This window comes from Carassius auratus, chromosome 22 (assembly GCF_003368295.1).
Source record: "Carassius auratus strain Wakin chromosome 22, ASM336829v1, whole genome shotgun sequence".
Classification (NCBI taxonomy): domain Eukaryota; kingdom Metazoa; phylum Chordata; class Actinopteri; order Cypriniformes; family Cyprinidae; genus Carassius; species Carassius auratus.
The window spans coordinates 26305621-26429750 of NC_039264.1; the positions used below are offsets into that span (position 1 = coordinate 26305621).

A 124130-nucleotide genomic window follows, 5' to 3' on the forward strand; every position below is an offset into this window, starting at 1 on the left:
GGCTTCATCATCGTACAGTCCGCATGCAAGTTTATTAGGTCCATGTCGCACAGTGTGATTTGTATATGTGTGATTTATAGGATCGCTGAAATCGTGCAGTGTGAAGAAGGCTTAAGAGATTTTTTGTCCTCTAAATAAGGTGTATATCTTAATTTAATGTTGTATTTGAAATAGTATTTTATACTTTTTTTTTACTTTTTAAAGGGCATTTTATGCACTTGAATCTGTTTGAAGGGATAAGCCTCAAACACTTTCCATTTTTTGATAATGGTAAATTGTAAATTCGCAGCAGCTAAACTACTACGTACCTTCTCAAGGTCGGCGTTTCAAATCCAGCACGCGAAAGTACAAACATTTGGTTGAAACTGGCATTGCTTTGCTCTTAATCTTCACTTCCCTTTGAAAATCTAAATATTTATAGCAGCTGCATTCAAATGCCTCTTTTTGCATATTGACCTCTGACCCCTGGGTGGCAAACTGTAAAATGACATCCACTGAGATACAAGGATACACTTTAATCTGCTGACATGCAGACAGGCAGCAAGCAACCCCTAAACTCGTTCCTGAATTAGAGTTGCGACTGCTGCTGTCATTTATAAAGAGATGTGTAAAAGTCAAATGCATTTCTTGAAGTAGAGGCATTTTAACAGCATCAATTATTCATTTGGCTGCTTTAAATTATTAATCTATTCATAAGGAGACTCAATTATACTCTGAAAACAGAAGCTGAGCCTGTACACGATTTTCTTTTTTTTTTTTTAAGAGATGACCTACATTAAAAAGCATTCATGTTCTTATTATTTCATCTTTGTAGCATAACGCTATTCAACGCATTCATAATGCATCTCTCATGATGAAAATAAAGACATGCCTTATGAGGCGGAAGGAAGAAAATGCACTTCTTGTAGGCCACTTGTCCTGTGTAGGCATTTTGAAAGAAATCACGTGAATGTGTTTCCTTTAATATGCTGTTCCTTTGCTGTACAGGACTATTATCATTAATTTAAGATGTTTTTCTTTGCTACCATATATAAGAGTCATCTATGATTCATGCTCCACAGTTGAACATTGTATGGCTGTATTGTGTGGTTGGCCTCATTCGACACATGCTCATACTGGGCATTTACTGTTTATTTGCAGTATATATATATATATATATATATATATATATATATATATATATATATATATATATATATATATATATAATATGCATGGTACTTTTAATGCATAAAGTAAAATCTGCTTCAGACAATTTGGACTGAATAATGAATATTCAAGTTTTCTGAATCCAGTCAACTCAACATCAGCGGAAAGGGTGGCTTGCTAAATCTGCAAGCCACCCTTTTTGGGATTATATGATTTCTCAAACATTAAATTTAGTGCTAATATACAGTACATGTTAAGTGCCTTATTGTAATGAAGCTGGCTTGCTTGTCATGTTTGACGAACAATTATTTAATTTATCAATATTATAAAAATAAAAAAAACATTTTTAATTTTCATTATAGCTTCTGACGCTTAAATCTGGGCTAATTTGATGTATTATTAATTCATTTTGATGATTGTCATTTCATTTTAATTACATCATGTGCATGCTGTGATATCTCAGGGGACTTCACACAACAAGACACCCAAAAACTTTGGTGTTTCGAGACCCTTCAGAAATCAACACATTTCTGCAGTTTTCAGTCATTTATTTAAGTACATTCCAAACTGTAGCCAGCACAAGGTAACCTTAACTGAACAAACATAACATATCTTACATTTACCATTACTCACTGTGGAACCATTTAAGCCATTTGTTTAACTGAGGAATGCTTCTAATTACAAACGTTGACCAATTTTCTGAGTAAAAGTGTTTAGTGATAACAGTTCTTTGTGTGTTTTTACCTTCAGTACCTGTCCAAGGCATGTTTCCTTTAAAGCGCACACACACACACACACAAACAAACACAAATAAATAAATAAATAGATAAAACCTTGTCTGGACAGAAAGTCTTTGAGGGAGAGAGTGAAGGCCAAAATCAGAGGTGATCTAAAAGTGGCTTATATTAATGTGTGTGTGTGTTTTTTTTTTTTACAATACTTACAGGTCATGAAGTGCTCTGCTTTGCATATTGTATGTTCTTCATGTTGAATGTTAGTACAGGTGATGAATGTTAAACCTTATTAAAAGGATTTAATAATAATAAAAAAATACCTTCCCTGTTACTGAATAAATATATTAATGTTTTACTTTTTTAAAATCCTTTTTTGTTTTGTGTATAAATTATAATAAAGGCTTATTTGGAACACAAGTACTGTAGGATTTAATGGTGCCAAAGTACCAATTAAGTTATAGTTATTTTTCTTATTTTACCTTAATATCTATGAAAACGCCTAAACTTGGTGCGCTTAATGGGTAAACTTATCCAACATTTGTTAAACAAATTGGTTAACCTGAACTAACAATGAAACATAATTAATTAAGCAATTATTAATTAGGGCTGTCACGATGAATCGACTCTGAGCTTCGTTTTTAACAGCAGATCGCACTCTAATCTAGACTTTAACCGCACACACGCTAATTTTCACAAAGTGTGGTTGTGCTAATAATGTAAATTACACCTCTTCTCAAAATGCTTTTATGATACGATATTAATGTAAACCCAGTTCACTGTTAATATGATATTAATGTAATCCCAGCTCACTGTGAATACCATTGTAATTCGCTTCAAACTTTATGAATGATTATTTTTAGATCAATCGATTGGTCAATTGCATCAATTGATTGGCCAGGGATCAGAATCGGCTGATTTTCCTCATGATCGTTCAGTCAATCAGTCTCACCTCTTTCCGATTTTAAGCCGATCCGTTTTCTTACCAGTGGCACATGCAATAACGTCACGTCAGCCGTGCATTCTTAAAGTCTTCTCTTCGATGACCCCTTCTCTCTCACACATCTCTGATTCACTCCAGTTAAATAGTGCTTATATTGCACATTGTTTTAGTAATTCCCACAGGTTTTACTAAAAGCACCACTGATTTATATTGGTGGAGAGCACAAGCCGACCCACGCTCAGTCTCAAACAGCTTGTGAGACAGAAATACCAAAATGAATGGCTAACGGCGCTAAAACATTCAAATACATACAAAATTAAGTCAAAATGCTTATCTTGGCGAGTATGCTGTTAAACACAGTCAGTTTTGGAACGTTAAATAGATGAGAAAGAGAAGGCATGTTGTGTAACATTATATTGGGTCCATGGATTAACTCTTAAAGAGACCACAGCTCAATATCCCTGCCGCTGTCTGTCATGATAATCAAAGAACAAAACACTTTCTGCTCTTGAATGAATATGTTTTATAATTTTAAGGGTAAGCCTTAATTTTTATTTAATTTTTACAATGAAGACTTAAAAATGTTTATTTTATAATTTAATTATTAATTTCTCAGAAGTATTTAAAAAAAAAACTTACTTAATCTTAATATTTAGTTTCATAGCTCTCTTTTTTTCTATTACATTTATTTGTGCTGTTGTTTGCGTTTTTTTTTTTTTTTTTAATTTGTTCTTTTTATATTACTGACGTTTTACCTTTTTTATATAACACTTTGCATTGAAGAAAATTAGATTTTTGTTTGCATATGCTGTCAATTATAGCTCTTAGAAGAAATAAATTCGGAATCGACAAAAATCGTTATCGGCAGATCACACTAGATCAGAAATCGGCCAAGAAAATTGCAATCAGTGCATCTCTGATTATTTTCGGTTCAAGGGTGTAAAAAACGGGAAGTAAGCAGAGTAAGACTGTTTCTAAAGCATAAGCTCAGAATCAATCTGAGGTGGTTGCGATGAATCGTGATGTATTCAGAAAATCTCAGAATCGATGGAGGATCATTTCTCGATTTGCGATGCATTCATTTATTTCCCAGTCCCTATTATTAGTCTTAATGTTAATTGCAGTGCTTATTAATTTGTTTTTAAAAATTGGGTTGATATTTTAATTAATTCACTATAAGTTTCATTAGTTTGAGTTTCTCAAATCTCAAACAAACTGTCAATTATTACTGTACAAACACAATGTCCAACATGCTTGCTACACTATATCTACAATCGCATGCTCCTTGTTTGGTGGTAACTGGGGCATTCTCCATTGAACCTGCGTGTGTCTGAAGATGAGACTATTTTTCTTTTTCTTTTTTTCATTTGGAGCTCACCGTACTGATAATGCCAAACCTATTATGCAAATTGCCAAAGTTGGTCTTTTGTGAAGAATAGAGCATTTTTCAACATTCATTTGGCTTGCCTGATTAAGGAATTAGAGCTGTGGTTTTGGAGGGAGGGGGTTTCGCCCCAGTGAGTGTCACAGTCTGTTAACTGTGAACAATGTAGCATTTTTAAGAGTAATTTCACAGATTTGCTCCCTGAAGCATTAAGAGCGGTAACTGGGTCTGAACCTCTGTCTGGACTGAAATGACAGGAATTTGCAAAGTGAAAAAATAAACTTGATACGATTAATCAGTCTCAGTGTCTATGCATGCATAACTTCAATATTTGGATATTTAACGTTGCCAAATAACACTCTTTTTCAAACTCGATGAGATTTTCTGAAGGTAATACCAGTGCAGAAAAGAATAGTGTTGAGGTTTTCTGTAAGTTTTAGGGATTTGGCCTTAAATTTTAGTGTTAATTATTAACTTGTTATTAATTATGAAGTTGTTTTTTTAATATTATACAATTCTCTTTATCTCAATTCTGGATCTAGAAGCAGAACTGGTTAGAACCACTGTCCTGTGCTGGCAAGCAGTAAAATGTTTAAATATTGAACAATTCTAATTGGAACATTTATTTTTATAAGTGAAAAGCAAGGTATAATCTTAGGAACATTCAGCGTCTTGTCAGTGTTTGATGTACTGTGACAAAAATAACCAAAAAATAGGACATGACATGAGTGCGTCTACAAGCATGTGAATCAGGATAAATGATCTTCCTCTTGAGACTTTATAACAAATATTCTGGTTTATGTAGAGATGTCCATTACTCCCTAGAGAGTTTGATATGTATTTTATGTAGTGCTTGATCAAATGGATTTCATGTCTTTGACTTTCATCTCTGCTGGAGGCCTTGATCATCAGAAATTCACACTGTGAGACTCTCTCGTTCTTTGGTATCATGCCATCTTGTTTGTTTCTGTCTGTATAAAGTTTTGCATTGGCCCTCGGTCTTGTAGTAATTGAATCTTTGTGCAGAGACAGAAAGAAATGGAGAGATGAAGTTTGAGACTGGTGGCTTATTCCCAGAAGGCAGTTGTGCCCCGTGTCGCAGCCACAGTGTCGCCAAACCTCCCTCTGACATTTGAGACCTCAGTGCACTCGCTCACAGGTCTACATCTACGCATACATGCCTACAGTAAATCAAGTAGAACAGTTATTAGATACTAGATTTTTGAAGGAAACTTGAGGTGCTTGCCTTTGCAAAGCTCAGTTCACGGCTGTTGTGGGTCTACGCTTAATGGCCCATTCAACAGAGCCCACCTCCAATCTTGATGACATTCTGCTCTCTGGATATGCAAATGTATGTATGCATTTAGCAGTCACTTTTAGTCATGGCCTAATGGTTAGAGAGTCGGACTCCCAATCGAAGGTTTGTGAGTTCGAGTCCCGGGCTGGCAGGAATTGTGGGTGGGGGGAGTGCATGTACAGTTCTCTCTCCACCTTCAATACCACGACTTAGGTGCCCTTGAGCAAGGCATCGATCCCCCAACTGCTCCCCGGGCAACGCAGCATAAATGGCTGCCCACTGCTCCGGGTGTGTGCTCACAGTGTGTGTGTGTGTTCACTGCTCTGTGTGTGTGCACTTCGGATGGGTTAAATACAGAGCACAAATTCTGAGTATGGGTCATCATACTTGGCTGAATGTCACGTCACTTTTATCCAAAGCGACTTATGGTGCATTCAGGCTAAATTTATTTTCCTAACGTCTTCCTTGGGAATCGAACCCACAACCTTGCACTGCTTACATAATGCTCTACCACTTGAGCCACAGGAACACGATATGGCTCTGGTCCCTCTTTCAATATAAGTCTGTTGTATTCTTCAACCTGTTTCATCTTCTGATTGCTTATAAAAGTAGACATTAGTCTAGTGGGGAAATTGTAAAATTAGGGTCCTAGGATTTCCACAATGAACTTTCTAATGAATTTAAAAAATTAGCTTGTTTTAACTTAAAGTGTCTTAAGACACAGAATATCTTTCTTTTTTTTAGGGAAAATACATAAAGATATCAGGACATACATAAATTCCTCAGAAAGAAAGAATAAAAAAATGAAAACACGTACATACACCGTAATGTTACTATGGAGAGTATGAAATATACATGCATATACATTTCTCAAATGTTAAATACGCATTGTATTTTCTACCTTTTAACGGTTACATTTCAAGAAATCTGGGCGTACCGGTTTAATATAATCTATCTAGTTATTCCAAAGTGAAAAAAAAAAAAAAAATCTTCTATCAGAGTTCTTAAAGAAAAATATATATTTTTTTCATCACATATATAATATGTTTTGTATCAATCCACTCTTCAACTGTAGGTGACTCTGGACATTTTTTTTTGTGATTACTTTTTACTAGCCGCCAGAAGAATTAACAACAATTTCTTATCCTTATTGTTCCACTCATCTTAATGTATATTGGCCAGATATAGAGATTCCCAATTAAAAACAATCTCCTCTTTAAAAACATCTTCCAGCTTCCTTTTAATCTTGCCAATCTGTAGCAGAGCCAGGATGTCTTCATAGGGGTGACCAGGAAGGGGCCAGCAACCATTCTGGGGTGGCACAGAAATCGTCATTATTTCAATATAAAAATGTGTTTGATCTAAAACACAACTGAGTACAATATTCCTCACCTCCCGATAATTTAATAAAGGGTCTCACTATACTGTAGCTTTATTGCTCAGTCAGCTTCTCAAAACTCCCAAATGGCATTGCATACTCATGGATGAGACATGCAGGTAAGTGATAAAAATGAGAAAATTAGTTATTTTATGCATCTAAATTGTATCATTTTTGCATATTCTCTAGTGTAAGTGCACTGTGCTCACATTTATCTGTGCAGTGAGTTACAAATAAAACAATACATAGCAGCAAAGTGTGCCTTATATTGTGATCAGAATATATTTTAGTACATGCAGTTAAGAGACGTTCTTATGTGCTGCATATACAAGCACAGTTTGCAGCTTTAATCGCCCTTTTGGTAATTTCATGACTTATCTGACGACAGAACTAGGTATGTATGCTCATGGTTTCTTGTGCGGGTTATTTGATGAAGTGATACTGAGCATGCACCACATATTTGCATACTGACGAAGAGTGTGCACCGTTTTTCTTTTTTTTCTTTTTTTCAATGGCACGTTGTCATTTATTCCTTCCTTGTATTATTATTATTATTATTAGTATTATTATTATTAAAGAGCTATAATAGTAAAAAAACCCAAGGTACAGTCACAAAGTTTTTGTTAAATTAATGTAAAATAAGTTAAGTTAGAACAAATTCAATAAAACATTCTACGGGAGGAGATCGCAAGCTGTTTTTGTGTGTGGATTGTGCAAGGCTAAAAGGGGCGGAACGAAAATCTCAATTTAAATGAATCAAATAGAATCGACTCAGAAGATATGTGAACGAATGCACCCATGTCGAATGATTAACAAATGCACATCTTAATCGCTACATGCACAAATTATGATACTTTACTACAAACTATAACATTTGTAACAAAATGCTGCACATTTATGAAATTCTTAATTCAGCAGACACTGGTTAAAAAGCATTTGTTTCAGTGTAGTAATGCAAATTTTTCAAACCATTTACACGTTAACGAATTGCAATGGGCCTTGCTCGTTGGTAGTTGTGTGTGTGAGAGTCGTGAAATTATGTAATCTGTGAAAATGAAGCCTCAAAATCCAAATGAACTGATCAAGATCGACTCGAACAAGATCTGATCCAAATCTGATCCACAAATGCTTGCATTGCTTTTTGCATTATCAATTTATGATGTATTAATGCAGAACAGAACATTATCATTTGCAAACATGTCTGTATTTGTACAAAAAAATTGCTGCACAAACGTTTAATCCCGAATTCCACACACTCAAAATGAAAGGCATTTGTTTGTGGTTAGTACGATACATGCAAAAAATGTGTGTAGATAATGGTGCGTGCATCTAATAATCATTTTGAGTCTAAAATCATCCCATAGAGATCAACTGATAGAGAAAAGCCATCTGTCAGTCAGAAGTGTTTCGTAGTATCGACACGAGATTGAGACGACAGTGTCGCATTTCAGCCAGAATCGGCCCAAATGTGCTTGCTATCTGGGATGTTCATGCTCATTTCTGCATGAACTTCAGCCTTATGAGTTAAGATTCCTATTCCCTAACGCATTAAACAATTTGTTAACAGACAGATCGAAAGCATGAATGGTCTCTCTCCCTCTCTCTTATTATGGGTGTGTAGTGTACTGTAGCCTATGTGTGTATGCATGCAGGGGAGGGCTGCGATTTTTCGAAAATAATTCCAGGCGGATTTCAAATAATGTTTTCGCCTGAAACTGCCCATCCCTAGTCAAGAGTCAAGCTTCGAGGTCAAGTGAACGCAGTATCTTCTGGGCATTTCTTTCCATTTATAGAGAGAAAAGAATCGAGATTGAGGGCTAAACTAAAGTTGTGTTCGAATCCATAAGCCTCAAGCTACAAGACCAAGAGGTAGCTAGAGAGGAGCACACTTTCGAAACACCAGCTTGTCTAACCCACTTTGTTTGTTCTAGTATTATTCTCTTTTTTTTTCACATTCCCATGTATTTCATCATTTAGAGATAATAGCCCAACACTCCTACAGCTTGGATGAGTTAGTCTATTGAAAAATAAAACAAAAATCAAATTGCCAGGGGAATAAATGCTGAGCCAAGCAACTGCCATTGTGATGAATGGAATTTCTAACAGATAACTTCAGGTATTATAGACCTCCTTGGTCTTAAATTCACCCCGTCACACTACATCCCCCAATCATAACTTACACGACGCCTTCCAAACCTCTAGGGAATCATTCCATCTTTGGTCCTTTCATATGGGAACTGGGGAAATCAATTTCTGATCAATAACTGGAATGAGAGCGGATGTAAACTAGTGGTGGGATGGGTTTAGGTCTTTATTAAAGAGTCATTTACCAATATTGCGTCACCGGGCAAGCGTTTGGAGGGCGTAGGGACCCAGAGGGGTGACACTGAGCCGACAGACTGAATTTGTTGAGTCAGTGGAGCAGAGAAATGATGTCTGATAAATGGAATTGAAACAGCCTCCCTGCTCAGTGTTCCTTATTCTCTCCATCTCTCCAATGAGCTCAGGTTTTCTTTTGACTTTTTTCACTCCAAATACCGTGTTGCTAGTTGGATGCTGCAGAAATATGAAGGGAATTGTACAGAGGCCTGTAGTTGCAGTGAAAAACTGACAAGCGTGGAAGCCATGGTAAAAAGTAAGATGTCGCAATGTCATTACCCCTGCAACTGGACTCTCAGCAGTATCGCTACTCAGAGGATTTGGGCATGTTGCACAGTTAACTGATTTGCATCTTTTGCATCAGTGAATTCATATTTCAAAGCCATACACCATCAGTTTCTTGACTTATTAAATTTGAGTTAATTGAGTCTTTTAAATTCCCCATTTGATACTGAAAGTATTAGCTCTGTCCAGGTCCATTTAGACTTTTTGGGCATGTTGCACCAATAGCTAACTCATTTGTGTCTTTTGCATTAGTCTTTTGCACCGCTACTTTCTTGACATTTTTACTGATTTATTTTATTGGTTCCTTGCCACTGTCGCCTTCGGCTTGCTTAGTTGGGGACATTTAATTTCTGACAATATTGTCGACTTGATTGCACAGATACTATTTGAACGGATCTGAGCTGGACAATGACTACTGAATCAATGATGAACTGACTTCAACTGGAAAATTGAGTTTACTATCATCCTCTTGCACTATCAACACACTATTTTTCTGTTTAATACTGTAAAGCTGCTTTGACACAAGTTGTATTGTAAAGAGCACTATATAAATAAAGGTGACTTTACTTATTTTGGTGTGAACTGGGCTCTTATTTCTACCATTTGATAACAAAGCTTCTAGCTCTGCCCCAACTGCATTCATAATTTTGGTCGCATTGTTTGTGTTAAAGGATTAGTTCACTACAGAATTAAGATTTCCTGATCATTTACTCACCCTCATGTCATCCAAGATATTAATGTCTTTCTTTCTTCAGACAAAAAAGAAGTTATGGTTTTTAAAGAAAGCAAATTCCAGGATATTTCTCCACATAGTGGCCTTAAATATGAGCCAACAGTCCAAATTGCAGCGTCAAAGGGCCCTACATATTCCCAGGTGAGAAATAAGGGTCTTATATTTAGTGAAACAATCTGCTATTTTTATTTAACCAAAAATGCTCATCTTGTTGGCCTACTAGCTATGCAGTGTGCATCCACTACTTCACACATTAAGTGTTCACACTGGAAATGTCAGGTTTTTTCTTAGCGGAAGAGATCGTTTAAGGTTTGAAAGATTTAATCATTCAGGATACGCAGATGAACTGACCGTTTAAAACACAATGACGGATTTTTGTGTCATTCTACATACAACAAACTTTGAATGGTCCTCCTTCTCCACACTTGTAAACACTGGGTCGGTTCTTCCACCAGTGTCACGTGTGACCTTTGAACGTGACCATGTAATCGGTGAAGTCGTGGATGTGCATCGAAGAGCTAGTGCAAGAACAATTGTGGGTTAAAAAGTACACATTTACTGTGACGACTCGTAAGAGAGGAGGAAGCAATTGCAGGTAATTAGAATGGTTGTTTATTGATGGTAGAAAATACAGCGAAACTGAAAGATGAAGGCACAGTCCAGGATGTGGGCAATGGTGACGGAAGGTCTACAGTGGCGTGAGAAGTGCTGGATGGTGAAGTCGGTGGTGACGGTGTAGACGGTCGATGGATGAAACCAGGAAGTGACCGGAACACTAACACGAAGACGACAACACGAACACAATCCAGAACACTAACACGGGAGCCGGTAATCCAACAGGGAGACTGCAACATGAGTGAGGATCTGACAACAGACAGAGAGAGAGGTGAGTATATGTAGCTGAGGGGTGATGAGGATCAGCTGGAGCGAGACAATCAACACCCAGGTGACCACAATCAACTAAACGAGCACATGGAGACAACGTAAGTACAAAAACAACCACAAAACATGACACGGAGGAAACACTGGATTTCCTACCGTGACATTTCCATTTTTCGTTAACAGCTTTGCTAGATAAGATTCTTATTCCTTGGCTGCGATCATGTACAGCTCTTTGAAGCTCCACTGAAAGCAGTTTGGACCTTTCAAGCCATTGTTCCCAGGTGAAATACACTATATGGATTTCTTTTTGACTGTAGAAAGAATGCGATGAACATCTTGGAAAGCATTGGGGGTGAGTAAATTATCAGGAAATTTTAACTTGGGAGTGAACTAATCCTTTAATTGAGCATTTAAGCATTTAATTAAATCCATAATTTGATATCCGATGTATTATATAGTACAGTATTCACTTCACTTTCAGAGATTTTGGGTACATTTTGACAGTTAGCTGATTTTAATCTTATGCATTTTTGAATAAGATTCAAAACCATTTGTGTTTATTGAGTTTCATAATTTGACAGCAAAGCACTGTACTAGCTCTGTCCCAAAGATTTACTTGATGTGGACTTGATGTGGACTTATGGCCCTGTGTCATTTAATGATTCAGTAGGGCGACCAGTCCATACGGCATTAGAGTGTGTACCTACGTCCGACCAAAGAGCTGAGGGTGCCATTTAGGCCAGGACAAAGGTTTTATAATGTGGATTTATATCCATGTTATTTTCTAAATGTACTCTATGTAGGCTGTACTTGTTTGAAAAAAAGACCCTAATATAACCAGGACTTCAGTGTTGCTACTGCAACATTTACAAAATCTGTTAGTAGGTCTCATTATTTACATCTGAAAACAAGTCTTGGTCTCATTGCACCCCAGTATCTGATGTTTTGCATTGCTACATTGTTTTCATTATATTTTATTGGCTTTTTTATTTTTTTATTTAGTTTTGCTATAACTAAAGTATATTTAATACAGTCACTTTCAAGTGATGAGAATGTCACAATGCATAACTTCTCAATAGTCCTAAAAATAGGCTGTTTTTTTTTTTTCTTGTTTAATTTCAAATTGTGAAATAGCCTACGGCCAAAACATGTTCTTGACAGGTTTTGTGAAATTTTGCAGCTTTTTATAGTCTTCATCTGGTTGTTCCAACTGAATTTGTCAATCACTAGTGTAACTATAAATTATGTGGGAGGAGCTGATCAAATGTTTTGATACAAATTTCAGTGGAGCTGCTGTGTGATTTCAGAACATTTAAAAAAATGTAAAGCTACAAAACATAATTGGGTACAGTTACTAACCAGTCCATGATTACATAACCTTTCACTCTGATCGGCTGTCAGATTTTGCACATTATGTTTTTCCAAGCTTCACATGCATTTTGACAACCACTCGACATACTTTTTGCCTCCTGCATGCAAATAAACATGACCTAATTCACCATGACAGCAGCCATATCGCATACCCTGATTTTGCCAAGTCCAATGTGTTCCTAGGTCAACATATTTTGTTGACCCTGGAACAACATTTTACTCCAAAAATATATTCTTAACCATATCCATACACCTAAACCTAACCTTAACCATGAGTAATCCCTAAAATCAGAGGAAATGATAGATGAATGACACTGATGTACAAGCACCAAACACTGATTTTAAGCATAAACTTCACAAAATCTATAAACTGGTTCTTCAAATCTGATTGGTTAATCACAATGTTGTTCCAGGGTCAACAACGATGTTGTCCCAGGATCATGTCTCACTTGGTAAAATCAGGTTAGGCAGCCATATCACCCTGCAGCCCAAGACTGCTTGCCCACTGAAGCTCAGCAGGGTTGAGCCTGGTCAGTTCCTGGATGGGAGACCTCCTGGGAAAACTAGGTTGCTGCTGGAAGAGGTGTTAGTGAGGCCAGAAGGGAGTGCTCACCCTGTGGTCTGTGTGAGTCCTAAATGGTAAATGTACTGCATTTATATAGTGCTTTCAACAGACCCCATGGCCATCCAAAGCACTTTACAAGTTGCCTCACATTCAACCATTCACTCACTCATTCATACACCGACTGCAGTGTCAGCCATTCAAGGTACCATCCAGCTGATCTTGGTTAGGTGTCATGCTCAAGGACACCTTGAGACTTGGCCAGGTGGAGCCGGGGATTGAACCACCAACCTTCCGGTTTGTAGACAACCTGAACCACTGAGCCTCTGCCACGGTACTAATGCCCCAGTGTAGTGATGGGGACACTATACTGAGGAAAAAAAAGCACAATCTTTCGGATGAGATGTTAAACCAAGGTCCTGACTATATGTGGTCATTAAAAATCCCAGGATGTCTTTTGAAAAAGAGCAGGGATGTAACCCAGGCATTCTGGCCAAATTCGCCCATTGGTCTCTGACCACCATGGCCTCCTAGCCATCATATCTGCTTATTGGCTTCATCCACCAGTGAGCTGGTGTGTGGTGGGCATTCTTGCACAATATGGCTGCCGTCACATCATCCAGGTGGATGCTGCACACTGGTGGTGGTTGAGGAAATTTCCCCCCTTCTATGTAAAGCTCTTTGAGTGCCCGGAAAAGCGCTATATAAATGTAAGGAATTATTATAGTCTTCACGAGCTACCAGCTTTTTGTTCCACCGCTTTGACGCTGAGAGTTGTGTGAGCTGATGGGGCCGACACCAGCACTGTCAAAGCCTCCGTACCTACTTAAAAGTAAATGTGTCTTTCATTAAACATAATTTCTCTGCCACTCTCCCTCCATTAATTCTGTCAGGAACGGTGAATTGCTGTACAGCCTCAACCAATCAGACGTCACAGCAAACGTGTGTAGATCTCTCATGAGCTTGACACACTCCTAAAGAAAGAATAGAAGATCTGTTTGCTACATATTTAGAATTTTGCATGTCTAAAAAACACTTTCTGTACTTTTGGCGACTATAAAAGCCTGTCTTTCATGGCAGATGAAGGTAGAGAACAAAAAAATGAGAAACCATGTCAAGAAATCCTGCTGTACCAATGGTTCTTCAACATGAAGAATAACCTGAAGAAAAAAATCTAGTATTTATATTGGTATTTTTTGGAGTCTGGACATTCTTTACAATTCTCATTACAGACACTTAAAACACAGAAACTCTTTAAAAAAAAATAAGTTCTTAATTGTGATTGATAGTCCACGAATAACCTTTCAAATTCATAGAACCTTTCCAGGCCACAAAAGATTCTTCAGATTATTAAATTATTCTCACTGAGAGAAAAAATAAAGATTCTTTTTAGAACTGTTCACTAAAATGGTTCTTTGGGGAGCCAAAAACAGTTTATTGCATAGCTTCAAACCCCCCTCCTCCTGCTCCCTTTTAAAACATTCATTTTTAAGGCTGTATTGAAAATGTCACAATGAAATATATCTAAATGGTACAAAAATTGGTCTAATTTCGTCTATTCTTCTGATCTCTTTACCAAATAAACAACACATGAGTTACGCATCCATGAAGTTCATGTGTTGTTAATTTGATAAAATTAATTGACTACAGAAATTGGATAATACACTAAATTAGCTCCTCGTTGATTTTGACAGTTGGATTAATGTTGAAAGTACAAGAACTGCAGGTTTCTGTTGAAGGAAAAACACCCAAACATAGCACACTACATCTGATTGGAGGGTGAGAAAATAGCTGCCAAGTTGTGCTGGTTTATTGCGCAACTGGAATTGATGTTGGGCGTCTTGGTATGTAAAACTTTAATCGAATTGTGGGTGCAGCGCTGGTCCTCGACATTACATGACATAAATTCAGCTCTATAAAACTATCAGGTGAGAGTGGTGAAGGTTTACAGTATATGTAGAAGCTTCCAAAAAAACTTGGAGGAGTTTTTGTCATCGTCCTACATAGATAACACAGCCGAAGTAATTGCAAGTGTAAGGTAAGAAGGAGGTTGATTTAGGTGTCTCCACCTTTACTTGGACATTTGTGGTCTTTTGGGGCTAGTTCTCCAAACGATTAAGTTAAGCAGCTGAAATGAAGGTTGCAGTAAAGATTACTGCCCTAGAAGGCTCTACAAATAAAGTTTTGTTGATTCTAATTAACTTTTAACTGGTCACCTTCAATTTTCAGAAGAGTAAAACAATTTTATTGTTAAGGTTTTAGACATGTTTTAGCCACAGTTATGCTGGTTTTAGCTTGGCTACATTAATCAGTTACAGCAATAATAACAGGCTTGACAACTTTTGTAATAGTAAATACCTGTATTATCCAACAAAAATAGGTTTTGAGAGATCATTTTAAATTTAAGCTTTTCTAAACAGTACTGAGCTGGTTATCAATAATTCAGGTACAGGTATCAGGTTATAACAGTATTTAAATTCTTGAAACTGCATACCAAATGTTGTTTAAAAATGATTTTATATGGAATCCAATTCAAGTCCGCCATCCATAAGCCATTCACATACCACTTAACCAAACAAGTGCCATGGTATTACCATGTTTTGAAACATGGACTACCTTAAATTATCATGCAGATGCAATGGTACAGTATATATTATAGGAACAGAACCATGCTATTACCATAACTGTATTTTGCTACGACCACTTTTTTTCCTTGAGAATGAAATGCATGAAACAGAAAGTCGATATAGAAATGGACAGACACACTTCCTCTTCTACCACCCACAGTGCAGGCTTGGCGTCAAATGCTGGAAGACTATCTGCCACAGACCCGCACCCCTGGCGTCTCAAATACAGCTCACCACTCAACATATCGAGCGTCTGACTGCCGTGAGAGTAGCTAACATAACACGAACACACACACAAACACACACACATACCAACATTTCAGTCTCTCATTGCTTCAAGCCATTACTGTGCTGCATAGCCTCTCTACCCTTCATTACACAAGAGATCTCTACAGAGCGCCGTGTGATATATTGGGTGTTTGTTCACACATCTTCTACCTTAACGCGCCCTGATTCAGATGTATTTATCGGGCGTGGGCTACAATTACTGGTAGGACCAACAAGCAAAACCACCTGCTCAAAAGAACCAATCAGTCCCATACCAAGATGGATTCATCAAAAGTATTTAGAGCGTCAATGAGAGTACAGTAGATAGGATGTAGAGGCTAGACAGAGAACGATAAAGACGAGAATGAATCTGAACTCACATTTCACAAAGCCATTACTGGGCAATCTGCCCCTGCAATTTCTTCAATCTCGCCCAATCAGACCCTGGCGTGGTAAGAGAGAGCTTGATGATGACTCACATTGCTAATGTGAAGATGAGTTTCTGCCTGTGTGTGTGTCGGCGGGCGGGAAGATGTTCCAGACATCTAAACGTCTCTGATCTGGAGTATTGTTTTGGCTGGGATTCAAGAGAAGCTCATTTATTTTAAATTTACTTCAAGCGGCTCTTGATTGCCAGCCAAAACAACAATTGTTGATGTTAAATAAGTTTTGGCAAAACAAAGACTCAGCAGTACGCAGATAATCAATATTTTTCTATAGCATGGAATTATTTGGTGTCAGTGGACCTTAGTGTTGTTGTTGTTGTTTTTTTTTTTTTTTTTTTTGTTTGCGAAAGTTAATTCAAAGTGATAGGTTTTAAAGCCCTAAGTCATGTCCTATTCATAATCAAAAGTTTTTTAAAGTTGCTTGTCCCCCCTGAATATTTTTGGATAGTATTTTGTATGTCTATCATCTTGTATAAATGCACATTTGTTCACATTTAAATATCCACGCACATTCAATTAAAGCAATAACTATCACAGTGGGGGAAGTCGTGGCCTAATGGTTAGACAGTTGGACTTGCAATCGAAGGGTTGTGAGTTCTAGCCTCGGGTGTAGGTGGGGGGAGTGCATGTACAGTGCATGTACAGTGCTCTCTCTTCCTTCAATACCACGACTTAGGTGCCCTTGAGCAAGGCACCGAACCCACAACTGCTCCCCGGGCGCCGCAGCATAAATGGCTGCCCACTGCTCCGGGTGTGTGTACACAGTGTGTGTGTGTGTGTGTTCACTGCTCTGTGTGTGTGCACTTCGGATGGGTTAAAAGCAGAGCACGAATTCTGAGAATGGGTCACCATACTTGGCTGAATGTCACGTCACCTTTTATTTATTTTTATTTTTTTGTCTCTTTGTTAAACTAGTACATATAACGTGCTATTGCTTGCTAGTTGTTACTATTTAGTACTTGAACTTGTTGGGTCTATTCATTTTTATTTTCAGTCTTATTTGTAATGGTACCAAATGTAGTCACTCAGATCTGCTTTATTTTATAAATGTATTTATTTTACTTGCAGTTAGCCAATACATACATTGTATAGTTCATTCATTTCTCAGCTTTAAATTCACTACTTTTTGTTTGTTTCTAACTCCATATAAGGCCAGAAACCTACTTATATATTCTACTTTAAGCAAACATAATTATTAAGTGTTTTTCTGGTGGTATCAAACCTCAAAGGGGGCGACAGAGTTTCTTTCTAATCTCTGCACTGTGAAACCAAATGTGTTTTTGATAAGCCTGCTTGGCCATATTATTCCAGCTTTTTTACAGCAGAATTTCTGGAATGAAAATCAATTGAAACAAACAAATTGTGCAAACTTTAGTGTTAAATTTAGCAGATTTTACAGTGAACGGGTGCTGCAGAGTCCAAATATCTGATAAAAACCACAATAATCCACATGACTCCATCAGTTCACATCTTGTGAAGTGAAAAGCTGCAAGTTTTTAAGAAATAAATCCACTGGAGTCCAAAATAAGAGTCCATAATCCATAATAACTCCTCCTGAAAGTCCGTTCCCTGTTGTCTTCTCACATCAAAATGTATTTAGCACGTAAACAGTGCTTGATCTGTGCATATTTCTCTCCTTAATCAGATGAGACAACATTTTTACTGGAGAGAACAATATTAAGGGTGGAGGACAAGTTGTGTGGACTTGTTATAATGGCACCCATTCATTGCAGTGGATCCACTGTTGAAGTGATGTAATGCAAAATTTCTCCATATTAGTTCTGATGAAGGAAAACTTGTCGTTTTTGTTTGTTTTTCTGTTTATGTTGACAAAAAAAAAACATTTTAATCACTCTTCCCCTTTAATTAGCACTGCAAACCTACATATTATTCAAAGCCATAAATGGAAAAAACGTTGCATTCTGAAACAGCATCACATATGTTATGCTAAATATTGTTGTGCACAAGTTCACGAAAGCAATTTATTTTCTGGAAGTGATTTTCCACATCCCAGATGGACGGATAAAAGTTGTGTGTGTATGTCTTGGCTCGACTCACAGTGTCGCAAGTAACCAGCCGGGTTGTGTTTGTGAAGGTGTCAGACAGAAGATCTCAGTCTCTATCACTCTGCACTGTCCACTGGGACATTTCTCAGCCTGTCGCACACACACACACAAACACGGTACGCACACTCACACACCTACCTCACACTCCAGCATGACACCTATCACACCAATCTCTGCCCTTCATCTTCATTCTGGTCTCTTTGACCCTTGTCTCATCCCATATTGTCCTTCAGCGACTGTGAGATAGTGTGTGCACAGAGCTGTAATCTCTACGAGTGATACTGCAGGAGAAAAAAAATAAATAAAATAAAACCGTTGTTTTGAAATCTCTCCGGCCTGGAGGGGTTTACCGATCTCTGGCGCCTCGCAGAACTGTCCTGTCAGATCGCTGCCATTCCTGTGACCTTAAAGTGGCCTTTGGGTGCTGAAGCATGTAGCTGTGAAATAGTCCTTGACAATTAGAAGCACACACACATACACACATACACACATACTGTATATGCGTGGGAGCTTTCTTTCTTTCCTCAGGTTTAATTGCATGCGGCCAGTCATTACGAGACGTCTTAAAGGGCACGGCTGCACGTCTTCAATAATAAATGTGACACTCTGTCAGGTACGCCATGGTTTTATAAGACTAAAACACTGATGGCTGCTTGTTTTCAAGTGTGAGGTATTCAAGATGTCAATTTGCTTTGTCAGACTATTACTATAACGTCCCCTTGGAATTATAAGGTTCTATCTATCTGAGTAGTTTTGAGATATTGAGCTTTAACATTTTTGTGTTCCATAGACTTCTGTAGATAGAACCTTTTTGTTTTTTTCAATAAAAAAATCCCAAAATGTACACAACTTAAAATAAATCATCACATAATATAAAAAAATTGTCCCAGAATATGTGAATAACTCAATTTTGACAAAAATGTCAGATAGAACCTTATAATTCCAAGGGGACAAAATTACTTTGCTTGAAATAACTGATCAAGTTCAGAACTATTGCTTTGCATTGTCACATTATTTTAAATTGTTATTTATATAATATTACTGTTATTTGAACTAAATTTATTACAAAATAAATGATATTTGATTATATAGTATATTATAATTTCTATAATATAGTGGTATATTTAAATTGCAGTACAGGCAAGATAAAAGGTTATGGTTATCTCCTATCTTTGCTCTGTTTATTTATGACTGACATTTATTTATGACTGACTTTATTACGTTGAGAGTTTATGACTTTCTTAATTATTACTCTTATGAATTAATTATTCTTATGACTTATTTAAGACTATAATGATTAATTATAACTCATTCATTTGAGTATTTTTTATTTCAACTTTTTTATTCATTTATACTAATACTATTATGCCTTATTTGACTTATTATATGATTTATTGTAACTCATTTATTTGACCTCGATTTAAATTTTTTATGGATTTATGAATGTCAGATTTATTTATTTTTTTACTTTATAGCTTATGACTAATAGCTTATTTAATCCTTATAATGGTTGAGTATTTATTCATTTAGTTTATTATTTATGACATTTTAATGACTTTTTATGACTTTGGCATTTGAATGACTTAAGACTTTATGACATTAGATACTTTGATTTATTAACTCCTACCTTTGTGAATTTTATATTGTGGCAATTTTTTATGTTGTTGCTTGATTTGTTTATGACTTATTTAATATTTTAATATGATTGATTGGAACTTACTACTTTGACATTTCATTTATAACTGACTTCAATTTATTACCGCAATACTTTAATTCATTAATTTCACAATTTTTGAAAGACTTTATATATTTGCCATTTGATTTATTACTTTGACTAACTATACCTTGCTTGACTTATATAACACTTTATGATTTATATGATTGTTATAGCTTAGTTTGATTATTTGTATTTTTATTTGTTGTTTATTTGTTTGTTTATTGTTTACAGTAAATATCGGTGTATATGCTTTTTATTTTAAGGCAGCGGCTACTTGCACTCTGTAAATAGCGATAGCTATTTACATTAAGCGCAAATAGTAATGTATTCTATTTACACTGTTAAAATAGCAAGATTTTCTGTACTACTTCAAATAATGGCAATTATCTGCACTTCAATATTGAAGAACATTATTAAACAGTATGCAATAATAACATATTAAGTGTGAATTATAATGTTAATTCAAATTATTAAATGGATGGCACCTTACCTCTCCCCCAATCACATGTTGGTGGGCGGAGTTAGTGTAAATAGCCTCTGCCAACAAAGGCAGGATATTTTCACTTAGTGTAAAGTCTTAAAGTAATCTCCAATATTTGCCTTGTTTTCAGCACATGTGCATTTGCACAAACACCAGAGCGGACAAATTAGTGCTAGTTAAGGATCTTGGCTGCTGATGTGAAGGTTGTAGGTTCAGTTCCACGTAGCAGGGGACCCTGAAACCCAAGAGTCATTGAGATCATTGCTGCAGTCCGTCACCATTGGGCTCTAAACTGAGGCACTTAACCCAAGGTTGCTCCTGTGGGACGGATTCTCCCAGCATTTAGTGTACCGCAAGTCGCTTCAGATGAAAAGCATCTGCTAAATGGTGAGTGAATGAACATTGGCACTCCATTATCCAAGACCCTTTGTTGAGATCTTAATAATGTTTCATTAGATTGTGAAATGTCTTTGAATTCTTCACTGAAAAGTGTTTTTGAAGCTTGAAAGCTCTAGTCTCTCCATACATGGAGAGAAAAAAAAAAATTCCTCAGAGTGTAACTTTTGTGTGCCACAGAAGAAAGTCATACAGGCTTGGATCGACCTGAGGGTGAGTAAATGATGCCAGTGTTTTCCTTTTTGTGTGGACTATCTCTTTAAGATCCCTTGGGTTCAGTGAGCACAGAGTGGTTCTAATACAAAGCCGAACACTGAAAGGTCAAATGAGATAGAAGTAAATCAATTTGATGTTGGCTTCTTATAGTAAGTCAGATTTATTCACATCTCTCAGATGATGCCCTTGACTTTGAGAAGAGGGGTGTGTGTTTTGTGTAAGAGTTTGAGAGTGAGCGAGAAGGGAAAAAAAAACCACTTGTCCCACAACAGTGTTAATTTGTACAGTTTTTGTGTTGGTCATAGATTTTGTCTTTTTTATGTCTCATTAAGTGTGTGGGTAATACTCTACATTTTTCTGGCCTTTTAATCCTTTAGAGGTCTCACATATTTCCATTTCTGTCCCCCTCCTCAGTCTCACCTTAGGTTATTCCTTCCATTTGCGTCATTCTTGACTTAGCCTATATAATCTAGAGACGACATAAAAAGCATGTTTTCAGTATAAAATACAGAAATAAATAAAATGCATATGTAAATTAATTACATGCTTTAATTATGTGCAGTAAAAGTATTTATTTAACAGAATATTTTTTATTTAAATATTATTAATTAATTTATTTTATTCCCTTTTTTTCAAAACTGTGAAAGCATGAAATTGTATCTTATCTTATTATAATTATTATATATTAATAATATATATACACACACACACACACACACATATATATATATATATATATATATATATATATATATACACACATACACACACACACACACACACACACACAATAAATTCAGCTATTTAATTTATTTAAACTTAAAAACACACCTAAAACTGAAATTAAATACAAAGCAATAAACTTTAAAAGAATAAAATAAAGCAAAACTAATAAAACTGACAATAAAACTGAATAACACTGTGTATATGCATTTATACTTTACTGTATGATAGTAAGTACTAGTTATATACTAGTTATATATATATATATATATATATGTTCATGTTAAAATTTTTTAGTTTATATGATTATATAATATATGAAGACAACTATATCTACAATGCATTTTAACCTGCAAGCAAAGATTTTCAGTTAATCAATTTAGTCATCAGTATCAAAAAGCCACATGCCTCTTTTTCCAACTGAATTTTTTATTAGTAATTTTAATTATGAAGTTAACACACACCACAAGAGGATATCAAGACTGCGACAGATTTCAAAAGGAGAAAAAAAAGGCCTCTGAACACGGTCTCGTTTTCCATTATAACGATATGGAAAATGCCATTTTATCATCTCTTTGACTTCCTGGCCTTTCTCTCTCAGATGAGTGGGTGATTAAAACACTGTCAGCAGAGGCCAAACAGGGATCCATAGACAAGACAAATGTATTAACAGCTAATCCCTCAACGCTGGCGAAAAACGCAGAACCTCCGCATTGTGGTAAATAATTGAGTGCTGCATGATTAATTATGCATTATGAAATACTCTGTCAAAGCAGAAAGTTTTATTTTGTACCCAAATACACAGAGCCATGCTCCTTTTTTTTTCTTTTTTCTTTTTTGGATCTGGGTCAAAATGTTTAACAAACGCAGCGTGTGCCACGTCGCCGTGGGTCTGCCTGGTGGTCGGCGTGTCAATCGGTGACTAATTGTTGCGAACGAATCCGATTTCCCAGGAGCTCGGAATGCTTTGAGCTCAATTTCTCTGGATTTCTTTATGCCAGGTGCCTCAAGTTCGTTAATTTATTGAAAAGATTCTAATTAACTGGTTCTAGAGGGGGAAGAAACGTCGCAGGAAGATTTATAGGCTGTGCAATACAGCTGGAAGGCGGCCTGTCAGAGTCACTCCACATAAAACTGCTTTCGCTCTTTGTTCGTTGCATATTCACGTCTGCTAAATACGTGGGCAATTACATTATTCTGAGGTAATTACCGTAAATTCTACTGCCTGAGGAAACGGCAGTTCTTTCTACATAAAGGCACGTTTTTAGCACAGGCCTGTAGGAGTATATGAGCTGCTGGTTTTCAACTGAGGAAAATAGGTTGCAGATCAATTACTAATTAAATACCAGTTGAGACTAATTGCTTTCAAAGTACCGAGGCTCGAAATTGGTGATTCAAAGAGCTGAGGATCACAAAAACTGTCAACACGTGTGACTCAAAACCAGCTTTAGTGTGTTTTGGGAGCTTCTTTCCCCGCCGTCTCTATTTTAGGCTGGGTTTTAGATCAATACCCAGACTCCCCCAAAGTAACCTCTTTGGGGTAGACATCATTCACGGCGGACCCCGTGTAGACTGCCCCAGTTGTACGCCCTGCTCGGGGCTACCAGCTTGAAGGATGATGTCATTACAAAAAACTGTGCCATCTTCCTTGCATTTTGTAAACAAGCTGCACTATGAACTGGCCGCGCAAGTGTTGCACTCCTCTGATGTTATGTGGTTCTCATTTCTCATGTGCGCCACATCAAACATCATGGATGGATCTATAATGTAATGGCATCAACCAGTGCGTTTCTATAACAGATTTGGAGATTTTGCAATATTTTCTAAATGTTGATAAAAAGCTATTGCGAAAAGTTGGCGTTTCCATTAATAGTCACATGTTATGTGACTAAAACATTTTTTTTTCCCCTCTCACGATAAGTCATTGCGACAGATGTTGGCATTAATGGTGACAAAAGCCCATTATATTTGAGAGGATTTGCCACGTATGAGGTGTTTGGAGGTTATCGTACATTAAAGAATGATCATGTAACTTACATTATGTATGCCAGGTGATCTGTAAATGCAAAGAAATATTCAATTTTCGGATTGCCTGAAAAAGCACCTCATGCAAGCATTCAACTTTTTTTTTGTAATACATGGGATTATTCGCGAAAGTGAAGGGTTTCCAATGGCATATTTTTAAGTTCTCGGAAATCCCACATGCTACTAAGATGATGTCGAGACCAGCTCATTCGAGTCCGAGTCCAGATCGAGTCCAGAGAGGGTCGAGTCCGAGTCAAGACCGAGTTCAGAAAGGGTCGAGACCGAGTCAAGACCGAGTTCAGAAAGGGTCGAGTCCGAGTCAAGACCGAGTTCAGAAAGGGTCGAGTCCGAGTCAAGACCGAGACCAGAGAGATTGGGTCTGAGACAAGACCTAAAGAAATCTTCAGGAGTATGTAAAATGTTTGGTGGAAACAATAAAGGGTAAAAGGGCCACATAGTATGTGGTGTAAAGGTTATTTTATTAGTATTATGAATTGTTACTTGTCAATATTAAGTACTCATTTTCACGTAACATCATTGTACCACTATACACATCCATATAACCTTTCTATTACACATAACATTACTGTACGACTCTATATTGTAATTCTACATAACACTTCTAGTACAAGTAACATTACTGTACCACTATACCTGTAAATGTTCAACTGTAACAGCTTTTACATAACTTTTAACCTTGAAGCTTAACTAATGACTGCTAATATCCTTACAATGTCTTGGATTATGTGCACTTTAGATGTTGTGAAGATTACAGATGGTCATAATATACTTTTTAAAAAAATAAGTGAGGAGACCATCCTGCTACCCAACCGAGCACGATGTGGTCTCATGATCAATCCACCCCGACTAAAAACACTCTCTACTGGCGCAGAGGAAGCGGGGACTGACAACAGTTACCATTTTATTACTTTCTGTAACAGCAATGGATAATCTAATGCTAATTTCCCTGGATGGTGCGTTTTAAGGATAAAATACACACTAGTCCAAGTTTTTTTTAGTTACGGAGGGCATACACACAAGAGCCGACTGACTGTCCAGGACAATTTCATGCATAAGTGTTTATGTACCAGGGGAAGAAAGCTGGATGAAATGCCATATAAGTTCAATGCATTCTGTCAGACATTGTTTGGGGGGGGAGATGTTTAGTGTTGAGACAGTCAGTCTGTGTCTGTATTCATTATATAATTTAATTAAACAATATTTGTTTTTTTTTCTGTGACCATTTTGTCCAACTTTGTAAAAATAACACAGTTGAGAGAAATAATGTAGCAATGTGGCTTTCTGGAAAGCAGGATCACTACAGGCGGATGGCAGGAAGGTAACTTAAGGCCGGTGACACACTGGCTGCGTGCCAGAAGCGTGGTGGTTGCTTCGCGTTTTCTGTGTCTTTACACACCAGAAGCGTGCCTGCACGCGGCGCTTGGCGCGCTGCTGCTGTAGGTGACATAGAGGGAGGCCGCCGAAAACCAGGATCTTGTCTTCATGACAACAATATCAACTTTTTTTTTTACACACCTACTGATAGGACACCGTCAACAATATTGACGGCAAAATAGAGTATGTTTGACAGGTGCAATATTTGAAAATAAATCAATTACATTTATATCTGAATTTATGCCAACCTATAGACTTTCAAATATCAAAATGCCATGAATTAATATGTATTTGTGTACAAAATGACATATAAACATATTTTCCTAGTATATTTTGCCTGGAAACGCTTCCAACATGCACGCGTGTCGCGTGAAAAATAGGCGTCGGTTCTATTTCTAGCATGCACGGGTTTTCCGCGCGTCTCACGCAGACAGTCTGCAAGATCTAACCTGTTAACATGGGAGCCGAATTAAAAACAGACACGCCACGCATCTGAGACGCTTGCGCCACACATCCAGTGTGTCGCTGGCATAACGTCTCACGTCAAAAGAAAATCACCAGTCATTGGATGTGTCAATCATACATCAATTTAAATAAACATAAACATACAGTAATAATCATGAAATATTTTGATTGGGACTCGAGTGGACTCGGGTATAAGTCCGATTCCTAATATGTTCGAGTCCGAGTCAATACCGAGTCCAAATGCACACGAGTCCATGACAAGACCGAGACCATTAAAATACGGTCTCGAGACCGAGTCCGAGTCTCGAGTACTCAACACTGCAAGGTGGTGCTACAATATGCTTATTTTCTCCTGAAATATTATATATTTAAAAATGTTTGGCTAAAATCAGTATAGCTATTTTTGCCCCATTTATTTAGTTTTTTATCTATAAGAATAAGAAGATGAAGATGAGCGTGTTTCAATACATTTTAGCAAAAAGTTTGTATGTGGCAACAACATGACTAACTGACCTGTATATTTTGGTAACTTTATTAACGATGCTTCAAAGAGTTGTAAAAAACAAATATTTTTATAGATATGGGTCTGAAAAAACAAATGTACCATGTATCAAAACAATAAAATACAAATACAAATAAATGATGTCCTTGTGATTGATATAAAGTCCTTGTGATTGATATAACTAAGGATGTCTTGGTGGAAAATGGAGACAAAAATTTACCATCTATTTCTATCTTTTTTTTTCTGTCAACCACTATTTAAAACTTTTTTTTTTTTTTTTCATTTAGTATTTATATTCTCTAGTGTACAAAAATGATTTTTTTGTCGGTTTAGTATACAGTAGTAATTCCAATTGAAGCATGTAAAAATCTTTCTTTTTTTTTTTTTTTTTGACTGGTTTTACTTGCCAGAAAGGCCCACACTGAGATGATCAGGATGGCTTTTGTGGTGCTAAATCGAGAGGAAAAGTGGATCGGCTGGCAACCGAGAAAAGGCTTGGTCTGGTTTTGTTTGATAGTTTGGACTGATATGTATTTTCTCAGCATGAGTATACTCAGGCTCTCATTGTCAGAGGCAGAGCAATCAGAAAAAGACGACCGACCCACTGAGAACCACAGGTAAGTGGGACGCAATAACCCTCAAAATAAAGTTTGATGCCCGCACGTCTCCTTTGAATATAGAACAGCGACTGGACCTCTAGTTCAACTCTGTGGAAATGAAAATGAAACTACAGGGATAAAGACCTGCTCCTTTAGCATGGCCAACAAATTGCGGTACGTCACATGTCCACCAATCCCCATTCGCTCAGGTAAGGTATGGAAAACGGAGATGTCTTTTTCCTTCAAAGAACTCACTGCTGCAATTACCACTGCAGTTTACAGAATTAATGGTGACTTCATAAGGAGAAAATTGTATACTCAGAGCTCATAAGCTATAAATGCATTAAAATTACTTTCCCATAAATTACGTGTCATCATTACAAATGGTTTCATTCCTAGGCGTAACAATGGAGGCAGTTTAACGTGGAATGCTTTAGCTCCAGTAGAGTTTCTTGAAAATCTGCTGCATGGAGTGAAGATTAAAAAGAGATTTATTATAGGAAAAGACAAATCATTGTCTAATTGTTTAAAAGAAAATGCCACATCTTCCTGAATGCGGAGACTGATGATTGATGATTGAACCAAAACGATGTGCTCTTCCATTTCAGAAAGCTCCATAGAGTGCAGTGGTATTGAATAGAATGTAAAATGTAGGTTTTGTAAAACCTTTTTTAAAACCGTAAAATCTTTTTAAAAACACCACTTTCATATTAAGAGGCACCGAAAGACAAGGCACCGAAAGACCAGCAAGATGCTTTATAATAGTCATTTATAATACAATCATAAAAAGCATCATGCTTAAATCAACCTGTTCAGCAAATCTGTTCTGCATCTCAGCACAAAGACGACTAGACATCTAATCGAAGAATCTCAGTTAATCAATTAACAAGACAGTTCTGTCAATTTGAGGTAGACTGACGAGACCCCATGGGTGTTGGGAGTTTGAGATGCATCGATCAGACGGTGTAAATAAAACTAATTATGCACTTTTTTTCTTCCATTGTTTGTTTTTAGCATCACAGTGGTGCAAAAACACAAAATAAGCTGCATTATGCTCCTAGCAGGAGGTATAGCGGAGGCCATCTGCACCCGTAGGCAAAACGAATAAAGTGGGGGGAAAAGTGACTTAAATTCAAATTCATCCTTTAAACATGCAGAACGTAGCCAGGAGGCTGTCGCAGTGCAGTTTATGTAGTGTAAATGAATAGCATGGGGATAATTGGAGCGGTTATTCCACGCTTACATGGCAATAGATGATAAACACTCATGTGCTCAGCATTTTGAAAGCCCTGTTATACTTGTCAGACCACAGATCTGTATTCAATAAAGATAAACTGCCAGCTATGATCATAAATACTAACCTTTTTTTATTTATTTTTTTTTAGATTTGATTGAGAACGGCAGTCCAAGAGCTGCATGTTTTTGCGGAAGGTGTCTGAACACCCAGTATGGTGCAGACCTCCTACCGACTGACAGCTGGCAGTAGAGCAGTTCTGAAGTAATCTGAGTCTCACGATTCTTGTAATAAAACAAAATCTAACTCTCAACATGGGCACAGAAATCCGATGGACTTACACTGACGGAGAAACATGATCCGTATCTAGAGACCTGAATATCAGAGAATTTTCAAAGAGTTTCAAAAAGTTGAGTCAGAATTTCAAGACTTTGTGAAGCCAATGTTCAAAATTTGTCTCAACAACTTTGCTTTTTAGTTAGTACAGTCAAGTTGAATTTGTTTGAATTTTACTTAAATTCAAATACTACATTCTTTTTTTCCTGCCTCAATTTAAATTCAATAATAGAATGCTGCAGGGATGACTTGGTTTGGATGGCTGGTTTCATTGTCTTGAAATAAATTAGTTTTTTGAAAGGGTTTTTATGGTGGCCCTGTAGCGCACAAAAAAACAAAATCACCACAATACAACGCATAGGACTCATTTTGTTGTGTTGTGCACCTTTTACTGTGTTGCAGCTTGTGTCTATTGTGCTGCGCTAATTTTCCGGGGCTTAAAATGGTCCGGGCAGGGCTAATAGCCTCGGGCCAGTAGCACCAAGGTCAAAATAGTGCTGCCCTTTACTAAAACCCGACCTTTACACACCTACATTAGTTATCAGAAAACGAATAAGAAATAAGTCACTGGAACTAGCGCGATCACAAAACGAACACGATAGCAGCGGCTTTTTGTTTGCAGGCTTGAAAATGTCACAGAAATAAATGTATTTCTATTTTATTTATTTATTTTTAACACTGAAGCATTATGAAAATAGCCTGCTTATTCATTATTGTATTTTTAGATTTTTATGACATAGGCATAAACTCTCTAGATCAGACTTATGATAAGTAATATAAGTTACTAAATAAATACACGATTGTGATAGAGAATAAGAAGCTGACGTCTGATTTCTCCAAGTGGTTGCATTTATCATGTTTACTATGATAACGTTAACGCCTAGCTTGCAGTCTTTTGCATTGCTTATGAATATTTTTTAGCCTTTTATGGTGATTATAATCCACATCGGATTGCATTATTTCAAACACTCGATGCTGAGTAAAAGTGAGTTTTGAGCTCAACTTATCTAATGTGTTTAATGCTGGTGTTATAGCTGTTAGCTTTCTGAAATGATCCACGACGCTGACACTCTCCAGACGCAGAGAAACTCCACCTTTGTTCATAACCACTCCTCTAGCCCCAGCTGGTCTGCTTTGGCCCAAGGTTTTCGTCAGGCCAAAAAACCCTGGTCGCTGGCCTCGAAGAAGCACTGATGAGGCATAATCAAGCCCCGGAAGTGACAGTGGTAACGCCACAGGCCCTGGCACACACTAGCACGCCCGATTTTAGCCCAACAGTGGAAACGCGGCTATTGTGCTGTGCTAATTTTGTTGCATTGTGGCTTGTTGCCTTGGTGCAGCTGATTCTGTTGTGTTATGTTAATTTTGTACTGCGGCTTGTTTCCATTGTGTTGTGTTAATTTCATATTTCGGCTTGTTTCTGTTGTGTTGTGTAAATTTTGTATTGAGGCTTGTTTCTGCTGTGTTAATTTTGTATCGCAGCTTGTTTCTTTTGTGTTGTGATAATTTTGTTTTGCTGCGGCTTTTGTTCATTGTGTTGTGTTGCAGCTTGCTTCCGTTGTGTTATGCTAATTTTGTTGTGTTGTGGCTTGTTTCCATTGTGTTATGCTAATTGTGTTGTGTTGTGGCTTGTTTCCGTTGTGTTGTTGAGATTTCATTGTGCTGTGCACTACTGGTCCACCATAGGTTTTTGGTTAAATGGCTAAAATGATGTGTGGTTAAAACAAGCTCAAGATATTTTCATTTTTGCATTTTTATTCAATACCAATACCTTTACTTGACTTAAAAAGACTTACAAAGGCTTTTGGGAACATTTAATGTCATGACGCCAAACAGGAAGACTCGTCTAATAGTCCACTTTCACAGCTTTGTAGTGTTAATGATCACACTCTTTCAAAAAAGTCTGACTCAAACTTTCAGAGAAAATGTAAGGCTGAAAGAGCTGTTGAAAGCTTAATGGTGATGATGTCATATGACTGGATTAGTTCCTTTATAGTCTGTTTAGTTTCTACTGATTATATTTCTCTTTCAAAATTAAGTACAAGTTCAATTCTCTAAAATATCAAGATGAAGAAAACATGTAAGTATCAAACATTTGTTGGTCACACAGCTTGTACAAAAGCTAATGGAAAATTCAAAATGGGGTTTTCTTAAAGGAACCATGGGTGAACTAACTTCCGGTTTGGCCAGCAAAAGCATGTCATTTGTGCAGTACTCCATTAAACTGAATTTTCAATTCAATTCTGAACAGCAGCACAATAAAATAAAAAAGCACCAGATCACCACAACAACTGCATAGCAACGCCCTGGCAGTCAGCCAATCATGGTTTTGCATTTTAAACAGCCTTATACCAGGAAGGAATTGAATTATCAGGACAAGTGATTGCCATGCAATATTATGAGTGCGTATATTAAGTGAATAATTCTTCTGATTAAGTGTGCTGCCTTCATTAAATCCCCTCACAAATTTTTGTATTTCTAGAGCTTGGAAACTTGAAACAATGTAAAAGTATGAGAAGTATGTCTGTGTGTGTGCGAGAGAGAGAGAGAGAAAGTGTGAAGGTATTGCATTATAGCATTTTCTACTTGGGGGGAAAAGGAAAAACCTCTGAAAGAGATTTATGCCCTCCTCAGAAAGCGCCGGGCCCAAACAAACTGTACAGTTTGTTCTTCTGTTGGAATATGTGGCTAGTTCTGCTCCAATGTAAAATAAAATCAGTTTCTCTCTTCTCTCACACACACACACACACACACACACACACACACACTCACACATTTTTATTCTTTATAGGGGTCTATAAGACTTAAAACTACTGCAAGCAAAATTCTGATTTGCTCAGAGTGCTAACTACTACACCATGGCACAACTTAAGTTTTAAATGCATTTTCAAATCGGTTTAAATGTGACATATGAAATGTGACACATTTATGGGCTGCTTACACAACAGTGTTTTCAATTAAAAAGTCATTAAAACTGTGTCTTGTTTGCCTGAAAACATGATCAATGGTCATCTGTACCAACAACGTTACAGAATTCTTTTTTAAAGGAAAAACTTTGTTGCAGGTGTAGTACATTGTTGTTGTCTAAATGTACTGTCAAAATCAAATGTAAAATGTATTTAGTAAGAGCGCTGGCATAGTGGTTAATGCATATGTCCATTTTTCCAATGAGAACATTTAATTTACGCTTGTAACATTTCTCAGTGGTTTTCTTGGAAAAATGTATTTGATTATGTATTATAAAAGAAGAAGAATTTAAACAACTCAACACATTCAAAGCCAGATTTGAATTAAAATTTCCCAACTGTGCCAACTATTTTAACACAATTTCCAAATAATTTTTGGTCTTAAGAGTCAGTTTAGTTAATCACGTCATGATCAATTAATTTATTTAATTAATTGCCTCCCCTACTGGATATTCATCATCAGGTTCTGCACAGCAGGGTTTTCTAATAGAATTCGGGTAAGCAGTGAAAATGGGAAACGTTCCTTGGCCATTATTCCTGGATATGATCATGCACAGCCCAGAGACATGCACAAATGTCTCAGAACAAATATTGGCTCTATTGCAGAGGAGGATGCTGCCGAGGGTTCGTTTATGAAGCACAAACTCTGTGAACTGCACTGAGATTTCGAGTGAGATGTTGCAGGATAATGTAGACAAACAACAGATATGTAGAGGAAAAACAAATATTTCAGAAGTGCTCCTGACACCACATTCGCTTCTGTGATAATGGGACTCTCTTTCTCCGTTTTGTTCTGCGTTTCTTTCGAATGACTCTAAGGAACCTGCATGAGTCAGAAAACAGCCATATAACTACATTACTCTGGTCTCTCATATAGAAAACAAATCATGTGGAGTTCAGACATAGATTGAGGTGATGCTGTCGCATCTTTCTTTTTCCTTAAATTTCATAAACATCATGACAGAGGAAACTATTACTTATTTCTTACTTCCTACATTGGTAAAAATTGTTTACATATAATGGAAAATAGCTTCTTTTTTGAGCGCTGTTCATTCACCCACCTTCCACCACCAAATCCTGCCAGCATGGAGACTCGAACCAGCGACCTACAGGTTATAAGTCCAAATCTCTAACCATTAGGCCACAGCTGCCAAAGTTGGTTTCCGGCTTAAAATTAAAGCAAGCTGTGTTTGCTTTTTTATTTTCTTGTTAAAATATAGTACTTTTATTTTGTAACAAGACAAAGTCCCCCTGTAGTGAATTTATTTGTCTATGTAGTGTTTTTAATTTGCTTTGAGACAAAACCATTTGCCAATCCATTAATCAATACCATATTTTCTCCTTAAAACTGTAGTTTCCCAGTGGCAATCCCAGAAATGCCATTTGAAACAGCCCTCGTCACAAAATTCAACAACAAATCACGTCAAAGCATAGATTCCTAACATATCGCTCTATCCATTTATACAGTTGGGAGATCATAGCATAGAGATCGCATGCAGGATATACCAAAAAGATTACCAGCACAAAACCAAAAATAGAGCAAAAAAAAAAACAAAAAACGTGATTCTAGAACCGCTAACTTAGAAAATAACCAGTTGCAACAGTGTAAAAGTAGCCTGGAGTCAGACCCACCTCCCCCACATTGGCATCTGCACGTTATTCGCATTGCTCATGGAGGCAACTTAAGAATCACAAACTTGGCTGCATTCGAGTCTTCAGGGCATTTTGAGGACACAACAATGTCAAGTAAGAACAGTGTCCACTGTATGTGTCCGCTAGTAAAAACATGGTTTTATCAGTCATTATCCATGGAACAGGTCAGAGTGTAGGTTGGGCTAATTTGTGTATTCATAGATCTGCATATAGTAAATGAGGAAAAAAGTTTTAAGGCATGATAAAAACAAATTTTCACATGAAAAAACTGTCATTTTGATTATCAAAGATAACTTTTAAGGTATTACATTTCTTACTACACAGGGACTGTTTTTGAAACCCGCCCACTGCCGGTTAACCAAATAGTATTTCAAGCATCCTGGGTTGCCAGTTGGTGGAAAACACAACGTATTTAATTTCATTCATTGTCAAGTGCGCTCATTCCTGTTTGTGTCATTACTGACGTCACTGAATCACTGACGGCAGATGGACTATTCGGATGACATCTTTCGTACTTTTTTGGACTTTGACAGTGTAACTTACTTGGCAGTCTATGGGACAGTAAAAAGCCTCCCGGTTTTCATCCAAAATATCTTAAATTGTGATCCGAAAATGAACAAAGCTTTTACGGGTTAGGAATGACATGGGGGTAAGTGATTAATGACAACATTTTCATTTTGGGGTGAAGTATCCCTCTAAGCATGTACTGTTAGAATTAAATACTTTTAATGCATCAGCCAATAACTTTTATTTTTGCAAGTGTATTTGCGTAATTACAGCTCAATATGAATTGTAGCTTGTCTTCCTTCTTGAACTCAGATTGTCCACAACCATGTGCTTCTGTGCTCCACTGTTGTCTTGCAGTTTCTCGATTTCAGATGGCAGCACTATTGTGGGTTGATTATCAGCCACCATCGCTGGCCCAGTATGTGTGGATCTTTCCGTGCCTGTTTCAGATCGATACACTTGCAACTTAAGCATTATGGGAAGGTTTCATCCATGCACATCATCCGTGGCTCAGGCCTGACCGGGTCCTTCCATAATGAATCAGTCCTGGTGAAATTTAATCCAAGCGAAGATTAATGTAAGTGGCCAATGCCGGAATGCTTCGTTCAAAGCGATGCAAGTACGATTGTACGTCAGGAAACAGAATTCAAGAACAGAGCAAAGAATTAATTCTTTCTTTCTTTCTTTCTTTCTTTCTTTCTTTCTTTCTTTCTTTCTTTCTTTCTTTCTTTCTTTCTGTCTCAAAATAATAGATCAGAGCTTTGCACCTGCAGAGTCCTCTGCGGGTTATGAGGGTCTTCATTTTCATTAAACACAATAGCCCCGGGACAGCAAATCCAGCCGGCCTTATCTATAAAGAGAAAAATTTTGGCTGGCGAGGTCAGCTCCATTTCTTCTCATTTCCTTTAACAGACAAACAAATAAATAATCGAATTAATCTTCCTTCACAGGTGGGGTGTTTATGGATGGTCTGCTTTGAGTCGAAAATAAAAATGGAGCAGGGTGGGAAGGTGCCTTTTCCTTCAGCCTGAATGGTAAATCACATTTTAAATGAATAAATGTTATTTTGTGACACTGGTGCTAATTAAATTATAACTTTTTAATCATGTAGACTCACTAAAGGAAATCTGTTCAAAAATGTTTGAAAGGATTTTGCAACATAATATCGCAGACGTCAAAAGTTCTGTAAACATGAAAAAAATATTCACCACCAGTAATTATTTTTTTTTTTACCTCATTATAATCAAGATTGTACACAAGCTATTAAGCTGAGATGTTTAGACTTTTGTGCAGTCTCTTTCAGTTGTGCTCATTTATTCAAAGCCACTACACGGCTGCAGCAACAGGAATGGCAGCGCTGAGAAGAATTTAAAATACCACATTTGTCATGTGCAACAGTTCCCACCTGTGGATCCAGTGAAAATACATCAAACATAGCAGTGTGAAAGTAGAACAGTTATTTTTGTTTCGTTCCAGGTGTCTTTACAACTCATTTAATACTTTCAGGTGTTCGCATCTCTCTCACGTTGGCCAGATTGGCCCAGCTGGAAGACTCAAGTACAGCTGGATGGGAGGTTTTGAAATCTCTCATATCCATGCTTTATTTGCTCAGTATTGTCTGGAGAGCTGGTCTAATGCAACTCTAACCCTCGGTATTTTGGCATATGGCATCCAAGAGATGTAGAATTCGCTTGGATGGAGGTCATCAGATGAGACGAAGCACTCCAAAAACCCCAGAAGAGGAGAACAACAAAAACTCAAGGGTTTTTTGTGTTGATGAAGGTAACATTTGGAAGATTTCTGAAGCATGAAACAAGTGGATTCAAGTAGGATGGTTTTGAATTGGCAAATCCCTTTAAATGTGTATCCCATAATGCATTGCAGGATGCACTATTCTAACTACAGTAAAAACTGTCTATGTTCAAGCCGATTTTTTAACTGATTGGGTTTAAAGAAACCCAATATGTGATCTGAAATGCCATACATGATGCGATAAAAGCTTTCTTTGACATTCAAATCTGTATTTTGTCCCATTTTAAATAAGAAAATCATTTAATTTGATGTTCTTTCCCTCAAATTGTGAATTACTCCTCAACAGTGCTTTGAAACCATTGACTTGGACTGCATATACACCCACTAGCGCTGTTTTTCTGTTTAAAATGTATGCGTAGTAGCAAAGTGTTTATCCTAAAATTATAGGCATGCCTGGGAAGGAACCGCCACCATCAGCACAAACAATCTAAAGCGCCAAACACAGCAATTACCCATAAACACCTGCTGTGTGGGCCGCTGCGAGGGGGAACCGGCAGTATAGCTGATTTGGTGGATTTTGCATGTGGGAGGGATAGACACAATGTTGACCCTGTTTAGCTAATGAACGGCACCATCCTCCCCGCACAACTGTCCTTACTCTGTGCAGCCCAGGAGGCTGAAGAAATCAAAGATTTGTCTTTGATTCTGGACTGTAAAAGTGGAACTGTGTGTAAGGTCGTGGTATATCATAAAATATGTTTTGCTGTATAACGGATTATTTTAAAGCTGTTGGAAGTGATTCCTGTGGCGATTAAACTGAAATGGTCGCCCATTGTTTGGTCAAACAGACAGTATTGATCCAAACTAGCTCAATCGTCAAAGCCATCTCCAAGATTTCTGATTAGATGACATAAATCGTCAACAAATGTTAAAGGATTTTGTAAAACATATATCTAAACTGATTGATTAATTGTATTATTTTAGCACAAGTACTTTTACACAAGGTTGTGGATGTACATTAGTTTGTTAAATTTCTATTTGTCACATTTGAATGTAGTCACGGTAATGTAACATTAGCAATTAGCATGTAACATTATCAGTAAGCAAGCTAATATGTACAATACAGTGTGCTGAAAGGCATTAGAATAATTGCTAACAAGCTGATAAATTGGCAATTACATTAAAAGCTTATGAACATAATCTTTTTTTTTCATGAGAACAGTTTTTTTCAACACAATACACATTTGTTTATTTGATTGCTGCTTTTTTCTCCCAAATGTAGGCTAACCTGTTAGCATTCAAAAGACACTCGCTGTAATCAAGGTAACATCATAAATGTGAACAGAGTTGTAAAATGCTATAGTAGTCGAAGACATCCAATAATAACCAAAGCTTTTAGAAATTAGCTGAAACAAGCTAAAAAAAAAAATGCCCTATTTTTAGAGTTGTTATAGCAGTACACAGAAAAACCTTGTTAGCACTTGCAAGTCGCCGTACCTCCAGTAAGGCTTTTCTGGAGTGATATCTCTCTCTTTGCGATCATAATAAGAAAAATATCACACCGCTACAAGGTTTAATTCTTGTAGGGATGTTTGGCATTTTCTTGTGAGCTTCTTTATACACAGACAGTAACTGAGAGAGCCATGGGCCCTTGTCATATTCCTTGACAGGTCGCATAATGGCCCTATTGACAAACTGCCTGAGCTTCCCCTGGGTGGACGACACATGAGTGGTGGTGAGTCTGAAACTCTTTTAGGAAAAGAAGTGTCTGATAAACAGTGCTTCGACCTATTGAAGTCCAACATAGACATAAATGCCATGATGACAGCTTCAGAGACGGGGGGGAAAAAAACCTCTTTCAATTTAACAAGAGGGGAAATTAAAAAGAAGTAGAGTGTGAACGTATTAGAGGAAGCTGGGATAAACAACCGCACCTTCCCCGCCCCATTATGACAGACTGCTACATCCCCCGAGGAAAGTTACTCTGACACCTGTAGTCTTGTGTGGAATGGTAATATGGACCAGCGGGCATGGCAAAGAATAGCATGACATGAATAGAATGCTGAAAAATATGACATTCATATTGAAATTCTGGCTCCAAACTGGCACAGTTTGAGACACGGGGCATATTGAGATCTCTTTTCAAATCAGATTAGATTATTGGGGGTTTGTTATTTGGAGAAAAGAACGAATAATGCAAATGTCATAGTTGTACAATTAAGATTTCTAAGAGACTTGTTTTTGTTTTTAGTGTTGACAACTGACGCCAAATTGGAAAAAATTACTGGAAAAGTTGTTATTTCATTTGCTCACAGTGCATAATATTCTCAGTTATGATTCATTTGTTTCTGTCTAGGAGATCTAAATTTCGATGTTGAGATTTCTTCAAAAACGATGTCAAATTCCTGGGGCTTTTTGTTCTTTGGAGAATAGGATCAATTATGCAAATGTTTCAATTGTTCTCACTGCTGTGAAGGAGAAAAATTGAAACGTTAGAGAGATCTGTTTTGGTGTGGACAATTGACTCTTCGTCCCATTGGGAAATTATATATATATATATACATATATATATATATATATATATATATATATATATATATATATATATATATATATATATATATATATATATATATATATATATATATATAGTTCACAAGTCCTAAGTGTCAGCTGTCTCTCCTAAAACTTCCTAGGAGAAACAACAAACAAACAATTGTTGTTGATAGCATAGCACAGATCATTTGGTCATGAAAAAAAATATGGATGAGAAATATTTGAGTTCATATTGAGACCTGACTTTTTCAATTTGAAACTTGATATTTTGTCAAATCTGGCACAGTCATTGAGATCATCTCTGAAAGTCTAGAGAAATCGTGTTGGAATCTCAAAAGCATAATGCTGTCTCTTTTTAATCCCATTGATTTCAAGGAGAAACATCCGAGATGGTAATCCTCTTATGTTTTGCTCTCCTGAGCACAGTTTGAGACATTATTGAGATCTCTACCGAAAATCCTGAGAATGTACATTTGAGAGTCTGTTCAGGAGCGCAATCTAAGTAGCATTAGATTTAACCAGAAAGTTTCCATTTGCTGATCTAGGAGAATCAAACGAGAAATTACAGAGACATTATGTAGTTATTTTATTTTTCAGGGGAACATGCTATGATTAAACAGAGAAATGGATCAATCGGTTTCATCGAATGCAAAGAATTTATAAACAATGACGAGGCTCATTTCTGGCCTGCTCACCTTCTGCTGAATGAAGCTGACCGTACAAAGGCCCACAGCTACTCAATATGAATGAACCGTTGGGTAATTCCTCCATTATGTCACAAATCTCAGGCATTTACCGAAGCGCTTCATAATGGCTTTATAATGGAAATTATCGTCATAATCGTTGGTCGTAAAAGTTAATAAATTTCAGCATATGCTCAGGGTTAGCTAATGTGTGAGGTTAATGGCGTTTCTTCGGGAACAGGCGGAGCGTTCCGTAAATTTACCCCACAAAGCCGCGATACAGGAACGTCAGGCTGTCGCACTATAACCAGAACCAGATAATGAGTGCTGATTTCTCGGAAACACAAGCCAGAGGTCTTCAAGCTGAGGTGAATCTCCATTAAGGCTGAAATGCTCCGTCAGCCGAACTGCATTGCATCTTGCTTAACGAGATTAAGTGAATTTAGATCTATGGGAAGCACGTCCAGCTCTTCTTTCTGGGGAAATAAAATCTGTGAAATATTTGTAATACCTTGAGCAATCAAAGGAGCCAAACCCAGGTTCTCTAGAGTCACAGCCTGTTAAATGTGTAATTCACTTTCACAGTCTGAATTCAGACATCAGAAGCGTAATTAGTCACCTCTCTGAACGCTTTTTCACTCTGTCGACAGCTTTTTCGGCACATCCTCTCCTTCCCTTTTTTTATCTCCCTTTCTTTCCATCTGGCTTCCCAGCGAGGTGGGACAGAATCCATTGAAAACAGATGTTCCCTCACCTAGCCAGCTATTTTCCAGCATGGGGACGCAGGAGCGATTCTTCCACACGACCTGAAGTGCCCTTTCAAAACACTCGCAAACGGAGGCAAGCGACAGCAATGAATCTGAACATCCGCACGTTTTCGTACATGCCTTATAAGAGTCGATGTGATGGGCTGCCATAAGGCCCATTGGGTAGGTTCACTCTATTAGCGTAGCGATGATTTCAAGCCCCCACATGGAGCTCTCTGTGGAACCCAATGATCCATGACGGATAGGACGGTTCCTCCGCCTTGGCTCCTTGCCATTTTCAGCACAGCCCTGATTTCCCTACAGTAATCTCGGGACTTTGGGTCTCGTTGGACTAGAACTGTACGGGTTGAAATGTCAAAAGACTGTATTTTGCTTTGGGTGTAAATTTAACGCAAGTAAAGTACAGTAAAATATAAATATATTATGCTATAATATAAAAATATACTCAAAATATGCTCAAATATACTTTTGAACTGGGAAATGCCACTCACGGTTTCTTCACAACATGTAAATCTCTAGTTTGAAGAGTACGAGCTGTTGTTTTTGTTGTTGTTGTTGCGCAGTAGCTCTCTCAACTGAGATTGTACCGCTAATCCAAAAACAAACAGAAGCCGTAATTAAAGTCCAATACTCTTCCTCACGGATGTAAAGAAGCCACACAGCCAGAGCCTAGACAGACAGAAATCTCCAGGAGAGTGAACACACACTGCTCTGCTTTCTGACTGGATGTCAGCCAGCTGTCAATACCCATCTGCTGCTGGACTAAACAGATGAATGAGGAGAGTCTATCAAGTTTCAGAGTCGAAGAACAGTTCTAGCACTTACTTAAAAGTGTGGTGAATTCGGTTGACAGGGGTTATATTGTGTCCCTGATTATGTCAGTTAGAGAAATGCATAAACTAACATTTAAAGTAACGCCTATGCTAAATTTAGCAGATGCTCTTAGCTGAAGCAACTGACAAATGAAGAAAAACTCCAACAATTTATCACAGGAGTCAACGATGTCCCAAGCATCAGGTGTTAGCTAGAGTAGCACTCGGTCTTAAGTAGTGAAATACAGAAAAGTAGAAAAAAAATTGTTGTTGATGTGAAGAAGGAAGCAACTTCATGGTTGAGGTTCAGTTGTTCTTGAAGGTTGTTCCACCACAGAGGCACCGAGGAGGTTCTGGAAAGGGATTTTGTACCTTGTTGTAACGAAAACACTAGATTTTAATGTAAAGAACATGCATAGTGTATATACAATGTGCTAAAACGTATTTTGAAAACCATCTAAACTCTTAAAAATAAAGGTTATGGGGTTTACAGTGTAGAACATTTTTTATATATAAAACTCCCATCTGTGGTTACAACAGAGCCACAAAATAATCCGTTTTGGTTCCCCAATGAGCCTTTCATTGAAGACTTCCTAAAATATTGTTGATTCATAGTTGATCTATTATTTTTAGATAATATTATTAATCCTACATTGTAAAATCTAAAGAACCTATTTCCAACCTACTGTGGAATGGAAAGGTTCCATGGAACCACAGATGCCTATAAAGAAAGTTAGGTCACACTTTATTTTAGGGTCCAATTCACACTATTAACTAACCATTAACTATAACTTTTGCCTCAATTAATTCCTTATTTGATGCTTACTTATAGTTATAAGGTAGTTGTTAAGTTTAGGGAATTGGGTAAGATTATGGATGTCATGCATTATATGTACTTTATAAGCACTAATAAACAGCTAATATGTTAATAATAGACACGCTAAAAAGCAGCTAGTTATCGGTGTGAATTGGACCCTATACTAAAGTGTTACCGAAAGTTACATTTTTAAGAGTTTACTGTATGTTCTGCTTTCAAAAAAAAGTCAGAAACCAAAATGTTGATCTGAAGAACGTTTAACTTGAAGGACGTTTTGATCTAACGGAAGAACGCTATACAGCTTTCATGATAAAGATTCTCAACCCTTGAAGAACATTTAAAAGCAAAGATTTTTACACTAAATTGATAGACTGGAGGCATGCAGATTACGGCTTGTTCAACTATAACCAGAAAAAAAGGTTACAACTATGTTCAGTTCTCATTTGATTTTCACGTATGAATAACAATTAATTTTATAACTAATCCTTATTTCCATGAAACTTTTGACATTATAACAAGCCGAGGTTCATTTTGGTCATGTCAGAGATAAGAATCAGGAAGACAAGACCTATATTAGTTATAAAATAAGTGTTTCTGGGTCTCTGATGACTTGCATTGACTATTTGTTTTCATTGTTGTAAGGAGTCACTTTTAGATACAGTTAAGATACTGTATACAGGAGCCAAACTGGCCAGTGTATTAAAATCAATGCACAAACCTTCATCAAGTTCAACGATAATGAAAACCTGGACATGTGTATTGAACCTCTTAATTTTTAATGACAAAGGAAAACCAAGAACACAGAGTTCAAAACCACACACAAGAAGGAAGAAAGACTGAAAGAGAGGTAAAAAACTAAGAACATAAAAGAGGAAACATCATCCATAATATGTAGTTAATAAATAATGTCATTATTAATGGTTGTTCTTTATCTACTCTTTTTTTTTTTTCTGTGCGCGGCTTCACCTCATTTCTTTTCTGCCTGTCTTTCGTCTTTATTTTCTCACGCTAAACCTTTCTTCCCAAAGCTTTGCTCCTGGAGATGAACACGGTGTCCTTTCTGCAGAAAGACTCAAATGTTCAAAAGTGTTGATTAGTTAGTGAGTGGGTTCACTCCTTTCTTTCACATCATTAGAAATTCTGGGATATTCTAGTGAATTTGTCGTTCTCGATTCTCACTTGTATTTATAGCTTTGAAATGTCTGATTCGTTGGCTGATCCTTTCATTTGTATCATTTACACATTTGATTGGTTTTGTTGAATAACTGCATCCTAAACACTTCATTCCCTGCTTCGCTTGCGTTATTCTAATGAAATTGTTCATTTAAAACAACTCTATTGTTCAAGTCTCTGTTAAAATGTCTCAAGTTCTCCTAAACACTTCATCCTCTGCTTTATTCTTCATTTTGTCCTAGTTAACCCTACATTTTGGGTTCAAAATTTGAATTGTAATGTATTCAGTAATATTTCAAGAGCAATTAATACCAACCAATTTACATGAATACACCAAATGAAACCGAGAATGAAGCATTTAGGATGAAGTGATTCAATTAAAAGTATCCAACATTTGATTAGACATACTGTATGAACAAGAGGATTCAAATGATGACCAGATTTTCTTTAGATTTTTTGGTTGCACTTTATTTTACAGTACGTGCACTAGCATGTACTTATAGTGCACTTACAGTGTATTTATCTAAGAAAGTTCTGGTAATACAAGGTAACTACATGGGGTAGGGTTAGGTTTAGGGGTAGGTTCAGGGTTAGTACCTAGTTATTACATAGTTATTGTAATTACTATAATAAGTACATAGTATGTACATGAGGAACAGGACTGTAAAATAAAGTGCTACCGATTTTTTATTCAAGATTCTTCCTCTTCTTTTTTTTTAATTCAGGTTTCTTTTCATGCATTTTGACAGTAGATGAACTACTTGAAATCCTGAGTACAGTAGCTCATATCATAGCAAGCTACATCTTCGAAAAAACCATTCTCCTCTCACCTTCTTGCAACTGGATGACACCCATCCAGTCTGTCATTACCCAGTTTATTAAAGTGAGGTTAACCAAATGAAATCCAAACGCTTTCAACCGCAGGTGGAAGGCGAGAACCTTGACCGTGGACGGAAGATGTGAGACGTGAGGAGCCTGCAGGAAGAGAGAGCCGGGAGAGTAAATTAAAAGCCGTTAATCTGTAAAACTAACAGCATGATCAGAGCACAGCATGCTGGGACTTTAAAAAACGATGAGGCAGGAAATGGATCTCCGGCAAGAGAAGTCCAGGATGAATTCTCAATGAGGAGACGGAGACGGAGAAGGAGAATTCCAGAAGGGTGGTTGTAATATTTTAGATGCACTTTTGGAATACGTGCCATAGAAAACTGTCTTACATCAATATCATTATAAGATGTTATTACATGATGCAATATATTAATTGATCAAATGTTGTTTACTATTCTACAAAATAGATGTTAGAATTTCTTTTTCATAGTTTTGTTCTGTTTTTGTTTTAATAAGATTTTTTTGAGGTAAAAAAATGGGGAATGTATCACAATGACAAATTATGAACGTTTAAATAATTTGTGAAATCCTATTAATTATTTTCATGTTTCTTATCTGGATTCACATGATTACACATTTAAAGTTCAATTGGGGTTTTATGAAAACTTAAATGGGAAAGAAATAACAACAACAAAAATAGTTGTTTTCCTTGTAAATAAATAATCGTTTATTATGTTAATTTATATATTAATAAATTTAAAAGTTAATCAGTTAATCATTAACTCTTTTTTTTTGGCCTTCAAATATTGTTCATAAAGCATATGATGATTTGTACTGTTCTTGGTGTTAATGTTTCTGAACTCATGAAACATGAATTGTCATTTGCATTATTTTGCATAACAATTATTATAAATATATCTAAAATATATCAGTGTTGTATTTTAAACATTTCACATATTTTAGAACTTTTCAAATGTGAACATGACGTAAGTGTGTGTGTGTGTGTGTGTTTGAATAGATAGACAGACAGACAGACAGACAGACAGACAGACAGACAGACAGACAGACAGACAGACAGACAGACAGACAGACAGACAGACAGATAGATAGATAGATAGATAGATAGATAGATAGATAGATAGATAGATAGATAGATAGATAGATAGATGAAACATGAATCAATCTTCAGTAGCATTACATATAAATTAATATAAATATTAATTCCCAATGACAAAATTACTGCAATTCCATTGTAGAGACATTCATATTTTCTGTAAAACGATGTTTGAAGTTGAACAAAAAAAACATAACATATATTTATCTCCTCAAAGATGCAGCAGAAAGATGCAGATAAACAGTGCGTCCATGGCTGACCTCTATATCAGTGAACAGACTGTTATCAAAGTAGGTCTTTGCTCTTTGAACAGAGGACGGTGTCATTCTCCGTCCAAATGCCCTCTGGGATTAATGCTCTAATCCCTGTACTCTGGATTCCTATAATCCAGTCTCAAACACATGCCATTGTGCCCTGTGACCTGCCGACAGATTACTAATGCATCTGTAAAATGCATTAACACTGTGTGTGTATATTTAGTGAATGTATCTTGAGCTTTCTCAGTTAGTGAGGTTCATAAAACAGTTCCAAAATTTCTGCATAGTGTATCATGATGGATCACCGAGCACTCGTCTTTGTGTTTTACAAGATACAGAGAATAATTACCTCACTTATACAACTTTAATTCTTCGATCTCAAAGGAAATGCATCGCATTAGCATTCTGGAGGAAACGGGTGGGTATAGCGATGCTAATCTCTGAGAGTTTGCAGAGTACATTTTTCAGGTAGAAAGTTGGGTTTGTTACAACTTTTAAATTAGTATATGTACTATTTTTAGAGTTTTGAATGGTTTTCAGTCAGCAGTCTATTTAGTTACTGGAAACATGTCCTTGAAAGGACAAGGAGTGAAAGGAGAGCAAATGGAGGCCTTTACTGAAGTCTCAGATTGGAAACAACCACTAAACTCACAGAAAACGTTTTCACAACGCTAAAAGAGTGTTTGGTTTTTTACCCTGAATAGATGAACGTACATTATGGTAGGTTTTATGTGAAGTGGGTTTTTTACATCACCGCAGGTCTGATTGAAATATCCGTTGAGTGGCACTATGATTCTTAATGCTTCATGATGGTTTATAATAACTTACCATCTAAACTAGGCCTAAACCATAGTATGAACGGAAGCGAATGTGACATAAAAACACAATCTCAACCATGCCATTTTAGCTTTGTGTTTTGATCTCTCATCTTTCATTTCTTTCATCGTGAGTCATGTTTTTCATGGGTTTCGTAACCAAGGATCCAGCATCTTAAGTCCAATTCCATGCCGGCTTGAGCTACCGAGCAACCTTGTTATTTTCCAGAAAGCGAAACATATAGAGCTGTAATCATAACTGTGTAAGAAATCGATTACAAGTGCTCACTGTGTTACTGCCTCTAGTGATCATTTCATTTGGAGAATGCAGCGATCGTACTTATTGGTACATCTTTAGCGTTTCGCGAACAAGTTCCCACATTTTCATCATGAGATCAGACTGGTCGAAATACTTTCTAAAACCAATATACCATAAGCAATATATGAACAAATATAAACTCAATTCTTTTGAAATTGAAGTTGTTCTCGTTAAAGATCAAAATATATATGCACCGTTCTATCCGAAATTCTCATATGAACACAGAAAGCTTTTTGTGACCAAAAGCACGAGATTCCTGAAGTGGAATGGAAAAACCAAAGGTCTGATGTAAGAGTCCTGTTTACATAGAAAAACTATAGGAAAATTTCACAGTGAAAAAATTATATATATATATATAACATAAAAACCCATTTTATGTGAACAACTATTGACGTATCTGTGCGTCTTTTAATGTCTCCTAATGATTTTTAGGAGACACAACAGTGCAGCAGGTTATTCAGCATATCTGTACTTGATTTCTACACAGTTTAAGGATATGATGTAGATTTTTAAACTAATATGTAGCAGACAGATAAAAGAATATGCAGATTTGAGACTCATATTGCGAAAAAAACAAAAAAAAAAAAACAGACCTTAAAACTTGAAATGTAAAGTGTTTTAAGTCTCCAAAAATGCCACTTTCCATTTAAGGCCATGTTTTGTGCTATTCTTTCCGCACTATTTAATATTTTTAATGTACAGCCACCTTATTTTTAACGTACTGTAAGAGCGGGCGTGGCCAATGTTCAAGGCTTCCGGTGTCATTTGTTTTCCAGTTATCTTACCTGTAAACAGCAGCCTATTTTGTGATTGCTAGGCCTACTGCAAACTGGTATTTGCTATCATACTATTTTAACGTGTAAACACTGGTTTGCATAGCAAATAGTTTTAGTTGGACTTTGTTATTCCTTCCTGTATTGGCTAATGAACCGGAAGTCGCGCACATTCACGTAAATTTTTTGGAGAAACATCAAAGTCACCATGTACTCGATGTTAATTTACACAGTATTAGATGTGTATTTTCAAACTACTGTGGAGCAGACAAATATTAGAGTACTGCATTAAGATTTGCGAAGTATTCCGCGAAAAAAAAAAAAACGACGTTACAGACGTTTACACCTGATGGGCTTCAAGCTTCGTGTGTAAAACTAGAGCGTGTCAGAGAGCGCTGTCCAAAAAAATCTGGTGCTGAAATCGTCTCTCTCTCTCTCTCTCTCTCTCTCTCTCTCTCTCTCTCTCTCTCTCTCTCTCTCTCTCTCTCTCAAAACTCAACTGCTTTCCAGAGATCGTATCATTCGGCTCACAGCGCACAACCTCTCCACGCAGCGTCTGCTGGCTCGCGCGCATCAAAACGCACAAAGTCTCATTCTCACCTCAGAATCTTCTGTTTAGCTGGACCTGTACCGATCGGAATATGAAGCAGATCTGAAGACATCCAGGCAAACCCCGCCAAAAACTCAGTGTGTGTAGAGTCTCTTGGGAAGAGCCTAAGTTAACGTACATCTTGATAGAGGAACTATGGGGGGAGTGTCTCGAGCGCTTCACCACTGGGCAGACTAGCCGAAGAGCCGCTGGAGCCGATCCCGAACCGGACCCGAACTGGCATTTTGGAGCTATTTCACGCTGGCTGGGAATATAGTGCAACTTGGATAAGCGTTGTTGTGCGTTTGGAGAGGTAACGAAGGTGGTGCTGATGGACGCGCTGAGTTTCCACGCGTTCGCGCTCCTGTGCGCGCTCCGCACCACACTGGCAGCAAACAACTGTGAGTAGCCTATATTTGCATACAGTGTCTTAGTAAATAATAATAATAATAATAGGTTTCAAAATATAAAATTTAATTATTATTATTGTTATTATTATTATTATTATTATTATTATTATAAAGGAATTAGGCTTTATTAAGTATATATATATATATATATATATATATATATATATATATATATATATATATATATATATATATATATATATATATATATATCACACTTTAAGTAGGCTATTATAAAATGTCAACTTTATGATTTGAAAATATATAAATAAGTATGAATAGTTTTACCTGCTAAATATTTTGTTATATTGAATAAATTATTTGTATTATTATTATTATATAATGGTCTATTTATAGTTTTACAACTGATTAAAAATCTAAATTTTAAGTATAAGAAAATGTCAACTATGTATGTTTTAAAAATGTATCAATATATAAGAATAGTTTCACCTGTTAAATATTGTGTTTAGATATATCTGTTATTTTCAGGATCTGATGTGTGCAATATTGAAGTTGCAATATTAGCCCTACTATATGTAGCATTTACAAACAAATATAGCGTAGTAGTAGAAATACTCATTGTAATACTGAGTTTTTGTCAGCAGATTTTCCTTCTCTCTTTTTCAGGATTTTACTTAAGTTTAGTTGCTGGCACAAAACTCTGTCGGTTGTGATTTTGAAGCTTTGTACAGCTGTCAGAAAGATTATAGTATACATGCATTATTTTTGTAATGCTTTTGTACACTATATATTTGTTATCCATGCATCTCTGCATATTAAATTAATATTAAATGCATGTTTAAAATGTTGCCACTGAATGAATGAGGGGGGAAACAGCAAGTCAAAACCAGGCTAAAGTCCAGGAAGCTAATGCATGACACATGATTCCGATGATTAAAGACTTGGGAGCTATAGTTATTCAGTAGATCAATGTCTATATTAATCTGTAAAATCTAAAGAGAGACTTCTGGAGTCCACTTCAGAGAGATTTCTGAACGCTAGGCGGCGCTGTTTCCTCGTATCGATCATATTGTAAGGCCTTTGACATCTAAATGAGTCAGAGTCGTATTCCAGGCCCTTACACATAACATCAGTGGCATTTATAAAGAATTATGTAATTCGTAGGACATAACATGAAGGCTTGAAAGAAATGTTTAGCTGTTGAACTGAATGCCTTGGCAATAATCATGATCACAATTTAAAATGTGCACATTTGTTGGATCCACGTTCACTTTTTGGTTGATTCATTCTCGGTGGATTGATTTTAAATGGTTTGATTTAAGAAGATCTGGCAACCTACCATCCAAAGAAATAAAAATAGAGCAGGCAGGCGACACTTGGCAAAACTTATTTCCTCACTTGTGAATGTGAGTCATATATCTGTTGAATTGAGGGTTACATTACTCTCAGAGGAAGACTCGTTCCCTCAGACTCTGGTTAGGCACTCGGGGTTGTCCAACATGAATATGCAAATCCCTCTAGGTTCATTTGCATATGAGTCTAAACATAACATTCACAAAAAAAAAAAAAAAAAACCCTTGGCAGGTTGGAATCCAGGCCATGCATGTGTGTAGCAACTGCCTCGACAGTTAATTAAATGTTAGAAATATACCATTATCCATTACAATATAATTTGACAAAAAAAAAAAAAAAAAAAAAACATTTAATCTCATAATATGTTTTATGACTAGATATACAAATACATAGATGGACTTTTTATGTATACATAGATGGACTTTCTATATATATATACATACATACATAACAACACTTTCTGATTTAACATTTATTTTATTTAATTGTAAAATGACAGATAATTTTTTTATTATATGATTTGCTGAAAAATATATACATAGTGTGGGAGAGATTGTATTTTAATTTCACTTGAGATAATTTCATTCATACATATAATCTGTTTGTGGTTATATGCATACTGTATTTAATGCATTTCAACTCCACAAGCTTGTGCAAAATCATTGAATCTGAGATTTAAAATTGGATTTTAAAATCCAAAGCCTGAACTGGGAAATCAAATGGTCATGTATTTTTTAATATCAGCTTAGATTGGCCCGTCATGTTCTGTCTGATCCGTAGCAACTATAACCTCAAAAGCACCTCATCCTTGACTGGAAATGGCTTTTTGTTTAATGAGCATAGCATAATTAGTAGTGCCAAGTAAATATTAGTGTTATATTATAGATTAGAAATATAACAGAAGGCTGCAGTGACGTTGCAGGCACGAAACCATCTGTGGTTAAGCACGAGCCGTTTGCTGTTATTAATAACCGCACTAACCGCGCCGTTCTCATAACCCATTAGGTTGCACAAATTATAATTAACAAACTCTTCAAACAACAGATTGCAAATAGATAGAAGTGAGTCTCGTAATGAAATGCGTAACTGGAGCGAGGCCTAGAAACCAGTACTGAAAATAACAATGCCTCCATATACTTTATTTAGTGTTGTTTGGGAATGATTTGGAGATATGTATTCTCGTGAGGTGAAAACATTGCAGTCTATTAAATATAATGAGGGGAAAGTGTCTTTGACAGAGTCTGTAGTTGGTGGCCTAGATTTCCCCTCCGCTTTGATCGAACTTGTCTGATAGCGCTCACCTGAAAAAGTCAATTACTGCTTTTAATTACCTGATCTGGAAGGTCCAGACTTTCGAAAATCAGTGGGGACCTTATTCTGCTCTTAAATCATGAAATAAAGAGTTTGGAGAGCCATAGTTGGTGCTTCTAATCCCAAATGATATGTTCGCCAAAAAGTGGAATTTTCAGACGAGAGAGAGAGAGAAAAAAAAAAGTGTGCAAAAGTCAATTTCGTTCTTGTTTTACCTTTCAACACCTCCCCCCCCCCACCTCCGCCACCAATGAAGAAGTTTTTGATTTTGAAATATTTGACAGCACTCAAATAAAATGTCCAAAAATGTCAGCTACTCCTTTTAAGTATCTGATCTGGAAAGTCCAGACTTAATAATAATAATAATAATTGCTTAACTAAGGCCCTTAATCTACTCTTAAGTCAATACAATAAAGACCCATGATTGGTGCTTCATGACCTTAATGTGTTGATGTTTTTTTTTTTACTCTTATTTTAACTCTGTGAACCCCAATCTGCCCTTGATGAATTGGTGCAAAAATCATATTGAATATTTGATTCGCCAATTGTAACTTTTTAATGACCTCATCTGTAAAGTCCCACACAGCAAAGTATAAATAAAATACAAAAAAAAAAAAAACTTGCCAGAACCCCTTATTTTGTTCTTAAAGTGTTAAAAGATTTAAGAACAAAACTTGTAAAATACAGGTGGTAGATCTGTGGTTTGTGCTATGTTTGTCAAGACTTGGTGACTAAAATTAAATATTGATGTTTTGGATAAAAAAAAACGGTTGCATTTAAACAATTTTACTTTTGTTTAACCCATCGCACCCGATCAGTCCTTGATGAATTTTCGAAAAAATAAATCATATTGGGATTTTGATTCGCAATATTTGAGAGTGCCAAGCCAAATGTTACTTACGTTCATCAAAAACGAAGAACGAAGGATGAAGAACGAAAAACCGTTGTACATACACTATTTTACTATTCTTTAACCCTTCGAACCCAATCAGTACTTGATGAATTTGCGCAAAAATCATAATGAGGTTTTGACTCACAATATTTGACATCAATAACAATACATGGTCTTTTATAGGCTTGTGTATATTGTGCATGTTTGTAACCATTAATTCTTTACAATGCATCATATTTTTTGGTTAGCGACCCACCAGTTAAAATATGTTTTGATGGAAAAATTAAGTTATGCTGTTAATTCTGTTTACATGATTCAAAGTATGAGAGAGAACAAAAACCAACTGGATCATGGACAGTTAAGGCATCTCGTCTGGCCTTGTAGCTCTCAAACGTCTCTCTCTCCTTGTCTAGGAAAAGAAGAGTGCTGAGCTTGCACTATACAGTAGATCATTGTCTAACACAATAATTGCCTCTATCTTGTCAGCACATGTGTCAGCTGTAATTTCGGCCCCAAACAAGAGGCAGATCCATACTCACGTTAAAAGCCTGACCTTAGAAGTTAAAGACAAACACCGCCCCCACCCCCCGACTTCACCCACCAACAAACTCCTGTCCTGCTCGTAAATGGCCTTCAGTTTGCGTAGCTCCGTCTAATTTTCACTGCCGATGAGTGTTTATCACGACAGCGCAGCGCCATTGGGTATTTTAAGACATTTTATAAATGCCAGAAAATCTATTCCGAAAGATGCGTGGGTTGAAAAAAAGAAAGGAAAGAAAATGAGAGGAAGATGAAGAAAAAAGGCAAAGATTCTAAGTCATTCTGAGAGTTCCAAGGAACATCTTGGTTTTTAATAAGTGGCTAATTCCATAGGAAATTCTGTAGCAGTAATCAAAAGATAAGTAATTAAGTCTAAATTCCTCTTCAGGGGCCCCTGTTAGTTTGTTGCTTCTGGTGTTAGTGAAATAACAAGGTATACACTATATGAACAAATTCTGTCCATATTCTGTTGGTAAGAACCTCATATTGACAAACAGCTGCTTAAAAATGTAGACTGCTGTATTTAAAGTTGCGAAAATGGTTTACGTATAACCAGACTGACGGGCTGAAATAAAACTGGTTTCACAGAGAAATTGCTTGTAAGTTTCAAATATAATTTAATGACGTAATAACAAGTAACGCATTAAATTAAACGTGGAATTTTAAATTAGAAAGACATATTTGTTTGTGGAGAAACATCCTTGTCCAGAAACCATTCAAGAACTCTTTTTAGTTTCAGTTTCTCTCTCCGAAATCGCAATCTGATGTGTTAGCATGGCGTTACTTGAGAAGTTGAGATTTATCACAGTTTGCACTTAAATTGCCCAAAATTTTGAGTACTTTTAAAGTAGCAAACAAATCCAATCGTGAATGTTGTTTTGCAGAAGTGCGATTTCTCAAAGACTTTTTACTTTAATTGACTAAAAATGTTAAGTTATTTACAAAGTAACAAACAAATTTAAAAAAATGAAGAAATAATAAAACTGGTGTTTTTTTTTTGTTTTAGTTTCGCATGATAATGTTTTCTGTGCAGATAAAAATGTAGTTGTTAAAATTTAAATTAAATTAAATATACATTAAATTAAAATGTAAAAATTAAATTTATGCATTTAGAAGATGCTTTTATCCAAAGCAACTTACAGTGCATTCAAGCTATCAATTTTAACCTATCATATAATAAACACAATTATTAGTTGTTGTTGTTTTTTTGTTTGTTTGTTAATGAAGTTTCTACGTTTTTCTGTTTTTGATTGTTGTGTTTTTTGTAAAGAGTGTTGCGCAAAAAATTTGAACAAATTTCTTCCATTCTAATATATGAAAGTTGGTATAGTCTACACTTTTATGTATAACTTCAAAGAATAGTATTTTCTTGTAAAACATAATCCATTTATCTTTGTAATTTTTTTCTTTCTACTTAATTTTCAACGTGTTACTTGCCATTTCTTTGTAATGTAAGTAAAAATTTGTAATTTAAATCCCATACCCTTTTTTTTCCCCATTATACTTTGGAAAATCTTTTTCAAATCATCTGGAGGGTACTTAAAAACATCACTCACTTTGCATGTCAAGTGGGCGGCTCTTAAACATAATAAGCCGCTCTCGGAATATACAGTACATGAATTCAAAACCTTTTGAATGAGTAGACAGACATACAGTATGCAAACTCTGAAAACTCACATGCAAAGAAATCTCCCAAGTTTATCAAAGATATTTAACATATTCTTGCGAAACACACACCACATCCAGGACCCTCCAGCCGTCACCCCTCAGAGAACCGTGATTCGTTGATTGACGGATCTAATCCATCAACGTAAAAGCCGGTGATGATAAACATGAACCCAGCTGATGTTCACTATTGAAAAACAGAGTCCTTTAATGCATCTTCCGTTAATGAGATGCTGTTCAGTCTGTGTCAGTGGGCGTTTAGTCTGCCAAACATATGCTTCGCAACTTCGTAAATATCATCCAAGGCAAAAGAAACTCTTAACAAGCCGCTAATAGCATTTCACAAATATCCCAGAAAGTTCTGCCGGCATCCCACACTCATTGTGAAACAGTGCCGGAGATGTTCCCCACTCTGATCAGTGGAAGGAAAGTTAAGAAAACACATCTCCATAGCTTTGATGGTGTCCCGGTTGTGTGGTGCTGTTTATTTAAGTCTATGACCATTCAGAGGCCTCGATAATTTAGTTTTTCCAAGACTGCTGTCTTAACCAAAGGGGATAAACAGCAACTGTGTAAAACACTGAGCTATATTTGGCCACATATGTACTAAGCAGCTTCAGCTATTACATTATTAATGCTTAAAACTTGTCATAGTTCCAGATCCTTGTGTAAACTATAGTGCATGAAATTCCTCTAATGTCAGGGGCTTTGAAGTTGAGTTGCTTCAAAATATCCCAGTTTTAAAATCAATGAAAAATAAAATTTATAGTCAAATATTTAATATAATACAAATACTATAAATATATATTTTAATTTAGAATGTGTTTTATTTTATATTAAAATTAAATTGTATTATTTTTATGTTTAATATATATAGTAGCAGTATTAGTAATTAGTAGCAGTAGTAGTAGTAACAAATTGGTATAAAACATAAATGTGACAGTACTTATATATATATAGTATATATATATAACTATTTTTATTATTATTATTATAAATAGATAAATTATAAAATAATACAATTACTATAAATGCACAATATATTTTTTATTTTAAAATGACTTTTGTATAACATTAATTGTGTGTACAGATTAATATAAATTAATTTACTTTTATGTGTGTAAATGTGTGACTTTTTTGTGATTTTATGTGTGTATTGATTAATTTATTTTTATTATATGTTTAATAGATTTGTATGTATATTATTATAAGTAGTAGTAGTAGTATGAAACAAATTGGTATAACATACTATATATACATAAGGCAATATAAATTGCTATATATTTTTAAATATATAATTGTATCTTGTTCATTTATTTATTTATTTATTTTGTTGCTGTGATTATTATTATTATTATTATTATTATTATTATTTATCACTCGTATAACACAATTTCCTGATTAAACATGTAATCAAATATGATCAAGACTTTTTGAAAAATTTAAACTCATGTGTCAAATATTCACATTCAGTGAGTCATTATTTCAAAAACTATGTCTTGTTATTGCTATTTTAAGAGTGGTGTTCTGCACCAACTTAAAATGAGTGTGGAAGCAATTTTGAACATTCCCACAGTGCAAATCATCTACCTATCCGACACACTGCAGGATGGTGTAAGGGAGGACAGAAAGAGTAGATCATATCTTCATATCCGTGTTTTACTAGTTACTATCATGGGACCGCTGCAGGGAACGTGGTGTTTGTGCAGCTGCGACTGCAAATCATTGTTATTGAGCTTTATGTAAAGAAGAATAGTTCAAAACCCACAAGTTTAAGGTTGTTTTCCAGTGAAAGACAAACGAACAGCTATTTAGCTGAACGTTAAGGCTGCTCTTTCACCATAAATGAGTGTAAAGCATAAAAGCGCTCTCATTCGCACATTTTCTGAGGCTGTAGAATAGATGTGTATGAAATAAACACTGAATGTTAATTGTTATTCAAAGAAACTATTTATTTTTTATGTACCGAAATGTCAATCGATACATGAACATGCTCGCAGCATGAACTGCATTCAGACATCTCTAACTGACTCCAAATCAATCAAGATCTGATTGAGTTTCTCAGCATAAACTCTTAGAAACAGTGTACTCTATGTGTGATGAATGGAATTCTTTGTGCTTTAGGGTTGTTTTACAACAGGAAAATAGCTGTAGACTGTGCAATTCTGTCGTTAGTTACTCTGAAACGGCATATAGATTCGCACACAAGTTTGGGAAAACATATCTATCTAAATAATGACAGAATTTGGTTTTGTTCCTTGAAACCAAACAAAAATGTGGATTGACTTTTATGTTTATATCTCCCAATATACCATTCATATTCCATAGTGTAACAGCCGCTCATCTTGCTGTTGAATCCTCAGTTAAATAGGTGAGCGTAAATTAGCCGGCTTTGTCAGGCTCTTCTCGCTGTGTTCTACCTGCTGCGGAGATCGTAGAGTGTCACAATGGAAGTGAAGAGTCTCTCTGTGTCGCTGTCAGGTTTAAATAATAGCCTCTCTTTCATTTTCCTCTATTACATCAGCCCTCGCTGCCATGGGCAACCGCTAGTAAAATCAGGTCAGCGCTAAATGCCAAGCTTGAAGAGGGGGGCAGAAACGTGGCCCGAGTCATTTTAATTACCCAAAATGCTGTGAGATAGGGCGCAGGGGTCTGAGCTGCTACTGTAAATGGGACACATCTAAATTTGAAGTGCTGTTGCGGCAAAAAAAAGAGAGGATGTTACATGATTTTCTGAATTGTTTTTATCATTTTATTTTATTTTGTGTAGTTTTCATACTAAAAATTATCAAACAATAATAAATAGTAACGATAAATGTTATTTTGTTTAATTACAAACATATTATGTGATTTACCATTTTAATGTAAATATACAAATAATAATATATGATAAAATTGAATAATAAACTATTCTTAATATTATAGAATAATTCAATTATTATACATGTTTTAAAAATAATAATAATATTAATAAAAATAATAATAAATAGTTGTTATTGTGATAATCAATCCACATTATACTTCAAATGGAACAAACATGGTAGAATCCTCTCGCTGTTTAATCTACACAGATGTTGGTCTTGGTTTTGTCTTCACATGCAAGATTAAACCCCTCTCATGAGGCTCAGGAATGATCCACAATTCTTAAACTACTTAAACGTGTTGAGAACGATAATTCATTATCACGTAGCAAGGAGAGGGGTATTAGAATGATCATTTAGAGCCTGTTTTGCACTGGATAGAGGTTTTAAGTTGGCTGTATTGTGCTTTGTTGTGTCTGGTAGGGTCTTCAGATCAGTATCTTTGTTTTTTGTTTTCTTAAAGTGTGTAATTTCTGCACTACAGTCAATAAATGTACTCGTTTTGAATTAACAGAAGTGATTTGATAACACCATAAAATTGTTTTACAGTTGATTTGTCTGTACACATGAACTTTGTAATGTAATATATATATATATATATATATATATATATTTATAAAACATGACTGTTTATTTAATATAATCATATAGCCAATTGAAAAAAAGTGAATATATATTTAGTTTTCTATTTACTGTATTGTTTAGTAATCTTTATTTGTTTAGATTGTATTTAATTTCTTTGAAAGTGTATAGCTAAATAACAATTATTCTACACGATTAAATGATTCTTTCTTATTTTGGTTTGCATTGTGTTTTAAATAAATAGCTTTTGTTGCCATTAAGCTAATTTAGAAGTATAATATTCCGCTTGAATATTGAGCTAGATTAACTGTTTATTATGTTTTCATTTATGTAATAGTTTAGTAACCTTTAGGGCCGTATTTTAACGATCCAAACCCAAAGTGTAAAGCGCACAGCGCAGGTGCACTCAGGGCGTGTCCAAATCCACTTTTACTATTTTAACGACGGAAAAACGGTTGGCGCGCCCGGGCGCATGGTCTAAACGAGTAGTCCCTATTCTCTTAATGAGTAAAGGGTGTTTTTTGGGCGTAACGTACAATAAACGAGTCAGAGTCTCATCTTCCATTCCCTTTAATAGCCAGTTGCGCTCGTGCCATGACGGATTTGCTATTTACATAACGGAATTCGGCAAGTGCAAAGACAGAAAGTGTCTCAGAGATGAAACTAGATAGCCTAATTCTGATATATGCGATAACTATCTATATATATTTATTTAGCCTACAAAAATATTATGCATTGCAGTCCTTACATTTTTTATATTTGCCATGTTTGTGCGCTGCTGTGCTTCCCTGTGTTTAATAAGCAGTGTGTACGCTCTTTAAATAACAAAGAAAAAAACATTGCACCAGACTTTAGACCAGGTTTGAGCTGGTCTATGGCGCAGTCTATTTTCAGCTCCTTAAAATAGCAATGCGCCAGCAATCCCTGAACACACCTCTTTTTCAGACCAGCACGCCCATGGGCGCAACAATGAGCACAAATGCATTTGCTAATTAAACGAAGTGGCGCTGGACAGGAAAATGCGAATGGCGCCGGACTGAAACTAGCAAACACACTTCCGCTGCACCTTGCGTCGCATTGTGCCGGGTGTATTATAGGGCCCCTGGTGTTTTTTTTTTTTTTTTACTTACTTAATTTGCTGTCTAACATTTCTCTTTTTTTAAATAGTGCCTTCGTAATTTTAACTAAAATTCTCATAATGTTACGTATTTCACTACTTTTAAATGTTGAAGACATTGGCTTACTAACTAGTGTCTGAATACAAGTTTTGGTATTCGGAAAAGAAAGCTTTAATCCACAGAGGACGGATTGTGTTCTGTATACAAAGAGATCTGGGACACTTCGGGAGTGTGCAAACTCTCAAACAGGATTTAAATGAGTGTTTCACACTTTTTACAGGATGTAGGTGTCCATTCACAGATGTCTGGGCATTCTGCATTTTCTGCTTCCATCTAACCACCCCATCCCCCTTCCCCTCTTTATGCCTCCACTGGAAAAGTTTGTTGGAGGCACCGGACTCAATTCAATGTGGAAAAAGCTTCTTTAAAACTGCATTAGAAATCACATGTTCTGTCACAGCACAGATGCACTGGGACATCCAGGGATTCCATTAAAGGTGTGGACTCTTAAAAGCGCAGCTGGGGTCAGGAAAAATTGACTGTCGTGCTGGGTTTGCACCGAGCTGCTTTTACGTCTAATAAAGCGTAAGAATACCACATGGGAAAAGAAAAAAAAAAAACTTGGCTTATTTCTTAGATTCTTGCATCCACTAATAGCCTCATACGTGTTCTACCAAACTGCATTTGCTTAAAAGGTTTGATTCTTAAACTCTCCAAGGAGTAAAGACAAGTAGAGAATTGAGTTAGTAATGTCAAATGGATGTTTTATGTGATTCTGAGAGCTTGCTTTTGTACACGTTTCTAAATAACAACCAACTCTTTGTTACAATGCAAACATTTTACGCCATCTGACCGTCTAGCAAGCAAAACAGCGAATTAGGCGACCTATCCTCAAGCTAATACTAGTGCTGCTGAGTTGTTTTCCTCCCATAAACATTAATTTCGCAGCATGCATATGTCAGTAGATCTGGCAGTGCTGACTGGGAGAATTTCCAAGGTAAACATAAAAATTTCATCTCCCCCACCCTTCCAACCCTTCTTCGTATTCATGCTGAGCATCCGTCTGATCCCGGTAGAAACAATTACGCATAGTGTGTTTGTCAAATGGAGGAAAAACAATGTTCTTTTTTTTACAGTTCAACACGCAGCCATGTGTGTGTGTGCTAATATCCTTTGGCTTTCGCTGTTGTCATGAATTGTTATTAAAAAAGTGTTCTGTTCTTGATTCGTTAAACAGTTTTATTAATTACATGCATACATGAGTACACTTCATTTCTACTAATTAATAAGCTAAGCTGAGATTAATATTAGCATGATTAACTCATTATGTTTGCAGCAATCAGGTCATTGTATTTGATTAGAATAAAATGATATTCTGATGATTGGCAGAAGTTCAAACATTAGAGCTGAAATAGTCTGTTTATATATATAAAACCATGTAGATTTTGTTTCCTTGATTAACTGTTTAAAGTTAAAATAACTCTGTTAACTTTTCAGTTGTTTCTCCTAAACAGAAACTAGATTAAATGGAGATCAAAAGTGTTTTATGTCTCTTGTCTCCCTGATTGTTCTCCCAAGAAAAAGATCTGGACAATGCCCAGATTTGTCAAACCCAAGAATGGTTTAAACAAGCTAAATTCAGAGATCTCAATATGAACTCAATCATTTCTCATCATGAAAGGTTCCTGTGATCACTTTTTGTCTTCTAGGAGAAATGACTGAAAAGACTGATGCATGTCTGGAAACTCATTTCTTTATGTCTAATGAACTAAGAAAGAGCAAAATTCTGGGGAACTTTATTTCTGAAGACTTAAAAAACACATGCAATACAAAACTCTTTATTTGGACTTTGAACTTTGAGTACAACTATGTAGTCATGGATGTTTTGTAGAAAGAATGTATGTATCCAACTTAGTATAGATAAAGGACACTCAATGTTAAATATGTTGCGGCAACTTTTGTTGCCCGATGGAGCATCCCTTTCATAGAACCTTCCTCCTCCTACGTCCTTGCAATGCATAATGCCCTTTGGACTGATGGATCCATGTTGTTCTCTGAAAACCTCTCTGGGTATCCATACATTTCATTTATCAACTGCAGTGGTTTTTAACATCAACCTCTTCAGCCAAAATAATAAAAAAAGACCTAAAGGTCAAAACATTCCAGTCGCCAAATAACATTTGTGGATACCCAAAGAGTTAGGGCACTTCTGAGTTTGCATAAGCGAGTGCTGTGGATCGATTGGCTTCATATGGCACTGTGCATTGCAAAGATGTAGGAGAAGACAGGGGCCAGCATAAGTAGCACACCAGTAACAAATAGATTTGTGTAGTTTTGTAAGAGTGGTGAATCAGCTCTTTCAAAGGGAATAGCATATCGCAAGGTTGTAGAAGGAAAAACCTTTGGAAAATGACAATCTGCCATCCAACCGAAAGTTAAGAACATATCAAACTTTGCTGCATCATTGACCAGAATAGGATCCATTAGTGTTTTCAGAAATCCTGCCTGATTTCAAATGGACATGGCTCTTTCCTCCCCCTCAAAAGAGTTGTAAACATTCCTGTCCATCAAATGCTCCATCAGAGCTTTGCCCCATGTGCAAGCACCCACAAACATCTCGAGAAATGAAGCTGCTGGTTTATGGTCATGCTGTATCGATTCCCATTTCTTGTACCATCAGAGCACCAGGTGCTTGGCGGCCACTAGGTCATTTTCACTTCCCTCCCACACTAAGAAAAATCTAATCTGGTCTCTTTCCGCTGGTGGAATGCAATGCTACCGATCTCCTCCGCACGACTGTCACCGTAAGTAGAAGCGGAAGCCCCTGTCAGTCATTCTCATCATTCATATTTATGAGTTTTAGAAACATCACTTGCTCAATTTGCCCACTTTACACGCTGGCAGAGCAAAAGATAGAGAGATTGTCAGTGAGGGAGACTCCCTGTTGAAAAATGCATCATGGGGCAGGTTTTTAAATGGCTTCGTCTGGAGGAAACCTGCTTCGGAGGGTGCCTGTTTATTATGGATTTTTCCTGAACTAAAATACCATTGAGCCAGGAGATGATGTTTCAGTTTGGCTCAGGTATCTCTGTCTCTCAGAGTCGTTGTTAGAGAGGAGATGGGGCTAGCTACCAGTTTCTATCCTTCCTATGACCTTACCTAGATACTTACTATTTCATGTTTTTCCATCTCTTTATCACTTCCTTTCTCCCTCTCATCTCCCAGTCTCACCTTTTGCCTGGTCTGGAATACATTTGCAATTCCGTGAGTGACGCTATTTGATGTCAGGCTCGTTCAGAAAGCATTTGAAAGGTTAATTAGCTGAGAAATCGGTGTGGCTTTCTCAAACATTGAAATGAGAGCTGTTGTCAGATTTCTCACTCCCTCTCCTTTCTCCAAGTTCTTTCTCATCATTATCTTGCTCCGCATGTTGACCTGAGTAGTGGATGCTGAAAGTCCCCTTTTTTGCTAGATGAATGAAGTTTACACTGTGTGTCCCACATACTGCTTTCTTCTGGTCCATAAACTGATATCTTCAGCCAAGGTTGAGGGTGTTAACAATTACAATTACTAGATTCGAAACATTCATAAGCCACCTTGCCTGTAGGGGTGAAGGGGAAAATGGGGAAAATGCAAAGGAGAGGACTTGATCTGTTATCCATTGGGAGCTGATTGGTTTATGAAAAGTGGGCATTCTAAACCAGAATAAACCAGTCATTCACAAACCTTGAATGTCAACTCTGATTGGTTAATCTATTTCCTGTTTTTCTAGATCACTGCAATGGGCCACTGGTTTCTGCTCTTCCTCCCACGTCATTCCAGAGCTCCTCGTCTTCCTCTGACAGTCTGTTGCCATATTTTGCCAAGCTCAACAGAAGAGATGGTGAGTAATCCCGGCATAAAATGTGAAAATGTTGAAAAGAACCCAAGTAATTCTATTAGATTTCTATAAAATTACTTTCATTGGCAGAATTGTACAGTGATGCTAATACCAGAGTAATTTTGATATAAATGATGGCACAGAATAATTATTTTGTTTATGTACCATGGTATTTACTTAAGGTATTTCTATTTGAATGTCCAAAAACACGGTAAGACCATAAAAATACATTTTACCGCATCGGTTTAGTTCATGCTGGAGTCCATTCCAGTGCTTTCAAAAAATGAATTTCTTTCATTTTGATATGGCACAGCAGGGATAAATACCTAGTACAACTTTGCTTTTAAAGCTTTACTTTGGTTTTAGAATGGATTTGATTGAAATTTAGTTGACCTACAGGTCAAAAGTAGACCAAATAGTCAATTACTGCCTGACAGCGATAGGAACACCCTTGTGAAACCGAACTGTTTGGCTTAGTATGTGTTAGTGGAGCAGCTCCTTGTGCTATGACTAGTGCTGGGTTTGCTGTCTATCTGCTCAGCCTTTTAATAGATACAGTGCCAATGTACATTAGATTTACTGAGCTAATTAGTGTGAACAGACAGGCTTAAAAGAAGCTCTTTTGGCAGGCTTATCTGAAGTTGAGGCTTGGCTGGCTGCTGAATGCTTCAAATACCTTTTCTGCCTGTAATTAAAAGTTTAGCTTTTGTTAATGAAGGAACGTTCCTTAATCAACTAGAGTATTGAGCAGAAGCTAGCCAAAAGTATCAATGGAATTGCAGTATCATGGCAGGATCCATTTTCAAACAAGTTGTTTTATCATTAGCTTGATAGCTTTTCTTATAAATAGCATTCTAGCTTGTTTTGTTGCTTTTTAACATTGTGCTGTGCACAAGTGAGCTGCCATTAAGTTTGAAACATCCAAGGTTTCTTTCTGTCAAGAAGTTTTGGGGAATTCAGAATAATTTCATTGAATCATTTATTTAGAATATTGGGAATCATGATGTCATTTCCTCATGTCCATACACTTGGTGTGGTCTGGAACAATTGTGAATGCATGAAGTCCACTGTAAACGCAAATCATTCAGTCGATAAGTGTCATAAATAGGTTTTAAACAGTTTGTTTTAGTGAAATACTTATTTTAGAGTTCACTTCAAATGAACCAATTTGAATATATTCACAATTCATCACTCTGTTGTGCTCGTAAAAGTAATTGTGCATTATTATACTTTTTCTAAATGTTTAGTTAAAAGTGCGGTCAAAATTAAAGTTGTTCAGTAAATTCTCATGAACTAAATCCAGACTTTTCGATCAGAATCTACGCAATCAGAAGTTTCACACAATGGCAGAAGATTTCCCTTGCAAATTTTACCTTCAGGTTGGTCATGGGGATTTGCCGCATTAAGCAACACAAAGTTACTTGGTTTGAAAGTGACTTCTGTGTGAGCAGTGCTTCATCGTTACTTTTTTCCTTGCAAAACATTAAAGATTTTGCTAAGGTGACCACAGTTTAAAATTAAAATGAGCTTACAGCCTGACAACCTTGCACAGGTTGGTTGCTGAATCTTCTGAATTTTTGTTGCTTGTACCTTGCATTGCACCCCTTCTGTTTTTGCGCTAGGAGGTGGTGGCTGGGCTCCAGAACGAACAGACAGGCTACGATGGCTACAGGTGGATCTGCGAGAGCGGGTCGAGGTCACAGCTGTGGCGACCCAGGGTCGTTTCGGGAGCCCTGATTGGGTTACGAGTTACATGTTGCTGTACAGTGACACAGGAAGAGCTTGGAAGCAGTTCAGACAAGACGACAACATAGGGGTGAGTTATCCAAGTTCTCTTATAAAAATAATCCACCCTTTTATTAATACATTTACCATTAGTACTTCAGCCGGTGCGATAAGTACTGTAAAAGCTTTCTGGATAATGTGGATCAAGGGGGCTTTTATGACTGGAATAAAATGCATACACACCCATAATCATTAAGCCTCTGTGTCTTTAATGAAATCATAATAATTTACTAGAATAAATGAATGCATCCTCCCATACACTGTCAGACACTGTTGGCACACATCGAAAACCAGCCACCCACGAAATGTTCAAATTTTAATTACCGACTTGAATTTCACTTAATCGCCTAAACTAAGATTAAATACAGGCTCTATTTTGAGTGGCGTGGCTTTAATATCCCTCCCAAAACTTATTTCATGGTCTCCTGACCTTACCAGTCACTGGCAGTGCAGCTGAAATCCTTGTCTACCCAACTGCAATTACCTTTTCTTTTTTGGGGGGTAGTTTTATTTTGACAACTTTGGAATCGATCGGCACGGCCCTTGCGCCACAAGAGACAGCGGTTGCATTGCCTCCACACTTACAGGCAAACAAATGGGCTTCACCCTCCTCTTCTGAATCAATACTAGTCATTTCAAAGCTCCATCATTCCCCGGCGTTCTTATTTAGCCCGGCTCGAAGAGATCTGGGGCGAAACATTACTGAGATCTAACCTGCCATCTTCGTCGTCTCTCATTACGAAAGCTTGGATTCCTGCTAATGTAATCGTCGGAGCTAAACAAACACAGAGAGCTGTAGGAGGAGGTGGAGGTGGTGTATACATTTTCTGCGGCTAATTCATCTCATTACAACTTTATTTATTTGTTCATTGATGGTTTAATGTTTGGTTCTTTTATCTCTCACCCAGCGGGAGGAGAAAAAAGGTGCTGATTAGTTTGAGAATGGAGTTTAATGGAAGACTTTGAAGGTGTGAAGCATTTTAATGAGTAGAAGATTAAAAGAAGTGGAACATTTTTACAGAGCGGTAGGTGCCTCCTGGTCATGCCATTTTTCTGGTAGGCTCTACAGCTGGAGGTAGGACCCCCAGCTATTCTAAACCTGGAGGTTTAGATTAGCAGCGACACTTTGAGTGCAGCTTAAAGAAACTAACGCTGCCAGCGGCACCCCGCTAACTTTTTGTGTTAGTATTTTAAATCATAGGTAAATGCAGCTTGGCAAGAGTTCAGCTCTATGTATAGATAATCAACTCTCTGACTTTGGAAGAGTTTCTTTGAGGTAAACCTAAATGCTAATTGAGACTAAATTGGCTAAAGTACCTGCAGAAAGCTAACCGTACTTTCCCAGTTACTTCTATATCATTTGAAATAGAATGAGGGAGCACATGCTAACTAGCCAAACATTCCCACAGGAGTGCCAACAATGCACAAAGCTAACAAGTGCACTTTAGATGCTGAATACATTTAAAAATGTCTCAAAGTTTACAAAATCGTAACTCACAAGACGTTAAATACAGTTAATGTTGGAGAGCAGTAACACATTAGCATTAAGGTGTGGTCACATTAGCAAAATATGTGACTCGTGCAAAATTCCTCATCACATAAATTCCCTGTTGATGTTGTAATGATTTATTAACACGTGAAGTGTACATACTAAGGCCAGATCATGGAAAAGTTACTGTTGGGCAAACTAACAATTTTTATTTCCTTCTGTAGACTTTCCCTGGAAATACAAATTCAGATGGGACTGTTCACCACAAGCTCTCACACTCCATAAGAACACGATTTCTGCGGTTCTTGCCGGTGGACTGGAGTCCCGGGGGATGGATGGGGCTCAGAGTGGAGGTCTACGGCTGTGCATACAGTGAGTACTGAATGTACATTTGGTATGTAATTTGTGCTTTATGTATTCAGAATTAAAGCTGGGATGAAGTGGAAATTCATTCTGTCTATTTTTGCTCATGTTATTTGTTGTTTATTTATTTATTAAAAATCAGTCCCTGTCATTTTACTCGGATGTATTCCACAAAATGGAATGCATTGCAATTCTAACATTCTGTTGACAACAAGACAAATGCTCAGTGCTCAAATTTAGTACAATAAGCATTTTAATTTGAATTCAAGGCTGTTAATGCATTGGTCTTTGTAATCTTGTATTTAGTGTTGTTTGATAGACACAGCATTCTTAAAACTATGAACTGCTGTTTGAAAACACGTAAATACTGATTGTAGGGTATTTCTGCTTTAAAAGCACCACCTACTGTCAGAGAGTGAATTTGCATTTTTGTACAACCCTTCTGCCATTTGTTTCGTATTTGTTTGTGCTTCGTAAATCAGATGTTAAAGTCAGATTTAATTGTTTTGAAGGTGTGAACAGGCCTTTATGCTGCCACATAGATTTATGGGAAATGTAGTTCTATTTAAATTTTAGCTTTATTGTACAAGCCAACCAGTTAAATCAGTCCAGCAATATATTTCCACATATTTCCAGAGCAGAACGATTTTCTTCAAATCTTTTGGAGCTGGAAGCGCATTAAATGAAGCAATCATGTGCATCTTGCACATACAATCGTACTGATATAGCTTGAGGGAAGAAAGCTTTGGTTTCAAAAGTTCAGCTAGTCTGGCTAGTTCACTGTAATGTTTTTTTTTTTTTCCTGCAGTCGGGTTGAGTTGCTTTAGACCTGCCTTCCCTGGGTATCAAAGTGCAGAGTAACAATCAATCGGTTACCTCAAGGGTAGCCAGGGCCACACGCCTTGCGCTTGAAATATTTATAAAGCAGTCTTGCTAGTGCTCGTTTACTTTCTTTTCCTTCCCCTACTCCCACCTTGTTTCTTTTCTCTCAGCCTCTCCTCAGGTGCTTTGTATTTGCAGTCTGTGCACTAGCAAGACCGATTGTCAATTCAAAGCTCGACTCGCCGACCTATCACCGCCATGTTTATTCTCTAAACGTTAATTTTGTGAGATAGGGCGGAATGTGACACCGATGGGGGCGATTCGGTTTACCGTGTTGATCAAACATGATAAGTGGGTGCTGACCACACAGTATTTCAGTAATAGGGTTTGATAACAGAGACGCTAGTGCTTTTTCAAAGTCAGACCGCTGGCAGGTTAGCATCGGCGTTAGCACGGCTTGCATTCCAAAAGATGCAATCCTTGAATGAATCAAGGAGTGAATTAGTGCTTGGTAATTACGTTTATAATTAGCCCTGCGCTAGTGTGCGCCAAACATACAATGGCTTCACACAGCAGCGCTCAATGTTAGCACAAAGGACATATGAACATGTCTGCCAACCGAACTCCAGGGAAGAAATACAGACGACAAACATGAAAGAAAACGTGACGTCTAATGGAGGGTAAAGTGAATTCAAACATGTCTGAGTCTTAAAAAAGAATATGAATGCACACGTTCAGTATAGCACATGGTCTCCCTCTACGTATTTCATATTTGTCTTCTGTGGGATAAACTGGACGTCCTCTGTGGTGTGTTGGCCTTATTCATGCACTGCTGAAATGCTCCTGAAGTCAATTAGTTTTAAATCTGTCAAGCGCCTCTGCTGCTAACTGCAATTTAAGGCCGCGGCTTCGTGGTATAAACTGTTTGTGTGTGTACGTCGGAAATAGGGAGTGTGTAGCAAGAGCATAAGTGTGTATGTTTGTCCCTGTACAGTCATTAATTCACACTGGAGCACCGCTGTGTTGATGCCACCAAGAGACCCACAGATAAAGTGAGGTCTAATTCTGAGTTTGCCGACAACTTTGTGTGTCTCTTAAGCAATAAGCAGGCCCACACAGAATATAAACATTTTTCACCCACATTTTCTGTGCTGAGTGATTGGGGAAATTCTTGGAAACAAAAATGCGTTTTTTTTGTGTTTTTTTTTATCAGTCTGAAACCATGGGATTTCAATATCAGCATTGAATTTTAAGATTGTAAGATATGTGGCTACAGTATATGTGGCCTTTTGTGTATGTACTATGTACATGGGTGTGTAAATGTCTCGTATAGCACTATGTTAAAGTGACCTTGAGCCGTGGAAAGGCATTCTTCATCTTATATGCAGAGTATATAAATTATGTTTATTTTGCCATGTACAATCCTAAATAATAAATTATTCAATCATGATGTGAATCCACGGTGTGTTATGTTTAGCGAGCCTTCTGGGAGAGCTCAGATGCAGTCGCGAGTTTGAACTTCATTGTTTTTGTTCTTTGCCCTCAGGAAGGATTATACAATATGCATTAAACCAACCCCCCTCCAAAAAAAAATAAAATAAAAAAAACTGCAGTAATTTCAACTTCTTCTCTTTCTATCCTCTCAGTTCTCAAGATCATCATTTATATAACTTCTATGGTTATTTGGTGATTATTGTTGTGCCTCTTTGATTGAAAGACGTTGAGATAAAGCTATATTTCCTTATCATTTCATCTTGCCACACATTGCGCCTCCATCAAGACGTCAACTCGTGCAAAAGACGAAAACCAAACACATTCTCGTCTGATCTCCCCCCTTTATCTAACTCAGCCTCATTGCACTTGCTGATGTTCTTGGACCCTCTGTGTTAGTTCTATATTCAGCAGACGGCTCCGAGCTCTTTGCGAGGCTTTGCTTGTCACGGCTAGTTAGCTTCAGTCTCTCGCACTCCGGCATCCGGTGAGGAGAGGGATGGAGAAAGAGAGCAAAAATGTAATGTCTGAACTCTGAGCCCGGGTCAAAATCCACATCTCTGCCTTTTACAGCCCAGGGTAGAATTTGTTCTGAAGGGTTGCTTCAAGACAGGCTTCATATTTCTTTAAATTCTGGCCAAAGTTTTGAAGAAGGTAATAAGATCAAATAAACTGACCCTATCTCTCAAGACAGGTCTTATTGTTTATCATTCTGGTTCTTCTTATCTTCTTTAGTACTTTGATTGTGTTTTACTAGAGCTCAAGGGCTATTTTATTTAAACTTCACTTTGTTGTTGTTGTTATAGTTGTGTTGTCATTGTGCTGTTTTGTTTTATTTGTGTGTGTGTGTGTGTGTGTGTATGTGTGTGTGTGTGTGTTTGTTGTTTGCTTTTGTTTGATTATTATTATTATTATTAATTTGCTGTTGTTTTATTTTCCTTTTCTTTTAACTGCTTTGTTTTAGTTATAGTGTTATTTTGTTTTGTTTTGCTGTGCTTTGTTTTATTTTATTTTTATTCTTTTTCACTTTGTACTTTGTTTTACTTAGATTTTTAGCTTTTAATTGTTTTGTGTTTATAAAAGAATGTAAAAGCATTGTTTAGATAAACATTCATTGATAAATTGTACGAAATATTTTCTTTTTTTTCTTTCTTTTTTTCAAATAATATCTTGCTTAGCATTTATGACCATGATTGATTCCCTTTTCCCTTCCATTTCTCAGAGTCGGATGTTGCAGACTTCAACGGCAGGAGCTCTTTGTTGTACCGGTTTAATCAGAAGTCCACCAGCACTGTGAAAGACGTCATCTCTCTACGGTTTAAGAGCCAGCGTGCGGATGGGGTCCTTGTGCATGGAGAGGGACAAAGAGGCGATTACATCACCCTAGAGCTGCATAAGGGCCGACTAGCCCTGCATATCAATCTGGGTGAGTGAGAGCACTCTATAGCCTCTTAATTTCATGCATTTTCATATTCAGAATTGTGGCATACATTTGTAATGCATTCTCAGCATTGCCACAGTGCGGGCTAATTCAGAAAAGCGTTTATATGTTTTTTTTCCCCCTTTTCAACTATTTCAAAATTACCTTTTTATTTTAAACTTGGAAATATTTAATTTTCATTATTTAATAGCTTTTTATGGTGATATGATCTTTAGGAGCATTTCGCTTTAGTGTGTCCAGGGACTATATCTGTGTTTTCATTCATGAGAGAAAGTATGCAAATTGTACAAAATAATGTTTCAGTACTCTAGCGTGCAAATTATCCTCAGATTTAACATATGTGAATTAAAAGCCACAAAACACCCATTTTGGAGAGATTCAAAGCAATGTGTTTAGGTTATTCCGCATCTTTGGGTTTTGTAGAGCTCTTTCACTGTAGCAAGAGGACTCACAGGCACAATCGTAGCATCTTACCGTAATCACATGAGAGGCAGTTGTGAAACAAAGATTTGATTAAGACCGCCAAATCTGCAGGGTAATCACATAAAAGTGTATCGAGCTGTCACAAAGAGCGATCTAATGTAGAGTCTAAGCGCTTTCCAAGCCTCGTGTTCAATTAGCACCAGCACTCGGATGGAATAAGTTGCATGTTACGCTAAGAGCGGCGGCGAGCTCTGATTGCTAAGTATACCGAACTGAGATGATGTTGATGCTGTTTATCAGGACGATGTTTTTCTTTTACATTTGCATTCATCCTGTATCGGAGAGCCACAAAAACCTCTCAAAGCTAATTTCAGATGATGTATATTGTATCCTTCATGGGTAAATCTCACTATAATGTGTATGTTTCCGAAAATCAGAAAATGATTTAATTACTTAAAGAAATGAAACAAATAATTAATATATATAGATATTTTTCTTCTCAAATTCACTGACACCAATAATTTGGTGTTTCTCCTTTTTAAAAAATGTGCTTAATTGATATGAAATTAATGTGACTGTCACGTGTGTTTTAATTCCTGTTTGTCCTTATTTGCTCCTTCCAGTTATTTTTCCCATTATTAGTAATCTCCTGTTCCTTTGCTGTGTTTACACTTGGCATTAACATGCGATCACCGTGATCCGATCAAGCAGATCAGATCAGCAGTCAATCAGAACACGATGCGTTTACACTTGGCTGCATCAGCTGACTTTTCTATCTGGATAACCGATTGGACCTGTCTTTCCCATGCAATATTTAAATACGTCTGCAGAGAATGGCCCAGTGCTAAGCTTACCTGAAGTGGTGGGTTTTCTTAAAGCATTTACAGTCGCGGGACGTTTTACAAATCAAAGATAAGTGTAGGAGTTTAACTAGAGCTCCATGCAGGTGTTCTCCGTCTCTTTTTGGACAGTTTGCGAGAGAGAGTGGTTGGGCTTCGGGGTTTTGCTTGATGTCCACTTGTGAATGCAGACTGGATTGTGTTTACATTACACTGAGATCTGATCACAATGCTCCCTCAACTTCCTCTGGACCAGGTCACACATTCCAATCAGAAGTGCCTTTATATTTGTCTTTTCAATGTGTATGTGGACAACATCCAGATAAAGGCCGCATGTTAATGCCAAGTGTAAACGCAGCCTTTGTTATTAGTTGTCCTCATCACCTGTCTGCCAATCGTTATCTGCCCTATTTGAGTTCGACCCCGTTCTGTTCTCCCTGCTCTGGAATTGTTTATGTCATCCTTTGCTACGTGTGTTTACCTGTTTCCTTTGAATTTTATTAAAAGTGTATGTTTGAAATTTCCTACGTCTCCTACACTTCTGTCACTTGTGTGACAGAATTCCAGAACCACAAAAAGTAAACGGCGTCCCTTCTCACCATTTTATTTGCATTTTGAGATGTTATATGTGAAAATATTATATGGTTGAAGTCTCCTCGCTCCAGCACAGCGGTAGTTGCGTGACAGTGACAATTCGACGAATATTAATGGTGCTAAAAATAAGCTTACTTTTCTTTACGCAAAATATAATTTCATACTTCTTTCTTTTGATTTTATGGTGAAAAATGAGCTGAACATGTTCCTTACAGGCTTCTCTCACTTCGTCAAGATAGGCTGTTCTTTCTGTTCTTTTATCATCAATACAGCAGGTTCCTTTCCAGGAAGTTCAGAAGGATCAAACAGAGGAGACAGCACAAGGCACACCTTTCCTGAGCTATTTATGGCTCGTTTTGAGAATGTGCTGAAAAAGAGGCCGTTTGATAATTTTCTTTCTAAGGCTGCCCTTTATAAAGATGCTGTAAAATTAGCAACTGATAAAATCTTTGCTTCTGACAACATTTTAATTTGGCTTCATTTAGTAGCATGTTATAAATGGTAGTTATGTGCACCTGTGTAAGTGTTGGTGTTGTTAGATAAGATTATTTAAAACTAAAACGATTTCAAGTGTATCTAATTAAAATAAAACAGAAATAAGAACTTGGAGTGCTAAAATTATCAAAAACCGAAAATAGAAAAAAAAGATAAACGTGCAAAATAAAAGGACTAAAACTTAAACTAAAAATGAAATGAACATAAAATAAAAGCTAAGAAGTATTAAAATAAGAAACAGTATGTTGTTAGTAAATGTCTCAAGCATAAAAAATAGATATACCAAGGTAAAACATAAACAATGACACTAAAATATTATTTATTTAATACTTAATTTCTCGTTTTCTCTCAAGATGATGCTAAGACGCACCCTAGCAGTGTCCATGTCTCTGTGTTTCTGGGAAGTCTTCTGGACGACCAGCACTGGCACTCCGTCCTGATTGAGCGGTTTAACAAACAGATCAACTTCACTGTGGACAGACTAACCAAACACGTGAGGACAGGTGGGCTGGATGATTCACTAGAGGTTGATTATGAGGTGAGAAGGATTTACTTTACATTGTTTTATTTCTGATTTTTTTTTTTGCGCAGTACTTTAGCAGCGCCATATAGAGATCCTTAACGGTAGTTTTTATTAAAGACCCCAAGTTTTGCAGCTTCTAGTTCATTGCTGTTAGGTTTGAGGACACGAAACTTCAAGCAGATATTAAAATATCAGAATTTATTATACAATTACAGTCTTTTCTAGGAAAACAGATTTGACGTGTCATCCTGGACAATGTTTTTTTTTTTTTTTTTTTGAGTCAATTTATAATAAATACGATATATTTAATTTATTACTTTATATTTAATTAATGTTTATTGCATGCATTTATTATTAATTAAAATTTAATAATTTTAGACAGTTAACAATTCAATTCAGTTAACTTTTTTTTTAAAGTGCATTGAAGTGAATTACTATTTTTTTATAATGATTTTATTTTAGATTGTAAAGAAGTGCAGCAAATTGTTTATGTTGCACTTTGAGGAGAAATGTATTAATTATGCAAGTATATGTAATAATAATAAGAACAAGAAGAATACATTTTGTTTATATTTGTTACATTTCAAAGAGAGTTTTATGAAATACGCTTTACTAGTTGTAGTAATTTTTATAATTTTATTGTATTTTATTTTATTTTATTTCAACCCAAAAAAGAGTGCAAAAAATGCTGCAAATGGGGCCATTCTACCTGTAACATGTTGGCCTATAGAGTGGAAACATGGTGATATTAATCATGTAATTTTTATTTGTCAAGAGCATAATACCTAAAGCGATGAATCACTTGACTAATAATTGGACACGTTTCCCACCATGTTGTAAAACCTCTCCATCGCTGCTGTTTTCCCATTCATTTCACAAAGCTCAGCTTTGGAGGAATCCCACTTCCTGGAAAACCAGGCACGTTCCTGCGGAAAAACTTCCATGGCTGTATGGAGAACCTCTACTACAACGGAGTCAACATCATAGACTTAGCCAAACGACGCAAACCTCAAATCTACAGTGTGGTGAGAACTTTTATCTTGTCCATTTATTGTCGATCATCTCATACATTTGTTATTGTTGTTGTCAAGGCCATGAAAAAGCCATAAAAAAGAACAATTTCCACAGGTCTTGATGAATTAGCAATCCCATCCTGTCCATAATGGATGGTTGTTGACCAGAGTATTTAGTGATTTTTTCCCCTAATAGCACCAGCATGGAAAGGTGCCAGAACTTTCTAAAGCCAAGTCTGTGGATTGTGATGAATATTGGTAGTTTGTGCACAAACAGTGTTTGTAAAGATATTGATTTATATTTTCATTCTCATTAGTCTTCACCTGCATTTTTCCAGAAATGCATTTTAGCGGCTGGTTTAGTTCTCTGTGGGATGGGTCAGCAGGGAGAGAAATGGAGCCATTTGGAGTTTTTTGAGCCGTTGCCAGTATACTATGGCGCCACAAGGGAGCTTTTTAAGAGAATGAATTGTGGTTTTGTCCGCATTATTCCCACAGCGCTGAGAGCCTTGTCATTAAAATATATTTTAAAAGGAAGGCAATCAGTCTCCAAGAGCTGCTCTGGCCTTAGATTACACCTCATAAATGATCCGCTCATGAATATCTCATAAAACCGTACCTCACTGAAGGTCTGGGGACTAAATTACAGTCATTTTGAGACGAAGGAGCGGTTTTAATGAGAGGGGTGGCTTTGACTAATGACATGTTTCTGCTTATCTGACTGCAACACAAGTGTGATGTTCATATGTCCATATTATTTCCTATTGTTTTGGTTGTATTGAGATATTAACCATAAATAAACCATTTTAATTGTAGATTAAAGTAATGAGTCACCAGAGGTTTGTTTTTATGGTTGATTTATTTGCAATTTGAAGGTTTATGGTCTTGTAGACTAAGAGACGATGGATGGATGGATGGAGTCCTTGATTCATATTGATTAAGAAGTGGATGGATGGATGGATGAGTGGGTAGGTGGATGAAATGGATACCTAGATGAATATAGATGGATGGATGTATAAACGATGAACATAGAAGTAGATATATATAAAGATATGGAATTAGATTGATAAAGATGGTTAAAGAACTAGAAGGATATAGATAGACATTGAAAAATAGAACTAAATAGATAGAGATGGATATAGAACATAGATAGACAGATGCACTCTTTTTTTTAAGCGGCTGTTTTATTAGGAATATTTGGACATAATGACAGAATTGTATATGATACCGCACCCAAATATAAATCCACAGTCCTGCTTTACTGTTCCCAATTTTCCAGTTCTGAGGCTTGAGGAATCGCAGTCCTCTAGATCAAGCAACTTTTGCGAGTTGCCATTCTTATGGTCTCGTATTGTTAGCGGCCGTTTCCCCACTGTGATTACGTGTAATGGCTTGTCGTCGGCTGTCATATCATGTCACATCAGTGCAGTGGACTACACCAGAGCACAGCTAATCACTGCAGCCATTAATCTGGCCCACATGCTGGATATTGCATCCTTTAATGGACCGGGAGGGAGTTGAGCGGGACTCTGGTACTAATGACGGAGAGGACCGAGTCCCACTTAGTCTGTGCCACCCTCTGAGATTTTCACAGCGGACACCTTCGCTCTCTCTCTCTCAATTATGCAGTAAGTTTTCAGCAAGGCAAATATACAGACTCCTAAGGGGCCTTCGGAGCCCAATTAGAGCCAGGCAATGAGGCATGGTGTCTCTTGAGTGACTAGTGTGATCATAGTGGGGCTTCAGAGCATATGTGGGATACACTGTGTCTGGGATTACTAGGGTCAAAAAGTCTAAGACCTTTTTTTTAATCTCTATATATTGCATTTGAATTAGTGCTGTCAAAATCAGGGTGTTAACTTCAGTGTGATTTCTTTCAGTTTGATGCATTAAAAATATTTAATGTAATTCATGCAGGGGCAGAGCTAGGGTCAGCCAACCCACTCACAACTCCTGCTTCTATCTTTTTTTGTCTTTACAAGAACTGCTTATATTTATCTAGTCAAACAAGTGCAGAAAAGATACAGGTGACGAGGAGCTTTACGTTCAGCAGAATAGCAGCCTAATAACCTAATAACCCAGCTGCTGTGATTAATTATAATTATTATTAATAAATAATATATTTTTCATTTGTATTTGTGTGTATATATTAGGGATGTCACTTTTGTGAAAAAATCTTTTTCGATTTTTAAGACATAAGTGTTCATTGAATTGATTGTAGAATCGATTTTCCATGTCTAAAAAATAAAACGTTTCCTTTATCTCCTGTAACTAGATGCGCAAATGAGGCGAATTCGCGTCTACCGCGCCGCGAGACGTCCAGACGCGCGTAAACGTGTCTTTACATTGACTTGACATTGAAATCATTCGCGCCAGACACTCTATTCGCGTTTGGTGTGAACACAGAGAGGTCGCTTTCGACGTCACTGGGTCTTGTAGGCGCGTAAAATTGCTGGTATTTAAAATCAAGCTTTCGCAATGCATACTGCACTTTCGGAAATTCTTTATTTTCTTTTTCTGCTTGTTTGTGAGTTTTGTTACATCTATATTTTTAATTGTTTAATTCTTTTAAAATTAATAGTGTACATATTTGGTTAAAATCGAATACCTATTTTCATTTTCGAAACTTTTTTTGGTTGGTCCGATCGATCGTGCAATCGATTTTCGAACTAAAAGTGACAGGCCTAATATATATATATATATATATATATATATATATATATATATATATATATATATATATATATATATATTTATTTATTTATTTATTTATTTTTTTTTTTTACAGAAGTAAACAAGTAATGCAAATATTTAATCAGTTGTATTTCCTTCTAGACAAAGTAAAGTGTGTCATCGCAGGCTGTGGTGTTTCTGTGGTGTTTGGGGTTTTATTGGATTGTGTTCAGCTAGCTCGCTGTCACCTTCTTACTTAAAGAATCCAAACACATTCTTTTTCCTCTAGCGGTTCACCATGCGATAGGCTGACAGTCCGGAGCGGTCCTGTTGTGGCTTGCTGTCTGAGACCACACAGAAAGACGGATCAATGGATTGTCCACTATATAGTCCAGTAACATTGGACTGTTGGTTTAAAAACAGCCCCCTATTCTGTTTCCATTGAGACCTGCAGTCTTCGAAGTCCTGACACATGACTTACTGTTTATTCCCATGTCGCTCAGTCTGCCTGCCTGCGGGCAAAACCTGTCAAAGAAGGAAAAGAACATCTTTTTGCATGGATTTGTGTTTAGAATGAGGAAAAATTGTTTGTTATTGAGCAAACACTGAAATATTTGCTACACCAAAAATACTTCTACATACCATCTCATATATATATATATATATATATATATATATATATATATATATATATATATATATATAATTTAATTTTTAATCTAGTACTCTATTTTAACCCTCTCACAACCTGTTGTTTCAGGGGAACGTGACTTTTACCTGCTCAGAGCCTCAACTGGTATCCGCCACCTTCTTAAGCTCCAGCAGCAGTTTCCTGTCCCTTCCTTTGGATGCTGCCACTGAAACACTGTCAGTGACGTTCCAGTTCCGAACGTGGAACCGGGAAGGGATGCTACTGTCGGCCTGGCTGAGGCGGGAGTCGGAGAGACTGCTTTTGCTTCTCGTTCATGGCCAGCTTAGACTCACACACCACAGATCAGCATTGCAAAGCTCTGATATAGTCATCGGTGAGATGTACTAGTGTACATGTGTGTCTTTCTGAAGTTTGAATATTGTGGGGTTTGAACCTACAACCTTCTGCTTGTCAACGCAAATCTCCTCGACCAGAAAACACTAAATAGTGTTGTGATTCAAATAATAATCATAAAAATGAATATTATTAGATTAATATTCAAATTATTTTTATAATAATAAGTATTATTTTTATTATTATTATTATAAAAAAATAAACAAAAGATTAGTCCCAACACACTTCGTAATCATCATCATCATCATAAACATTATTTTAAAAAGATAAAACAACTAATATATTGATTTATCCATTCCATATTAATATACATAATCAAAATATTCGAAAAGGTGTATTTTAGGCGTACTATTTTCCTAATCATGTCACACAGTATTATAATTTTTTTTTCTATAAGTAAAAATAAATCTGCATAATTCGATACAGTTGCAGCCAATCAGAGCATGTCTCTTGTTTATTATACAGTTTTGTGATGTTGGATTTTGGACCAATGAGATTTCATTGTAGGCGGAGCTAACCACCACAACACAATATAAAGTTATCAACAGCTCAAACTATTTGGCAGAGACACCTGCATGAGAAAAAAACATGTTATCATTATTATCATCATCATCATTATTGTAAAACAACTCTTATTATTATTAGACATATTTTAAATAATATTAATAATACAATTTACAATCTTTTTAAAAGTGTTGCTTATAAAAATACCTATAACATTAATAATTATACTTGTGTTAAAAAGAATAAAATAGTTATTATTATAATTATTAAAAGAACAATTGTAGTAGCTATTACTAGTGGTATTTTGTCTCAAATATGCCACCTCTATACTCTATACAACAATATACTGGTTTTGTCGCTGTAAACGGCTGTTGATACTAACACCCCTTTAGTCTAATTATAATTAGCTTAAATTAAGAACAGCAGATGTGAAAGGGAAGACCCTCCAAGGGATAAATATACAAGGTTATGCGCTTGTCTTCATATTTGCGTCTCCGCCATACACAGCGTGAACAAAATCCAATCCCACACGCGTACGTTTACCCTAAAATCGTTTACCGAGAATTCAAACAGGATTTTTAGTTGTAAAACACTCTTTGGCAGACACACCTGTATGTCGACTGAATTTTGGATGCGGCTGCCTGGCAGGCTGCCATCGCAGACGGCAAACTGAAATCTCTGCACGTCCTTCTCAAGGGAAATAGTGGATTCTCTGTCGGGCTGACATATGCAGATTAACTCGTTGAGCTCCAGCGCACAAACCCCAGATCTGTCAATCATTCGCCCTGATTAATGCGCAGCATTTGAGGCGTAACATCGCTCCGTGTCTTCCTCTGCCAGGTCAGGCTCTGAGTGACGGCCAATGGCACACGGTAACCATTAGCGTGGGAGGTTTCCAGGTTTCCCTCTCAGTGGACGACAAGCCACCGTCCACCATGAAGCTGAAGGACATCGCACAGCCTGGGAGGAGTTTGCTAATTGGAGGTAGGGTGCTAGTGCATTTACACAAACAAACTATGCCTTTAGTTTTACAATTAAAAGCATTGATACATACAACCAAATTGTGTGGGTTGTAATTAGAAAATCCACTTCTTTAGGTTCTTTATCCTGCGAGCTTTATCGTGGATTACTGGACGCTTAATTCTGAAGAATACACACACATTTCAGCCGAAAGTGAAAAGAAAAGAAAATGAAATGATATTATGCAAAACTGAAGACTATAGTATTTTAGGACCAATTAAATATTTGACATTGAGAGATAATATTCATAAAAAAATATATTTAAATTAAAGCTTTATTTTATTTTTAACTTCATTGTTTTTATTGTTTTTTTTATTTATATGATTCTGTTTATAGTACGTTTCTTTACATAAAATTACTTTAGGATCAGTTTTAGTATTTTAGTATCAGAGATAATTTTATAGTTTTTTATTAATTGTTAGAATTATATTTTATTTGTATATTTTGTTATATTTTAGATTTAATTGTTTTTTTTTCAAGTTTAATTAAATAGCATTTATTATAACTTATGTAATTTAGATTTGTGTGTTTTGTAATGTCTATGTAGTTTTTGATTATTTGTATTTCAGTTTTAGCTTCTTCTTTTAGTACATCAAGTTAAACTAAAATGTCAAATGTTTCCTCGGCAAGGATCTAAAATACGTTTTTATTACAGTTACTGCACTTGTTTTTGTGGTTTTAGTTTTAGTAAACTACAATGACCCTGGTTACACTGCCACAATTTATCATCTATTATTTCTGTTGATAATTATTTTTATGCAGGTTGCCCATCAGTATTAACCAATCAGGGTTGCCGGAATCCGACACTGGCCTATCAAGGCTGCATACGCTCTGTTATCATTAACAACCAGCCAATCAACTTCTACCTGGTGCAGCAAGGCCTGCTGGGAAACTACAGCAAGATCCAGTTTGACATCTGTGGCATTCGTGACAGGTATGTCTATTAGTCATTCTGTTTGAAATGCTAATGACAAGTAGTTTTTTGAACAAATGATTGCAATTCACTCATTGCGAGATAATGAGCGACACTAACAAGCACAGTTTCAAAACAACGTAGCATAGTGGTGAAACCCATGCCAGTGATTTGCAGGCTAATTAGGATTCACCTTTTTTGCCTGAAACTTCAAATGTGTGAAAATGTTTCACAAATCGCCCTAGAGGATTGATGGTTAATGTGATGTTTATATGAGTAAAAATCTAGCCTCATACAGTTTGTTTAACGATAGTGTATTCTGCGTGAGTGCAAAAGCCGTGGGCAAAGTTTAAAGCTGCAGTATCACACAAGGACAGAACCTTTGTAACACATTTGTTCAGTGTTTAACAAAGTGGATTTTTTTTTATATTAATTGAAGTAATTAGCAAGCTGGGAAACCTGAGATCAGAGTTTAAAAGGGAAAACTGCTTTTAAAGTACTATTTGAAGATGTTGTTGGGCAATGCCTTGCTGTTCTGCACATGTGTGTTCTCACTCTGCAGATGACACCAAAGTACTCTCCATTGTTGCTTGCACTGTGAGCGAATAATGACAGATCTAAATGAATAGAGGGAATGAGCAGATGAGACAGTTCCTCCATTATCCTCTATCCCTTAGCATCCTGGCCTGTTTTCCATGGTCTACTTTATGGCGCACATACGAGCGGAGGATAAACAGGGAGGAATAAATATGAGGCAGAATGGCAGACAAAGAGAGAGAATGCTAGGCAGGTGAGGATAAGAGCGTTTGGATGGTGGGGGAGCCATTCGGGTTATGGTAAGAGCATTAGACCAAGAGAAAGAAAGAAAGAAAGAAAGAAAGAAAGAAAGAAAGAAAGAAAAGCTAATGTACCAAAGGATGGAGGGATGGTAAAATAAAGGAAGAGTGAAATTAGGAAATAGCAATGATAAATTGATAAAGTAAAGAATTATGAAATGGTGTTTAAAAGAAAAGTAATGGACTGATGAACTGTTACAAAAATGACAGAAAAATAAAAGAGATGGAAATAAAGACTAATTTACTGAATGATGGAGGGAGGAAAGAAAAGATGGGTGGAAGAAAATAGGAAATAATGGATAAATTGGTAAAATAGGGAAGGATGGAAAGAAAGAAAGAAAGAAAGAAAGAAGGGAAGAAAGAAAGAAAGAAAGAAAGAAAGAAAGAAAGAAAGAAAGAAAGAAAGAAAGAAAGAAAGAAAGAAAGAAAGACTAATAAACTAGAATATACTCAGAAATTAAAATAATTTGTACTTTTTATAGCTTAAACATAGTAAAGTTAAAATTAAAAGAGAAAAATAAACACAGAAAATAACCAAACAACTCAGACAATAAAACAACAATGAATTGGAATCAAAATGCTAAGGTGAAAAAGATAAGTTTTCAATCTCAATTTAAAAATGGTAATGGAAGGTGTAAGGCAGCAGTCTAGAGGCAATTGGTTCCACAGACGGGGGGCAGTGACTGAAAAGGCTCGGTCACCCTTAGTTTTCAAACTGGAACAAGGGACAGATAATAGAGCCCTGTCAGTGGATCTTAAAAGTCTGGTAGATGACAAAGGAATAATAAGATTGTTAAAGTAAGATGGAGCTTGATTGTTAAGGGCTTTAAAAACAAACAACAGAATCTTAACTGAACTCTAAAATGGACCGGAAGCCAGTGAAGAAAAGCGAAAATTGGAGTGACATGATCATATTTCTTTGCAACAGTCAGCAGCATTGCAACTGCATTTTGTACCAACTGGAGGCATGAAAGCGATAACTGAGGAAGACATGAGTACAGTGAATTACAGTAATCTAAACATGAGGAAATAAAAGCATGAATAACCTTCTCCAAATCTTGAAAAGACAAAAATGATTTAAGTTTGGAAATGACTCATAATTGATGAAAACTGTTCCTAAAGACATAATCAGGTACTACTGTGTATCATCAGCATTTAAATGAAAAAAACATTTTGCTTTCCTGATAATATCTCCCAGTGGGCGCATATATAAGTAAAAAATAAGAGGTCCCAGAATAGAGCCCTGAGGTACTCCACTAATAATTGAGGCAGATAATGAGGATAACTTTCCTAGCTCTACAGAAAAAGACCTGTCTTGTGATGTCTCTGATACCGATCAGATGCTCTAAACGGCAAATGAGAATATTAAGGTGGCTGTAAGATCAATTCCGTATTTTTACCAGAATCAACTGCAAATAAATATCATTGAACACTGCAGACTCCATACTGTGATAAACAGTGAAACCAGATTGAAAAGGTTTTAATAAATACACTGTATTTAAGAATGTGACCAACTGTAATTGCACAACACTTTCTAAAATCTTTGACAAATATTATAACTTTGAGACATGCCAAAAAATGTTAAAGGAACTTTCATTCGAACCTTGCTTCTTAAGCAAAGGCTGAACAACCACATACTTAAATCAGTTCGGAACCACACCAGTGTCCAAAGATGAGTTAATTAACATTTGGTCACTGGGGCAAATTACTGGAAAGGCTGCTTTTATGATCTCAGAGGGAACAACATTCAGTGAGGAGTTAGTAGGCTTAAATTTTTTTAACGAGATCAGAGAGTTCAATTAAAGAGACATGTTGAAAATGACAAAATAAAAATGGACCAGCAGGCTAGTTCAAAGAGAGGTCTGAGAGATGTGAAGTAAAAGACAAATGAATGGCACTGATTTTATCAATAAAAAATGTCAAAAATCTCTAACAGAGCCCTGCTGACGGCTCCTTAGAAAAGTGTGAATTTGGATTAATTACTGAATTTATTGTGGAGAATAAAATCCTAGTTCTATGACATTTTGAAGTAATCAGTTGTGAAAAATGTTTTGATCTAATTGATTTAGCAGCACTCTGAAACTTAACCAGACACTTTTTAATAATCTCAAGAGACAGTCAGACGATCATGCTTCCATCTCCTCTCTGCTTTACGGCATGCCTGTGGAAGGATGGAAGAAAGGACAAACGGAAGTATTCATGTAAGTCTGATAGGTGGATGCATGGAAGAAGGAAGGAAAGAGTAAAAAATTTTTTTAGTTAAATTAGGATAAGGGCATTAGGCACAGTAATAGTCAAATATAGTTAGGGAAGATAAAGATAGGAAAGATAGTTAGGGGACATAAGAGGGATAGCCAGGTTTGGAAAAGACCATTACTGAAAGGGAATGCTAGCAAGGGAAAAGGAGAAAGGGGGCGAGATCATAAATTCTCTGCTGTCAATCTCGTCTGTGCAGGTCTTTCTGGCAATGTACGCCACATTCTTCATCCAAGAAAATGCTCAGACCTGGCACCTGGGCAAATGACTGTTGGCAGGGCCAGCGTGGCGATGAATTGTGATTTTAGCTCTGCCAACATGCTGTGAACGTTCCAGGGGGGAAATGCAGTTCCAGGCGTGCGTCCATGACCCACTCAGACTGATGTGCCCTTGTCAAACTAAATTTGAAATGCTCTTTTGACCAACCATCACCTCAGAATTAAAACAGGCCAAAATTGTGTTGTGACAAGTTTTATTGTTCACAAGAAACCAACTTGGCCTTCATGGTAGCAGCTGTTGAATTACAGCATATGTTGTGAAACATTTATATTTAAGGTTCAAATCAAATTCGGACCTTTTAGATTGTAAGAGTACATAATCCCTTATACTGACTGACAGAAACGTTTGTTGAGTGCTCAGAATATGGTCAGAACAGTGCTCAGAACAGGCTAGCTAGCTAAATCCTAGTTGTTACTGACAACTTTTTGACACCTAAGAGTGAAATACCCAAAATGATTATGATGGGTTGTTGAGAAGTGACCAGAATAGGGGCACATCAGGGTGATGGTTACATGGGCCGGTATGAAATTCTGACAGTATGATAACCGGTTTCACGGTATCATGGTATTGCGATTACAGCTCTTAAATATGTTATTTTAAAATGTCTGTGTAAAGAACAACAACTTTTTTTCCCCCACTGAAAACAACATATTTTATTTTTAAGAAACAAAGAAAATTTTGGAACAGTAAACATATCAGGCTAAATAATTACAATAAATAACTGAATTTCTTCTTAATTATATTAAGTGCAGTCACTTAAGTGAGCCTAAACCTGCTGCTCAATAATCAAAAACATAAATCAAAACATAATTTCTGTAATATATATATATATATATATATATATATATATATATATATATATATATATATATATATATATATATATATATATATATATCAACAAGAAGTTTGGAGACATGCTCACTTTCTACACATTACTCTTTCAGTCCAAGTTATGATGCAGGAATATTCACCTTTCAGGATTAAGTTTAGAGTGGTGAGTGTGTGTGCTCCTATAAGGATGTGTGCATATACACATAAGGACAGATAGAGTGTGATTCCTCGCTGTGTGAAGTAATGTTAGAGAGGAAACTAGTTGACGTTAGCTAGTTAATTAGCCATGTTATCTGCCTCAGTAGCAAGTAAAATAGTATTTATTTCAACTCTGAAAAGAAAGGCGGGTGGGTTTCTGTCTTGATCGGGGGTGAAAGAGAAAGAAATAAAGATTACACAGATAGCCTATATAGTTTATGTACGATCTGGAAGTATTTATTTGGTGATCAGCACTAAAATGTCATCTGTATGGACCATCATTGTGTACGGAACATGGTTAGTCAAAAATTCCCATGCGGCAGACTTAATTTTTTTCAACGGGGGAAAAAGTTCCAGGGGTTCACCTCCTTCATCCATCCTAAACACAGATGACTCTCACTGACTGATAGTGCCAGACGGAGGTAGTTCCAAACCGCGGTATACCTTGAAACCGATTATCATCCCATGCTTAGTTGTGATGGGTTGACGACCAGCATCCAAAGCAGAGGCATGTCAGAAAGAAGGTTATTTCTGATTGGTTGGTAAGTGAGATCCAGGCTGGTAATATGATCATTTGATTGGTCATCAGCTCACTGAGTACGAGGCATGTTGCAATCATGGTCATTTGATTGAGTAATCTGTAGAGAAGTAAAGTAGAGAGATAGTAGAGTAATGGAAAGTTCTGATGGATTGGGAAGAACCAACCAAAGAAAGGGCACGTCCAAATGAAAGTAAGTTTGATGGGTTGATGAGCAGAATCCAGAGATAGGGGTTCATCTAAGTGAGGGTTACATATAAAGGGTTGCTGAAGATCCGTAGGGAATGTCAGAGTGGTAGTTAATTCTGATGGTTAGGTGAGCAGCATCCAGAATAGGTGATTTTTATAGTTCTTGTAATTTCTGATCAGTCAGTAAACAGAATCCAGAGTTGGGGCACGTCACTAGAGACCTTCCGGCAGGGGAAGCCTTGAAGGTTAGCTCAAAATGGTGTAAGATCCTGACAAGCAGACAATAGATGGTTCTGACTGAATGGAATTCATTGGAGGAGTTGCCTCAGAATGCTGAATGAATTTTGACAGGTAAGTGAGCAGCATCCAGAGTAGGGAAAGTTGTAGTAATGGTTCTTGCTGAAAAGATGGAGAGCATCCAGAGTAAGAGCATGTGAGTGTGGTATTTAAAGGATTAGTTTTCAGTGCTGCTTCAAATGATTCTAAAGGGTCCCAGCTGAGGAATAATTGTCTTATCTTGCTTTTTTTTTAAGAAAATGATAAATGTTTATACTTTTTAACCACAAATGCTCATCTTGCACTAGCTCTGAGATCCCCATCCATGAATTCAAGCATTACAAAGACACATTGGAAAGGTCACAAGTGATGCATGCAAAAGTAATACCAAACTCAATCTGTTTTGTTGTTTTTTTTACCTCCAGCTTCAAAATGTACCGAAAATGACCAATTGTTTCACTTGATAAGACTAGGGATGCACCCATGGGATTTTTTGGGGGCCGATGCCAGTTTTAACAAACACTTATTCCGATACCGATATTTGTCACTTCCTCTCTTATTGGAAAATGGATAGCATTTTGATCATGTTTAGTTCAAAAACACCAAAAACATTTTTTGCTGAATTTGATGCTGAATCATCAATTTGATGCTGAATCATCAAATAATTTCTAATGAACATGAATTGGATCAATTTAACTTTCAGCAGGCCTGCATATATACAACAGAACAAAGATACATATTAAATAAACTGTGCTTTTTAGGTAGGTTTAACAGTTTCCAGGTACAGAAATAAAGTAAACGAATGTAAAATAACACTTTGCTGAATAAATTAAATAGATACTAATCCTTCTTTATTGTAACAGACTTTATTATGTTTAATCTTCTAATTAATCTTCTAAAGTTTTCGTATACGTTTTTATATTTTTTGTAAATTTAAATATGTATGAGATCTCCTTCACTAAGCCAGGACTCTTATTTTTACTTATTACGTGTTTTCTAGTCTACAGAGCTATTATGGGTAATGAAAGCATGCAGTTCTTTGGATAGAAAGTTTGTCAGTTTATTAAGCACCCCCTGAAATGGCATGAGATCTGTATATATTTGTTTACTGTTAGTTGTAATAAGTGTTTTGTGTAATTTGCTGTATGTTGATGATCACACAACTTCACACAGTTAATTAATAAACCATTGATTTGTTATATCAGCCTTTTCCCTTACATAGCCGATATTCCGATGGTTGTAAATTGAGGAAAAATCATCTGATACATCAGTGTATCCCTAGATAAGACTTTTATTTCTTAGCTGGGATCATGTAAAACCCTTTGAAGCTGCTTTGAAGTTGCAATTTGGACCTTCAGCTCGTTGGTACATGTTGAAGAAAAATCCTGGAATGTTTTTTTTTTTTTTTTTTTTTTTTTGACTGAAGAAATACAGACATGAACATCTTGGATGACATGTGGGTGAGTAAATTACCAGGACATTTGTATTCTGGAAGTGAACTAATCCTATAATTCTGATGGTTGGGTGGGCAGCATCCAGAATAGGTGCATATTGTAGTGATGGTGATTCCCGATCAGTCAGTCAACAGCATCCAGAGTAGGGGCACATCGTCTGAGCCTTTCCCACAAGGGAAGATTTCAAGGTTAACTCAAAATGGTGTAACAGGAGTGTAATCTCGACAGGCAGACAGGGTAGTTGAGTTTGAATGAAAGTCATTGGAGAAGATGCCTCAATACACTGAACTGCTTCAGTGTTGAAACAGCTCATCACTTTGTAAATTGACTGCCTTGACAGCGTCTTCTACGTATTTGCCCTGACATAGTCATTTTGATGAAAGTTATATTTAGAACTTGCTACAGAAAATGGGTTGTTCTGTACGAGAAGTCGTGGGAATGTTGTGACAGGTAGGATAATCGCCACTTCCCACTGATTTCTACAAACACTGTGGTCACAATAACAAACCTTTCCAAAAATTTGTTGGCAAGAAAGGTAATTTCTCTATTGTCTCACAGTACAGCTAACACATAAGTCATTTTTAAAGCAGCTTTAGCTTTCTGTTTGGCAACTTAAACTGGAATTTGCGTGGACCTTAAACATGAGGAAATGTTTTGTCCTCACAGAAAATTCCTGATTTCTATTGTAAAGACTGAACAACGTTAAATATGACCACTACCTAAAACTGATGTAATGTGTGCAAGTTATCCTTATTGACTCTTATTGATTTTTATGCGTTTTCCAACAACATAGGTTGCCATCATGATGGATGTTGCTAATTTTTAAAGGTTAGACCCAAAGTATTATTGTAATAGGTTGGTTAATTTTGATTGGTTGGTAAGCAGCACTGAGAGTAGGGGCACGTCATCTTGCAACGATCCTGAACGCTGTTGACTTATGACTGTCTAGCCAAGCCAAGGACAAACACATAAAGAATCATTTGAGGGACAAATGAGCCTTCGAGATGCAACATCATTAAGAGCCACATGAAGCTTGTTGAGTACCAAGGCTGTAGAAGATGTGCCTGTTTTTCGCTTCAGTAAAGCCTATCAGCCGGAGTAAATGAAGATAAGCGAGGGCAGTTGTTGGTTTTGGCTGTCCTCTAGAATAAGTTAGAAAGTCTCGAAAAGGTACATTCCTCTCTGATGGCCTTTGATCACCATCCTAAATCATTTGTGTTGACCTAGACTGACGTCACTTTCTCCCTATCTCTAGCTATAGTTAGCCATCTCCTGTTTTTTTTTGTTTTCCACCACTATCATTGTCTCTTTATCACCCAGTCTAACCTATGGCTAGGCCTGAAGTCCCTGTCCTTGCCAGCTGACTTCAGTTTGATACGTCAAGACAGATCAATAGAGATTTGGACAACGGCCACTGGGCCAAGACACCACAACTCCTGCCAACAACCCCCCTGCCATTGCCCTGAATAGCCCCTGTGGGGAGGAACTGGCTTGTGGGTGAATATATGTAGCCATCCTTAGTGATCGAGAGGAGTGATGCTACCTACTATGCCTTGCTCTTCATGAGATGTATAGCAGAAGTAAGCAGAGAATGAAATGAGAATGATAGAGTGATGGTAATCTTTAATCACACTCGCTCTGGCTGAATGATGATTCGCACCACAGCACTTTAGATATCCTTTAAGTTACCATCCGTGGCCTCTTCAATTTGGCTCTTTTTAACCTTTCTGTACCAAGCATCAGAACACCCCCATCCCCCTCATCCCCAAAATATTGGCCTTTGTACTCTTGTGCTTAATCTTGCAGAAAAGACACAATTAAAATGTATTCAAATGCATTTCAGGGTTTAACAGTCAGGTTTCATCCTGCATTGTTCATTGGTTAGCGCTGAGATCAGCCGGCACTGGTGTAGATCGACCTCTGCTGAGTTTCAGAGACGTTTGCAATCTTGGAGCCAGTGCGGCGAGACGGTTGTTATTCCTGTCCTCCCTTCCCTCATGACACTTATTGTGCACGAATTATTGGTTCATTTAAAATGATTTAATGTCATTGTAATGTTACGCGTCTAAAAGATGTCATTGTTTTGGACTACTGATGTAAGTAATACAGTGTTTCAAAAATCCTGCCAATAGTTAGCATAGTAATATGATGGACTTTGATGTTAATAAGGTTTCTTTAATTTTGAGTTGAAAATTAAGCGTCACCATTGGGATATACGTCAAGATGTTTTTAAGGGTGATTTGTAGCTTACCAGAACTCAAACTGCCAAAAATATCAAATATATTTACGTATTTTGGGGTTCAAATTCAGTCCAGTTTCATCCTCCACTGTTCATCCATTAGTGCTGAGATCAGCTCACGCTGGTTTAGAATCGACCTCTACTGAGTTTCAGACACGGCCGCAATCCTGCGGCCTATGAGGCGAGACGGTTGTCATTTCTCTCCTCCCTTCCCTCATCACACGCTACATGGATATGAGTTATTTCTGCCACAATGGAGTCTGACAGCTGTGTTTTCTTCTTCTTCTCATTATCCTGGTCTTTTGTTCCCTCTCTCTACTCTAAATTGATCAAAGTAGCAATCAAGCATCGTAATATTTTTTTATAGTTCTTTTTGCCGCACCTCTGCAGGTGACAGAAACTATTACAACATTAACTAGATATGGATGTTTTTGGGGAACTTGTTCCGAGTAATTTTAGTGTCCTAAATTCACCACGAGAGACTGGAAGAGGAATGGGTTTGGCCTCTATCTGCAAGGACTCTTATACGTGTACCTATCTTAGTACCCTGTGATATTTTCCAGCTTTGAACTTCAAGCTTTTAAAATACAGATGCTGAATCCTGTTTTCTGTGCTGTTGTTTATCAACCACCAAGACCAGATAAGGATTTTATTTCAGAGTTGTCTTCAGTTTTAAGGGAACTTGGTACTGAATTATGACAAAGTTTTAGGGTTGAGAGATTTTAATATTCATGTCTGTTGTCCATCAAGCTCTTTGTCGAAAGACTCTTTGATCCTTATAGACTCTTTAGGTTTCAACAAATTGTTAAAGGTTCTACTTACTCTCATGGTCACACACTGGATTTGATTATGTCCCTTGGACAACCACTAAGGACATTATCATACTGTAGACAATTTTGTATTAGCTGATCATAATCCCATTCTTTTACTGTCTCTTTTCCTCATCAGCAAAAGAGAGGCTGCTCGGTAAATGTTTGGTGTCACCAATTAATTCAAATACTCAAGCTGATTTTAATATTACTTTTCTGGAAACAATGGAGGGTTTAAATGTAGATTTCTTTTCACCTCATCTTGATGTGGAGGAATCAGTTCATGTTTGAAACACATTTTGTTCCAAAACAGTAGATTTCATCGCTCATTCGAAGCAGGGAAATACACAGCATAAATTAACTCCATGGATTAATGAGCATATCCATTCCTTAAGGCAGATTTGGAGAAGATGGGGGCGAAAATTTTAAAAAGATAAATTGCTAATTTCTCATGAAATGCTTAGAGATTCTCTGTCTAAATTTCAAATGGCTCTAAGAAATGCTAGACTGAGGTACTTTGCAGATCTTATTGAGAAAAATTGTCATAATCCTAGGGTTTTATGCAATTCTTTTTTAATTTGTTTTACATCAAACATCAGATGTAGTATGTAATACTATTAGTTATTAGATGTTCTTATCTGGTGTTACTTTTGTCCAATTTTGAATACAATTTCTCTTTCAATCTTTGAGCATATTATACTCAGACTAAAGTCTACTTCTCCTCAAGATATTGTTCTGACCCATTTGTTAAAGCAAGCTTTAAATTCAGTTGGCCCCTTTTATAGTGTCTATAATTAATAAGAGTTTGTCTTTGGGGGTTGTGCCTGACTACTGTAAACATGCAGTGGTCCAACTGCTTTTGAAAATATCTAATTTGGAAAAGAGTGTGTTACAGTAGCTAATTTTAGACCAATCTCAAAACTTTTTTTTTTCTTGGCAAAAAAAAAATATATGGAGAAGAGTGTTCTCACGCAACTTCAGTCATTTGTTCATGCAAATAAGATCAGTGAAGTGTTTCAATCAGGTTTTAAAAAAACTTCACAGCATTGAATCAGCTTTGCTGAGTGTTTTTAATTATATTTTTCTTGCAACTGATCTCGGAAATATTACTGTACTTTTACTTTTAGATCTGATGGAAGCATTTGATACGATTGACCATTAAATAATTATATATTGTCTTGAAAAATCTGTGGGTATCTGTGTAAATGCCTTAAGATGGATAAAGTCATACTTGAAAAAATAAGTTTTTTTGGTCCACATGGGAGGGTTTGTGTCGGCATTGGCTCCCATTTCTTGTGGTGTCCTGCAAGGCTCTATTTTGGCACTTTTTTTCTTTTCTCTGTATATGCTACCGTAAGGATTGAATTTGTATAAATATGGTGTGTCGTTTCTTCTTATTTTCATTCTGATGTTGATGACACTCGGTTGTATTTGTTAAAAAATTTTTCCTTAGCCTTTGATCAGGGATGACTGCTGAGGTGTTATTGCTGTAGTTACCCTTTTGGGTCTTGTATGTTGTGTATTGATGTTTTTTATGGTTATGTATTATTTGCTATTATATTCTTTTAATTGAATGTACTGTGGTCAATTAAGCTGCTTTATTAGGTGCTTTATAAATAATGTTGGAGTTGGAGATTAATGCCTTTCAGATTCAACAGTCTTTGTTTCACAGACAAAAAGGCACTTCAGAAGATATTGTCAGTTTAGAGCTAAATACATACCCAGATGGTTTTGTTGAATTATATTTTAACAAGGGAGTTCAGTTGTGTTACAGTTTTAATTAGCGTTTTTACATGCAGGTATTTAGCATATGCTTTGAATTAAATCGCTTGTGTATTATTGTCTTTCGTAATTTAATTTCAGCAAAGTTTCCTTTATGAAATTGTCCATTTGTCAATTAGGATCCAGTAAGTGTTTTTTATGAGTCTGCTGATTAGAGAAAGATCAAACAGTAGATACACTTAATCTCATTTGCAATTAAATCACAAAATGTCGCATTAAGAACTTGTTGATCAAGAGTCGCTAATAGTTGATATATTGCTTGTTCTCAGCAGAGACAACAAGAGAATGTTTGGTTCTTGGCTTCAGATTTAACTTTCTTCACATTCACAGTCTTTCATCACTTGTCCTCCATCCTCATCCCTGAGTGCACGTTCAGTCTGTCGCAAAATTGATGCCTCCTTCATGAGCTTTCAGCCTCGCTCATCTATTTCCTAATTGTCACTTGTGGTTATTGATTGATGCCACTGCGTTAAATCCCTCATAGCACAAAATGCATTACCATTTAGTATTGTAACGTATGTTGCAGTGTGTGGTTTGTGTGATTTGTGTAATTTGATCATGCATTTTCCACCCTGCTATAAGTACTATTAAAGTTTGATCAGAAATCGTATTTTTCCTGCAGATGTCTTCCTAACTACTGCGAGCATGATGGAGAATGTTCTCAGTCCTGGAAAACATTCTTCTGTGACTGTTCAGGAACAGGATACACAGGAGCCACCTGTCATAACTGTGAGTCGACAACCATTATTACAAAAACAACTTTTTTAAACTTACTTTTTAAACCTTTTAACTTTTTTTCAGCTCTTTTGAAGTTAATACTTGTTAAAAATGCAGAGCAACTGAATGCATTCTCTACAGTGCCAAATAAACAGTTTTCCTTCTTTGATGACACTAAACATGAGCTGACTTGAGGATTATGTTGCTGTTTTTCTGGTCAGCCATCTTTGAACCCTCCTGCGAGGCCCACCGGCTCACAGGAAGTGCCTCAGGCTTTTTCTCAATCGATCCTGATGGAAGCGGACCGCTCAAATCCACCGTCGTCTACTGCAACATTACCGGTGAGACCTCTGTGGGATAAAAAATAAATAAAAACATGAGTGTTAACATGAATACTGCAAGTGTATGATTAAAATACATACTGTATATGCAGTTTTTTCAAGTTATATGTGTTAAGAAAACAGATTTTCTTACAGACATACTGTATATGCAGTTTTTTCAAGTTGTATGTAAGAAAACAGATGTCCTGTTCACAGGTATGTTCGAACTTGCCACTTTATTTTTAAGGCCATTTATATTATTTTCTAGTACTTTTGGTTTGTTTGAAACTCATTGAAAATTACAATAAGGTTTAATTTGCTGATGTTAGTTAAACGGATACTTCCCCCAAAATTAAAAATTTAATGTCGCTCCGAACCTGAATTAATTTCCGTCTTCTGCTGAGCATAAAATAAAATATAAAGAAGACAAACAGTTGATGGTAGCCATTGACTTCAATAGTATTTTCTTTTCTTGAGTGTCTATTTACACTAAATAAAAATAGCCCACTTTGTTAACAAAGGTTATTTAAACTAACTCCGTCCACCAGCGTGTCGTTGGGCTTGATAATTTTATAAAAACCACTATCAAGCAACACCTTCAGTTGTGTGGATGGTAAAACACATAGCGCAGTCTTTTTGACGCGATCGACTCAAGTTCGAATCCGCCTTTTGTGAAACTCGTTCTTATCCCTTTTAATATCTCATATCACATCAGAAAGACATTTATTTCCAATAAAAATGAAGGAAATAATCCAAAAGTTGAAAATAAAGTATCGGGTAAAGTTAGAGGTAGCTGTGCGGAGGTTTTTATTGTCCCAATAAAGCAGCATCCATTTATAATTTTTTTATAAAAAATGATAATCTACACTCAATATCTTATTATTGCATACTGTTTTATAATGTACTCCAAAACATGGGTGTAAATATTTGCCACTACTGGCCATGAGAATTATAAATAGCAGAAAATATGACTATTTTTACAATATTGTAAATAATTTCTATTTGTACTTAGTTGTTTCTCCTGTCGCTAAGAAAATATGTTAGGTCATTGCACACTAAGTCCGAAGTTTTCGCATGTAGAAAAATAAATACAACCTCACGTTGTGTCAATCACATTTACACACTGCCTAAAAACTATCGTCCATCATAAAAAACATTCGGATCAGGTTCAGTTTTCTGCTTTTTTGCATCCATAGCAAGCATTTTGATAGGAAAGGATGACGAATATGAGAAAAAAATTGAAAAACGCATACAAAAATTTCAGACTCAGTGAGAAATGACCTTTACACTTAATGCAAATAGCCACTGCCTCAAGGGTGATTTGACTTTCAGCCTCCATATCCTGGTCAAAAAGCTTCCTTAAAAGTTCTTGTCGGAAGTATTTTTTCTGATTATTTACTTTTTTAAATATACAGAACTGTTGTGAAGGCAGTTTTCTGCCAGGGGAAATCTGTTTGAATCAACACCGATGCGAAGTCATTAATCAGAGCTTGAACTTGTCCAGTCGCTGATGAATGTTGCGCTGTCTGCCAGGGCTGTCTGGGTCCCAGGGTGCAGAACGACGGGTCTGTCCGGGGGAAACCGCGGTCGGGCCCGTTTTGCTGGACCTTTATACACGCTGCTGTATTCTGTGAAATATTACTCATCTCCTTCAGAATTGTGATAAAGCGTCGCTCTCTTAAACACACATTCGCTGGTTCGGGATCCACTAGAATAAAGTGCCATTGACTTCGGCCAACCTCAATTAGAAATGCCGCATGAAATGTAAATTACTGTTCGCTTGGCATACGCAGACTTAAGTGCCTGCTGGCTGAGTAAACATGACCCCCCGCTGAGGTGTTTGCCGGATAAATGAAAGCTGACGTCAAAGGTGTAGCGAAGATTGGCCTTAAGTCTGGGTTGGAGGAGACTTGCTAATTGAAGTCGCGCTCTTTTCTCATTAAGGTTTGTGTACGTTATTATCTGGATTACAGCTTGCTTTTGTGATTGAAAGAACCGAGGAGGTGTGAAGTACTATTAATTCAGTTTAGTGTGGGATTGGCTTTGATAGTGCAGAAAATGGGCGATGTGCTGCATACTACATTCTACAGTACGCTGACTGCAAAAATAACATTTTCAGTTAGCGTTGAAATGCATATGGATTATTTCAGAATTCTAAACCGTTTTTTTTGTATTTTCCAGATGATAAGGTTTGGACCGTAGTGAATCACAACAGCACAGAGATGGTGAGGGTTCAAGGGTCGTCGCTTCAGAAGCCCCACGTGATGAAGTTTAACTACAGCGCGTCTCTGGAACAGCTGCGGACGCTCGTGGGCAAGTCTGAACAGTGCCAGCAGGAAGTCGTTTATCTCTGCAGGAAGTCCCGCCTCTTCAACACATGGGGTGGGTATTGAACAACTTCAGCACAGTTGGTTTTTGCTTTATAATATTATACAGTATATTGATATATAAATAATATATTCATCTACATTTAGTAATTATGTATATTTTGATGGAATTGTTTTATATTTGTATGTATAATTTTAAATGTATCAGATGCTTTTATTCAAGGCACCTTTCATATTTACTATTTATTAATATTGTTGTTATTATTGTGGTTTTGCTCTCTCCATTTAAGTCAGTATAAAAAGTTGTGGTACAGTGCCTTATTATTTGACAATATTAAGTAAAATACAGTATTATTTTATTATTATTTATATTTATTTTTTTCTAATCTGTAGCTTTTTTAGTAATAAAGTAATAAAGTTTTTAGTAATATTGTTATGTGCTTTTGTCTTTCTATTACTATTTAGATTAAATGTATTTTTAGTATTTTTTTCAGTTAATCATTTTAGAGACTCAGCTTACTACTTTTATTTTATTTTATTTAGGTTTCATTCATTTATATTTCAGTTTTAGTTTTTATTTCCAGTTAAATTTAGTTTTTCATTTGTGTGCTTTAACTTAAACTTATGTCAGTTGCCAAAATAACACTTATAATTTCTATTTAAAGTTTTTAATCCAATATTTATTTCAGCTTTATTCCAGTCAAATATGTTTAGCAGTTTTAGTTAACAATGAAAACCCTGATACTATATAACTGATCATTGTTTAATGTTATAATGTTTAATGACTTATTAATGCAAAAATGAAAGCTATAGTGTTATTTGATAATTGTCGATACTTTGTTCGTATTAAACTCAGTCACTGATCACTGTTCACTGTCCGAACAGTTCCCCTGCGTATGTTCCAAGTCCTCTTTCTTGATTAAAACGTCTTGGCCCATTGGATAATTTACCTAAAGTGGAATTTGTTCAGATCTATAATCTGACTTGACCCCAATCTAATTACAATATTAATTGATGGGAAATGGAGACATTTATAAACTAGCCAGTCCTTGAAATTGTTCATCAGTTTGTGCCGGGCAGAGAGATATTTGCATAATGAGATCTGAAGTTGGGTGACGTTCTTGCGCTCTGGTGGCTGCAGAGCAAAGGAACAACGGTTGGCCAGATTTTTCCTTGAGGGATATTGAGTAGAAAGGCTGAACCTGTTATTAATGGTGGCTGGATCTTGTGGGAATATCTCCATTGACTGGACTCTTATCAGATCTGTTAACCTCAGAGGAACAGAGGAATCCAAAGAGCCCCAGCTCTTACTTATTACATGCAGTTGTCAACTGTATTTTTGAGATGATCATTTTTGGCATTGTTTTTGTTTTGTTTAAAAAAAAAAAGGATTTTATTATTATTATTATTATTATTGTTATTGGCATTTGGCTTTTTTTTTTTTGCTGAAATATAAGTATTATAATATTTATTTAAAAATTTATTTGAATTTAAATTAAGATATAGTATAAATAAAATATATTATGTTATATTTAAGTTATTCTAATTAAGGTTATTTATTAAATTACTGAATATTTTTAGGATGCAATAGCATTAAAATATATTATTATTATTATTATTATTATTATTATTATTATTATTATTATTATTATGTTTTTTATTATTAATATTATCATTATTAGTTTTAAATACAAATATTTTATTAATTTAATCAATTATTAATTTTACAAATTTATAATAATAATAATTATTATTAGTGGTAGTAGTAGTAGTAGTAGTAGTAGTATTAATTTTTACATCATTACGCTATCTTGTTATTAATGTAAAATAAATTAAATTATACTTTTATATTCACATAATTTTAAATTGAGATAAAAATACACATTTTAAAATTAAAGGTATAAAAGGTCAAATATTGTATAGGATATAATATCATAAAATATAAACATGTAAGTGTGAGTAATTAATAAAATATTGTTTGTTTAAACTATGTTTATCAGCCATAGCACAAAAATAGTCATTGACTGTCAGTATTACCCTTCTATACTGGCACATGCCTAAGGCGTTTTTTTATCATCAAGCAGTGTTAGATGTCAGTGGCGAAATAAAGAAATGTGTTGTCTGAAATGTGTTTGCTCCAGATGGAACGCCCTTGTCCTGGTGGCTGGACCGGGCAGGAGAGAGAAGGACGTACTGGGGTGGATTTCTCCCCGGGGTGCAGCAGTGCGCCTGCAGTCTGGATGAAAACTGCATCGATATGAACCACTTCTGCAACTGTGACGCTGACCGCAGCTCATGGTGCGAGCCTTCTCTGTTTGCCCGTTTCTACACTGGTGCTCTTTCATTTTAGATTTTGTGTTGTTTGTTTGTACTGTATCTGTTGAATATCTTCTCAGCACATGTTGACGGTATCAAGAGCTGCAGATAGTGACAGCAGCCGGGTAAACACAGCTAATGTTTGCTTGTGAACAGGGAGAATGACACAGGAGTGCTGTCCTACAAAGAGCACTTACCAGTAACCGAGATCTTGGTAGGAGACACGAACCGAAGCGGGTCCGAAGCCGTTTACAGAGTGGGATCTCTGCACTGCTACGGGGACAGTACGTAAGCATACATATCTCATCTGTTCACACTTTAGAAATGCGAGTGAACTGTAACACAATAGATGGGAGCATGTTTGTTTCTGGTGTGATGAAAGCACACTGAAAGATTTTACTAAAAAAAGGATTCATCTTTTTTTTTTCTTCTTTGAACCAGATGTAATTAGCACATTTAGAAACTTATCTTTACTTTTTCTACCTGTGTAGTTACAGTGTTAATTCAGTTTGATTATTTCTGTCAGTGTATGAAAATAATCATGTTTATAATCATGTTTGACTTTTAGCATGCCACGCATTCAGTTCCTTTTTAAGTGAATTTGTTACTTTTAAATTTATGAGTCTGACAGATGCTTTCATCCAAAATGACTTGCATTGCAAGCTATAATTTTATCCTTGCTTATCCTGGGAATCAAATTCATGATCTTCTCATTGCGTTCTACTGTTTGAGCAACAGTTGTTTCTGTCAGTTTAATAAATAGATTAATCATGCTCAAACTTTTTTTTGTGTGCATTTTTTAAGTTAATTTGTGCATTTTTAACACATTAGCCCTATTATTCCCAGGTGTTAATACATTAATTTCATCAGCTTTAAAACTGTGTAAAGTAAATCTAAAACTTGGAGTCAGATCTAGTCTTACCTTACACAGTCTGTCACATCTTAGCTATAAAAGAGTGATATAATTTCTGACAAGACTCCTCAAATTCCAGGTCATAATTAAGTCTTATTATAAGAATATTTTAATAAGGCCTCTTTCCTCAGGGTTTCTGTGGAACGCCGCTTCCTTCTACCAGGAGTCGTCTTACCTGCACTTCTCAACACTTCAGGCCGAGCTCAGCGTCGACATCTCGCTCTATTTCAAAACCACGGCTCCCTCCGGAGTCTTCCTGGAAAATTTGGGCACAAAAGACTTCATTAGAGTGGAGCTCAGTGGTGAGTCCCCTTATATTGAGAACTAGACTTTCAAAAAAGTCAAATAACTAACTTTTCAAATGAAGAAGAGTTAAGAATGTATCATTTTTAATATGACATATTACCATATTTATATTTTACTATTTTATTTCTTAACATACTTAATTATTTATGTATTTTTTTCTCCATGAAATACGATCTGAACATACTCCCTCACAGGTTTTGTGAGCTTCAACCAGTCTGTCTATAACACTTTATTAACACAAATGTGGAATTAAAATGGTAAAGGCTCCTCATATTCATGCCGTGTCATTAGTATTTGCAGCAAAGAGGAGAGGACGTAGCCAGATTGAGTGGAAAGAGCAGTTTTAGTGAAACCATCAGCTGTGTAATTACTGTACACAGTTCGCTGAGGCTGTTCATCTTCATCATACTGCTTGCCTTCATATTTTTATATATATATATATATATATATTTTCCCCCAAGATTAAGAATAATTTTTTCACCAAGACTTGCCAAAATACATTAGCTCCATGTAAACACGTTATTTGCATTTCAACGAGGTGTTGTTCCATCTCAAACTGGACATTGACTTGATTCAGAGAACAACTTTGTTTTTGAATATTAAAAAAAATTGTAGTAGGGGTGCACGATAAATATCGGCCGATAATTAATGCGCATCTTTAGTGCTTATTAGAGAACCGGCTTTACTGACGAGATGCGCATTAATTATCGGCCGATATTTATCGCGCACCACTAATTAGTATCTAATAAACTATATACACAAATTCCTGTTGCGTATGTAGTGATTTGTGTGTTTTGTTTTGAATCCCGCAGCACCCTCTGTCGTGACGTTCACGTTTGATGTGGGTAACGGGCCGGTGGTTCTGACGGTAAAGTCTCACGTGCCGCTGAACGACAAACAGTGGCATTACGTCCGAGCCGAGAGGAATGTGAAGGAGGCGTCGCTGCAGGTGGACCAGCTGCCCTTGCGTTTCCTGGAGGCCCCGTCTGAAGGCCACACCCACCTTCAGCTCAACAGCCAGCTGTTCATTGGTAGGCACCGCCTTGAGTGACAGCTCTGTGCCAGGGGGGAGTATGAAAATAATATCCCTGTACCTCCACACAGATGCTGCTTATAGTGTTTACATGCTAATTACTTCAATTTTAAAATCAGCGCTTATAAAGATTTCAATCTATTTTGTGCTATATTTTGGTATACTAGCGCTAACAAAGCTTCCTGATATGTTTATAATTAAATTGTAGTACTAGTGCTAACAAAGCTTCCAGTGGTTGTTGTGCTTAATTTTGATGTACTAGTGCTAACAAAGCTTTTTGTCATTTTTGCACGTAATTTTGTTGTACCTGCTTCTAACAGCCTTCTGTTATTTTGAGCTTAAATTTGTTAGCGCTAGTACTAAATTTTAAGCACCCTTAGTTTTGTTATATAAGTGTTAAAGAAGCTTCCTGTCTTTCTGCATAATTTTGTTGTACTAGCCGCTAACAAAACATTCTTATTTTTGCTTCTAATTTTGTTGTACTAGTGCTCGAAAAGCTTTGCTTTTTGCATTTGATTGTTTTGCAATAGTGCTAAGGACATTTTCTTTCTTTCTTCGCTTTAATTTTGTCGTACTAGCACTGTAAATGTTTCTGTCTTTTTGTGCTTAATTTTGTTGTACTAACACTAACAAAGCTTTGTCTTTCTGCACTTCATTTCATTGCAATAATGCTAAGATAGCTATCATGCTTAATTTTGTTTGAGTATTCTGAAGGTTTTGCACTTAATATTGTTGCACTAGCCATCTTTTTATGCTTATATTGGTGCTCTAGTGCTAACAAAGCTTTGTTTTTGCTCAATTTCGTTGCACTAGCCACTAACAAAGCTTTTTTATTTTTGCTTTTAAATCTTTTATAGTAGTGCTACCAAAACTTTTTGTTTGTTTTGTTTGTGCACTTAATTCTGTTGCACTATTGCTAATTACATTTTCTGTCGTTTTGCGCTTAATTTTGTTGTACTGGCGCTATCAAAGTTTTCTGTCTTTTTTGGTCCTAAATTTGTTGCACTAGCACTAATGAAGCTTTATGTCTTTTTGCGCTTAATTTTGTTGTAGTAGCATTAATAAAGTATTCTGTTGGTTTTACATTTAATTGTGTTGTACTAGCCTCTATCAAAGTTGTCTGCCTTTTTGCGCTTAAATTTGTTAAACTAGTGCTAACAAAACTTTGTTTTTGTAATAGTGTTAAAGAAGCGTCCTGTCTTTTTGCGTTTTCTTTACTAGCCACTAACAAAGATCTCATTTCAGCACTTAATTTTGTTGTATTTGCGCTAACAAAGCTTTCTGTCTTCCTTTTTAAAATAACTGCATTTTTGTCTGTGCAGGAGGCACAGCATCGAGACAGAGAGGATTTCTAGGGTGCATCAGGTCATTAAACATAAACGGGATGACACTTGACCTTGAGGAGCGTGCTAAAATGACTCCAGGAGTCAGTCCGGGGTGTCCGGGACACTGCAGCAGCCAAAACAGTTTGTGTCACAACAGGGGGAAATGTATCGAGAAGAGTAGTGGCTACGTTTGTGATTGCACACATTCGGCCTACGGAGGACCCAACTGCAAGAAAGGTATGTTAATATTGGCGATAATTCTTTTGCACGAATATTGAATTTGTTTATATTGACTCTGCACTTGGTTTCTAAAATATCGCTGGTCCACCACAACAATGTCGAAAAATATAGAACTATTTTTTTTTTTCTATCAAAGGATTTTCTTTAAGCGCTGACTTTTGAAGTTGAGGGTGTGTGAGTGAAAGATTCTTGTTTGAAAATAATTGCTAAAATTCATAAAATGTTTTCATTGCTGATCTGTAGATTTAAGATTTTAGTTTACATATTCTGATGAAGAATAATGCTTTTTATTAGCCAAACCCTGTTGCCATGTTTCAAAACATACCAAACCAGCATATACTTTTTTTTTTTTTTTTTTCAACAGGGCAGGTTTGTTTCACAAAATTATTCTCTTAAAATTTCCCCCACAAAAAAAACATGAAATTATTAAGTAAAGAAAAATAATTTGCCATAAAAAAAATTATAATAATTAAACTGCCAGTTATAATATCTTAAAAGCAGGTTGCTCAGTATTTAACATAATACCAATACACAATAAAATGTCTTAAACAGGTGAGATATTCATAACTAAAATAAGATGCTAACTGGCCGATGATTGACCAACATATCTGTTTTCTGACTGACATAGAAGTTTTTCAGATTTTCTTGCAATTCAAGGTAAAGGTTCCTCATCAAAAACAGTTTGTTTCAACTTTGTTATCCTCCTAACTCCTCTACTAAAAATCAAAGAGCGTTCCAGACGGAGGACATTTAAGAGTTCGGCAGCCTTAATTTCTGAAGACTGCGTTTTCGCCGGCAGATTGCACCTGATCAAAGCTGAGCTGGATAAAACATGAGGTATTCAGTGCAGTCCTGCTATTCTCTGTCTGGCTTGCGTCCATGACCGTGAACCGCAGTTGTTTGGATGAATTTCGCTCAAAGGGTTGCAACTTGACCAATCCCAGCGGACCCTCCCTGCCCATCACGCTCAATGCTAAACCTCTCTGCTGTCAATACGGCCTTTATCACATTTGATCCTCTGATATGCCAGACAGCTGAGCTATTCAACGCTCAGTGAATGAGACGGCATTCTTGGCTTTGCGTTTTCTTTATTGGACTCCAGAGGGATGGTGTTTCTATTCTGATAATATTATGAGTAAATGAACACTATGAGATGCCCAGAGGTCGATTTCAGTCCAAGCATAATTTTGCATTAATTTAAACTTTAAACGATTCATTTCCTCAGCATTTTCCACTCTGTCCATTCAGAGCTGTGTCCTTGGTGTTCGGCAGTGCATTACTATGCTGATAGGGAAACAAAAACAAGGCCAGTCGCCGTCAATGATCTGCCCACAAGCGTTTGCACCAACATTTTCACACTTTTGTTTTTTTCTTCCTTTCCAGAAGTTTCCGTGTCCTTTGAAAGCGGGTCCTCGGTGACCTACACCTTCCAGGAACCGTTTTCCGTGATGCGCAACCACAGCCATCAGTCCTCAGCTATCTTCGCCCAAAGCAGCAATTCACGAGAGAGCATCACCTTCAGTTTCCTCACTACTCAAATGCCTGCCATGCTTCTGACAGTCAACACCTATCATCAACAGTACATGGCCATTATTTTGGCTCACAATGGTACTAAGATAATATTACTGTTTTTGTTTTCTGGTTTCTTTATTTTTTATTATTTTTTTTATTGCTATATGGGTGAATCTCTCAAAACTTTTTTTGAATATTTTAGTCATACTGTATATCATCCCATATTTGTATTTTTTTTATCATTACATTATTCATGCAATTTGATTACATTCAAACTGTCAGTAGATGATTGCAACAATGATGGTGATGATTGGAGGGGAGCATTCTTTTCTGTTTTTCTCATATTTCAAAACAGCGGTCAAGCTAGCAATTACCCTCATCAGTGGGGAAGGCAATTAGCCATCCAATGTGCTGTGCTGACTTGATTTTGTCTTACGTGTCTCAAATCGCCTGCGTTTCTTGTGTCTCATTGGTGTCCCGCAGGGAGTTTGCAGATTTGGTATCGGCTGAACAGAGATAAAGGGCCTGACGTCTTTACACCAACATCCCATAATTTGGCCAATGGAGAGCTCCACAGAGTCCAGGTCCATAGAGAAGGAAGGGACATGTATGTCCAGGTAAGTTTTGCATATATTTCAAAGCAAAACAAATTTAAGCCAGTTCTTTGGCAGTTACTAACCTTTTCAATTAATATTTGCACAGTTATGTGTCAACATTATAATAAATCATTGATCTTTATTCATGAAAGATGAGTAGAACAAATTTTTTAATCGTTTGCCGAACCTAACCAAAGCAACATACATAAAAATGTTTTTATCAAGAAATTTAAAGATGTATGTTGCAGACATGCAACAATTTACATAACTATTGCCCAGAAATTAAAGATGTGTGTTGCTTTCATACAACAATTTATGTACAAATATTTTCATGAAAAAATGTACACTGAAATTCGATTTAAGATATTATTTACATACGAATAGTTTTATGAACTAATTATACAGCTATTCAGTGCCATTCACATGCATGCAACAATTTACATACGAATAGTTTTCCGAAAAGATTACACAAAGAACTTCAGTCAAAGATGTGAATTGCATTTAAGAGCAGTTTTCTGAATATATTACACAGAAATTAAATGAAAGAAAGAAACATTTTTTTTATTTTGTGACACATTTTTAAATTTTGCTAACATTTTAATGTATAGGCCACATTTTTGTGACAAATTATGTAAAACTGGTTTTATATATAATTTGCATAATGTGTGTGTGTTACACTTTTCATAAGAATGGTCCTCAAACACATTATATTCTTGAGACAGTTTACATACAAATGGTTTAACTAAATAAATTACATAGAAATGTAATGAATGCATCAGTTTTTAATAATAATGGTTTTACAAACAATTTACAAAGAAATTTTGTGTTTCATAATTCACTTCCATTGTTGCAGAGGGAAAGTTGAAGCATCATTAATCGCATTCCTCTCTATTGATTTAGATCAGATTTGTTTTCAGTCTGAGTTAAATAAAGTACCCTGATGTGCATGGCTGATGATACATTGAAGTTTTGTACCCTGGTAGCAGAGACTTCATGAGCAGTGCTTAAACTCAAGGATGTCATCAGTATTCTTCACGCAGTGTTGCAGATTAACACATGGCGGCTTTTGTCTCACACCAATAAAATATTTGTAGAATCTTGCGAATGTCACGCCACATCTCTCTCGCTCTTTCTCTCTGTATCCTTCTCCTTCTTAGATTGATAAAGATACCAATCTGAAATACAGCCTGTCCACGGACAAAGAGTTGATCACGATAAGATCTTTGACATTGGGGAAAGTCACAGGTAGGAGGTTTAATTAAACTCCATGATTAAAGCTGTGGGTGTGTGAGCTTGGGCTTAACTGACTAATTCACCACACCGAGCCACCTTGAGATAGTCTTATGGGCAAGAAGCCTTCATTTAGCACTACATACACTGGTTTACTTAAGTTTAGCACTATATGTTCGTCAAATAAGAACTTCCTGAGGTATGGTCTTCTTGCCTCTGTCAGGTCGAGCTGGTGTAGATGAGGAGGTTCTCCATGCTGGATCGAAAGGTTTCATTGGCTGTCTGTCTTCAGTTCAGTTCAACCATTTGGCTCCTCTCAAGGCGGCCATATTGAATCGAGGCAGCTCGTTGGTCAATGTTCTTGGTAACCTGGTAGAGTCAAATTGCGGCGAGCTGGCTGATAAGTCTTCATCCAGATCTTTGTCAGGTTGGTAAAAGTACCAAATTCTGTTTTCAAGAAACGGCAAAATGAACGGAATCAGTGTACAAACAACAAACTTTATTCGCAGATCATGCAGACACAGGAAGTAGAGGGAAGAAACTTACGAACGCTACCCAAAGTGACTCTGCTGTAATTGGCGGTAGGTGCTGCTCCATTTTTCTTAAGTAAATGTGCTGTAAAATCAAACCTTTTACAAATATTCTCACAAATATATCTTGTCAACTTTCGGTAAGGTATCTTAAAGGTGACACTAAAGGTGTGGTCAATTAAGCAAAATTTCAGGGGCAAAAAAGGTCCCTTGTTAATAGTGTAGCTCAGTGGTTCCCAACCTTTTTCAACTCACGGCCCACAAAACCAAACACATATGTTTACACGTCCCACTGGAAAAAATGTACTGAACCCGCTATTGTTAGGTTTATAACTTAGTACTCAGAAGCTAGATTGTTAACTGTCTTTATTGAATGAATTGGCAATGAACAGAAAATAACTCAGGCTGGCACCGCTTGGCACAACTGCTGTTGTTCTGTAGCATATGCAGCAAAAATATCTAAGATAAATTGGCGGTTTATTCTTAAACCAATCAGCGAGCTCGAATAGTGGAAGCATAGTTACAGTTTAATATTTATTTTTTATTTAAATATATGTATATATGTGAAATGATGTTATTATCTTACGACTTAGACATTTTTACATATATGAACAATATTTATTTTAATAGTAATTGGCGGTCAACCTGCAATACCATCACGACCCATGAGGCCGCGGCCCACAAGTTAAAAACCACTGTTTTAGCTATTTATAAGCAGAACAAATGAGAAATGGTGATCTCACCTGTTATGAGTCTAGATTATGAGTCTTGTTCAATGTGGCAAATCCTCTTTCCAGTCTATGTGGGAAAATCTTTCACCTTTCACGGCTGGAAATCTATGTGACCAACTTAACCAGTTGCGATATTTGAATGAGGAAATCTTTTGCCTTTGTGCATCAGCACAAGTGCCAGTTACTTTTTCTGTCTCTCGTAGGTTTGATAGCAGCGGTAGTGCTCATTACCCTCTGCGCCGTGGCCGTGATGACCCGCTTCCTGTACCGCCATCGACACGAGCGTACCCGGCAGATGGCCTCCGTCAAGGAGAAAGATCACCAGCCCAGGCCAGAACTCAGATACCGGGCCGAGTTGGACCTACACAGTGCCATGAGAGACAGCAGGAAAGAGTACTTCATCTGACCTGTGGCATACGAACCTCGTGACCCCCACTGAGTCGCTATGACCCTAACGTTCGGCGCCAACTCAGTGGACAGGGATTGGGGACAGGAAGTCAGCTGAGCCTTGTGAACACAGCCAGTGCCCTTCACCCACCCAACCACTGTCCTTTAGCATCCTGGATTCAGGGAATGGAAAGCACACAACACAGATACGTTGAATTATAGTGGGACGCAGGCAGCGTGGCGGATTTGAACAGAACGGGTTTATATGGGTTGTTCTTTGCTCTGGATTTAGACAAAACGTTCCCAAGAGTTAGAAGATCAGGTGGCTTCAAAGCTCAGAAGCTGTACCCAAACATGGCCTTCAGCCCTTTGTAGAGGATGGAGAATCAAACGTTTGAAGCGACTCTTTTGCTTTCAGGGCTAATTATTTAACCAGACAACAAAGAGATTACAGAATCGTTGAGAATCACTCTGGCAGACAAACAAACACTCGACGGTCTCCGGTCTGTGGACCGTGACCAATCAAACGGCTCTGTTGTGGTACTAATCCAGCACGAATGGTCTTGTTCAGCCACAGGCGAGCATGATGTAGTGATGCAAATAAAGTGGGTGATGTTACCACTGGGGGCTCTTTCACTTCCTCCTTCCTCTGCTCTGTTTCTCCTTCATTCACTTCTTATTTCCTTTCCTAAGGACTACTTAAAAACGGCATTCATAATGCATTTAGCTTAACAGTCATGTGACAATTCGCAGAGAGAAAGAACAGGAGATATGACTTGATTGCATCCATGATTGAGTTGTGTAAAGCAGGTGTTATGCTGAGGTGAGTGATTGGAGGGGAGGGATTGGTGGTAGCATTTCAAAAGGAGGAGGAGCAAGTTATTTCATTTAGAAAAAGTTCCCAAAAACTTATTGTATTATTATTTGGAGTAATTTCCACTGAAGAATGATTCAGAATAAGGCCATTTGATCATGTTTATGTCATATATTTCAAAGTGAAATTGAAAGATTTTATTCAGCGGGATATTGGTCAATAGTATTATTATTGGTCAATATTGGTCAGGAGTGATATTGGTCAATATTATTTTTCCTGCCAATTTGGATACATACGCTGAAACGTTTTATTAAAAACATTGATTCATGCACAGTAAACCTTGGATCATTTATTGAGACATTTTCGATTTGTCTGTAAAGACCCCATACAATGATTTGACGCTGCTTTGGAGTATTTCCTGTTGGTGCTTTATCTTAAGCAGCAGAATGCTTTACAGCATACTTTGCATCATAAATTATGTTGCTAATCAGTTGTAGTTGGTATCCGGGGGAGGAAAATTCTCAGTCTAGAATATTTGGACACAAATCTGTGGAGTTCGCAAGACAAGTCCTCAGACTGCTTGGTCTGTTGTGCTAGAAGATCATTGTAAATCTCAAATGTGTAGAGGTGCTTAATGTTTATTTAGTCAACTTTTAAAGGCGTGCTACCATATAAATGGCCTCAAAGCTAATAGACATGATCTTACAAGCCACGGAACTCCAATTTTGATTTCACTGGGTCCTTAAGTAAAGTTATACGGTCAATTTTATGTTGTCTTTAAAGTCTAAGACTCACTCGTTCAGTGCATCTGTTTCTGGTGCTGTCACTCTATCACATACTCTTACAGATTTCCTGTTAAAATAGTGTACATCTGATGCACCTAATGCTGTGTTCCAGGCAACCCTTGTTTTTCCAACCTTCTACCCGTGAAAGTGCACTGGAACAGCAGTTAGACTCGTGACTTCCCACCTGTGAACCCGTACTAGATCGATGTACTCCTAATTCCGAGCTCTGATGTCACATAGCCCGCAAAACAACAATGGCAGCACCTACGGATAATATCGCCTGCGGATGCAGTGTTTATTCCATTGGTACATGTTGAAAAATTTATTTTAGAACAATATAATGTTGCAATAAAATTAATAATCTAGCTTAAAACTTTTGCGCTCAGGAAGTTTGGCGTGACTTGCCTGGAAAGCTACAAAGTAGTGAGTCGTGACTTAAGGGCTCAAAAACCTGCCTGGAACGCAGCATTAATGGATAACGATTTTCCAGGTCCGAAAATCTGAAGTCAGTAATTGGTTCTAAGAAATATAATCCCAAAAATTATATATATATATATATATATATATATATCACTTTAAGAGGGTGTTAAAAACAAAAGCGCACTTGGTTCTATCTACTGACAAAAATAAGCTCTAAAAACTTTTTTTTTCTTTAAAAAAATCTAAACATCATTAAAACAACACAAACAGTATAGAGAATAGAGATTATATGAATTTAGTTTTGTTACCCTATTCACAGTTCTGTTGCTGATGTTTCTTAGAGTTTATGATGAATCTATTTTTCTATGCGAAATAAATACGCAAACAAACAAACAAACAACTGAATAAATGGATATATTCTCAATATTAGCCTAAATACCTTAAATATTTTCCTTATTTTTTACTGGACGAATAAGAAAAATAGTGAAAATAGTGATGTATACAGTATATATGTTTGGGATCCTGAATTAAGGCCCCAATGTTCCCCAAACAAGTAAGAAGAGATATTTAATTCGATGTTTACCGGTATAAAGTCTCATATGCTGATCAGAAATGGCCATGATGTGTTTTCTGGGAACACAAAGTTCCCTGTGAATCACAGTTGCAACGGAGGGAGGGTTTCGCATCGGAGTGCATCAAACCAGTCCACAATGAACTCTTAGACTGGGAATATGAGAATTCATTCTGTACTGGTGGGAACTGAATCTATTGCATTATATTCCAGACGAACCAAGTAATGGAGTCAAAATATCATTCACAGCCTTTTAAGGGTTGCCAGGTCTTTCCCGTATAAGCCTCAAATATGTCTTAGATCATATTATGATTGCTTTCTTACCGCTATGAGATATAATCTAAATATAATTGGTTCCCGGACTCAATATGATAAAAAAAAAAAAAAGTTCTGAAAAGAATGGCATAGGAAAGGGTCAAGATGTGCAGATTCTTCCGATAATACCCACAATGCACCAGAGCGAAGCTTCGAGGCGGTATCTAATCATCGCCCCCCAAACCCCCTCATTTGTCATTTTCAGTGGCGTCAGGACAAAGAATCCGTAATGCTAGATATTTATCTAGCCGTGATCTATGTAAATGTCACTCCCGCGATGGAACAGAGATGATGGATCCTCTCTCAAACAGCCCTGGGCTCAGAACTGAGTCCGATTTACAGCTAAATCCATCTCAGCATGGATAAACACCAGCCGGAATGTTGTTCCACGATTGGCTCATTCCTCTCATTAGATTTCGGCGCATCTCACCGAGGTAATGAATCCTCAATCTCAGATATTCATGCTAGCGAAACTGAAATGAAGCGGAATGGCTTACCGAGCAATTCTAGGAAGTTTAAGATGTGATGTTTTTATTTTTATTTTATTAAGCCACACATCACAAGAAAAACAAAAATGGGAGCTTTTTTAATTGTGGCAGTACATCCACACAGAGAGAGAAAAAAAGTATATTCACTCAGAAATTGCTAGTAAGATTTAGATGTAACTACAAAGAAATGGCTAGTAACACATTGAATTAAACATTCAATTTTATCCAATAAGTTTTGTTTAATGACTTTGAGGTGTGTAGCCACCATAATAAATGCAGGGGAAATAACTATATTAAGTTTGAAATAATTAATAGGAAAAATTTTAATTATTACTATCCTATTCTACAGTATATATATATATATATATATATATATATATATATATATATATATATATATATATATATATATATATATATATATATATATATATTCAGTTTTAATTTTAATTTAACACTAGTAATTTTGTTATTTGCTATTTTTTTTTTATACAAAAAGTCTTAATAGCTTTCTTTTTATTTCAGTTTTAGCAATGATTTTGATTAAAAGGACACTTATTTATTACTTATTTAATTTTAACTTATTTTTTACAATTATTTAAAACCAGTCTAGCTAGCCCATTTGCCTGCTTTTCAATAAAAATCATTTAGTATTGTTGGTTGAACATTAATATTAATGAGTCAGGTAAATAAGACTTATCATTTCATTCCTACAGCCCCAGGTACATCAGCTGTGAGATGTTAGTATTGTGAATTGTCTCCGAAAGCTGGAATATGAAGTAATAGCTGCTGTATTTGAAAGACTGGAGTGTCGTGTTTGTAGCTGTGGCAGTTGTGTTATGCTGTTTCGTAGATGTTTGGTTTTAGCTGAAATTCGCAGAATTCGCCAAGCTGCTGTCACGTAAGACACACATCTCGCTTCCGGCATAACAAGCCAGAACATCCACCGCCCCAGAAAGCACTAACAAATAAACCCACCTTTCACAGAGCTAAAATCTTGTTATCCGAACAGTCTCGGTTGCATTGCTTCGGCTGAATGCCAAAGGTCTGCTTGGATTCTTATGTTTGCGAAAAAAATTAAAATACCTGTGGTGTCCGTTGCCTAAACACATTTTGAAGTGCATTTAAATCTTTAATTAACATGACAAATCACCGGCAATGTTATGGACTATAATACACTAATGACTGATTTACTTTGAGCTTGTTTTATATGGTTAGAATTATGCAGGTGTATTGTAAATGTATATTTAATAATAGAAAATAAAAAACGGAGACATTTTTGGTAGCTTTGTGTGCTACATTTCTGTGTCGTCTTTTCTTCTAACCACTTATTAGCAATAGTTATGTTAGAAAAGATTTTGACATGCATTGAGAACCTGTCTTGGTTTTGACAAGAACAAACAATGAGTTTTGTTCTTGTTGGTTTGCGTTCATTAAGCAAGTGTCAAGTGTTAGAAATGTCTGCTTCGGAACTATAAAGACAAACATGGCAAAAACTGGGTTTATTTTTGCACTGAGTAATATTTTGTCCTAACTTTTATCCCGATTTTGGGTGAATGGGTGAGTAAATGCAGTTGTCATTTTCAGGTGAACTTATCCTAGTCATTTTTCTGTCCTAAAATGACAAAGATAAAAATCTAGGCCAATTAGAACATAACTGATTTGTAAAAACTGCTATATTGTGTAGGGTGTTTATGATTTTAGGCCAGTGAGATGTCATTGTCTGCAGTGCTATCTCGTACGACCAAAATGGAAACTGTTCAAATGTCTTAATGCATTGACTTACTCAACTAGCTCAAACAAAAATTTGGGGTAATGCTATTGTGTGGTTAAAGAGGTTTCACTTTCGACTTTCAAAGTCGATTCTCGTTTAAGAAAAAGCTTCATGTATCCATTTTCTCAAGATGGAAGTGCTGATCTAGAATCTACTGCTATCCCATTGAAAATGATCTCTTGCAGCTGAACCTTGGACGACAGTCATATTCGAGTGTCTTTATACTGATGCAACAAAGCTTCAGACGCTGATGTTGAAAGAAAAAATAAATCGGTTAAAAGCTTTTGGAGGAGAATTCCGCATCTGATGCAGGTGGCACTTTAGGGACTGTATCAGGTATCTGAGTGTCGGGGAAAATAAAGTCCAGGTGAATGTAGCAAGGTAATTCTGAGTCCCTAATGCAGAATGACAGACAGGAAGGGATACTGTGTCAACAGCAACCATCTAACAAGTTGTAGGACAAAAGGTTGAGTGTATCAACTAACGGGGAGAAAAATTAAGGCCTCTTTTTATTTCCCTTTTCGCCCTGTTGTGGAGACAGATAAGGCAGAATTCATGTCACCATTTTTTTTATTGAGTCGTTTCAACTTCCCATCTCTTTCCAATAACCCAAAAGAGTATTTTCATACATTTTGTCTTGCTCGTGTCGTCCTCTCTCTCTTTCATCCATCAGAATGGCTCTTTTAGTGGGCGTACGTCTGTTGAAGTGGGAACTGTACTTTGATAGTTCAAGTCTGTAATAAGTATATGGGAACATATAGACTCTCACAGTTTGCTGTTTGCAGGTGATCTCCAGTGCCAGGGTTTTACTGTTCAGTTCAAACCGAAATTCTATACCACCCCCTCATCTTTAAGTCCTGCAGGTCATGTTTACATTTTAGTATTTTGCTATTAACGTTTGTACATTTGCAATATCAACATCATTACTGATATGATAGTTAAGTGTCTCTCTCTATATTAGAGTCAGATTAAGAGGAGGGGTCAAAAAATAAGAGGCCTTGATGATGTCATCAGAACTAAAAGTTATTTGGGGGTGGAGTAAGTTATTATTATTTGATGTTTTTAAATCTTGTATAGTATATGACCAGAAATATTAATTAGGAATGTATGTAATGTCGATATATAACTATTTATTTATTTATTTATTTTGGGGGGATTTAAAATACAGTCTTGCTGAAGTCTTTCTTTATAGTTCATTTGATGTTCTTGTTTTAGATTTTTATCCACGGGTTATTGATACAATCTAAGGGAAGCCCACAATTATCCACTGAAAGAGCTTCTGAATTCATACAGTTTTTTTCTGAATGCTATTGATTTTCATTCAATGCTGTTATATTACTGATTAAATAGGGAAAATAATATTGATTAAACATTATGGTTTATTGATTTGTATAAGATAAAATAACAATTTTAAGCTCCAGTGTGGACAAAATGCACTAAAATCCTTATGTAAAATGGATTCTTCTTCTGATCGAAACCTTAAACCTGAAAACATAAGCCGTTTATAATTTTCTCCACTCCTGAAACATGAAAATGATTCCCAATTATGTAGTTTATGCAGAACCACATGAGAGCTTGAAACATTTGCTAGGAGGTATTTATTTTATTGCTAATACCGTGCCACTGCTAATAACAACTTCCTACTACAAGCTGGAGAACGGTTTTCTGTTTATATAAAAAAGGCCATTTGGCTTATCTTGCTTATCATAATGTTACTGAAATAGGTGAAAAATAGTGCTGTTTGCAGTAATAGAGTGCTGGGTTATATGACAGTTTAGCACTGCATGTATGCTAATGTGTTAGCTTGGAATGTGTTCATATGCTAAACTAGCAGTAATTTCAGCTAGCTTCCAAAGCATGATTTTTATTTGGTGTTGTCAAGCTTCATTACATAAAACACCATGTTCTGGCCTAGTGCATTAAAGCAACAAGACAGGGACCCCTGCTGAAAAATATATGCAAAGGACCAGCATAAACCATCAAAAGACCAGATCAAACCAGCAAAGGACCAGCATCCCAGCGTCAAAACATACCCAACCCTCAAATGCGTTTTTTTTTTTAACAAGGCCACTAGTGTGTATTTGTTACATTGTGCTGGTTATAGCCCACAGTGAAATCTCATTTGTCTAAAAATTCACTTGAAATAGTTGTATTTTAATATAACATGTAAAATGTAGCACAACTTCTCAAGTTGTGCTACATTCAGCATGTTGTAACGAGAAGTTGTGCTACATTTAGCATGTTGTAACCATTTTCTACTTTGTACACGGTCAGTGTCATGCCATGCTGTTAGCATGATGCTAGCAATGAAAAATATATGTAACCTACTTTGTTTATTAAAGCAAATCCTGTGAAAAAAACAAGGCAGTCATCTTAAGAAACAGTTTAAACCTTTAGTACATGCTAGAATAGCTAGAGGCAGTGTTAGCAGGATCACTTAGCAATAAACTATGTGCTACTAGCCGCAGTTCCAATCACAAAAAACCCATGATAATCCATTTATTTGTCAGATAATTACAATTACGAATTGCATCGAACGCTTGCTAAAATCAAAAAGTAGTGACTCCTGCTGTGAAATAGAGTTTGAAAAATGGATGGGGATTAAAAAATAGCCATCTGAGAGGGCGGAGGTGAAGTGTTACAAAGCATCAAACTCCCACTCGCTGCATATAGATGGGATTTAACCGGAGCAGAAGTGATGGCAGCCGTTGTAGCCACATATCAGCTTTTAATTTAAAGCTGGGCCTTCAACCAGTAATTTCATTAAAATGAGTCCAAGAGTGAAGCTGAACTCAGCCGTAACTATCTCACGTCATCACTCAAACCTACGGAAACACTCTCTCCTTCATGATGTATGACCCCTCTCGACAGATCGATCATCTCTCTGGTTTTCTGTCTCCTGCCTAAAACCTCTGCCTCTCAGCTCAGATCAAATCCAACTAATGGCTTCACACTGCCGTCATTTATAAATGCACACCTCTGGCATTCTTTCCCACCATTTTTTCCTTCTGTGCTACCTTCCTCCTTTTAAGTTGAAGGGCATATCATGCATGAATCACAGTGGCACCTGTCGGTGACAGACGTGGATCAGGCAGGCTTGATTTAGTACTAAATTGCACAAGTGTTTAGGATTAGCTGAGTAAATTTTGACAAGACTGAATCATACCATGCCAAAAGATGTGATGGATGCAGAGGATTATGGGTAAATGTATGATGTCTGTGTCTAAATGCACTTTTTAAAGGAATATTTCAACCAAAATGAAAATGCTCCAGAGGAAGTCAAGGTTTGGTTAGTAAGAATAATCCAATTAGGTGTTGGTAAAAAAAAAAAAAATAATAATAATAAAGTAGTAGTATATTCCCCTTATTTTTATTTATTTATTTGTAATATGATTCAGTCTTGCCAACATAGAGGTTGAGCTAATTGAGTTGTTGTTGTTGTTGTTGTTGTTTTTCATCTTCTCAGGATTTTGCCTACAGAGGAAATCTCAAAATGCCCTCAATTTGTCCAGAGACCCAAGAGAGAAAGGCCCCAATAATCTCACTTTTATCTTCTCTACAGTTCCAGAAGAATATATCGATTATGTCTCAAAATGCACTTAATTTGCATGGGGTAAAGGTCCCAATAAGTCCTCTAGAGCTTCAGAAGAAATCTCAACATTGTCACAAAATGTGATCAGATATGCCAAAAGACCAAAGAAAAAGTCCCCAGCGATCTCAAAACTGTCTCCTGTAGAGCTCAAAATGTGCTCAGATTTGCAAAGAAACCAAAGATGTCCCAATATTCTCAACTGTCTATATAGCTTTGGTAGAAATCTCAACAGTGTCTCAAAATGCTCTCAGAATTGACAAGACATCACAATAATCTCAAAATGGCTTCGTCTAAAGCTTCGAAAGAAATCTCAACATTGGTCTCTTGGCAAATCTGAGTTCATTTTGAGACAATGTCAAGATTTCTTCTGAAGCTCGGGGCCGTTTTTTTCTTTGGTATCTTGACAAATCTGAGCACATGTTGTGACAAAAATAACCTTAATCTAAAATTTGTCTTCTAGAGCTTTAGAAGAATCCCGAAATGTGCTCAGATTTGTCAAGAGACCAAAGAAAAAAGGCTCCAACAATCTCAAATCTGTTGAGATTTCCCATGAAGCTCCAGAAGAGACAGTGTCTCAAAATCCTCTCAGATTTGACACGAGACCGAAGAAAAACTGGAGCTATTAATTTCATCTGTCATTTCTAGAGCTTCTGACAAAATCTCAACATCATCTCAAAATGTGATCAGATTTGCCAAAAGACAGAAGTCTGCAATTAAATGTCAAATCTCAATATGAACTCTGACATATGTCAAAAGTTGTCATTTCTTTCTAATAAGGCACTTAAGGAGCAATATCTGAGGCAAAACTGAGATGGTAATAATCATAATGCTCTTTTACAAGATTTCTGGGCATAGAAGTTGTTTCATAGTTAACTTTTATTTGGAAAAAACAACAACAAGACTTTTAAATAAATACGAAAATGCAGTTTATCAGGGAGTAAATCAACAAGGGTGTTTTGCTGGTCTTTTACCCTTTAAAACACATTCTGTGGGTTCTGTCCCCCGACATATGCTGACTCGTTCAAACCGAGAGACGTTTCAGCCGAGCAGGTGGAAGAGAAGTAGAACATAACCCAACGTGTCATTGAAAAAAGAGACAAACATCTGTCACAGTGCTATCTCAGCTCTAAAACGCCTTGCTGTCTCTGCCTCACACACACACACACACACACACATAATACAGAGCAGCGATAGGGTGCACTAAACTACTTTATAAACCAACCCATTCTCACTCCAAAGGCGTCAAAAACCGAAGCATGGTCAAGCGCCCCTAGCGTCACTTTTATGACGCCAAATGTGCCTCTCGGCGTCGAATATCGAAGCACTACGACCTTCATTGCTTTCAATGGGAAACTTTTGGCGTCAGAATTTGACACGAGGACATGAGATGTTTATCGCTATGAAATCACGTTCAAGAAGTCTCATTCAGCACACATCGCGATACTTGCTATCAGTTCCACAGTTTGGGTGAGTAGTCGTATATACGCTCTTTTAATGCCTTTTATAAAATGTATTCTGTCTTATTTATTAATCAGATTAGTGCCATATGTTTAATCGCTGTATTATATCGGTCATCCGCGGCTGTCTTTGAGTTTCATTGCGTTTAAATAAATGAACACAGCTGCTAATTAGTCTGATTAAACTCTATCTGTCACGTGACGTGCCATAGACCTTCGAACAGTTTTATATTATTATTAATTTCAGGATTAATGATGTAAGTTGTATTTGTAGTAAAATCATGGTAATCACGACACTTACAATAGTAATAAATGAAATGTGAAGTTAAAACACAGTAAACAGGACATTAGTAACTGTAACTGTAGTTTTACTATGGTGTATTAATAATCAATACAACAATACAATAATCACCAAACCAGCTATGTTTGTATCACTGTAATGTTAGTGTTTTTATGTGCTTTTATATGACAGATATCACAGTAATCATATGTTCTGTACCATGCTTTTAATACCTTTTAATGTAAATCCCAAAAAAAAAAAAAAATCAAATTAAAAATAAATAATAAAACATGTATTTTTCCATTTTGCAGTTCATTCATATCAGTTTATATTTATATATACATTTATATATATTTATTATATCTAAATATTTTGCTCACAGATCATTATTAACATTCTTTATATAATTCAATTTTATTTACTCTCCCCATTTTATTATTTTTATTTTTATTTTTAGCTGAAAAGACATAAAGGCAGTCAGCCCAGTGGTGTTTCAGGAGAGGGATTCCTTCAGAAATGGAGAAGACAGAAAGCTGCGGAGGCAGATATATGCAGCAGTAAGTCTGTGATAGTTTGTCTCTTTTATCAAACATTCCTGCTGTTATAATTTGTACAGCATTTGTTGTTTCTTAAACTGTTGCACTGTCCAAATACCCACACTTGCCATCTTTGCACTTGACCACTTGATTACTTATTTGACGTCTTTCCTGTATTTGGCCTAGTGTTCGAGTGAGCATGATAACCACAAGTGTGTGTCGAACTTTTCATGACCTGATGACTGTGTTTCCCAATCCTGATCCTGGAGAACCCCAGCACTGCACGGTTTTGGTGTCTCTCTTATCTGCCTTGGAGTCTTAACTGATGAGCTGATGAGTTGAATCAGGTGTGTTTGATCAGGGAGACATCTCAAATGTGCAGTGTTGGGCTTCTCCAGGACCAGGATTGGGAGCCACTGCCTTATGGGACACTTATGTGTTTACAGAGATTTTTAATAACTAATTATCAATATTTCACATACTGTACATTGGACAGCTTCCCATGACCTCTTGTGAGATCTCGGCAAAAAGTCTGACGATTTATTCCAAAACATGATGCATGATGGGATACACTAAGCTTTGTATAGCGCTCTGGAGCAGTATTGCAGAGGTTTAGTGTGTGTTAAGGATGCTGTGCTTTGGCATTATTAAGACCGTGGACAGTCTCGTTCACACACTGTCACGTACACACACTCTCAAGTTTTTACAGAGGCTGCTTTTATGGTCTAAACAAAACACAGTGTAATGTATAAGTTGAATGTAATTTAATATTTTCTTCCTTTCTGTCTTACAGGATTGTTTGAGGATAACGCTGTAGCTCCATCATGCACAAGGACTCACCTCGTTAACTCTTTATCCCCCGCACACACAGAAATGGTCCCTGGATCAGTGATTAGACTTTGCAGTGGTTTGATTTTTGCAGAAGATGTAACTTTGTTTTAATTATAAGCTCATAATGAATACATTACAGAACCAGTGATGAAAACAATAGTTAAAAATAGCGCTCCATATTAAAAATATATTGCACACTTGACATGCATGTCTTCATGGTGTTTTTTTGTGAGTTTGAAACATTTACATTGTGTTGTATAACATTTTGGTCACAACACTTTTTCCAGTGTTCTCTGGAAGACATACTGTATTTACTGTTTTGTTTTTTAATAAAAGCATTTTCATTTGCATACTGAAAATAGTTAATGTTTACAACATAACTGCCTTTTTATTCTTTATGGTGGCAAAAACGAGCTTGGTGACAGAGGATGCAGTGTAGTAATTTGGGCATGTTGTCTTTAAATGAGTTTGACATATAAATAAATAATGGAAGATCCTTACAAAAATATGCATGTTTATTATGCTTTATGTATTTATTTGTTCATTCATTCATTCATTTATAATTTCAGTTTTTATTCCTAGAGTTCAAATGGTAGAGAATGGTAAATCACAGAAACACAAATGTGAACAATTTTAACTTTAAAACACAATGTAATATACAATGTAAAGTTTAGAAGCACGTCATTTGATTAGTAAATATATTTGTCTTTGGTCAAAAAAAAAAATATATATAAATCTTAAAAATGTGTCTTATATTTATTATAGAGGAATCTGTCTGTTGGATACAACTGCGACTGCTGGGCATGTGCACATCAATATTGCCCAATGTTTGTCAAGCTGAACAACGGAGGAAGGTGAAGACGTTAATAAAACAGTATCTTATAAGTAGCAAGCTTAATCTATTGTTAACCGAATCTATCCCTTCAGCCGAAAAACGAAAGACGTCGGTCATACATGGATAAGGAAGTGTGTCGCTGCTGCTCAGCTTTGATGTCATTGGCTATGAATTTTCAGGACAGTCTGTGGTTGGACTATCTTTTAACCCATATTAAACAGCGCATCATGTAAAAAAGTATGTTTTGCTGCTATCATCACATTAGTAATATATTAAGTCAACAATGAAGTGTTGCTATCTTGACAAAAATGACATCTTTAGCGAGATCCTAATCCTAACCCTAAGCATAACTTCAATGAACTACAAAAAACAGCCCCCTAGTGTTGCCTTTGCATAGATAGAACGACGGAGGCTTGTGGGTAATGTAGTTTAAAACTTTTTATTAACGAAACGAAATAAATTATTTATTTTAAGGAAAACTGGATATCTAAACATGTTTATTGTGCAAACCTCTATGATATATTTGAGAGGCAGGCTGAAATGTGGTATTTTACAGTGAGCAATATTTAAAATGCCTTTATGTCAGCTTTCCATTTATTTCTGAAAACTGAGCTCAACATTATTTTATCAGCATAGCATAAGTAATAATCCTGCCCATTTTCTCTTTGATATGTTAATTGGACTCTGATTTACAGCCATTTGAAATGTACAGTTTTGGGCTCTTCCGGGGGGTGCTACTGGGCCCCTGGGGGTAGAAGGGCAGTAAAACCTACATATATGTATTCTACTCATCATGGACAACAAACTGAGCTGAGTCACATTTATATCTGACAGTTTTCACAGTCCTCTGTTTTCTAATTCTTACATCATGGCTATTATACCTTTTGACAGGACATTGTGAGGCCATCTGATGAAACATGGAAAAATTAGAAAGAAATGATTTAATAATGAAAATAATAGATTATTTATTTGATTTTTGAAGTATATGGCAAGAAATATAATGGATGAACCTGCAACAACTTGCCTTTATCTATTCCCCACCTGTAAAGCAGTAATCAAGGACAATGTATACACATTGTGATACTTCACTATTACACAAGGACAAATTCATGCAGTGCTAAGAATATTAATTTATATATATATATATATATATATAGCAAAAATCAGTGTAAAAATGTCCTCCTCACCCCCGTATCTTGCTCCTCAGGTGCTGGACATCATGTGTGTGCTCTTGGTTTTAATGCAGTACAAGATCCACGTTGATCATTCCTGCTACATTCTCAGTTATCCCTCAAGTGTTTGTAACAATAAAGCCCATGGCACCATCTTGTAATGCAGAATAGTTAATCTCGTAACTCCCTTTATTTCACTAAAAAATTTGCATATTTGTTACTAAAATATAAAAAAATTACTTTCTGGTGTACTGATGTCCCAGATGTTATTAATCCGATCAAAAATGTTTATGTCTTAAATAAAAAAATAATCCCAATAATTAATATGTAGTTTTTTCCAAGTCTAAAATAAACACATATCAGCCTACCTAGTAAAATTATGTATTTAACAAGAATCTTCAGAACACAATATTCACCATTTTCATTTTATTGAAGCATAGACTATAAAGTTGATAAAGTAGCATCAAGACGAATAAGATTCAATGAAAATAATTATCATCAAAAATACATTAACCTCATATATAAATCAGTTCACACAGATGAGTGATGAAATGTCCTTAAAAGTCACACAGTCCCATCCAGTCAACTGTGATACAGATCATGTGATACATATAAGACATGAGATACTGTTCCAGAAAATAATGATTCCCATCATCACATCTAAACTGGTTTCATCTCCCCATCGTGTTCTTCTTCTTCTCGTGTCTGGAAAACAGTTTGTGGCTGATGTCCAGCACTGATGAGGTGTAGCTTGTTCTCAGCCAGAGGATCTCTCAGTCCTAAGATCCCAGACCTGGTCAAAATAAAACAAACAATCCAGATGAAGTTGTTTAATGGACAGAGAGCTCAGCTTATGTTCTGTGTGATTTTAGCAGGGTGAGCAACTATGACCCTTGTAGTACTGTACACTTACCATTCTTCAAGCTGTTTTAAGATCTTTTGAGAAGCTTTTTCTCTGAAGACAATTTACCACATCCTCTTCTTTCACTCCTTTCAAGAGCATCACTTGGTCAAAAACCCTCATTTGGCTGATGAGATCATCTGTACAAATTAAAATACTGCAATAAAAATTAAAGAATTAAGAAAAAGTTACAGAGGCAAAGGTCTTGCTCATGAGACTGCATTAGCATGTGTAGTTCTTCAGAGACTCTAGAATTCATCTGTTGTTGCAGTAAAATGTGTTTTTTCTCTAGAATCTTTCTCCAAAGTTCCTGACTTCTCTCACAAATGTGTTTTAGTCTGTGCAGTGTAAGGCCTGGCTTCAAACCAATCCACTATCAATTCACCCAATTTATAACATAACATTTAGAAAACAATGAAATAATGTACATTGGTGTTTATATCAAACTAAACCAATTTCATGATAATTGTCTGCTTTTAAAACAGGTGGTGTGTTTTTAAAAACATAATATTAAAAATGTCCAGTCACACTTTGCTAACATGCTGTAATTGTAATAGTATAAAAAGAAATCAAGGCTGACATGACCAGTTCTGTGAGAGATCATCATAAAATGTTGTATAACACAGCATTGCTTCAACACACACATACCAGAGGACTTCTGTTTGTTTGAGCACAAGATGGCTGTCTTCATTTCTCATCCTGAGCAAATCCTTTCCTTGGTCTTCCTTCTCTTCTGTGAAACAAGATAATCTCTACTTACTCTGTGTGCAATAATATTGCTCATTAAACATAATTAAGTTAATTTAAAGTAAGATTCAGACCAGAGCATTTGAGGAGTAAATGTTGATTAAAAAAAATATTCTAAACAAATGTACCTGGGAAGAGCTGATCATGGCAAGATTCGCTGAGACTCAGTAATAGCTCTTTAGGTTTTAGGAAGGTTTGTGAGGGTTGGCTCTTGGAGTGAGTTGTTGAGCTTGATATTTAGACCTGAAAAAGAAGAACAGAATTAGGATTATCTGCAAAAAATCCTGTAAGACAGAAAGAAGGAAATATTATTAATTACGTGCAGCTTGTACATTACACCTCTGTAAAGATGCTGTATAATTAAAAGTTAAATGCATCCATTATTGAAAGCAAGTAATTAATAACAAGCTATAGTCATATGAATTCTTTTGATAGTGTCAGATGAGGGCTGTCCTGGGGCTTGTACAATATCATACAAGTGTTAAACTGGATTATTAAGACTGTGATGTGTTTAGGGATCATTTTTAAGACTTTGACCCTGTCCAGATACCCACACTTGCAGTCTTGGCCACTTGAGAGTGTGTGTACGTGACAGTGTGTGAACGAGACTGTCTTAATAATGCCAAAGCACAGCGTCCTTAACACACTAAACCTCTCCAATACTGCTCCGGAGCACTATACAAAGCTTAGTGTATCCCATCATGCATCATGTTTGGAATAAATCGTCAGACTTTTTGCCGAGATCTCACAAGAGGTCATGGGAAGCTGTCCAATGTACAGTATGTGAAATAATTGATAATTAGTTATTAAAAAATCTCTGTAAACACATAAGTGTCCCATAAGGCAGTGGGCTCCCAATCCTGGTCCTGGAGAAGCCCAACACTGCACATTTGAGATGTCTCCCTGATCAAACACACCTGATTCAAACTCATCAGCTCATCAGTTAAGACTCCAAGGCAGATAAGAGAGACACCAAAACCGTGCAGTGCTGGGGTTCTCCAGGATCAGGATTGGGAAACACAGTCATCAGGTCATGAAAAGTTCGACACACACTTGTGGTTATCAATGCTCACTCGAACACTAGGCCAAATACAGGAAAGACGGTCAAATAAGTAATCAAGTGGTCAAGTGCAAAGATGGCAAGTATGGGTATTTGGACAGTGCAACAGTTTTAAGAAACAACAAATGCTGTACAAATTATAACAGCAGGAATGTTTGATAAAAGAGACAAACTATCACAGACTTACTGCTGCATATATCTGCCTCCGCAGCTTTCTGTCTTCTCCATTTCTGAAGAATCCCTCTCCAGAAACAACACTGGGCTGACTGCCTTTATGTCTTTTTCAGCTAAAAATAAAAATAAAAATAATAAAAAGGGGAGAGTAAATAAAATTGAATATATACAGAATGTTAATAATGATCTGTGAGCAAAATATTTAGATATAATATATATAATATATATATATAAACTGATATGAAAGAACTGCAAGATGGAAAAATGCATGTTTTATTATTTATTTTTAATTGCATTTTTTTTTTTTTTTTTGGATTTACATTAAAAGGTATTAAAAGCATGGTACAGAACATATGATTACTGTGATATCTGTCATATAAAAGCACATAAAAACACTAACATTACAGTGATACAAACATAGCTGGTTTGGTGATTATTGTATTGTTGTATTGATTATTAATATACCATAGTAAAACTACAGTTACAGTTACTAATGTCCTGTTTACTGTGTTTAACTTCACATTTCATTTATCACATTGTAAGTGTCGTGATTACCATGATTTTACTACAAATACAACTTACATCATTGATCCTTGAAATTAATAATAATATAAAACGGATCGAAGGCACGTCACGTGACAGATAGAGTTTAATCAGACTAATTAGCAGCTGTGTTCATTTATTTAAACGCAATGAAACTTAAAGACAGCCGCGGATGACCGATATAATACAGCGATTAAACATATGGCACTAATTTGATTAATAAATAAGACAGAATACATTTTATAAAAGGCATTAAAAGAGCGTATATACGACTACTCACCCAAACTGTGGAACTGATAGCAAGTATCGCGATGTGTGCTGAATGAGACTTCTTGAACGTGATTTCATAGCGATAAACATCTCATGTCCTCGTGTCGAATTCTGACGCCAAAAGTTTCCCACTGAAAGCAATGAATGTCGTAGTGCTTCGATATTCGACGCCGAGAGGCACATTTGGCGTCATAAAAGTGACGCTAGGGGCGCTTGACCATGCTTCGGTTTTTGACGCCTTTGGAGTGAGAATGGGTTGCATAAACACACCCGAAAACAAACCTGTCAGGTCCTCTTGGAACGATATACGTTGAAAAAGAGACAAGTACGAAAGAGGAGAGGGAGAAAAGGGAAAATCTTTGAAAAGCTAAACAATGTGCGAGGTGATGCAGTGTGTCACTAAACATCTGAAACCAATTAATTCTGTTGTTTATGAGAAGGGGAAAAAATGCACTTTATTATAAACTAAGTTTTTACATTTTCTGAAGACAATAACTTGGGTAAAACCCCATTTCCACAATGTTGTAGATGGTTGTAAGGGTGTTGCGAAATGGTTGGTAATAGGTTTTAGGTGGTTGCCTGCCAGGATATTTTGAGTAGCGACTTAATGGTCCAAGTCTACATTTCTCACCAACAAAAAATCTATGACGTTCTAGTCTCATAGATACGTCTCAAATCCATGTGGAAACCATTTCTAACTCAGAGTAAAATAATGATAATAATAATAGGCAACTGTGACTTTATATCTCACAACTAAGACTTCATATGACTCTCATAATTGGGCTTTATAGATCACAATATGAATTTATGTCTCACAGATGGAGCTTTATATCTCATAATATGGCTTTGTTTCTCCTATTATGACTTTATATCACAATATTGACTTTATATCTCACAATATGATTTCATATCTCACAGTTTGGACTTATATATAACAGTATTGTCCATCACAATATGATTATGCTTAACAAATATGTCTTTATATCTCTACAAATGTGACTTTATATTTCATAATATGACATTATGTAACCTCAGTAGTTATTTACTGTACATCTTAAATCTGACTTTTTTATCTCATACTTTGTATCTCACAATATGTCTTTTGTAATAACATGACTTCATCTCACAATCATGATTTTTTTTAATATGAGATTACATATCTCATATATTGTAACCTTAAATCTATATTTATGTTATACAGTATATATAGTTTATCTCTCAATTATGGTTATATCTCATGACGTCAATACATACTGTCTAAGATTTTAATTCATCTACTTTGAGTGAACAAAGTTTATCTCTTATTATTACTCTATATCTCATATTTTTTCCTTTTTTTTTTTTTTTTTTTTTTACTTCAAATCTTATTGTTTTAGTGTTTACCCAAGGCAGAAGCGGCTTTCATAAGTCTCTCTT

At 36.4% G+C, this 124130-nt stretch overlaps 2 protein-coding genes across 2 annotated transcripts; both read left to right on the plus strand.

Moving 5' to 3' along the window:
* Window positions 1–44468: 44468 nt before the first annotated feature.
* On the plus strand, window positions 44469–64491 carry LOC113040550 (contactin-associated protein-like 5). Its single transcript, XM_026198859.1, has 4 exons — window positions 44469–44507; window positions 47248–47371; window positions 61436–61546; window positions 63166–64491. The coding sequence occupies exons 1-4, from the start codon at window positions 44469–44471 to the stop codon at window positions 63522–63524; spliced, it is 633 nt and encodes a 210-aa protein (XP_026054644.1). The 3' UTR covers window positions 63525–64491.
* A 380-nt stretch (window positions 64492–64871) lies between these two features.
* LOC113040186 (contactin-associated protein-like 5) lies at window positions 64872–107345 on the plus strand. The gene is made up of 21 exons (XM_026198491.1): window positions 64872–65189; window positions 68716–68919; window positions 71639–71823; window positions 72690–72833; window positions 76255–76519; window positions 77884–78027; window positions 78826–78997; window positions 91289–91395; window positions 91605–91724; window positions 93885–94085; window positions 96172–96328; window positions 96503–96630; window positions 97391–97561; window positions 98378–98596; window positions 99921–100160; window positions 101547–101771; window positions 102159–102292; window positions 103429–103516; window positions 103725–103928; window positions 104011–104082; window positions 104966–107345. Exons 1-21 carry the CDS (start codon window positions 65153–65155, stop codon window positions 105166–105168), a joined length of 3420 nt encoding a protein of 1139 aa, XP_026054276.1. The 5' UTR covers window positions 64872–65152; the 3' UTR covers window positions 105169–107345.
* The last annotated feature ends 16785 nt before the right edge of the window (window positions 107346–124130 follow it).

Excerpts from the sequence above, each read along its gene's own strand:
- LOC113040550 (XM_026198859.1), top strand. The coding sequence starts at position 44,469 with ATGGCTGACCTCTATATCAGTGAACAGACTGTTATCAAA. Across the intron at positions 44,508-47,247 it reads GTGAACAGACTGTTATCAAA|TGCAACTTGGATAAGCGTTG; the intron begins GTAGGTCTTTGC and ends CTGGGAATATAG. Across the intron at positions 61,547-63,165 it reads CAAGCTCAACAGAAGAGATG|GAGGTGGTGGCTGGGCTCCA; the intron begins GTGAGTAATCCC and ends TTTTTGCGCTAG.
- LOC113040186 (XM_026198491.1), top strand. The coding sequence starts at position 65,153 with ATGGGGCTCAGAGTGGAGGTCTACGGCTGTGCATACA. Across the intron at positions 100,161-101,546 it reads AGGACCCAACTGCAAGAAAG|AAGTTTCCGTGTCCTTTGAA; the intron begins GTATGTTAATAT and ends CTTCCTTTCCAG. Across the intron at positions 102,293-103,428 it reads GAAGGGACATGTATGTCCAG|ATTGATAAAGATACCAATCT; the intron begins GTAAGTTTTGCA and ends TCTCCTTCTTAG.